General features: G+C 39.8%; 2 protein-coding genes across 11 annotated transcripts; both read right to left on the bottom strand.

The window, feature by feature from the left end:
* Window positions 1-7,649: 7,649 nt before the first annotated feature.
* Window positions 7,650-32,560, bottom strand: LOC104693464 (phospholipid scramblase 1). Of its 7 annotated transcripts, XM_039556943.1 has the most exons (10): window positions 18,965-19,098; window positions 17,078-17,227; window positions 16,373-16,404; window positions 15,505-15,585; window positions 13,821-13,978; window positions 12,753-12,795; window positions 11,463-11,683; window positions 10,504-10,665; window positions 9,298-9,459; window positions 7,650-8,104 (listed from the first exon to the last, which is right to left on the bottom strand). In XM_039556943.1, the coding sequence occupies exons 3-10, from the start codon at window positions 16,377-16,379 to the stop codon at window positions 8,075-8,077; spliced, it is 864 nt and encodes a 287-aa protein (XP_039412877.1). In that variant the 5' UTR covers window positions 16,380-16,404; window positions 17,078-17,227; window positions 18,965-19,098; the 3' UTR covers window positions 7,650-8,074. The 7 variants fall into 7 exon arrangements, with proteins under 7 accessions (XP_039412877.1, XP_019145457.1, XP_019145458.2 ...); XM_019289912.3 differs by lacking the exons at window positions 17,078-17,227; window positions 18,965-19,098 and adding an exon at window positions 32,491-32,554; XM_019289913.3 differs by lacking the exons at window positions 17,078-17,227; window positions 18,965-19,098 and adding an exon at window positions 32,491-32,554 and having other exon boundaries at window positions 15,517-15,585.
* PLSCR5 (phospholipid scramblase family member 5) lies at window positions 28,995-104,523 on the bottom strand. 4 transcript variants are annotated; one of them, XM_019289917.3, is made up of 12 exons: window positions 104,428-104,523; window positions 53,183-53,280; window positions 47,383-51,180; window positions 44,561-44,628; window positions 43,167-44,341; window positions 40,457-40,608; window positions 36,353-36,395; window positions 35,297-35,517; window positions 34,256-34,417; window positions 33,454-33,615; window positions 32,495-32,573; window positions 28,995-32,416 (listed from the first exon to the last, which is right to left on the bottom strand). In XM_019289917.3, exons 5-11 carry the CDS (start codon window positions 43,177-43,179, stop codon window positions 32,535-32,537), a joined length of 792 nt encoding a protein of 263 aa, XP_019145462.1. In that variant the 5' UTR covers window positions 43,180-44,341; window positions 44,561-44,628; window positions 47,383-51,180; window positions 53,183-53,280; window positions 104,428-104,523; the 3' UTR covers window positions 28,995-32,416; window positions 32,495-32,534. The 4 variants fall into 4 exon arrangements, with proteins under 4 accessions (XP_019145462.1, XP_039412881.1, XP_039412883.1 ...); XM_039556947.1 differs by lacking the exon at window positions 28,995-32,416 and adding an exon at window positions 54,469-54,655; XM_039556949.1 differs by lacking the exon at window positions 28,995-32,416 and having other exon boundaries at window positions 43,167-43,385; window positions 44,151-44,341.
* Window positions 104,524-116,624: the final 12,101 nt, after the last annotated feature.

Genomic DNA, 116,624 nt, shown 5'->3' with positions numbered 1-116,624 from the left:
TAAAGCAGTGTGCCTCAGTCCCCTTGTACAGCCATATGCAATGGGATCAAAAAAAAAGTTTTATACCAGTTAAAAAGCAAGACTGGCTGCAGGAATACAGGATTTAGGTGCTAATGTGTAGGTCTTTGGCAAACGTACACACCCTTGCAGTATTAGGATTCATTCTGTTCAAATTCCCCAGGGCAAGTATTGCTCCATGTAGTAATGCGTGGCTGGAGAGAGCCACAGTGAGACCAGGAGACTGAACTTGAGCTGAAATAGTCTGAGCTTGGGAGAGATCATAAAGAACTGAAGGAACAACTTACAGCATGTAAAGACTGCTGAAGGGAGCTCCTCAATGATGTACATGACAGCTCCATTGTACAGCAGGGTATAACTAAACAGAAAGCAGACCAGCACAAAGAAATGTTTGTGCAAGGTCAGATACCTTGGGAGGTTGTGCTGTTCAAATTCTGCCAAAAAAAGTCCCCACATTCAGGGGGAACTGTACACTTACACAAGAGGGTCTAGACTTCAGAGCAGGGATGTGCAGCTAGGACCTCAATTAGAAAATACTGTTGTACTGGTGGTCATACATAATACAGCAAAATGCTGCTGTAAACCACAAAGTCAAGGCAGCCCCAAGTCTTCAGTATCTTCAGGGTCAAAACATATGACTGGGTCATTTAAATTAGCAAGTTACCTTTTGTTTATACTTCTCTTCTTATGAATAGCTTTAATTATAGCCTTCAGCAGAAACCTCAGTTAGCCTGGGAGTTTCCACGCAGCTTTTGCTGCCCACAGCCGGCTCCTGGGGCTCCTGCCAGCTCACTGTATCACCATGGTGCCAGCACTGACTCCCAGCTCCACAGGCGGTGCCATGTTAGCACTGCAGTGTTTGAGCACTTACGTTTGAAATACACCTTTGTCCATGCTCCTTGAGGTTGTGATGTGGAGCTGCATGGGAATTTTCCTGTAGCTGAACATCTCCATGTCACTCCCTCTCTGCAGCACATGAATCAAGGAACTGGAGGCTCCTAACCAGTGGTACCTGCGCTGCACTAGCCCACTCCCCCATTTTTTTTGGCATGCATTTGCCCTCCGGCACGGAGGGTGGTTGTGCATCAGGGGCGGGGACAGCAGGAGCTGCGAGGCCCCAGTGCACACAGCTCTGTGCTTGCCGCTCTGCCTCCCACCAGTGTCTGTTTGCTCCTTGGAAAAGGCCAGCGACACAGGAGAGATATCGACCGCCTCAGATGCTACCAGCTGCCCTGGTTCAATAACTAGGTCAGCTAAAGGTTAAACCAGCTGAGGCATACGCAGCAACTTTAAATTCAACAACAACAAAAAAAAAAAAAAAAACCACAACAACAAACAAACAACAAACAACACCCCCCCCCAAAAAAAAAAAAAACAACCAAACAAAAAACCAAAAAAAAACCAAAACAAAACCACCAAAAACCCCCAACCAAGCCTGGGGGGAAGCCTGGAGCAGATTCCCAGGCTGGCCTGGCACAGTTCTCCTGCCCCTCACCCTGTCCTCCACTGCCCTGCAATGCTGGCAGTCCATGTCACAGCCACTCACACTGAAGCCATCTCACGTCTAGGGGGCTAAATGCACCTTAGACATAAATCAGTGACATTAAAACAGCAATTAAATAAGCCTGTTTGCTTTGATGTACCTTATTGTGATATATTAATAACTTTTTGCATTATGTAGTAAATTCTGTCAGAAATCATAGTCCAGTTCCAAATTATACCATTTACCAAGCCTAATGGAACTTTAAGGACATTACACAGTATTTTGTCTAAGTATTTTAAATCAATCATGGTTTAACATGCACATGCACATTTTTTAATTTTCCTAGTGGTGTGTAATTGCATTTGAAGCTTAGGCTTTTGCCACTTTGGTGGGAAAGACACATCTAGCTTTCCACACTCATGTAGGGAATAATACATACTTTGGAGATAGTGTAATCTGAAATTCCTCCACTGAAAAAATCAGAATGACATCTAAGGAAACTGCCTGTGGATCTTAGAGCCAGGTTTAAGCAGTGAAAAGATAATTTCTGTGCTAATACTGCCACCCATCGAGAAATAGGAGGCACAGCCATTGTATGTCCCTGTTTTCATCTCTTCTTCCTCTCTGGTACGCTGTAACGCTTTCATGTATATTTTCTCCTCACTGTTGTCTTTAAGAATATAATGTTATCAGGTAAAAATTGTAAATAAACTAAATGAAAGTGGTAGGTCAAATATAGCTATAAACCAGAACAAAATCAGTAATGTATAGAATTCTCCCTGTGAATGGTGACAGGGAGCTACTAAACCCCCAGCGCATAAACATAGCATGTATAAATACGTATCATGAAAGCACATGTAGAGCCCTGATCCAACCCAACAGAATTCCCACCAGCTGGGCTCTTCCCTCCACCCCGGGAGAGCTGCACTTTTCCTTTGTTAGAAAGGGAATCTCCATCTGACCTCTTGCTATTTTCTCTGGGGTTCTTATACCTATTTTATCACCTACCTCACTAATGTTAAGATCAAACCACATGATTGCTTTTTGCTTGACATGGCTTCTTCATCTTGTGGTGGTGGTTTTCCCCTCCATGCAACCCATAGCTGTTTCCGTGCCCTGGTTGTGAGAGGTCCCCTTATCTTCAAGTTTCTCTGGTTTCACAACTTCTTCCCTGAATGATGCTTTTACCTTTACCATTTCCTCTCACAAATTATCGACATCCATATCATACAATGGCCATTAGCAGTGAAACACTTGAACCACGAAATTTTATAATAAATTCCCTTGAACAAATATTTGATTTTCTTTATTATCCCTCGCATTTCCCAAGAGTTACCCCTGCACCCACAGTAAATGGAGTTAAATTTAGTTCAGGAAAAACGGCTGTTTTTTCCTTTCCTGACCCACCTTTTGCTGTGCAGTCCTGCTCCCACTGCCAGCTTTTGGTCAAAGTTATTCTTTGTTAGTGAAACTAACATGAGGTGCATGAGGGATGTAAGAGCTGTCCTTGGGTCAACAAAAAGACCCAAGGAAACCTTTTTATGAACTTTGTAAATATGAACTAAATGTATTTAAAAGGCCAGTGGTTATACAATGTACTTTAAAGCAATGCTCCTTCTCTTTTCCAAATAGCAAGGTCAGTCTCTCTTTAATTAGCAAAAAGCCAATCTTGCTTATGACAAAAGGAGTAAACTACTTTTTTTCTTTTTTTTTTTTTTTTTACACTTATAACTTCGTTTTCTGGAAAGTGGAATTAATTATGCTTTTCTATTAAGAAACATCATATAAATTATGGTTTTGTGTGCTATATAGACCCTAGGGTTATATTAAGTGATTGCATCTCCTGTACAGCTAGAGATGAAAAACTTACCAGGATGGCACAGATGGAAAGGTCATTAACAGAACTCAAGAAATCCATCTGAAAATCTCACTCTGTAAAGGTTTTATGTAACAGCTCAATCTCACTGAGATGCTATTGAATAACAGGCATGCTGGAAATCTTCTAATGCTTTACAAAGCCTGGATTTATGGAGAGGGGGTTACATCATTGTATTGCTTATTGTCTGAAGGATGAAGAGTGGAGAGTTCTAGACTCTGGTGATTCATTAAATATGGATGCTGTTATGGATTCTTCAAAATGAAAAAAGACAGCTCAAAGAACGATTTTTTTCTGCATTTAACATAGTTTCAGAAATGAGCAAGTCTCCCAAAGTTCTTGAAAAATTTAAGGACTAACCATTTTTCCATTAAATAGCATTTGAAAAAACATGAGATTACAAAGGCAATAAGACATTGTTTGGTTAACTAAAGAGTTACTCCTTGACAGCTTCAGTTAGGACTTCCCATGCAATATTTTTACCTTCATGAGAGAGTGTGAACTGTTTCACAAGACAAAAGTTTATGAGCTGTGTAACCAGTATCAGAGTTATCCGTTACCCAACTGATGGAAAGTTCCTCCAGTCCAATGCTCTCTCTGTTGTTTATGATCTGAGGTTGTAGAACTTCTTTCCAGTTCTTACCACAGTTCTGGCAAATCTAAGATGCTTAGCTGCCACTTCTTACTCCTTAGCTGCATTCACGTATTCTCTTGGGTTATCTAAATTTTCACCTTATTTACTAATTTTGCTAAATATGTGGTAAAGGAATAAACTGCAGCAATTTGACCACTAAACTTGAACAGCACAAAATCAAAAAATCTAAATGGGCAATAGCACAACTTACACAACTTCACTGCTGGGTTTCAGTGTATTTGAGAAACCTGTGTGTAAGCACAGATATCTTTGCTTTGATTAAGCGTCACACAATTGTTACTGCTTGCAACTGAAATACTCCTTGAGATATAAGAGTTGCAACATTGTTTTCCTACGCATCTTGATGTAAAGTTGATCATTCTTAACCATTTACATTCTCCCATTCTTCCCTTACTGCTCTACAGAGATGTACATTAATTTTTCTATGTAATTTTGTATGCAAAGTTATAGGAAGAATGGTGCTTCCAGGACTTAGGGTGAATGCCTAAGAACAACATTTGAACAAAAAAATTTTAATTACTTGGAGGAATGAAAACGAAGTCTCCTGGTGTCAGAAACTGAAGTATTGCATTTTATGACAAACATTTTCTTAAAAGACTTTTAAAACTGTATTACAAAAGCTGCAGAGAAGACTACCACACCCTGAATGGGGCCCTGAGGCCTGACACTGCTTGCTAATGAAGATAAGATAAAGTAGCAACTCCGGGCTGGGGACATTCACTGAGCACTTAACACCTCCAAGGTGGAGACCACAGCCCCAGGGCTATCAGCTGCCAGGCTCGAACAGACCCTCGCACCAAGGGGTGGAGGGAGGAGAGGCTTTGGGTATCTTGGAAAAGCCTCTGGTCAGAGGTGCAGTGACTGCCCATTCTCCACTGTGCAGGGGAGCCCAGCTGAGGGGCCCTCACTGGGGGGGGAAGCTCATCCACAGCAGAAGGGGTGACATGGCCCATCACAGGGGCCCCCCTCAAAGGGGTCGCCAGACCCTGCACCAGAGCACCAGAGATGATGCAGCAGACCCTCAGTGTTGCAAGGGACAGTGTCAAGCCAGCCCCTGCAAGGGAGACACGTGGGCATTACCACCTGGCCCGAAGTGTGCATTAATCCACGAGATTCTGCACTCTTTGGCGTGTGCTGTGCATGGCGTGTGGCAGCATGTGGCAGCATGGCCACGGCGGCGACGGGGGACCCTCACCACCAGCAGACCAGATGGAGGGGAGCAACGAGACGTCATTGGGACCCTCAGATGGGTGATGTGCTTCCATCTAACCCCTGGCACCTCTCCCTGTTCCCCCACCCCCCACACACACTTCTTTTTTCCATTTCTTTCTCTCTTTCTTTTCTCTTCCCTTCTCTTTGCCTCTCTACTGTTAAATAAAATACATCCATTTTTTGGCATCCACATCTAACCTCGTTTGGTTTTAATCTCGTTTCTGGGGATATTTTGAACCTTCTAAGTTCTTTCCGGTTTATGCTCAGAGACTGAGCTTGCTTTGCTTTTCTGGGTTTAAACCGTATCGTAACACCTGGTTATGTCCTTTTAGCCCAACCTCCTAATACCTCACTTACATTTGGGTACACTCCCCAGTTTATCGTCAGCGGATGAATTTATGATACAAGATCCCTTTCACCAAAGGCAAAGGTATCCCTGTTTTGTCTACTTGCAAAATATTATTCCATCCATTCCTCAAACAGCCACAGACCTCACTCTAATGCAAACTGTAAATTTAAATTCTATGCAGCACCTTCCATGGAGGTAAATAGGTATTTTCAAATACCTCCCAAACAATGTTTATGGAATATTTGAGTAACTGTGAAGTGCAGTTATCTAATGTGCTTGAGCCTGGGACTTCAGAGCTAGAGGCAGAACTGAAGCTGTGTGTCATCTCTTGCAGGAAAAATAATGATGATGGACTTAGCCTCATGAATCCCTAGAGGACAGGTCTGGTTTCTAATACATCTAGCTTCTACTCCTAAATCAAGTAATCAGAAACTTTCAGCAGATTTTAGCAAGATTGGATTTCTGATATCTCATTAATAGCTGGTCAATAAAGCACAAAATATTTTTAAAATAATATTAAATTAATTCCCTAAGAGTAGTGTTGATGAATCAAAAATGCACCATATACAGTCCATATACAAGGAACGTTAGCAGCAGAAGCTAATTTAACAAGGAATAATATACAATTAAAAGACTTTCAGAACAGTCTGGACTGTTGTCCCAAGTTTGCACAATTCTTCAAACACCAAAGAGTATCCAGGTACACAGCAGTAATGGCATTTCTCTTTTCTTCTGCTTTTTGACTGGCCAGGAACAACCAACAAATTGAAAATACTGAACTAAAGGACTCTTAAGCAGGACTAGAATGCAACTGAAAATATTGGCAAGGAATTCTTCCCAAACCTGGATCCCAAGAACCATTCTGTGCATGTGCTTGTGTGCTGGGGTAAGCAATTGCAACTTATCCATTACTTAGACATTTAAATAAAATATCTATATAAAGCTATAAATGCTAAGAAATTGACCTGCCATTTCATGTGTCTGCTTTTGAAATGAAACTGTTCTGTTTACTCAGAACACTTGTTCTGTTTACTCTATGCCCTCAAAACAACAGACAGACTCACAATCTGTGAAAACCATGGACTAAATGAGAAGCACAGAGGACTGGAGAAATGGAAAAGTAACTAACCAGTTTTTCCTTGCCTCAGGTCACACTCATGCACAAAGCAATTACTAAAGGATTATTAAATAGAAGCAGGCACAGACAGTTGTATTTCCTGTCACCTCTACACTTCTGTTGGTGAACATACAAGCCTTAAGTTTCAAAATAGCCCAAATAAGGAAATTAGATCACACTTAGGAGGAATCATATTTGACAATATATTCATCACTAGACATGGCAGGTTGACCTTGGCTGGGTGCCAGGTGCCCACCAAGCTGCTCTATCCCTCCCCTTCCCAGATGGACAGAGGAGATACAATATTATGAGATGGAAAACCACTTGTAGGTTGAGATAATGCAGTTTACTAAAATGAAAGCAAAAGTTTGGGTGTGCACAAAGAGTGAAAAAAAGAAAAATTTTATTCTCTACTTCCCATCACCAGGTGATGTCCAGTCATTTCCCGGGAAGCAGGGCTTCAGCATGGAAGTGATTGCTTGGGAAGCCAAACACCGTAAAAAATGAATGCACCACCTTCCTCCTCCTTTTCTTATCTTTTATATCCGAGCTGATGTCATATGGTATGGAATGTCCCTTTGGTCAATTTGTGTCGGCTGGCCTGGTTGTGTCCCCTCCCAGGACCTTGCCCACCCCCAGCCTACTCAAGGCAGGAGGGAATGCTACAGAGACAGCACTGCTCAGCTGCAGCCAAAACACTGCTGAGTTATCAACACCTTTCCAGCTCCCAGTGCAAAGCACAGCTCTGTGAGGGCTGCTGCGGGGAAATGAACTCCAGCTCAGACAAACCCAATACACCAGAGTAATACAATTTTACAGTGGTTTCAGATGGTTCTGTTCAAATGCATTACTTTGCACTGAATGTATATATTTGATGTATTTGATAGGAAGATAGAAACAACAGAATGTGAACACCAAGGCAAAACTACCAAAGAAGAATACCCAGGAAAACATCAGTATCTCTTTATTATGCTTAGGTTATTACTAATATTGAATATAGAAGTAGTCTTCTTTTTTAGGAATCAAAGTATTATTATAGTAGCTACAAGTAACTACTACCATTAGTTACTTTAAAATTACAGAGTTCTTGGGGAAAAAAAGGTTGCTATATATTTCTCTAAATCACACTATTGATTTATACAGATAAAGAGTCCTTATTTGAATACTACAAATTATTTCACCAGATTAAAAAAATCTAAAAAAGACCATAAAGCTTTTAGCTTATAGAAATGTAACTATAACATGCACATTTCTCTTATTCTTACTGGAGCTCTGCAATTCATTGGAAAGTTGGGAGATCCATGTTCTTCTTCCTTCTATATAGAACCTCTAGATTTCATGACCAAACTCCTGCTCACTGATGCTTAATTATAATGCTCAAAAAACATGAAGTCCTAAGGAGATAAAAAAAAAGCAAACAAAACAAATAATTCTTAAATGTGGTTCTTAGTTCAGAGATCCCCTGGCTGCACTGCAAGATGTACACCTTCCTCTAAGAAACCTCAGAGGGTGAGAAGAAGGTACAGGCACATTTGCCATGCCCTCACCACCTGGATCTCTCAGAATGGGACACCCACAGAGACAGAAAGATGGTGAAAGACCAACATGGAAACTTTTAATTTATTACTAGCCAAAGCTGTGCTTCCTTTACTGAGGATTTCTGCCCTTTGTTCAATCTGACTCATTCCCTCTCATTTTACCTCAGACTGGTGTCCATCACAATAATGATTATTTTTAGTTTACAGGCGGGAGCTCCATTTCTGTGCCTGAAAGCCTGGGTTGCCCACACTTGCTAATGCTGCACTTGATACACTTGGTAGCACAGGAACACACACGCAGCTAAACAAAACCTTGTCCAGGCACAGGGCTGTCAGAGGCTGGTGAGACCTTTCCAAACTCAAGGTGCTTCACATGCCCCTTTCCTGCCCCTCTGCAGCCCAGCAAGCACAGAAGCAGAGCATGTTTTGAAAAGGTACCTTGATGCAGAATTGCACAGACAGGTGGAAACAGTGTTGCACACTGCTGTTAAAGAGGAAAGTGAGCTGCACTGCACTGCTGACAGCCTGAGTGCCGCTGAGAAGTGCTCTGACAAGTTCTTAGCCTCCACAGTAGTCCCTCCATTTGGAAATTACTGCTCTGAGAGCATTGATCCTGCTCACTCAGTGCTTCTCATGCTTCCAAGGACAGCCGGGAGGCAGTGGCTGCAGCATTCAGCTGTCCACCAGTCCAGCGGGCTGCTTAGGCTTTGGATGGGTCTCTTGACTATTGCTGAGCTGTATTTTTCTGGTTTCACATCCATAAACTTGCTTTCATCTGCTAATGAGTCTGTAAGAGGTCTTCCCTTTTCCCTTTTTCAGTCCCACCAAATATGAAATTTCTTAAATACAATTAGCGCTTTATATAGTCTAGAATAAGCTTACTGTCTAAAATAATTCTGTGTTGCCTTCTGTGGTCATTTTTACACACAGAAGTTCACAAGCTGTCACCCACTTGAAGGAACTCAAAACCGACTCCTTTACCAGCACAATTTAAACACATAGATGAAGAACTTAGTTTATATTCATGTATTAGTGGATAAGTGACTTACAATAAGGAAGCAAGCACCAATCATGACAGCTTTCATTTTCACATCAAGGTCCATTGGGAATGAGATTCCAAAGTTATCTGTGTCTGTAAACATTTCCTGCACAAGCCCAGTCCACTGCTTAGAAATCTTCCCAACAGTAGAAGTCTCATCCACAGACTTCACCTATAGGTTAACATAAAATTTTTAAAAAGCATCATCAAACCTGGCATTCATAATATTCCCAAATCCATTAAAAAGCTTCAGACTGTTATTTGAATTAATACAGTTATTGACTGCAAGGGTTTGTACCAAAAGGCAATCAGACTATCAGAAAGTCGGTCTTAAGTATTAGAGCCATGAACTTGATTCTGAACTGACTGGGAAGTTCAATTCCTTGATGGTGCTGGGATACAGCACCCACATGCACACAGTCGGCTGAAAGTGCTGTCTTTTGGGCAAGAGAGTGAATTAGTTTCTCCTGCCATGTATCAGGAGCTGCTCAAGTGAAAATTAAACAAATTACATTCTTCTGGTCAAAAGCAGAGATTAGCCCTGTGGCAACATTATGTTTTCTAAAGTTAGATCCAATCTTCCGGGTCACGTGAAAGACTAGTTTCCAAAATAAACGATACAAATTTGCTGTAGTAACTATTTGCAACATCATTTTAAACATTAAATTGTAGCCTAGGATATCTTCTACATAATGTCCACAAAAACACTGTTGCATTAATCAATATTATTTTAAAAGGAAAGTTGTAACTCTTCAGTCATTCAACTCGGTATTTCAGGTCTAAATTATGTTAATTTACTAGTTCATCTAATGATTGTTAAATGATTAAAGAACTGGCTGTAGGAAGTCATTTTAATAAATACCTGATATAGCTGACTATATTTTTCTTAGAGCCTGGCGTAACAGATTCAAAAAGATTTTGCTGCTAAATATTTTAATTGATTTAAATTAACAGGGAATTATTCTCAGTGATCACTGAGGAGTGGCTTTAACACATCATTTCTGGAAGTTTGTCTGGTTTATCTAGAGTAATTTAGGTATCTAGAGAAGTGATTTGATTACACCAGCATTAAAAGATGATGTAGCAATTACCTAATATACTTAACATTACTTAATATATACTATAGTTCAGCTGACAGGTAGTAAGTCAAGAAACAAGCTAATATCAAACTACTATCTGAAAACAGATACATGCAAACAATTTTTACATTGCCTACCTCAAAATTAACATCCTCACAACACCTGCACACAACACATGGGCCAGTAATTTTCAGTATATCCATTCTTTTCTCATCTTGAATGGTAAACTTTGGCAGGCAGACATGCCAGTTCTGGACAACATAACCAATTGTTTTTCCTGGAGGTGCCTGGACTTCCAGCTTCACGGGAAAAAGAAAATCTTCAAGTGAATGTTCATTCTTCCATATGCTTTTGAAACAAAACCCACACCATACAAATGAAACACAGCTTATTTTTCTGCAACAGTTTGGCCTTTCAGTGCGTTTTTCTGTGAGTGTTTTCAGAAGACTACACTCAGATTGCAGACCTCTTATTCAACTTTTGCCTTCAAGAAAACAGTAAGAGACTCCTCAGGCTGTGGAGCACACAAACTATGCATCTACAATATAAAGCTCAAAATTCAGTGAAAGAAAGGCAGTGAGCATCCCAAAAGCATTCGGTGAAGGCATTATGGAGTGCTGCTACTGCAAATGCCTCAGCAGGAGCTATGAGTAGTCTCAGAAGTTGCATCATTCCAGAATTAGGTTAATATGAAAAAAACCTCATGATCTCCTGTGTTGAATGTCACTATAGCTTTCAGAGCTGTAAAATGAAAACTCTAGCTGTTATTTTATGAAAACCGTTGCCTTACTCTTCCATACCAAGTCCATCTCCAGTGCAGATTTCAGCACCAGCCACAAGCTCTCTCACAGGCTGTTCAATCAGCTTTTTCATTACTGCAGTCAGAATTGGCCAGTGAGTCCAAGTGTTGCAGCACACTTGCTTCTTCCTAGACCAAGGACCTCATCCACAAATCCCACAGATCTCTCTTCCCACACCTTACTGGAAAAACTTGACTCGCTTCACCTCACCTCCTGATTCAAGACAACCCCACCTTAAAACTGCACTGGAGGTCCCTGTCCCACGAGAAGGAAGGCAGTGAGAGGCAGCAACTCACCTCCTGTAAACAGCAGGGGCAGCAGCACATGGAACAGCGGAGAGGTCTCTGCAGCGTTATCACCTCGTGGCCCAGGTTGTCTGTAATCCGGATGGTGAAGGGCCGTGATGGCCCACAGCAATTCCTGGTAAGGCAGTCTGTGTCCTCTGCTGCAAAGTACACCCTTTGCCCCAGTGCATTCTTGAGTTCATATTTGTTGTTTACTTCAAGGCCAGTCACAACTGAAAAACAGGAAAAAACCTTCTAAATTCCTAGGAGTGTTTGATCAGACACTCCCTGCTAACTCTGCAGCTGTCCTTTGGGAAGACAAGCCTTGCTCAAAGTCTGTCAGAGGCAGCTGCTGGCAAGAGGAAATGACAGGAAAGGACTCTCAAGCAGTGAAGACTGATGGAGAAGTTCAGAGAGAAGAATCCATGACGAACAAGGACATGCAGAAAGAGCACAGAGATTCCCATTAGTCCCCAGTGTGCTGCCTGAGCAAGCACCACCATTACCAATAACACAGCAGGGAACATTCTCAGGGAAGAACTGAATGGATGTTAAAGAGAGTTGTGAATTTGGGGGTGAAGACAGAAAAGGGCACAAATACATTCAGAATAAGAAAGCCATGAAAAACCTCAGGCAAGATTTACAGCAGCACACATCAAAAGCAACAACAGCCAGGACAGAAATTTTAATTGGTTTCTATAACAAATGAAAGCGCTCTTTTAAATTTTAGAAAGAACTGAAAAGAAAAATGTAGCAGCAACATTAGGGGTCAGCTGGGATGTATGGTCCATTTTATTTCTTCTATTTGAAAGACACTGATAATATAAACTTGGATATTCTTAAAGCACAGGATGAGGGGAGCAGAAGAAAAGCTATTCAGTGTACTAAAACAGCAGGATTGCCTGTAAACGGGATCAAAGCCACGTGCCAGTCCATGGAATTAGGTGGGATATGACAGGACAGAAAATAAGAACTTTAATAAGGAAGAGAGGAGAGTAGGAATCATAGTTAACAGGTAACATTGGAAATGTGTGACTTCATCCATAATTAGCTACGTATCAACTATAGCACCTATAACCAAGATTATTCAGTTGCATTGCTGTGTATCTTTTGGTATATAGAACCCATAGAAAATCTTCCCTTCTATTTTCTCCTTCCTCTCTTCCATGACTTCTGCAGGAATTGAGACAGGTAACAGAGGAAAGAAGGACAAAGGTGGTGACCACCTTAAAAACACAGCATCAAAGAAAGTCTAAACTTTATTGTTCTTGGGATTATTAGACTTAAATACTTTGTACTTACTCTCAAGAAGTTCAAGTTGCTGATGAATTAAAACCTGGTCAATCTGCTCATGGTTGAAGAATTAAACAGAATAAACAGTTAACAAGTCGCAAGACAAAATGTACTTTTAAGAACTGCTGCTGTTTCATTTTAGGATAAAAATGTATTGATCAATACACTGTCCAGAGGCAGATTATCTACCAGTTAAGCTATGAAAATAGGTCACTCCCCTCCTGTCCTCTGCCAGTTTAGCAGAAGAGTGTTCCAGAGCACTGGAGCTGATGGGGGGAGCTGAAGCCAAACTGGTCTGGTTACAAGTGCACAGGGCTAATGTTCACATGTTCCTTTCAGGACTCAGAGCCTGACAGAGCTCTGACATCATGTCCCAGAGCCTCCATACAGACAAAAGCACGAAATGGAGACATTTTAGAGCAGAAGCTCAGTTACTTCTCAGCTCTGAGGGAAATTCAGGGGGAAATCAGCCTCTCCTCACCAGTACTTCTTTTTTTCTTTTGCCTTTTTTTTTTTTTTCCCAGCAGTTTGAAAAACTGGAAGCAATACATCAGTATTAATCTTTCCAGTGCTGAGATGAACCGTATTTTATGGTACAAAGACATATTCAGTAATGTGGAAACAATTCTTATTTTGCTATTAGCATTCTCTATGCTGTAAAAGTCTTATTTGCACCTCTACTAACAATATTGAGGTGTAAAGAAAGCATCATGTGGAAAATTAAGTGCCTCTAATGTACTACAGTTGACAATATTATAGGTATTTATTCTACACACCTTGACAAATGGCATTACATCTCACAAACAGTACTTTCAGAAATGGGAAGGATGTATGATAGCCCTGTGTCCCTCATCCTTTAGCATCCTATTTGGCAGGAAAGTACTCATGAACAAGTGCTACACCTGTAACAGATATCTCTGCATTCAGATGTTACAAAAGGCTTCACTTAGCAGCCCACAAGCAGCAACCCTTGCAGCTGCAACACAGCCAGATGCTTTATTTAGCTATTTCATGGATGCAGGCTGCTTCCCAGAGCAGAATACCTGATCTCTGGGGAAGGAGGAAGGGTGCAGGTACCTGTGTGAGGTATTCCAAGCCAGGAGGGCAGTTGGGAATAGAAGGAGGAATAGGCATCCAAAATGCCCTGTCCATGGTGGGCTGATTCTGGACAGGTGGAACAACAAATCCACCTGGGACTCCCATGGGCTGTGCCTGGAATCCATAGTTCCCTGCACCTGTGACATTTAGTACGGTAAGAGAGATATAGTTATGAAAGTTAGATATTGGAAAAGAATTGTCCCACAAATCTTCAAAAGAGTAATTTATTCACTATTTGAACTATGGACATCCTTATCCCTTATATATTTCAGTTATGAATACAATAACTTTCAGGAAGGGAGTTACACTGCCATGAGAGGTTCTGATGCCTCAGACAAAACCAAACCAAATAAATAAATAAATGCATCATTCTTGAATACAGAAGAAATTTCATTCACACAAGAGAGTCAATTCAAAAAACAGAAATAAATAAATAAAGTGTATTTCTAACTAGAGAAGACAGAATACTTTAAATTACATGAAAAGCATTGGCATTTACACAAGCTGTCAGTTAAGTAAATGAGAAATTTTAAGATAAAGTTTTCCTGGAATTACACCTTCTACTTTTGTGAAAGGAAATGTCCTTTTAGCAAAAGTCATCTATAGTTTTCAAACCAGATGACTTGTGGACCTACAGACCATACCAGCTCAGCACCAAATTTCACATCACATTACAACAAATGGACCACTGCACATGAAAGATCAGGCTGTAACCATAAGCAGGCCTGTACCTCAGGTCCTGTAAACAGCTGTGGCTTAAAACTCATAGGTGGCCACATCGCCCACCCCAGAGAAGAATCCACCCTTTGGGAATTCAAAATCACTTTTATGTCTGAGCACGGGCTTTGCACTCAATCTACCTACTGCTATTGTGTGCAAGTGCATGCACATACAATTACTCAAAGTAACAATGCTCCTGCAACCTCCATGGCACAAGCAATGAGTGCTCATTGCCCACTTTACTTACAAGTTTGCAAGTTTACTTTACAAACCTCAGAGTGCCTTGTGCCAAGATGCACAGGCCTTAACTTATGAACAGCGCAGTAACTTAGGCCAAACATTTTGCTTTTTACCTCTGACTTATGCTTTGAGCCTGATTTTTAGATATTTATTGTGATTTGGATCTTCAGAAAGCAGTCACTGCCAGAATGAGAGATGCTGTTCAGGAGTGCTGCACTTTGAAGTGGAGCAGGAAATGAGACAGGACAGAGCAAGTGAGGGAAAATGTAAGGTATGACCACCTGCAAAGTAAAGCAACAGAGCATGAAACAGGAAGAGAATACACACAGAACTGCAAGAGGAAAACAATTCTTTCTTCAGTTCTGGATTTCTAAAGAAAAATAAAGTGAAATACTGAAATAACATGATAATTAAAAAATCTGATCATCCGTAAAAACCTGCCACACATTACTTGCAATCAGTAACACCTCCTAGCAAACTCCCCACAGTGACCACCAAGGAACACCTGATATTTTTAACTCCTACCACTATTGGTACTGCTCAACATGGAGCACCCAAAAAGAAAGAAATTACTTTTCAGCAAAACAGACATTAAAAGGAACTCTATAGAATTAATAGCAGAAAAGTAAATCAGAGATGATCCCCCTTGTACCACATATTCCCTGTGCTTATTTCCTAATGGTGTCACAGATCTGTAACCTACCTTCCCACCTACCTTGGTATGTCCCAGGGACCTGCTGTGGGGAGCCATAGGGCATTCCAGGTGCTGTGGCAGGTTGAGGTCCTGGAAGAATGGGACATACACACTGAGTATGGATCATTTCCTCCTACCCTGCGTGGAAGATCCCCAGCACTGCCTCCTTTTCCAGAGTACACACAGAACGAAACTAGAGAGCTGTTTTCTGTACAGCAAAAATATACATCAAGATCGTATTTACGAACAATGTATGTATTAAACATCAGTAAAACTTAATGGAGTTCTGGTCCTTAAAGCACAGAAAAAAGGCAGGTACTGCACAGGATGTCATGAAGAGGTCACAGAATCATTCAGCTTGGAAAGGACGTACTGAGATCATCTAGTCCAAGCCCTGCTCTAACAGGGTCAGTTCACTCTGCCTGGACCAAAGACGTCTTTGTTCATTGCTATGTAGGAAGAGGCTTGAATTCAAAGCATTGCCAGGAACTGACAGTCTGCCCTCCAGAACATGGCAACGAGCCATTCCCCTCTGTGTAAAACCTTTTCTCCCAACTTCTTTGACTAATGCTACACCAGCAGATGGAGAGGGTTATGGATTTAAAAACATTTACCAGCTTCAGTTTGTAAGCAGAAATAACATGAATTTCAAGGTTACTAATTTAATTTTTTTACTGAACTTCAGAAATCAAGATCTGAAAATGTAAGCTCTATGTTTTGTAAAATATTCCAATTTTAAAATGTAAATAATTTCAGCTTAAAACATTCATACATATTTCATATAATTAGAAGGTAAGCTAATAGCTAAGCTAATATTGCTTGAATATGCTGTCTTTGATGTTAGCAAAAGTTGACATTTTGGTTATATTTCACTCACCTTGCATTGTCGTAAATCTTCTTGTAGTTTTTCTGCAAAAGAACATTTTTATCTCATGATTTTTTAAATATATAATTTCACACAAGAGCTATTCAGTTCTCTATTATTGATAAAAGATATTTGCCTCTCTAAACTGTAGGGGAAAGCTAAATTACAAATACAAGGTAAAATAACCTTAAATATCTCAGCTTCCATCTAGGCTACGTCTCCACCACCACATAAGTCTGAATTTTCTATGCCTGCATTCATGCTTTAAGTATCCTGAAATCATCCTCAACTCAGAGGAACGCATTGGGATGTGCAAGACTCCACTGCACAGCCATTTGGAAACATCCTGTAATTCAGATTAACAGTTTACTGCAGTAATTTAAGGGCAGCTGGTTCAGTGTATTGATGTTGACCACAAAACCTGCTCGGGTAAACCCTGGAGCAGCCATGTAGCCATGCTACCACCTACTCAGTTCTTTAAGCTATGCCACTTCTCTAGTGCTACTATTAAATATCACATATCCAGTTTTTGCCTTCACAGGATAACAAAGGGTGGTTGCTGAAAGGAATTAAAAAAAAAAAAAAAAAAAGAAAGAAAACAAACCCCAAACAACACAGCCCACAAAAAAAAAAAAGGAACCCCCCCCCCCAAAAAAAAAAACCAAAAAACCCCAAAAAACAACCACCCACCACAAAACCAAAAAAACCCCAACTTACTGATACCAGCATAAACCTTGAGAGTTATTTCTTTCTCTGGGGTAAGGAGTGAAGCAAGACAACAGCAACAGATCCGAAACAGTCAGGAGATCCAAGAGTGAAAGTGTAAAAAAGAATGGTGTAGGCTCTCCTTTTTAAGAGTATTGAAAGCTTTAAAATAAAAAATAAACCTAGTTGTTCTTTAAAAATAATCCAGTTCAAGTTAAATTACCAATAGATTTTGTCTTTTATGATTCTTCTAACTACTTCAGTTCAGTGAAGATGGTTATTCAAAACTGGGAAGGGAAATGAAACTGAAAGCAATCCCTTCCTGTTTTTCACTCTTTGAGTAAAAGCAGGTCTCACAGGGTGATGTCTATGTTTCTGGGCTGTCATGGAACTAATTCACTCTCCAAATCCTACAGAACATCCTCTTTAAGAGCAGCTGGTTCAGTTGCTCTTAAACATTCCTTTTTTAATATACATTTTCTTCTGCTTTACTAACTCTACTAATAAAATCACCATCCTTTTTCACATACTTTAATTGGATTCTGGTCATAGGGTAGTATGTAGAATGTAGTAGGGTAAAATGTAGTCCCTGTATGCAGGAATTACCACAAACTATAGAAGAATAAAAAATGTTAATTAAACTAGCAAAAGATCAGCTTATACTGTGAGATGTTCCAGCTACGTCAACTTCAGCAAAATACTGAGAATTACAACTAAGCCCTTTAATAAAGGGAGAGTAGAGACAGAACGATATGATTTATTTAAAAGAAAGGCTTTGTAGTAGTCCAGAATCTTCCATTGTCCCTAGAACCACACATACAAGCCTGTACAGTCTAGGATTTAGAAAGGGTTGATACGCTCTATAGTAAAAAAGCAATAAAGATTTTACAAAGTTCAGCCCTCATTTCATCCCTAGATAGTTCCTTTTTTTATGAATGTCCATGTTTCTTTTCAGTCACTTTCTCATTTTCAGAACTACGTAACACAGCTACATGTCCCTCACCCTGATGCATGTCACTAGATATCCTGCAAGTAAGTCAGACATGTCATAATTATGTCAACTATAGAGCTTCTGCTTTTTATCAGAAAAACAGAATACTAGCGTGACAAGTAGTTTCATTTCTTATCCATCTCACTAAAGTGCCAAGAGCATATTAATGTAAGCCCCCCAGCACAAACATGCTTAGTGCCATATAAACAACAAGCCAGGCCCTTTCCAAGACATTGTAATATTAAAAAAACAAGAAACCAAATAGCCAGGAGGCATGCATTATTTCCCCTTTGTGGCTTTTTCTTTTTTGACGTTGCATTATATTAGACTATTCAGCCACTGGATTTTAACCTTGACTGCTGGAGAAACAGTATGCTTAAAGATCAACTAGTTGATCTAATTAAACAGTTTATTATTGTCTAATGTTAACAAAACATTATTCAGAGAAGGAATTTTTTTTTTTTTTTTTTTTTTTTTTTTTTTTTTTTTTTTTTTTTGTTCTGATGCAGTAGGGTACCCTGTCCCCTTATACTGCCTTTTCTCCTGAGACCTGGGAGTGCCAGCACCTGGCAGCCGCACAGCCAGCTCACACGCAGAGTATCAGCCTCGCTCAGACGAGGGGACATCAGCGCTAATGCCGCTCTGCTCTGCTGGGGACAGGACCGCGGCTGCCAGAACCAACCTGCGGCGGCTGCCGCCTCCCTCCTCGAGCGGGGCTCTCCCGGGACAGCCCGGCCATCAGCACCTCCCCTTAATCCACTCTCTGCAAGCGAGTTATTTCTCTAAAGAGATATATTCTAACTTAACCCGCACTCCCCACCCGGAAAACGTGGGGCTTCTCCTCGTCAGGCCCCTGCCACAGCCCCGCCGGTCATTAGGCACCCCTGTGAGGAAAACGCCGGGGATACCTGACAGCACCGCCTGGAAGGAATCCTGGTCGTTAAGGACGCTTAAAGCCCCAGCAGCCGCATGTGCCGTTCCCAAGCCGCGGCTCCGCTGTCCGCCGTGCCCCCGCCGTGCCCGTGCCCCGCCGTGCCCGTGCCCCGCCGTGCCCTTCGGGAACACCCAGCGCTGCGGGGCGCGGAGCGAGAGCAGGGCGGGGCTGCGGGCAGGAAACTGCTGCTGCCAGCCCTGCCGAGAAACACCGGCATTTCCAAAGCTTTGCTCTTCGTGACATTTACCTTTTTCATTTCATCCATGCCCATTCAGTCCTTTTTAAATTAATTAATTAATTAATTAATTTCTACTTTTTAGTTACAGGCCATCAGGTTACACTCAGGTGATAACGCCAAGTTCTATGTCCACCCTGAAAGGAGAATAAATGTATTTGGAACAATTTTACCTTGCTTGTTAAGGCAGGACCTCAGGGGAAATAATATATTTACATGGACTCCGTAGTTACAGGAACAAGAAAATACAATACTGAATTGTTTGGGAAACAAAAGACTTGGAGCCAGTTGGCTCACTCCCTGATTAACAGCTCTCATGAACAGATCTTCTGCACCCTCTTCTGTACATTCACATACATCAGACTCGAGCTGCTGGTGTCCACGTATGCCTCTTCAAAGGAAACTGTATTTCATGTAAATCACACAAATCTGATCACAGTAACTGGGTGCATGCACGAAAACCAAGACTGGGGACTCAATCTGAATCCTTAACAAAGAGAACAAATTAAGCGCAGGTTACCTTGTAGCTTTACATACTTTGTAGTCTTTGTCTTCTACCTCCCAAAATAAGCTCTCCATTTCAATACTGAATTTTCCATAAACAAAATCAAACCAAAAAAACCCCAAACTATTATTCTAGCCCTGCACTGGATTTCACCTAAACACCAGATAGGACAGGGATTTGGGGATTTTATTTTGCTTGTTTCCTCAGGTACAGAAGAATCTAATCTAAAGCTGACTAGCATTTTCCCACACACCTGCACTGAATCCACTAAGAGGATTAGTAACAGACACCAAGAAACAGGTTTTAAACATCTCTTAAGAAACAGGTATAGAATTTTTTGACATGGCTGGGAAATTAGAAATACATGGCAGTTTTTGATACCACCCTTCTTTTTTAAAGCAATATAGCATAGTTATATTTAGCTTGGTTCAGACTCATACACTGAAATTCAAATTGTATTGCCCAGAAAACATGACTTTTTGACATAGGGACGCATGTTAGTTCTTAGATGAGAATATCATTGTCCTATCAAAGAGAACAAAGATAGCAGCATATCTCTTCCTTTCAGGCATCTATCAGTAGAAAAAAAAAACTCAATTCACCTGCAGTGGTAGAAAAAAAAGATGCTGTGATTCACAAAATACTAAGTAATTTATCAGTCTTGCCCATATCAAATAATGTTCCAGTTCTTTTCTTGTCCAGCTAGGATCACTGATGTTGTAACTGACAGTCAGTGCTTTTCTGTTAGATCAGGGGGTTGAAATGGTCAATACCTTTTTATTTTCTCCAGTGAGCAGATTTAACCAGCAGGGGAATGCCTAAAACATTTAGAAAAGAAGTTGGAATTTTTTCAAGAGAAATAAGAAAATGATCATGCTCCTAGAATTTATTCTTTTAAGCCCATTTACCTGAAAAGAAACATTAATTGTAGATTCTTGACCCCATTTTCTAGGTATGTTGCTTATGGTCTGTATATTCAGAACATTACTTTCCACTGCTTTAACTTCTCATGCTCCTGACATTGACTCATCTGATCCTGTGGTGCCCAATACCAGAAGTGGGACCAGTTCCTCCACCAGCTTCTCACACAGAGGTGTCCAGTAACCTGGAGCTGACAAAAGCAGCTCTCATCTTCCTTGCTAACATCACCTAACCAGCTCCTTTTCCCTCAGTGCTCAGGCAGTACATCTGTGTGAGGGGACATGGGAGGAAGTTCACTCAAGGCTGTACATGAGAGCAAACAGCCTTTGTGCACCTCAAACTCTGTTTAACCGCATTTAACCTCAGGAACAGCACTGTTTGCACTACTAAAGGAAATAAAAGTGGTTACTGGGGGGGTTGCTTTCTGTGCCTGTGGACACAATCCCACAAAAGACTCTCTTCTCCAGTGTTTGTGATCTGGAAAGCAAACCTGGAACAGCAAGCAGACATGGGAGATGCAGATAAAGATAAGCTGAGAGTAGTTGTTGTCTTAATAGAAAAGACATAGGATGTGAGGTTTGAGGCACAAACTTGAGGGGGCTACCAGGAAATAAATTAAAAGAAAGAACAAAAGAAAAAGGAGGAACAGAGAAAGAAAGAAGGAACAAAGGAAAAGAAGACTCCTCCTGTGGCAGGGCAGGAAAAACTCCTCAGCTGCACCAGCTGGAGCCCCAGCCATGGGGTACAGGTTTTTATCTGGTGTTTCCCATCCTTCACTTGTGCACATTTTGGGAAAAACTTTAATTGTAACAAATAGTGTTCAAGTCTTGGGAATTCCTTTAGCTGACAGTACTTAGTCCTGTATTGATGTGTGCAAGTGGTTATCCTAGCCTTAAAGACTGTGGGCCTCAGCAATGCTGCTGAGGTGATTTAAATACACAGAAGATTCAGCAGAACATTTAGCATGTATGTATGAGTTTGGGGAAAGGTAACGAGTCTGAAGTAGTTACATAGATTTAAACTCATCTGTTCTCTAGCTGCAGTGCATGCACTAGGCAGAGAGATCCCTCATGCCCTATGCTGCAAATAAAAGTGATTCCACTTTCTAATACTGAAATTACAGCATTTGTTTTACTCCGGACTTTTGATGACAAAGTGATAATTACCTGATACAATTTTAACAATATTTAGAACTTGCTTGGAGAGTTGAGATTTTAAAAGACTGCCCCCAACCTAACTATTCAAATTTAAGGAATCTTATCCAGAATAATTTCCTTTTTTTTGCATTTATACTACGTCATACCCAAACTAGTAGTGGTTTTGAAAGCAGATAGGCAAATAACCTAATGTTCCAATACGCAAAATCTACATTTTAATACAGCATGATGAGTCTAGTATGAGCCCACCACCAGTGTGACAGACATAATGTACATGCAGTAAAAGGCAGCTTAAATCCAAACATTTTAAAAAGTAGATAAATTGCTATTCTTAGTATTAGCATTATTTCTTTGATGTGGAACTAGGGCAAATGGATTCCATCCTGCTAGCATTTGACAGGCACCCTGAGCCTCAGTGTAGCTCTCATTTTGTTGTGGTAGTTAGGCCTTCACTAATTTAATAAAATATGTATTCATGAAGCCAGAAGAAGCAGCTAACACATCATCTCTGTATTAAAGATTTGTAATTTTGTAATTGTAAAATTGTAAATTGTAAACAGTACTGTTCACATATTTGATTTCATTTAACAATATCAAATCAGTCATCAAGCCTGCAGTCTAACAAATGAGGTTTAGGTTCTCCTTTGAGAGGGAAACCAGGTGAACATGGGTTTAGTGTTGTAATGTCCTAGCTAATTCAGCATCCAGATAGCAGCAGTGGACAGTTAAGAGTTCCAAACCACATAAAGTAGCATTCCTTATATTTTTACATATCCTGAGGAGCAACATGTCCCCCTGGGCTGTCACTAACAATCATGATAATCACTTACAGAAGAAAAGCAATTCATGCAGAGAGCTGTCAGCCATCACCATCAGTCTTTCCTCAAGAATACAAGGGGAAAACAACTGAACAACAATGGAACCCATACCCCACATTTGGTTTTGCTACTAAATGTCTTTGTGCCAAAGGACTTTCTTTCTCAGACTGAGGAGGCTAAATAAAGTTTTACGGCTGCCAGTCATACAAGGTTTTGAATGTCAGCACTGTAGATGAACTGCCATAAGCCACTCTGCAGTCAGAAAATGGGATATTGGGAGGAAAAGAACAAGTTGACATAAAGAAACAGCCCATTACAGTTTCCAGAATTTAGGATTAACAGTGGTACCAACAGTTTAAAATGCAGCTTGTGCAAATCCTGTTTTCTGCTAAAGAGATATTGCTACTCCAAATAGATACTTACAGGGAATATTTTCCTAGGCATGACTTGTTCCTAAAACGTATAAATAATACCGGCATAATTAATGAAATACACCAAAAAATCAAGTCAGGACAATTCCACCCCAGCCAGACATCCAGCTCTGTATGTCAAGGCTGGCACTCTGAATTCCCAGGCTGCTCAGTTATCTGTGTTTGGTTTTTTTTTGGGGGGGAAGGAGGGGTTTGAAGGTTTTTGCAAAGCCAAGTTTTTTCATTTAAGCACTGTTGCAGGTGACACTGAATCATACAGCAGCAGTGATGTGCTAGTGGTCCTTGAACTCTCCCTGCCTTTCTCCAGTGCCTCTTCTCACAAGCACATTCCGTGTGTGGGTGGGGTTCACTGGCCAAACTTCTCTAGAGCCAATATTGCTGCACCACTGTAGACCTGGAATCATATGAAGCAGTTGTATCAGGACACCACGGGCCTCGAGATGACGTTCCCCTTTGAAAACGTACATGAAACAAGGAAGCCTGGAAGCAGCAGCCCTTTGCCGTGGTGCACAGGGTACCTCTGACTCCAGGGCAGGAGTCCCCCTCTGCTCCCTTTGCCCACTGTCTGTAGCCCCTCCTCACCAGACACACCTCTTTGAGCACAGCAAAGAATGTAACGCAGCACCCAGGCCCACACCTGCTTCCATTTAGGGTATCGTAATCTTTTGGACACTAGCATTGCATTTGAATTCAGCAGCATGAAAAAATGCCTCTTAAACTTATGTTCTTGATTAGGCACCCTTGGTTTGTCTGGGAGCTGCTGATAAAGGAGAAGCTGGGTTTCATTGTGCTGTGATATACACTGGCACTTCTTTTATCAACATTAGGACAAATAGAGCAATACCGATACACAGAACCAGGCTGAGGAGAGGATGTTATTAAAACCAATGAAGTCCAAGTTAATGCATTTCATAACAGACTCGTCTGATAAAAACGTACTGGGACCTTGAGGCTTCCGTTAATTAAGAAGATAATTAAAAAGTTGTAAATGTAGAAGGACTACTAGATCTGCAAGAGTTTATGAGGTGAATTTATAGCTCAATTAAGAATGAAAACTGAGGAAGCCCAACACCAGGCACTGCTTCTCACAAAGACAGCTGGGGGATTTGGGGAGGTTTGGAAGTTGGAGAGGAGAAAACATTGGAAAAGGAAAGTATTTTCATCAGATATAAACCCTGTTCTCTATTAAGACCTAGTCACCAATGTCAGGTACTGTAAACTCTTACCTAATACTGATCACCTGGGATGTGGAATAATCACATATGAAGAAATTGCTCATCAAAGCAATGGCCTCACGCTCAGGCCAGGGCCATTTCCCAGAAATCCTTAGCACAGCTTTCAGGAGGTTCACATTTAGTCCTATTATTTCCTAAATCAAGTTTTACAGATTTGTTACTCCCAGCCCAGAAGGTTTTTCTCCCTGGTTGCTGTATCATGTGGTATTATAAATTGTATTTCCCATCTGAGTCAATTTTTTAGCGTAATTGAGCTGCTGGTTGTTACTGATAAGGTTGTTACAGATGCCCTCTCCTCTCTTCCCCTCTCCCCTTAACCACGTCTCTGCTGGCACAGCAGCAGCAGGATGCATCCACGCTGCCTGTGCTGATGGGAACTCCCAGCCAGGCTGCAGTTTCCCTTCCAGCTGTGACAGGTTTGCCATGTGCTGCCAGAGGACACCGTCCCATGGACACACTCCAGGAGCCAGCCCTGCTCAGATACTCCTGCACTGCTGCAGGACCAAGTTTTGTGACCATGGCCCCCTGATCCTGAGAGGTCCAACACCCTGCACTTGCAGCTTCTCCAAGTTGGATGGGATAAGGTGGCTGACAACGTCTATGCAGGGATGCTCCGCAAGTTTCTGGAACCAGTATGTTCCTGAAGCAGGTTTTCAAAATTGAAGTAAAAGTCTTTTTCACACTGGTATTTACAATTATTCTATGTGATTCTCTTTCAGTGATCTTTCCCAGAATTTCAGGGCATGTGATTTCTGCCCAATTAGATCTATATTAGCATTATTCAGTTTTCTATGGCTTGAGAACACGTTTTACAACATTTCTAGTTATTCTCTGTGAACTAATAATATAAAATACTTGCTGTTAAAGTTGCCTACAATTACACTGGACTCATCTGACAGAAGGCCTTATGACCAGATCCAAAACCTAAGGTTTGTTTTATCAGGCTTTCAATGAAGCCCTGGGGTTTTAGTGCTTCACTGAGGTGCTGGAACTCTAAACCCTACTACATCAGCCAAGACTGCACTTAAGATGACATTGCTTCATAAATGAGACACTGAACAAAACTATTTACAAAATTTAATATCTGGGGATGGTATGGGAAGAGAGAGGAATCTGACACTTTTAGAATTTTTTTTTTTACTACATCTGCAATGATATATGTGCTTCAGGAAAGACTTCTACATCTTTTTTTTTTGTAATTGTTTGAGATTAAAAAGTTCACCAAGAAAGCTAACACATATTTGTAGTAATAAATATATATGGGGCTAAGTACATCAACGCTGCATGAGGCATTTTGCATCTCTGCAGATTTTCTTACACTTTTTTTTCTCTCAATCATCTCTTATCAGTGATATTCCTGAAGTACAAGAAAAAAGAACATTAAAGCTTGAACAGATCAGCAATGCAGTAAAGAATTATGACTTCACCAAGCAGGTGCTTATTTTGTAGCAAAGATCCATTGCTCTTTTCCACTGAGAATATATTTTTAAAGACCATATTAGACTTCACATCTGATTGAAAACATTCATTTGCTCTTAGAAATATCTTATTCTCCCCGCGTCCTCCTCCACCCCATGCTAATTTTGTTCCTATACTCTTTCCTTAGCTCATGTTACCCTGATTTTGCAGGGATTTGTTTCCATCAGACTCTTCCCAAGCTCCATAACCATTTATCCCTTCCCTTTTGACAGGGGCAAGGGTCTGACCCAGCGTGTGACAGTTCAACTAAAACCTCATGTTCAATGATACCACTCAAACACCGTACTGGCAAGAGAGAACTGCAGAAGACCACAGTAGTTGAAATAAACCATTTTATGGGACTGTTTCAAATGAGCATGTCAGTCAGGTCATGCATGTATCTTTTTTATGCCCCAGCCGTATAACCACACTTCTCTAAGACAACAGCAGGTTGTATGGAAGTCCAAAGCACAAACTTATTGGAGGAGGTAAGTTCATCTGTTGAAAAAACACAAACCATGAACAAAACACCTGGTCCCACTGGTTCCAATCACTGCAGCTAAAAGCAGTTTCACCTTACTGAAGTTTTTGTGGCTCACATGCACGTGCTTTATTTAGGTGCTACACCTGCTGGCACAGATGATCTTGGCGTATCAATTGGTGTTTCTGTGTTCTTACTAAGCAAAGTATTTGCCAAAGGCACGCTGCCTGTTTGCACAAGGGCTTCTCTCTACAGTCCTGCCTAGATTTAGTGTCCCATCCTTATTTTATTGCCCTGAAACTTTCACATCATCTCACTCACTGTGTGCAGTTATTGAGCAAAGCACAAAGTAAATGCAACCAACCATTAGCCTGGTCCAAAATTCACCCAAGATTCCACAAGCAAACCATAAATGACTAAGAAAAGACTTATGAAGCAATACTGGATCTTGACACGTGGACTGTGATATTTCCTTTAGGGCTTTGGGTAACATGTTCTAGTGAAAAGTGTCCCTGTCCATGGCAGGGAGGTGGAACTAAGTGATATTTAAGGTCTCTTCCAATCCAGACCATTCTGTGATCTGAAAAGGTGAAAAGGTGAAAAGGTGGGGGGGGGAGGGGGGGGGAGGAGGCAGAAAGAAAAAATGCCCAGGGTCATTTCTAGATAGAAACAGGTATTTCTCAATAGAGCAATGTCTGCAACAGAAGCTTGCAGGACTTTTTGTGATTTTGTTGTTGTTTTGTATGGGTTTTTCTAATACAAAACATCACCAATGTAAATAGAGCACTTACCTAATGCGACTGGAACAGAGAAAAACAAGTCCTTCAAATGAGTATCTTAAAGTGCAAAAGCACATCAAGTTAATCAGTCCTGACGAAATAACTTTCAGGCAATTTTCCCTTCAATACTCACCCAGATGTCAGAATAAAAACATTTTTACACATATTATGAATGGCCTACAGAAACTTAAACATGGAAAATTTGTCACGTGAGCTTCTGTGTTTTCCAGTCTAACATATCTAAAGTGCAACTTCCCTTGTAGGGGACGGAGAAGAGCACTAATCTGTCAGCATTTACTCTGACTTTAGATAAACAAGCAGCAGAATTATTAAGGTTGCTCAAGTAAGTGGGGATTTTCCTCCCAATTACAATTTTATGTGAGAACTTGTATGTCTTATCAACTTCTTTTACTACAGTTTTTCAAGGATTAAACCTGCAAGGTGCTGGGCTGTTTAGAAATAAGAGCCCACGAAGTGCTCACTTAGCTTTAAGCACTTCTGCAGTCTGCATGCTTATCTGCTTGCCAATATCCAGATTTAAGGATATTCTGGCCAGAGACCACATAATAAGAAATACACAAAACTGAACCTGCAGCCTCAGAAAGCATTGAAGTTAGATCTATATAAGATTGCTTCACTTATTTATTCCTCATGAAGCATGATACTAAATGAAGGATAGATTTACTCCATGTAACACAGCAAATAAACTTATGCCAAAATCAAGACTGACAAAGCAGCTTTGTGAGTAGCTGTGCTGCAGTTTTGTACCCAGTTGCAGGACTCCACACTGGAAACAGAGCCCACCAACATGGACCTCAGTGTGTGTCTCCATGGACTATGAGACCTGATGTTGGGTGTATTGTGTACTCCCCTGTACATTAATACAGTAAACTTTCAGGTAGGTCTGCTGGGTATGAGCACAAGAGGTCAGGCCTCTGAGTCCTACTGCAATGCTGTAGTAACTATGTTTACACTTCCTTTCCAGAAGAAAATTAAAGTGAGAAGAGAGGTGAGAAGTCTCTGTACTGTTTTTGCAAAGAGAGACCGGAGATAAGACCTAATTGCGAACTGAGATCAATTTTCAACATTGATCTTTTGTGCTTTTGCAAGAATACTAAGAAATACATAAGAAAGCAGAAAGCTGTATCTGTCCTGGGTTGTCTCATTCAAAAGTAATTATTATTACCTTCAAGATTATTTTGTTCACTTCACTTCAGAGGACTGAAGTAGTAAAATGCTGACAAATCATGGATAAGATGTTGTCTTGTGGCAAGGACTAAGAGAATTCTTGAATTATGATTTCATGTTAAGTAAGCTATTCCTAAGCGAGATGAAGTTTAGAAAAAGATCTAGGATTTTAGAAAAAAAAAACACATAGCCCACAAAGAAACCCAAATCTCCTTTCAGAATATATGGGGTAATTTTCCCTAACGAGCTGAAGTGGTTTTTGCCTCCTAAGGGAGACATTTTAAGTCAAGAAAAAAGCACATCAAAACACCTAAAGTTGATCTTTGAATTAAACTAGGATTTATGATTCTAACATAGAACATACCATTCTAATTGAAAAGAAATCAATACAACTAAGATGAGCATCAGGAGGAGGAAATTTCATCTTTTTTTTTCTAAACAGTTTCACTCAGACAACTCTATTAGAAAATGTGCATTTTGGATCATTTCCTAATCCTAAAACAAATAACCAAATTGACACAAAAAGAGTTTTTCAATACACACAGCAAAGTCTACAAAGAGAAATACCCTTTTTCATTCACCAAATTATCAGACAACCAAACAATCTCAGAACTTACAGAGACTGTGTCTTCACTCTTACAGGAAGTGTCTGATCTTCCCACGGACAAACCAGCTCCTCCCCACATGCTGGTGTCACCTGGGTTTGTGGCACAACAGGGGATTTCCATCTCTCTGCCCCAGTACAGCACATAGTGATAGACCATCATTACATGACCTTTTTCCCACAGAAACCTACATTTCTACGGACACCAGTACACAGCAATCTCCTTTACACATGGCACTTTATGTTTCTGCAGAAGGTAAGAAGTGTCCTGGAGCTGGGGCTACTCCTTTGTCCATCTGCAGAAGCTGGAGAGATGCTTCAGGTGCAAAAAGTAGGCTGGGTGATGACCAGAGGAGCTCACTTTGTGGTAGATTGTATTCTGCCCATGCTCTGACCGGATCTCATGAAACAACCAGTAATTCAGCTGTGAATACAGGCAATAAACATAACCCAGTATCATATGGCAGAGGTTTAATATCAGACACAGAAAATAAAGTCCTTCAGTTAAGAGTAGAATTTAATTAGAGGTTAAAGGTATGTTGAACTTTAATCAGCGTCCTGGGTATAGCTTATGATGTGTGCAAAGGTAAATATAATGAGCTGTTGCTGCCATCTACTGAACACAAGGAGTGTGAACTACACAGATTTACAGTTTGGCTACTGATCAAAAATATTTGCTTGGCCGCATTAAGTAAAATTTCTGTTTCATTAGAGCAATCATGTTTCTTTCTAGATGATATCCAGGACATGAATTTGCTTCAGAAAATACCTGTAACCCTTTGGGGGATTCTGAATTCTTCTTTGGAGAGCCACTCCTAGCCCATGGGGGAACCGTGAAAGGTGAGCATATATAGCTCCCATAACATGAAACACATTGCTATTAACAAGAAAGAGTTAAATTAGAGCTGCAGGTTGTTAAGATCTTAGAACACACTGGCTCTTCTATAGCAATATCATCCAGAACTCCATGAACTCTGCTGAGAATGGATACTTGCCCTTGTGTGGCAGCCGTGGTTTAGATGAAGAACCTCCCAGCTGGAAAAGTGCTGGCACTGGTCTTGGGGTGACTTTATGATGTGTATCCCCTATTGCTGCTCCCTGCCCAGAAATTAATTTCCAAATTTGCCCAAACCAGCACAGCACTGAATTTCTACCAGGATGCTGAAGGGTGGAACAGAGGTAAGCACGCTGCCGAGGGAGTTCTAAGCAGCAAGAGTCATCCCAACTCCACTGCTTGTTTTACCCAAGGGATAACCCTGTTCTTGTATGTCCCAGAAGCTGCCTCTCAGTGTAAACAGAGGCATTCAAACATACTCGTATACGTACACATTTTACAGCAAAAAACCTTGTATTAACACACAAAACAGCAACAAAGACACTAAGTGTGAGGAATCCAGTATTATCATCTGGCTGCAATTCATTAAAAAAATATATGCACATATTGCTTACCTACAAGGTATATACATAGACACTCACAGCCAAATTCAGCCCTGCAGGTAAATAAAACCTTATTTTGTGTTGACTTCAATGAGGTCGGACGCATTTGCTTCAGAGATGTCTTTGGCTTTTAAAGGGCCACAAGAAGACTGGAAATTGCAGAAGGGAAGTGGGAGATAGGTGAGGATCCTGCTGATCTTACAGGCACTGAATACAGTCAAGCATTCAGACACACACAGCTCAACAACAGTGCACAAGAGCCAAGATAATGGGCTACAATAACAGTGACTGCTGTCTAAGATGGCAAAGGGATTTAAAGAGAAAAAAAAAAAAAGTCTGGTTCTTTTACTGAGTCTACAGTCAGGAGTGCAGGAGCTGAGTTTAACAGAACGACACCAGTGTGAGATCAGCGAGAATAGCAAAAAGTATCCTGTATTCCTCTGCAAATTCCTGAATTTCCACACGAGGGAGCTTCTTGCCCACGAAGCTCACAGGGTGCTTCCTCCTGGGAAAGGTGGCAGCAGTGGCTCTCTGTGAGCTCCCAACTCGTGCAGCCTGATTGCACTGCTGCGAGTCACAGTGAGAGCCAGTAGTGAAATGGTTAACAGATAATGATGATTGTCAGAGCTTGTTAACCACAATTATTTTCAAGACATATGTAAATCTGTATAAATACCTAAGTGTGGTATATAATCTAAAACATACTGTTTAAATCTACAAGCATTCCTGAGTTAATTTCACTATAGGAACGTTAGTTGCAACTTCCTGACTTCACTGTGTTTGAATTCATATCCACGAACATTAATTTAAAATTAGTCTAAATATTTGTTGAGAATTAATCACCTGATAAATTTAGCTCTTTTTCATTTTTATGAATTATTCATTATCTCCTCTCTTTCCGTTGATGTGTTGGTTGTTTGCAAGAACTGAATTACTGGTTGACAGTAAAAAAAAAAAAAAAAAAAATATCTCCAGCATTTTTAGTGATTTGAAAAATGTTCCCCTTAGAAACTTGACTGGTGACTATGAGACAATTTGGTTTGCCACCAATATTTTATGGTACTGGTTTGCTTCTTGAAGGACCTGCTGAAGTTTTTGAGAGGCATAAGCAAGTTCATAGAGCAAACACTTTGCAAAAACAGCAAAAAAAACTGGTTTTGTCCTGCATATATACAGTTCCTACGAAGGAAGTTTGTATTAGCGAAAGCCTGTTTGTGGGAATGTTTGGGAACAGTATGATGACGTGTGACTGCAGGAATGAACAGCTGTGTAAAACTGCTGAACTACAAAAAGCTCCTTCTGCGCAGTCATCATAGAAAATACTTGAGCTTGCCAAAGGAAAAGAGTAATTCTGTTCTAGGATGGCCATTAGCAAGTCTGAATGAAAAATTATCAGCCACCAGATATTACAAAGAGGAACAAACCTTTCAAGGAAAGCCTTGAGTAGATGGCAGCAAAGATCCTTAACACTGCATAGTACAAAGGGAAGTGATTTGTGAGCCCCTAGCATACAGAGGACAATTTCTCAAACTTTATCTATGGCCTGCCTTTAGTGGGAATAGTGGAATACCAGATTTTCTGAATAAAGCTTACCTTCCCAAGTCTAGGGCTGGAAGCTGAATTTCTGGCTGCCACTCATTAAAACAATCTTTGTCACAAAATTAATTTACTAGCAAATGTAACTTCCCTTCTTCCACTCAGTGAAACAGGTAACATCTTGATCTTCCCATTGGGTATGTCTTTATATTTGCTACTTTCAGTATCAGTTTGCTACTGTTAATTAAATAACAAATCAGAAAATTACTTCTAAAATTATAAAAAAGCAAAAGCCCCAGAACACACCCTCATGTGGTTAGTAGCTGGTACCACCACTTGCAAAACATCAAAGGCTTCTCTAAACATAGACTTTCATCAGTGATGCTGCAAGCTTTCATCTAATCTTTCATGATTTCCCATGCAGGAACATCAAAAGAGAAAGAAGAGAATAGCACTGTTCCAAAGCAATGGTGCTCTGTGTGAAAATTATGTGTTAAGCTACAGCACATATAAAATGTAAGTGGGAAATTATTATTTACATGAGACATATTTTAATAAACATAATCATTAGCTCCCTGTCTTTTCCTATAAGGAACAAGGATTTTTGCAGTTCAAAATCATGTCCAAAGCTCAAGTGATTTCTGGAAGAAAATGAAAAAGAATTAGAAATGTGTAAGTCTTCAAAGCAAGAAGATCAACTTATGTTCATTTTTACCTACTGAAACACATTCTGCATATTTCATTGTTTCTGTCATCTTGTTATAATCCATCCAAAGAGTTTTCAAAGAACATTAAGTCCTACAAATAAACAAACTGTGAATTAGATATGGAAGGCACAAAAATGCAACAATTACTATCAAAAGTCTTACTTGTAGGCTTTTGTTACATTAAGTAATTATATTAGTCAATCACTTTTTATCACTGCCTCTGAGAAACAGGAGTTTTGGAGGGGACAATCCAAAAATCTTAACTGTCATTTCTATTCTACTAAAAGCAAAATTTCTGAATTGTTGATGGAATTTTGAAGCAAACACTTTCCAGTGAATAATTTAAACAGTATTGTAATTTTGGTTTATATTCTCTGATTATTTTCACAGATTATTTTGAAACCACTTCATGTTAACACAGTTACATTGGCAAAAGAACTACACAGCAAATATCAATTTCTAATTCTAGAAAACACGCAACTTAACCCCTAGCACTGACTACTCTCCTTCTCATATAATTCTTACGATTACCTCCATGAGAGAATTTTTGTAGGAATTTTTATATGACCTGAAGGTCTTACATGCAATACTCAACAGAACTATTGAATTGGTTTGAAATTACCATTAGAAACAACATAACTTTTTTTTTGGTTCATACACTTGTTCAAACGTGATAAGGGGTTTGGGGGAGTTTGGAAGGTTTGACAAATATGTTGAGGTTTGATCCTGACATACAAAATACTGAACTGCATGTGTAATATTACCTAAACTGTTTAATAAACAAAAATTTAAACACCTTTTTTAAAATCAAAAACATAAAAATTAGAAGTTTTTCAGTTAATTTATCTTTTAGATATTGGGTTTGGCTTTCCACTGCACTTGCATTTTGTAGCTCTCAGCTGACAGCAAGAGCCCCTTTGGCCCTGGTCTGCAGGTCTCTATGGGTCTGCCTCTCCACCTTGCACACTTACAATGAGGAAACAAGCACCAATCATTACTGCCTTGATCCTCACATCAAGATCTACAGGAACCTGGATCCCAAAGTTGGCAGTGTTGGTAAAGATGTTGTTGACAAATCCAGACCAATACTTGGAAATTTTGCCAATCGTTGTCATCTCATTGAGAGCTTTTACCTGCACAAAGAAAAAACAGGAACAGACATAGATGTAAACAAATCAAGTACACACTGATGACATCTCCACAGAATTAATGACTCTGTCCTGACATGCAGAGTATGCTATAGTTGTCAGGTTCTCCTTTTATTCTTATTGCTGCAATGTTCTATTAGTGTCAAAACCCTTTACGAGTGGCACACAAGAAAGGGTCTCAAGTTTGGAAACATCAGCATCTTTAGAGCTGACAAAAAGTGGGAGAAAGCAATTGTGAAAGTTTATGCCAGTTTTGTCTTTCTTTCACAGTGCTGTGGGTTTTTCCTGTCTCATGTTTTTTATACTCTCCTAGCCACACTGCTGTGGACCACTGTCCCCTCAGGGGACAGATATCCTCTCCATTATGCAGAGAGAGGATAGCCACCTGCATTGTTTTTCAGAGTATACTGAAATTTCAGACAGTATGCACTGGAGTCTTCTGATTTGGATAATGAGTTGATAAACCCAAAAATTCCTTTATGATTCTTGACTAAGGCAAAGCACTTTGTTCACATCAGAAACTCTGTTCAGGGTTTCTTCAAGTATCTCCCACTCTCCCTCTCATCTGAGAAATTTATTCCAAGTAGTAAAACCTTTAAATTGTTAACACTTGTACAAAACATACCTCAAAGTCAACATCATCAAAACAGCCACAGGTTGCACATGGGCCAATTACTTTTAATACATCTTCTTTACTTTGATTCTGTATAGTAAACTTCGGCAGAAAAGGGTCCCAGTTCTGTACAACGTACCCAGCTATTGTACCTGGTGGGGACTGAACTTCTAACTAGCAAACAAAAGAAAACAACAACAAAAAATGTGTTTAGCTGATTTTATATTGACTTATTTTTCCATGATAGAGTATTGTTTATATAATGACAAAATATTTCTTTACCAAATACAGTAACATACCATGTTACCAAACATGGAACTGGATATTGCAAAACTGTCTAATGGTGTTTTTAAATATAGTGGACAATATGAAGCTCAAAAGCCGCACCAGAAGCCAAAATCTTACATACGATATAAGACTATAAAATCTCTAAACTGGGAAAAAAACTGTTACTGTATTCAGAGAGTATCCTATAAGCTTTTTTAAGCAGCTGTACTACCAAAGGACCTTCTCTTTAAAAATCCTGATGCAGTGCTAGGAAGGTAAGTGGATGAGATAACCTGTAAACGTTTTTGTAACACAAGAAAGATATCTGAGTGAAGGAGAGTCAAAAAACACGGAGGGTAAGACCTGATGCTATATGGGATCTGCATTTTTCACTCCAAGCAGCTTACATCCATGTTCTGCAATTTCCCAGAGATATATGGCCCTGAAGAGGCAGATCCACAGAGTGAAGCCTCAGCTTCCTTAGAGAGCGGCTTCCCAGCCACACCCACTCACCCCAGTGGCCTCCAGAGAGTTTCCATCCTTCACCCTCCTGGAGCCCAGTGCGTGATCTCTCTCTGTGTCAGGGCAGGCAGTGTTTTGGGTGTTAGACTGGAGAGACATCATCAGACACCAAAGCTTTGTGTGGGATGTCAGCAAAGCCAGGTCCCATGGAAGGGAGGAGGTACACTGGGAACAGAACTCATTTATGAACTGAACTCCTTCCTGCCACCCTCGAGGAGCTGCACAGCGAGATGCTGGGACAAAAGGCATTTGGGATTCCCTCACCTCCTGCAGGAAGCAGGGGAACCAGCAGCTGTTGCACCTCAAGGGTCTGATGACTCGGATCACCTCCCGTCCCGTGTTATCCGCAATCCTTATGGTGAAAGACCTTATAGGCGAGCACAGCTGGCGGTCAAAGCAGCCGTTCTCTTCTACTGCAAAGTAAACTCTTTGTCCCAAATGGTTTTTTATCTCATATTTGCTGGAGGTCTCTGTGCCGAGTATGGCTAATAAAGCAAAACAAGTAGAACATTAACTTATATAATGTTTTTTACTACCTTAGTATAATGTTAGTGGATATATACATATATGAGCATTTATTCTAAATGTCTATGAGAAAGATTGTTTAAAAAATTGTTTTGAAGTAGCAACACAAAGAAAATATACAAGTATAAGGAAATAATAGTGCAAGGTCTTTATCTTGAAGGAATTAATTCACACTTTGATTTGCTGTACACTAAAGTACATATCACAAAAGAGAATTCAGATCCTGAGTTTTTGTTTGGGGCTTTTCTTACTTCATCATCTGTGAAAAGTAACATCCTGAGACTGACCCACTTCAATGAGAAAGCTTTCACCCAGCAGATCATTTGAGAATCAGGCCAAAACCATTTTGAATGGGAGAAATACATTTGACAATGTTTAACTGGCAGAACTTAATAACTGTTCAGTACTTTGCAATTCTGAGAAACTAAGTAATTAGAAAACCTTTTGCTTCATTTTCTGTTTTCTGACCTTCCTTTCTCTATTTGCTTTGTTTCTCATAGTATGTTAGTTATTGTTAAAGGCAAAAAATTTTTCCATGGATTGTAAAGATGAGAGGGAGTTGTCTGAGGGAGAGAATTTAAGACTGTTGTAGAGATTACTCACCCCGCAGTGGTTTGCTGTAGAACTGGCAAACAATAAAGTGAGTCTTCCCCACACTATCACTACAGAACAGCCTGACACAAGGGCAGCAGGAGGGTTCACAGTGACTTCAGTGAGCTGGGGGCAAGACTTGGATGCCTTTTGGAGACACCCATGTACCAGCACTGTTAAAGGGTGACAAGGATTGCATCATACCTTCCAGAAGCTCCACTTGCTGATGAATAATTATCTGGTCCAGCTGTTTAAAAAAAAAAAATAAACAAGATGGTGGGTCTTGGATAGGTCTGGGGCTGCCAGTGGTCATCTGTCTATTTTTATTGCTCACCTTCCTGTTACAAAGATTTCTTTACTTCCAGAGGTGCACAGGCTGGGTGCCTGAAGGCTTGCTCAAGTCACACTTCAGACTTCTCTCTGAAATTATGGCTGAGGAATGTGACATTACTGTGCTGTGGCCATGTAATTCACCCACATGTTTAATGAAAAATAATCTTCACTGGGGGAATAAGAAGACAACAGCAACAGAAAGTTGTGTGCAAGCAGCAGAATTCACTTCTTGCTCCTGTTGCTCCTCTTTGGCAGAGGGGAAGCCCCTTACCCCAGATACAAGGTTGGTGCTGGGCACCATGGCAGTGCAGGAGTGAGTGAGCCTTGGCTCAAGCTCAAAATGTACAGTGGCCACATCCCAAAGGGCCCTGCTGGAGCAGCCCAGCAAGGCAGTAAGGGGATGCCAACGACAGCACACACCAGCTTTAACACTCTGATCTCAGGAACAAGACCCCTTCACCCTAAATCTGGCAAATGGTCATGCCAGGGTACCAGAATGAGCAAAGCAAGAGCAAAACCTTCAGGTGGCTGAAACTATCTTCTCCCATGAGCTGGTTAAAAATGCAGAAGAAAAACTGCTTGCCATGATACCCAGCTTTGCTGTGCTTATCATCCCTCTGACATTATTCTTTCTTGGAGAACAGTTGTTAGCATTATAAAACCAGCAAGACTTAATTTCAGACTACCTTTCAGTTTTATGTGACTTTTTATGCTTGTTTTATGTGACAGTTTTAGGCTTTACCAATCTCTTTTCCTGATGGGCAAATGCCTGGCACAGGGTGTGGCCATTACTCACAGCTGCAGACACAAAGCACACAGCGACCTTCTGAGACCAGCATGTCACAGCTCTCCAGTGCCTGGATATTTTAAAATTGATAAATCTCGCCTGGTATGTATTCAAACTGTTGCAGCCATTTGTCACTTCTAGTCAGCTCCTGCAGCTAGTTCAGGCTGCAAAGAAAAGCTGGTAAAAAGAGGAACTTCTTCATCCCTTTCATTAATCTCTGAAATGTGTATGCCAGTAATTGAAATAATAATAAATATTTAGATGTAAAAATATTCTCCCAAAACTCTTTGCTGTTTGTTGTTGGGGTCTCGTGAGAGAGCTCTTGGAGCTCATGGGGAGGGCTCTGCTGATGGAAAGAGAATAAACAAGTTAAAGATGGTAGGGCTATTTTAATATTTTAGTATTGATTTTAATATGGATTTCTTTGCCTCATGTAGACTTTCACAGAGAAAAGAAAATTAATGGGCCCGAATTGTTAAAAGCTTTGAGTGATTTTGGTCTGTGTCTTGGTTTGCTGTGCACAATATGTAAACAATGTAGAGACAACACAGCAGTACCACTTGTTATCCTTGTTTTGCCTTCCACTGGTTTCTGCAAGGCAGTTATTCTGATGCATTTTTACTGGGGCATTTGTGGATTGAGGGAATTCTGCACTTGGATTTGAAAGCACCCAAAGCCCTTTGGTTTAACAAGGGTCTGGTCCTCTTGAGCTCAGATATGTTAAAATTCCTTATACACAGCTAATTCTCAGTATTCAGTTCTGTTGGCATCAAATTTATATCTGATCAGTCTAACCAATTCTAAATGCAGAAGTTTTTTACAAAAGTGGTTAAACCTGAATGGTGGCACAACATGCAGCTGAGCTACTCAGACAATTCTTCTCCAAGGTTTCACCTGTCTATTCTTGCTGTGGGAAAAGGTTCCTTCAATTTTTGTTATGGATGTTGAACAATTCTTTGAGTTATGGCTGTAATCTAGAAGATAATAATGAGGTTTAGGTAACTTTTTTCATAGAAAATTATTTAAAGAGTGATAGACAGAAAACATGGCTTGTGCTTGCTGAGGCAGAAGCAGTTTTCTGCCCTTCTCTGGTGCACCTCAAGCAGCTGATTGGAATCATTCCTTCACCTGAACTGACTCTGGGTGTGGGTCTGCAGAGTGAAATATTTCTACCTAGCCTTTACCTACAGCAAACATATTTTCCTTTCCTCTTATCCAATCCCTGGGTTTCTATTTAGAGTAAAATTGTAGGGATGTCTCTGAGACTGACTAAATTTGGATCCTTATTTCAAACATACCATGGTCTTATTGAGAAATATAATCAGCTTTCTCAAATCTATCCAGTTATCTTGCCCACTCCTGCTGGAGAATGTAATTTCTATTTGTTATTCTGTATTTATTCACAACCATTCTCTATATAATCTTTCTTCCAGTAATGTCATTCTATAAATTAAATATATCTCTTTCCCACAGTTTACTCTCCTAGGCACTCAGCCATGGTTTCCTCTCCAATTGTATTGTTTTTAGTCTACAGACGAAACAGTTGGAGTCCTGTTTTAAAGGAGGTTCTCTATTCCCCATACCCTTCCAGTAGCACCTCTCTGTGCCTGTTCCAGTTTGGACCCACCTTCCTCCATTACACACAGCACTAGAATGACGCACAATCTTCCAGAAGTCTTCCCAGTGGCATAAATAATTCCAAGCTCTGCTAGAAACATCTTCACTTGAGCATCTAATTACATGAAAATCTCTTAGTCCATGAGGATAAATCCCAAGGGATTACCCCAGCAGCTGTGAATCCCACATACATTCTGCAGGCAGCCCTCTCCCTGCTGGTGGGATCTCCTTTATGTTCCCACCTATCCTGTAGGGGCCTGTTTCATTAGTCACACAGCCAGTGTGGCTTCAGCATCACACACCAAAACGTTCTGCAATGCACAGAAACTCGAGCTGTGGGTACACGCCAACAATCAGCACTGCACACATGCTTCCCACTTTTCATAGCAGAGAAAATTGAGAATAATTAGCAAGGCTGCAGCACAGGCCAAGAACACGCATGAATGAGGTCTTCAGTTCCACTTACAGCTCTGAGAGTGACCTGCTCTTTTGTCTTAATGTCAGATGCAAAGCTTCCATAAAATGGAGTGATAGTATTTGCTTGCCCACATAATCTGCGTAAATCTGAGGTGTAATTCACGTTCATACAGGAGCCTGAATACGTAACCTGCCAAGTACTTACTATCACAATCACTTTTAGACTAAAAAATGTAGCTTCCACAGTCTGTAAGCGAACGCTCATGTAATTGACAACACCTTTAATTTTGTGTTTGAGCATCTTGAAATGAAAATCATCACTCCACATGAAAGACTGTTTCTGAACAGTCTCCCCATTTCATTAGGTATCTAGGTAACTTAGCTCCAAATATAAAATACGCTCCATTTCTGCTTCTGTACAAAACTACCAGAAATAATGTATGCCTAAAATACCCATCTTGAGTGAAGTAAACATTGCCCAGCATCACCAAAATGCAAACACAGCAGAGATGTATCAGAACCATGATCTGACTACGCTGGGGGCCTGATTCTGTCCCCACCCATACCAGGCAGAATGTGCGACACCTTACTCAGCATGCAAGAGTGGCACAATCCAGCCACATGTGAAATGCAAACCTCAGTCAGTGTCAAAGCAACAGCAGGGAGTGACCCCCTGCTAAAAATGTTCAGGGAAAGATGAAACTTCTGGAGCAGAGTTGCAGACAATCAGTGCTCTGAGCTCCAGGAGCTGAGAGGTTTCACAGAGCAAAAGGAACAGCCACATCTTTAGCAGTAGGCTGGAGATGACTTAAGAGTTCATTTTTCTTCCCCACCTATGACCTACTTCTCTGCTTCCATTTCCAAGCACCTTCCTCTCTCAGGCATTAGCACTTTCTTCCCCACACAGAGTTAACTCAAGTTTGTAGCCACTTGGACTTAGGTTAATCTAATTTCTATAAAGTGAATGGTAGCAATGAAGAAAAAGCTTGTTTCTCTTATGTTCCTTATTTCATAGTAATATCAAACAACAAAAAAGCCTCCCCACCTCAAACTACCCCTCCCCCAAGGAGAAAAACCCAAACCTCATCCTCCAGGGTATCAAAGCAATGTAAAAGGAAAACATAACAATTCTAACATTCAGAAAGGTTCAGGACCTGGTTCAGGTACTCCAGACCAGGTGGCAAGTTATGAGCGTGTGACGTTTGCTTCCAGAGACTTGTTGGTTCAACAGGCATATTCTGTTGAGGAATGTCAGAAGAACCAGGCAGGTAATCCTTCAAGATTGGCTTGGCTTGTCCCTGAGATTCTACAGAAGAAAAAAACAGAAAAAACGCCAGAAATATCAGGACAAAAGAGCAGCAAGCTTCTTGGATCAAAGCTGGAATAACATCATTCTTCATGTGACTGTATCAGTACTTCGGTTCAGGTCAGGAGTGAGGACCCAAAAGGAATCTCCTGATGGTCCCACACGTGGAGCATGCTGATCATAAAGCTGCCTTAGAATACGCAAAGAGGAATCACCGCAGATGAAGCTAAATGAGGAGATGTGGTCTTGGAGGGCACCTGATCTGCTCTGACAGCTGGTGAGCACAGAGCCTGTGTGACAAGGCTGGAGCTGGCCTGGACTCACACACAGGGTGGCCAGAAGCCCCTCAGCACAGGTTGCCCAGCCCTGCTCCCTGTGACCTGCCCTGTGTGCCCTGAGCTGCTGAGGGCTGGCTCACAGCAAGATGCTTTCCAGCATCCTGAGGGCACCCATAATTTCTCTAATTAGAGATAACTTTTCCAGGGAGCTCAGATTCCCCAAGATGGATGTTACAACCCTGATATCAAAGTCTACACAGCCTCTTATAGTGGCTTATTATTATCTTAGTGAATAGATCAGATATCATTGTGCTGTGTTTTCTGGTTTGCTGTCACAAACAAGTCCTTTAGCACACAGTGATGGTAATCAGCACCCTGGCCGGTGCTGTGAAGGTAACAAGAGCATTTACTACCACAGGCACCTGTACATCCACACCCCTCCACAGGCACAGGCACTGTCTCCCAGAGCACAGTGACCACCTTAACCATCGGTTTTCCAAAAAACTCCTACTGGTTTTTCCAGGCACATTGTTCCTCAGCCTTCAGCAACACTGGTTCTGCAGGAACAAGGAGGAGTAAACTGAAGCTCTCCCCATATAAATGGCAAATCCTTGTACTGAGCTGAGCCCCTGTGATTCAGCAGGAAAGCAGTCCCCAAACTGATTGTTTTTATCTCATGTGTGACAATACTTAGGCACAACGGGGTTTGAGGTCCAGAAGGAATTTTGGCTCTAAGTCTGACTCTCTCTTTTGCTGTTGTGGGTTTAAATGAGATCTTTTAGTATTATTTGAACTCACTGTGAAAGATTCATCACTCAATCACATTTTCATCTTAATTTGTCTTTGCAGCCACTGCTTTCTTTCAAAGTCTGAGACCACAGGAAGAAGCAACCCCTTTGAATTTGTTGCTGGCTTTTAAAAATGTATAACTGGGTAATAAATATTTTATCTGCTCTTCTGCATCATTTTACCTCACAGGGTTCTGTTCCTGCCGTAACTCTTGTTGTTACATGAAATGCCACGAAGTAGCCAAGTGTTAGCGTTATTCTTGAATAATAAAGAGAAAAAAAGACAACAAATTGCAGTTCTACCTGTCAAATTTTAAGCTATACAAAAATCAAACAGTAAATACATTAAATATTAATGACAATTTGAGCTAGTCTGACACTTTGTCTATTTTTGTGGATGATTCCCATTTCATTACTAGTATGGAAAATCTTAAAAGTTACCATATGATACAGTGAGTATTCTGTACAAACATAATTTGTAGAGTTACATGTTCCTAAAAGAGGTGTACTGTCTCATTTCTTCACACTAAAACCCATATTCCATACCATTACTATTTAACTGTTTCTCCTAACTGATATACATCAAAAATAGGCAAAACTAGATTTCTTTTATATGGCTAAAGCTAAGCAAAATTTTTTTTAAAACCCCTATATTGTCAGAGTACAAAAATGCTCTAAAATCTGTTTGCTCCTGTGTACCTTTTAGTGCTCTAAATGCAGAATTCCTTGAGTATTTTGAGGGCAAAAAAGAGGGATAAACATTTGGCAAACCTAGACAGACGTTGCTGAAACTGCCTGGGCCAACACCTGCCTCTGCACATGCCAACAGAATGACCTCTGTGGAGTTGCACTCATGTTAAAGAGAAAAAGCTAGTTGTATCCTTCTGCTCAGTTTAAGTATTTGAAAACCTGGACAAAATTAACTGGCTGATTAGATTACATGTTGCATGCTTGCCCATAGCTCTGAGTACTCAACTGGCTACTGCTAAAGTCAGTACATGACAAAGATGCACCCAGACAGGACTAATCTGATTGAATTCAGTTATTCTTCAAGTATTATTTTTCATATGCGGTTATCAGGTCTCTGGCCAGTTTTGAATGTGAAAAGCATTTGCTGATGTAGTATTTTCAAAGTGGAATAGGGAAGAAGTGTGCAAAAATAGTGGTACCCTTGGCTCAGTATCCACCCTTCCCAGGCACTCTGTAGAGACAGGTTTAAACACAAAGATACAAGCATTAAATTTTCTGACTGAATGCAGAGGCTAACATTTTATAACATATTTTCTTCAAATATTCATCCTAGTATAGATTTTAGTCTCCTTAGGAGCCTCTTGGATGCTGAAAAATTAAAGGGAGACAAAACTACTGTGCTTTGACTGATGTGGTTTTAGCCTGAAACACTCATTCCAGCCAACTGCTGATTGCTGGAAATGCACAAGACTGTAGTTTTCTGTAAACATGATCTAAAAACACAGACTAGAGATGCACTTACCTTGAGAGGCCATGAAGCTTCCTGAGTTACTTCTTCAAAGGAAGCCAGGTTAAAAGAAAAGGCTTTTCTTGTTGCAGCAAATAAAAAAAGCGCACAGCATGCACAGAACTTCAGAAGGTGTCTGTCTACTCGCGATCAGCTCCCAGAGCACGGGAGGTGCGGCGCGGTCCTCACGGCGCGGAGCGCTGCACTGGCTGAGCCGGGCCACAGGGGGAGAGGCTGCCGCAGACCCGGGCAACGCCGATCCAGGGCCAGAGTGTGCACCAATGGAAAGAGGGAAAAGAGTTTTGCCAGCGCGGAGAGACAAAGCTGAAATGTACCCACTGGCTAAATGAACTCATTAAACCTAAAATCCTGCTTTATAAGGTATGTATTTATTCTGGGAGTACAAAGGTTCTGTCTTTTCAGTTCAGTGTTTTGAGTTGCCACTTCTTCAGGGTATCCAGTAAAGACAGAGGAGCTAATGGAGATGTGGATGGCCCGTCCCTAGAAGTGTTTAAAGCCAGGGTGGATGGAGCACCTGGTCTAGGAAAAGGTGTCCCTGTCCAAGTCAGGGGGGTTGGAAATAGATCATCTTTAAGGCCCCTTCCAACCCAGGCCGCTCTATGACTCTATGATTTCCCTACTGCTGACCCCAAACAACATTTTCTGTGCACAAAGCAGAAAAAGCTGCCTTGGATTTCTCACTGTATTCCATCCATGTAACATCAGGCAAGGGATGTCCTCCAAGGGATGTCATGCCTATACCTAACCCCAGAAAATCATCCTGTACATTCCCCCACCACTATGCCCCCCCAACACTCACATCCACGCAGGGTTCTGCTGAACCACGAGAGGTGTTTGAACTGGATTTGGAGAATTAAAACAGTCTGGCAGTGCTTTGCTCTAGACAAGCACTGTCCCCAAAACTGTGACACATATAATTATCCCCATTGCACTGGGAGGAAAAGACAAGGAGAAGGAGGGAGAGTAACCTTGACTTACCAGCTCATATTCCCGCCTTGAGTGCCCAAGTTGCTGCGGAGATCATCAGGCAGATGTGATCTGCAGGCAGCTGTGATGCATGGCTGCAAGAATGGCAAAGCCTATGCACAGAGCCCAGCAGAGCAGAAGGAGGTGCTGGGCACCATTTTCTGTCCTCTCTGCTACTGCAAGTTCCACTGGTTTGAATCTGTCTGCAGAAGCATGGTGGAGAAGATTAAATTCCAGAATTTACAGCTCAGGAAGATGCTGATGAGGATTCTCAGAAGGAAGAATACAGAAAACCCATCCCAAAAAAACACCCAAATTATATGGAAACTGATTTTCAGAGACTATAGTAGCAAATGCAAGAGCTTCAGCTCTACTTATGGATTTGGCTATGTGAAATTTCCCAGGACTTTATCATTGCCTACCTGAGAACTCCCTGGGTGCAGTGGCAAGCACAGGCCAACCTAGGAGCCAGACCCTGCTGTGCTCACACCTGGAAACAACCAGAGAAGTGAGAGAGGCAAAAATTTTGGTAACTGAACAATGGGTACTGAACAAACCCCTCTGGATTAGGAGGAAGTTTGACATAACTGGAAATAACAATTAAGAATGACCACAAGTTTTTGCTTCCTTTCTCCCTGTCAAGGATGGGCTTCTTTGGAGCACAGGTTATAACCCCAAGAGCAGGCACAAAGCCTAAAAAAAGAAGAAAAAATACAGGGAAAGCTCTGGATAAATATAATAAACCTATCTTTAAAAATTACAGATGAAAGTTCAGATGAGATGGCACTCATTTACCTCTGAAAATGAATAAAGGCTTATTTTACCTCCCAGAAAATTAAAGGGGAAAAAAAGTCCCAATAATTCTGTCAATGAATAAAACAATCATAATACATTAAGAAAAGTGCCTCAAACAGACAAAACACACTAAAAAATTAAATGCTGAAAGAAGACATTTCAAACATTTAAAAACCATTTTTTGAGAAGTCCAAGTGGTTCATTTGCTGACTCAGAGGAGGACTCAGGCAGAGCCTGTGCTGCACTTGTGCCTCTAGCAGGGGCCAGTCCCTCCTGCAGCCGTGGCTGTGCTGGGAGCTGCTGCTGCTGCCCTGGCACAGGCTCCAGCCAAGAGCTGTCCTGGCAGCATGGGAAGGTTCCCCTCTCTGCAGGAGCCAGGTTTCATTTTCCTGCCACTCATGAAATAAACACTTCCCTGAAATAGTTCTGCCCCAAAGAAGTAATTTTTCTGACATTATTTGCACAATTGCAGTAAATAAGTAACAGAAAGATATACAACTTGGCTTTAAGTACATTTTATGTTCTTTTCTTTTTTTCCACAAATTTCCACATCTTTTACAATGTCTCCTTTTACCCCATTCCTATTGTTTTATTCCAAAGCAATAATTTGAGTAGATTATATCAGTAGATTTCTGAAGGATTTGCAAACAATAGTCTTGCACTGGCACAAGTCCTTACAAGTAAAATCACGTATTTAATAATTTCTTTAATCTGAATTTTTGGTGTGCTGCTTTTTTTTTTTTTTTAAATAAATACTCATATATTGGTCTAAATTGGCTCCTGCCATGATTAAAAGCATTCTCACTAGGACATCAGGTACAGAAGACTTAACCATATTTATTCAGGCACAAAGACGGCCATTCTTTGGTGCCCTTTAAATAAGCACAGGAAGAATACTCAAGAAAGGAGGACAAACATTTAAAGAAGTGTGTGCTGCTACTTCTAACCCTATTTTAGGGCCTCCAGGAAGCAGAGCAGCAGCACCCAAAGGAGAATTTCACCAAGACACTGAATTCACTGCCTCTGCCCCTTGAAGAAGGCTCAGGGGAGGGATATCACTGCCTACACTGACTCTACCAGTCAGAGTCTGAGCACTAAAATAGAGCACACTGCCTTCCTCAGCATGAATATGCTGGGCATCTGAAACATATTCACAGCTATTAAAAAGAAAAGCAAAACAAAAAAAAGGGGGAAAAAAGGGAAAAAGAAATTGAGTCTACATACATATATTCCTGCTACCTCTAAAATATTCTTGCTCCATCCTATGCTGTAAAGCTGATAAAAATTGATGGGCAAATCCTTAGAAGGCACAAGTTAGCATGGATCCATCAAAATCAATGAGCCTATTCAGATCAGGGCAAGCAGCACTTGGCTGGAGGAGCTTATACATCTAACACCTTCCTTTTATCCTCAAAGAAAAATTGCATCTTTTCTATAACTACCGTTTCCACAAAAACCCAGAGATCCATCCCTGCTGAGCTGATGTACAAACACCACTGCAGTTAATGGTTATTACATAAATTACTGCAGCCTGTAGGAAACTTATCCATGGACTAAGACACCCTTGTCCCCAGCACAGAAACAGAACACAGATTTTCCTCCAGAAAGCATGTAGTAATAGTCAACCAGGTGGATCAAGAGAGTAAAAATGTCATATGGCTCAGAATAGATGCTGTTTCTCTGGAGCCTAATCACTCTTCCATTTTCTACAGGCAGCACAGCAGGAATATGGCAATGGTTTCACAAAAAACAGCTTCAGAGAAAAACAGGAGACAGTAACAAATTTCAAAGTATTAGGAAAAGCTGTTTGATTTCTCGTCCTGCTCCCTGCTGCTCAGAAAACTGCTCCACAAACCCGGTGTGAGGTATTTGTCCTTGTACTCAGCAGGGAGAAGATGACACTCCCCTTTCCCCACCGTATCACTACGGACTCCTCTAGGTAAGAAGAAATTGCCCCTCCCCTTGTCCCCACAATCTCCACAAGTTCAGGCAAGAGAGCTCAGCTCCTCCCCACCGGCCCTTCATGAGCTACAGGCAGCCAGGGGCACCCTGTGCCATCCAGCAGCAGCCTAAGAGCAGTACACAAGCATCAGGAAATGCACCTGAACATCACTAGGCAAAGCCTGAGCTTCCCTGCTGCTGAGAGGGGTCATCACCAATCGGTTTCCATTCTAAATTTCCTTTCCTCAAAATATCAATTGTGACCAGCATTAAAACGCATTGTTATTGCAATTTTTTTTTTTTAATAGGAAATATTATAGCCTTCTTTCTTCCCTTATCTTCCCTTTAGCACAGGGAGAAATGCTGAGCATGATCATAACTATCAGAGTGTGACCCCGTGCAATTACAAGCCCCAAGTTACATTATTTTACCCAGTACTGCTTTCTGCACTGGAGAGAAAAAAAAATAACCAATTTCTTAAATCAGCTGCATCTAGTAGGGTTCTCACCTTGAAACTTTTGTTTGTGAGGCGTCTTGCTTCAGCTGGTGCCTCCAGGAACTCCTCCCCTCCAAGGACATCTGCAATCACGCTGGAATTCCGCAGGCAGGTCCCGGTGCCGGCAGCGCACGGAGCGCACACGCTGCGGATCTGCCTCCTGAGGTAGCACTGTCAGGTAGCTGTTACACAAGGCGTCTGTCGTGCACCAATTAACAGCAAAACGCAATCTTTAACAGAACAACTCTCCAGCAACCTGATCTTTATTTTGCGTTTAACTCAACTGGGAGAAATGGGACCAAAATAGCAATCTTAAAGTGATTGTGTAAGGGAAGAAACCTTTCAAGCATTTGTGTTTAGAGGTGGCACATGGTACTGAATATGTATCAAAAGTTTTAGTGCTACCCCCAGCAAGTATTGATGTGGATCAGAAACTAAATATAGATGTCAGCAAAATACAACCATCCACTGGAAATTCATAAAGCAGGTTCCATACCAAATCGTGACACAGGGAAAAAAAGAAAGTCTTGGCATGGGGTTTGTCTGTTTGGGAGGTTTTGGGGGAACAGATGTGTTTGGTTTTTGGTTTTGTCAGGGGTTTTTTTTGGAGGTGGGTTTCTGTTGCATTGAGATTTTGGTTTTTTTAATACTCTCTAAAATCTTGTTCTTATGAAAACACAACCTTCAAGGGGCTGTGGCACTGTCACTAAGCTCATGCATGTTCTGGTTTCCTACCAGTTCTGAAACAGTTGCACAAAGCAATCAGTCCAAAATCTGAATTCAACACCAGAACCAAATATTTAGACTTTAATCACATTAAGCGGTTTTAGAATGCAAGTAGACGAAGTGTGGCCATCAAGAGACTGATTTATGTAAGCAGGCCATGAGATTTAAGCAAAAAATAAGGCCAGGAAGGAGCAGCATAGAAGACCTGAGTATGTCTTGCGCCAAAACCTGTACCAAAACTCGTCACTGGTCATGGCGAAATTTTCAAACTGGTCTCTCACTTCCGAGTGATTTTGTTGTAAATAATGAACACTCTCAGGGAATCTTTTTACATTTATCCTGAAGGTGAATCTATCCTGAAGATCTATTCTGGTCCAGATAAATATCCTTTAACATTAATTGAGTTTGAGTGTGAGAAAGAATAACTTTATAGCTCTGTAGCAAGAGCACACTAGAGGCACAGAGTTTACTTGATTTAAGTGTGTATTGGAAACAAAGATATTTTAGGATACTTTTCTGCTTAGTTTAGTAAACTGTCATTAATCTATTTTGAGAGGTTGAAATTAATTTCACCTGTTGTTATTTTTACTTGAAACCATCTGCTGAGTTCAACTGAAATTCACAAAACACCTCAAATTCTGTTTGCTGATTAAACACAGACTGAACAGTAACAGAACTGCATCCTGCCTGTCCTTACATGTAACCAATGCCTCTGAACACTCCACAGGCTGAAAGCAAACAGCAGACATTCTTCCTGGGAAGTCAGAAGCTTTTACAGGACTAACCAAACTGCAAATGCTCAGCAGTCCCTAAAAATTAGATTTAGTGCTTGTCTCTAACTAAATTTCACACATTTAAGCCTATAATAAAATAATAAAGTAGACAGTATACACTGGTATATTAGTAAGATTATTTTTGTCTTCTAGTACATTGAATGACAGAAGTCTTGGATACAAATTGCAATTAACACTCTTGGTGATTACAGAGAATTTCTTTGATGGCCTTGAAAATTCATCAAGCAAAATTAGAAGAATTGTGCTTTGCTGTAGAAGAAAAACTAGTACTTCTCTGACATTTACCCCTCCTTCTCCCTTTCTCTCCTCTGAAACTAAATTGGAAGCAAGAGTACTGAAAAGTCAGAGTATCAGAAAACACTGAGGATATTCCAGGTGCTTTTCCTTCTGGAAAAATGACTAACTTTGAAATCAAGGTTGGCATCAACTCTCAGGCCAGCAGTATGAGTTCCTGCCAAGGCAGGTCCAGGTGAGATCTGGTCAACCCAAACTCTACCCTTGTTAACCAAGAGCACAGCACAGCAGCAGCAACCCTGCACAAAGAGGAGACACCCAGGGCTCACCGTGCTTGGTGCCTCTGGGCTTTGCTTCGGCTCTTGGGCGGCTCTTCAGCTGAACACCTTTTGGTGTGCTCCTGGAGCTTATCTTCCAATTTGGTCCCACTAGCAGGAATCAGTCTGCACACTGCAGGACTGAGCCAAAACTACTCTCAAGCACTGCAGGTAGGGATGACCAGGAGATTCCCCTAAAACACTCTGTATGAACTAAATCACCAACACGGACATACCCAGTGCACCACAGGATCTGCTGTCAGATACCACCTTCCGTCTGTGGAAGACATTCCATTTAAGGTGCAATATATCTTTAGCAATCATTACAATACCTGCCCAGCAGCTGAGTTTTGCTAGTTCTAGCTCTGGAGAATATAAGCCAACACTACCAGGTTATTCTAGCAGGCTGCTGAAGTGACTGTTAACAAGTTACACAGAGCAGCTCAGACCTGGTGATCCAAAGGTGAACAGTTTTGTGCTCATTCAGATCACATGAGGTGATCAGTCCTGACACTCACATGAAGGCTGCATTCTAGCATTTTTGGAAAACCAAGCTATTCCAAGATTATTGGTTGATCTTCTCCACTTTTTTCAGAAAGTCACCATTCAATATTCTGATTCTAAATTCAAACTAAATAAAACATTTTTTTACTTGTTGAGAAAAGGAAAAGAAGAGAAATGGGTAAGACATCCATAAGATTTAATGGCGTAATGGTAACTCTATTAGGACAGCAAAATTAATTTCAGTTTCCCTGAGGTATCTTATTTTAATTAACAAATCCATGATCCTGCTCTATTAATTAGCATACTGAAAGAATAATAAGTTTTAGATGAGCTTAGTCCTGATAAAGCTTTTCATCCCCTAAAAAAATAATAAAAGGAATTAAGAATCTCAATCCAATTTGTTTTCTACATTTAGTATCAATGGTTTGAAATTCTACCCAATAGTACAGCACAACTACTAGTGTTTTCTTTTAATTTGAACATGTTTTGGTTTTTCATTTACTGCATTTAGGACATTCTACCTACTGAAGGGGTGGTAGTGGCCCACTAAAAAAAGTAGTTCTTGCAGAATTCCAGGTAATTTTATTTTTCGTATTATTTTCTACTGATAACCAATAGGGGTAACTCATGGAATTTATTACAATCCTTACCCTCTGTGGTTTTCCAGAAAAACCATATAATAAGAGTTATCCATTAGCATCCCAACTGGGTCAAATAAAATCCTAGGAACTCATCCAGGACACTAAGCTGCACAGCAGGCATTTTGTGCCTCAGTTTGCCTGGACCATTCAGTGGTCACTGAGTGGCCACTTTCCTACTGGTCCTACTGGTCCCATCACTCATTTTTATAGACATGTTCATGCATTAGTCTGCTTAAAGCAGATGTGGAAACCTAATTCTTTTTTCCAAGTTTATTTTATATTCCTCTCTTCCTGTATCACAGGTCAGTTACTGGCAAAGAACAAAAAGAAAAAAAAAAAAACCCCACAAGTTTTTCCATTTGTTCTTGATTCCAAAAGCAACAAATTTGTACTTTTGATTCCAGCAAAACACTTTGCATGTTTCCTGTTATACGAAGTAAAAGAGGAGAGGAAACCGTAAGCAAATCACCAATGGCTTAGGTAAGCAAAAAAGGCTAAGGAGAAAACTTCTGCATAGATGAAAATGTAGAGATGCTCGGAACTTCAGAACTGCTTGTCCTGCAAAGACAGGCTGCTTCTTTGACCTAGCACCATCTGTAAAACAAATGAGAGCAAAAGTGAACACTAGGAGGTTGTGTGTGCACAATTTTTCTAATTAGTATGTCTTGACAGCGTTTTGCTTACGTATTTCAAACTCCCAGGCCGAGTATTTTCAATGCTTTACTGAAGCATAGAAGCCAAAACAGTTATTACGTAACAGAAAAACAATTACCAAGAATAGAGTTTTTAGAAAGAGTTGAACAACTTAAAAATATGCATTGACGTGGAAAAGCCATGTGAACTTCCCTAACACGTCTGCCAGCTGATGGCTGCACAGTTCCTCTCTCCTCCAGCCAGCACAGAGAGGGGAATGGCAGGAGCTGCTCTATTTCCATAGTAAGACAGTCTGGTGGGAAGTTGGTCCAGCTGTCTCCCTGTCCCAGCTCCCTTAGGATTGATCAGTACTGTTGGATATCCCATGAGACCCCAAAGTGAAACCCTGGTGCTACCCTGCCTCTGATGTATGCAGGAAAATGATGGATATCGTCTCTAAAGACTTTAAGATCATGGAGAGTTCATTGTCACAGACAACAATTTCTTGCAATGCTGTCTAAATACTTCAGCTTTGTCTGCTTTTATTTTCATCTCCTTTTCATCTCCATGTGGTCCATCAAGGAAGCCTAATTAGCATGTCCCTCTCATACCTTTGTTTTTTCTTCGTGCACCTAATAGCAATTATTCTCTGTGTTAATTTCCTACTGTTTATGTCCCAGGCATGTTAAAGAAGGATGAATGTCAGCAAAATTATTAACAAGCCTTATCATCGCTTCATCATGTGTCTTTTCTAAAGGCTTTGTAATGTCTTTGGTAGTTTACTCAGAAGAAATACAGAAGTTCAGAGAAACTTTCCCCCCCACAAAAGAAAACAGGGCAGTCCCTTCAGAGATTCATTGCTCTAATAATCTATCCTCTCAGAAGAACCTTCATCATGGAAGACTGAGACCACAGAAGCAGGCAACATCCTTATTTCATATTTTATGTTTTTTAATTAGGGTTTCAACATCTCAGGATTGATATTTTTGCTGTAGTGGGGATTGGCACAGATAGAATTTTTTAAGTGATTTTTCATTAATGGGAGTACTAAATTAATGCTTAATAATAGAATAAATAACATCTTAATTAACCTATGCTTGCCAGCTCTCATTGTGTATCAGGTAAAGATACAGAACTCCAAGTTCCAGACTTTTTCAAAAGAATGGGAAGTTAAAAGAAGAATCTCCCTCCTGCTAAACACACACACACCATTTTTATGTGGTAATTATACTATTTTACTCTAATACTTACAGCTTGAATACAGTAGAAAGACAGAGAGAGACCTAGCATGCCAAAACCAGAAAATGTAATTAATTACAGCAGCAAGAAATGAGAATAATGAAATATTAGAGGAAATTCTACTCTTGTTTATTCCAGCATAATAGTTTGCTCTGGTTATGTTCTGGCGACTGGTATGTGAATGTGGCCTCTCTCTCTCTATACATATATATACACACAGAACTATACATTACATTTTATAGACTCCAACATTTGGTTAATGGTTACTAAATCTGGCATTTACAGAGACATCAGGAAAGATGGTATTTATTTGCAATTTTATTTCCCTCAGAGTGAAACATGGAATCCATACAGCTGTACAATGAAGATGATTAGAACTGCCAGAAATTAAGGCCTCCTGGGAAAAAAAAAATATCAATAGCATACTTTAACTACATGAACCATAATTGCATTATTAGCTCTGCTGTGCTCTGCCCCAGGAAAGCTAATGACATGATTCTGAAGAAGCTTTATAGATTATGGAAAAGTATATAACCTCTTGCTCTCCCATTGACAACTCAACTCATTTGAGATCCCCATCATTAAGAGAAGGAAAACTGCCTCATTTTTCACAAACCTTGTGATTATGTCTTTTCATGGATTTTAAATTTTAACTGTATATATGCCGATGGACCAGTAGCTGAAATACCAACCATTTGTCCAACCTTAGCTGTGGCAATTTTACCTGTGACATGTATTTTCAGTCCCAGCCCCAACACATAAATGACTGTTGCAGAAGTGAGGAAGAGACATTCCCTGCTCCAGGTATGCACTTGGCAGCACCTGAAAGGTAGCAAGAGGCTTATTATAATAATAATCATTATATTATTATATATTACTATCATCATATTATCCTAAAATGTCAGTGAAATGAAATGTCTGGGGTTTTCCAGAGTTCTAATTGTACTTACTCTTTAATCAGTCTGCCTACACTTTACTAGCAGGAGTCCATCTTAAAAGCAGAAGACCAAAGTAATTTTCATTATGTTCTGACAACATGCAACAGTTATTGCCGGTGACTCTCACTTTGCCTCTGTATTTTCCCCTCCCACCCAGCACCCAGATTGCAAAGACATAAATATATGATAACCATGACTTTTTCAGTAATTACTGAAATAGAAATGCGTAATTGAGGTTATTAAGGCTTGAAACACAAAACGATCCAAGACATGATCTTCAAACATTGGGCCTGGGAGATATCTCCTCCACCATGTGACACAAAGCCAACTTGTTTGAATATCTAGCTTGTACACATTTTCTTCAGGGCTCCTTGGAGACGTGCAACAACCCTCACGGATTTTCTTCTCACTTTACATGTGCACTGCTAGGCACCTGTGGGTCTCCCCTGAGCCCACCACCATACAAGGATCAGCCGTTTCTTTTCTCACTGGGAAGGCTTAAAAGTGAATTTGTGAGCTCTGTGGGAACTGAAAGAGAACCAGTCCTAGGGTGTTTCCCAATCCACAGCTCAGAGGTGGGCATAATTAATTTAATCCAGTTTCGGTCTTGGATCACTTCACTGCCCTGCATGGAGCTCCCTGGGCATCCCCGGCAGGTGCAGGGCAGGGCTGCCTGGCCGGGCACTGCTCTCCCCCCACAGTGCGTGAACGGGCAGGTTTGCTTCTCTCCCAGGTCTGAGATGCTGCTTCTGCCCTCACTGGCACCATGAGACCATAAAGGGAAGGAGGGAACAAGAGGGAAGGCTTGCCTTTAAATGGGACATGGGGTAGCAGGACAAAAAACGAGCACTAATTTATCAGCAAAATGTCCTATCATTATTTAAACGTTACCTCCTGCACAACTTACTGCTGGGGTGACTCCCCACTCTGCAAACATGTTCTGCCCACCCTGTTGGAAAGGGCCGGCTTCCTGAAGGACCCCCAACATGCTAAAGGAAACCGTCCAACAAGGGAATTCGTGAGCGGACATTCCGTCCAGACACACACAGCACCCGGCGGATGAGAGCCTTACGTGCAGCCGTTCTGGAGAAGCCATGCCGTGTCCTGTGACCGTGCGTGTCCCCGGCTCCGCGGTCCCCCTGGCACCGGTCCCCATGTGCGGTAGGATGTTGCCATCAAGCGGCCGTTCCCTCAATTACAGAGAGCTTCACTCCGGGCCGGTCCTGCCTTCCCCCGGGATGCTTTCCCACCCTGGCTGGCTGCCGAATGAGTGCAGTAAGTTCAGCTGCTTCTTACATCACTCAAAACCACTTTTGATCCAATTGCTTTGAATCTCCAAAAAGAAGGAGGAGATTTAAAGCGTCTGAATTAACAGTATCTGACCTATTTATTAATAAAATCCAATCAGGTATTTTTTCCTCTCTAGCTGAGGAGCACGACATGTAATTCTGATTCTAAGAGAAGGTATGTAGGGAAGCATTGCCCTTAAAACTGTTGTACATACTGCCTTACAAACCATAGGGGGCATTATGTTACCATGGTTTGTTCTTCTCATTATCAATTTAAAATTATGCTCTGCTACTGTCATATTCATCCAGCTCTCAAAATCCCTGTCTTTTTACACCAATGCAAGAAATAAATGTAGAAAAATATGTTCTACATAGTCTGATGTTTCTAAAGTCCTTTCCAGGACATTCAAAGCATGGGATATGCATGTTATTATCTGCAACTTAATTTAGATCCATTTACATGCTCTGAAATATGCAGATTAATCTGCAAAGGGCCAAAAATCTGTTGCTGAGTGATGTACAAAGAAAGCAAGGGACTAACCTTCGGGAAGAGATGTGAAAGGCCATTTAAGAGTCCTGGGCTCTGCACAGCAGGAGATATTCCCTCATTGTTAACTTGAAAAGAAATACAACTGCAGGTTGCACAAACTAACAGGTATCTAAAGCAGTGGCTTCCACAAACCCTTCCTTCCCGTCTAGGCCCCAGTACAGCTCCCACAGCCACTGCCAGGTGACTGTGGAGGGAGGGTTAAGTGCTCATGGCTACAGGTGCTCCCAAAGCACAGTTTTATAACCTTTGCATGCTTTCTGAAGTAAAGAAGGTTTGAGGATCCCATAAACAGCAGAAGTAAAGGTAATTTCAAAATTGGCTCACAATTTTTGTTTACAGGAATGATCTTTCAGGCACAAAGAAGGAAGCCTTTAAAGCATAAAAGTCACCTTGATTTAGTCCAAATTTAGGTAAAAAAAGCAGGCATTAATTAGCAGCCTTGTTGTTGAATCTAAACTTATTTTAAACTTTGACAGGAAAAGGTTAACTGAAGAACAGATCCTCAATCTTGTTTCCTTTATTAAGAAATATAGAAAAAAAAAAAAATGGCAGATTTTGTAGATTTTTTTAACAAACAATATTTAGACCACTTCAGAATAAACACCAGCTTCTCAGGGTGAGATTTGATACCCTCTGTCATCAAGAGACCTCCCCAGTTTCTTGTTTGAATAAAGGCTTGCCAAGACAAAACCAGGAGAAATGGAGAAAATCTAAAGTATTAGATTGTAAAATGGCACAGAGGCTTGGTTTTTGCAAAGGGAAAAAAAAAAATCAGCCATTTTTATTAAGAATCTTTAGGAAATTTCAAGTTTTTAGCATTCATAAATTCACTGCTTATTATAGACTGTGATCCTGAGAAGAAGGAGAGTACAATGAGAAAGGCAGAAACATTTTCTGGTAAAATGTATTTTTCTGAACCACATCTAGGAACAAACTAACAATTTGCTACTACGGTGGTTCTCCCACCTGATAACTGTGCTCTCGGTTTAATTTTGAAAGAGTTGGCATTGCATCATACCACCCAGCTGCTCTCCTTTTCAGTACAGAGATCCCTCAGATGCAGAAAGGATGCATTGATACTTGGTCTCACATCACACCTCAGCTACACTAAATGCTAGCAAAAAAGCTTCTGTTGAAGAGAACAAAGCCAGCTGCACCTTTCTAACAGCAGTGCCTGAAATCTCTAACAGAAGGAAGGTGTAGATGCTTACTGACAGCAATTACCATGGGTTTGGATAGCTCACAACACAAAACATTATTACAGCACTGAAGAAGCAGCAGAAGACAACCTCTAGTATGAGAAGAGTGCGAGCTCCAGGAGCATCGGGAAGTGATGGTTGTACTGCACGAAGGCACAACTGATTGAACACGGGGAGAGTTCAGTGCTCCCGACACCTACAGAAGCATTATCCAGAGAAAGAAAGGGACATGATGGAGCCATCTGATCGTGTAATGTTAGAGGAACACCTGTGTAATTACAGAGCGCCCGTGAGAGCTGCTTACGGTGTCCGTAGCACGCGCTGCAGGTGGTGATTTATCCATAGGTTTCCCATTCCTCTGAACGGAAAGCAGCAGGGGGCGGCCTTTTGGCATCCCACGTAACAGCGGAGAGTTCAAGCAACTGCCGTGCCCTAGGCCCTCAATTCTGGGGACTCACCTACTGCTAAATGTCAGGTTTAGAGCTGTATTCTTTATTTTCAGAGATGTCATGGGACAAATAGGAGATGAGCAAGGAACTCAAAGCTCCTAGGACTGTTTCTGGAACAGTCCTGGAACAGATCTGGTTTCTAGAATTTTCCCTTAAGATGTATTCCCTATTGAGTGTTTTTTATAGGAGGTGGTAAAGGAGAGCTGTGCCATTTAAAATTCAGGACTCTAAAATACCAGCTAGTGCAAAGACAACTGTTGGTAGTTTGAAATAATAATATATGTCTACAAAAGCCTTCTTTGTTATTTTATTTATGCCTCAATTATATCTCTTCTGAAAACACAGTTTGGAAAGAAGGGCATAGCTCAGTGCACATCCTTTCACCTCCTTCGTGCATATGAGTACACAAAATTCACCTCAGGGTCAGAAATCAAATGGTTATTATGGCTTCAGAAGGAACATCACACATGCCGTGCTCTGTGGTATCTCACAATACAGTCTCTTCATCTCCTCAGTTACCATCCACTCTTTATTAATAAGCAGTGAGCTCAAAACAGAACAAAGCTTTAATCCTATACTTTTTTTGAGCAGGATGGTGTGCTATCCTCACTCGCTTACAGCCTTCTCTTAGTGGTATCCACATACCATATACTTACAATGATATTTACTTAATTTTCATTTCCATTTAAGAGTATATTTTTCCACGTTTTCCCTAGTGTATCTTAATCACTTGTTGAGCAATGCTATCGCAGTCTGACTGCCTTGGTCTTACCATGCTTGGTGAGCTTCCACAGCTTCCAGCAGTAACAAAAGCCAGTTGCAGCCATTCTTATTATTCTTGCTGCCCCTAGGAAAAGCTGGCAGGCTCACTTTGTCACTTTTGCAGCTGGGTGGCATTTATGAGGTGTGTTTCATGTTCTCACAGCACTAACTTGCATCACAGAAAAGCACAAAACTATAATTTTAATTGGAGTAATCATAGGTATCATTCTTGCCACTGTATATTACATTAAGTTAATGAACTCTGGGAGATACACTTGAACACATCATCGCCATCAGCCCAATTCATTACAAACCTTATGCTTCATTTACATGGGTTCCTAGGTTATTTTACGGGGGATGGGGAATATGCATCCTGTTAGCAGCTCAACTTTTTTTTCTTCCACACACAAATTATTACTTCTGAGAGACAGTCTGAAGTGACAGGGGAACCAAAGAAGCAGAAAAAGAACATATACGTACTCTAAAGCAGTACTGTACTTGGGATTGGATGCTAAATATAAAGGCGGCATAAAATAAGGTTTTGAAAAGCTGTTCATTTGGGGGGGGGGGGAAGATCTGTTTGTTCTGGGGTTTTTTAATCCTTTTACTTGTATATTTGTCACAGGAGAGCGAGGCAGCTTTTCCCACCATTCACCAGGATTCTGGAATTGTGCTTTCCAGCAGACCCCATGCAGGAGAGAGGGCTCCTACTTTGCAGCTTTTGGTTCTTGTTTCCCTGCCCCCCTTCTCCTTAAGGCTCAACTTGATTTAGAAAGAAAATAATCACAGCTGGTTTAGAGTTAAAATTAGCTTGAAGGAAAATGGAACATCTCAAAAGAAAAAAAGAAAAACCACAGAAATGTCATGCTCCCTACAGCTTTGTCTGAACAATCCCTTCCACGAGTTGACTAAGGAACTCTTCCATCTCGTTTTACTGCTGTGCAATATATATGAAGCTATTTCTGAATGACAACACACCTGTGCATTTTTATTTACTGTAGCTGGAACTGCTATTGCTTTAGAGCTCAGTGTAAGTCCATTCCAGGGACAGGAGCAATGCTCTTTCTCTACCTGCTGCTTGGAGCTGTCAACCAGTCCACCTAGAAACTCTTGTCTCTTGCATAACTAATTTCTTTACTTCATGCATTTTTTTTTATGAATCCAGAAAACAGCGAAGATCTTGTAGCTTTCATATTTTTTACATATGCTTGTTAAAAGTAAGCATTTAGAAAATACAACTGTGTAGTAACTCACAGCTCCAAGGGCAAATTTTTTGAAAGAGCAGTTCCAGGGAAGCATGCATGCACAAAGTACAAAAATCTCAAATTTCAAGGTGTCTTTCATCAGAAAGCCTGACTCAAGCCCATGGTGCGACAGAACTAGCAGGAAGCCCATGCAGTACTCCTTCATAAGTCTGTCTGTGAAGATGATGAGTAGAACATACATATTTGGATGACAACATGCATCTACTAACTAGCTCACATTTTAACTAAAGCTGGCAACTGGAAATCAGCCAAAGAATATTTTGTTCCCAAAACCAAGAATTTTCCTTCAATTTTTGTCAGCTTGGGTGTTGTCTTCTGATTTGCACATACCCACGTTCTATCACTTTCTCCTCATTAGCCATTGATACATTTAAAAACGGACAATTATAATTAAAATCACCAAAATTCCCATTATGGTATGGGTATCATCTCTCTGTTCTAAGGATGACCAAACTGCAAAACCCAGAAGCATTAAATGACCTCAAGCTCTTATCACAACTCCCAAGCTATACAAAAGCTGAAAAATTTGTCATGGGAGAAAAATATATTCTCTGGTAGAAAGAAGTGCAGCCTGTAACACTGCAGTGTTGAGAGCACATATCTGTGCCCATGCAGGAGGTATTCCAGGGATCCAAGGGCTGATGCAGGAGATGAGATATGTGAATGAACACCAGAGACACTGTGGCAATACCCAAATCTCAGCTGCTGTCAAGTGCTCTGTCATCCTGAAGGTGACTCAGGGAATCTCATAGGGCAGAGATTTCAGCATATTTTGACTTCTGCTAATCTTACCAGTGAGGCAGCACCAACGTTTAATTGTCAAAAACTTCTTATCCATTTGCCCACTCTTGCCCCCTTTGCAAGCCTTCTACAGTGAGAAGACAAGAATATTACTTGGTTGTAAGAGAGTGGGTAGATAAGAGTAAAAAAAATATTAAAATGGATGATGTGAATAATTAAAACCACTTTTCTATCTACTGGAGGAACAGAAAGCACAAAGATGAAAGTGAGGTCGCTTGTTTTATGAGTCGCCTGGCCAATCAATACCATCCGTCAGCAGCAACTGTATAAACACATCCCCTCAGCAAAGCCTTTGTAGAGCCACCTGCACCCTGATCCGGACTGAACCTCAGTGACATTTTAAACATTCTCACGAGAAGTTTTCTTCATTCAGTGAATACAGCATAGTGCATGGCTGAGCAAATTACTGGAACATATGCAGTGGTAGTTTAGGATTTTCAAGCAGGGGTTTAAGTTGTTGGGAGGTTTTTTTTAACCAGTACTGCTTTTTAACATCTGAAACCCCATATTCATTTCTATCCCTGTTCCAAACAGATTTGACAATACTTTTGCATACTTTTCAGCTTGACTCACAACTGCCAAATTCCCCAACCACTGTAAATCAGTTTAGCAGCACTGAACTCAATGGAGAGAGGTGAATTCAATCTGGCTGAGGATTTAGCTATTGCATTTTAAAGCTAAAAAAAGGCAGCTTGAGCAGTTATTTATTATTGGGATATCAGGTTTATTTGGTTTTTGCAATGTTTGACAGAATCATAGGAGTGAATTGTCACTGCAGTAAGCAGGGGGTTATACATACAATTCTCATTAACAGTAGTATTTTTCTGGGGATTTTGCAATGCCAGTGTCACCTAATCAGTCCTAGCTTTCATGCTTCTGCATGCACAAAGCAGAAGGAATAGGACTTAAGGAAGGTGAAGTGAAATTACTATGCAAAAAAAAATCCTAAACCTGATTTCATCACTGAAATTCACAATCCCCAAGCAACGTGAACCATGATACTTAACAACATTTCACACTGAATTCAAGACAGTCATTACCTTAAAAAGTCTGCTCTCTGTCTCCAGGCTTGCTCTGTGGAGTGTTTCCTTAATATAGGCTTTAATATAAAAGGTCTATTTTGAAATTCTATTAAAAAGTCCATCTTTATATTAAACTTCTGCCAAAAGACAATTTATTTATTAAAGATGCTATTTACTCTTCTGTTTAGGCCTGAAATCAGCAGGTGTTTTTCCATTTCCTCAATGAACAAAAAACAATAACCCACAACTGCTTTAATGCATGTGAATAAAAGGGAAAAAACACCTCGCTTCAGTCTCCTCCTCATATTTTTTTCCAGGCTGCTATTTAATTTTATTTGATTTTGTTGCTCTATTCTCAAATTGTGTAGTGGTTGTCTAGAATCAGGGTAATTCAGTGTACAAAGGAAGAACAGAAATGAGAGATGTGGCAGGAGCGATATAAGAAGTATTTCCTGTTAGCATTTTTACTTTCCTCTCTGCTCAGCCGTACACATGGATAGCGGTGCTGCAGATTTACTATCATTTAACTTTCTCTTCTTACACAATATTGGCAAATTCCTCACCAAAACTTTACCATCAACTGATTCTCAGGTACTAAATGTCATTGTCATTGATAGATCTTTAAAGTAGGTCACTTTACAATACCAACAGTGACACTGGGAGCAGAAACCCAAGGAGAGAACACTGGCAGATCTACCAAGCTTTCATGTGAAACATCCAACTTCTTTATCTCAGTCATGAGACAGTATTCATTAGTCAGTTCTCTCTTTGCCATCAAGACCAGGAGAAGGAAAAAACCAAGCACAACCAAACTGTGAAAACAGTAATTAAGAATCAATTCTGGCAAAGGAAAAGGGCAAATATCTTCACCTGCCCTGAAAATGAAATAAGCACCAAAGTATGACATCAAAGTTCTGTAAATAAGATCTGTTAGTATGATAGAAACTGCTGTAGCTGCACAAAGCAGACAAAATATTTGATAACATATCTTCTGCTTCCTAAAAAGGTATCATTTTACTGAAATTTAAATATTTCAAACAAAAGCTTGCACAAAGCACTATGCAGTACATCCCATATATTTCCATGGGAAATATTAAAGGAGTAAAGGGGCTTGAAGCATAAAGAGCATGTCAGAAAATTTGTTTTTCCAGTAAAAACCAAAGGAATTCATTGTCAACACAGTGATATTATGAAGCTCCACACTGACTTGTTAGGCAACCCTATGTGCCTTGCCTACACAAAACTTGCAGTGCAGTAACCACCTAATAATTCATTGGTAGATGTGTCAAAAAACAAACAAACAAACCCAAAACAAAACACCCCTATAGGCAGAATATGTAAAATCTCCTCATAAATCAGTAATTATCTTTTTCAGTGCACTTCCCAGCACAGAAAAGCATTACTGGAAGCAGTAGCTAAGCAAATACCTCACATTCCAGCCTCTTTCTGACCTTACCATGAGTATAATACAGTGTAACAATATTTTTTTTTTTTTTTTTTTTTTAGATTTTTTGCTTACAAAAATGTGAAAATAGCTTATTGAAGTTTAGAAAAGCTTGTATTTTAGCTTGGGAGTCTTTGTGCAGTGGTCATCTCTTGATCTGGGGCTCAGCGTTCACCTGTGCTGAGTGCACAGCGGCACGCATGGAGAGCCTGGATTGTTCTGGTGTTGGGTTAGACGGCAGAAACTGCACTGGCTCCAGGGGAGTATTCTCCTGCAAAATCTATTCTTAAGTTTCCACTGCACAGCTGAGGAGTGCTCAAAATCTTATGTTCTTCTAATGAAATAAAATAAGCATCAGGAAAAAGCATTAAAATATATTTTTAAACCGGAATGAATTCAAAGGTGCTGCTGTCAAGATCATGCACTACACAATACAGAAATGTGTCTTAACTGATCACATCCCACTGCAGCATAAAATAATTTTGAAAAGGCACCTTTTTCTGTCACCTTGTCTGACAAGCTTTATGTATTTTATTTGTATGCAAGTGAATGGCAGTTTATTGTGTCCCAGGGGATGAAGTATTAATGATCATTTGCTCCCTGCTGTGTGGCCTGTCATAATTTTGAAGAAAGACTGACAGAAGTAACAACCAGTCAGTCTGGTAATACTCACCTGACAGTGGCCACTCAGTCCATTTTAACCACGGTCCTTTGCCAAATTCTTAGGTAATTTTCATTTTAAAAATGCAATTTTTGATAGCATCTGCCAATTGCTAGATAGGAGCAGACTAAACAAACTGTATATTTCTTTTGTGCAGCTGTCAGACTTCTATCTCAGCAGGTGTTTTCTGGAAAAAAAGACTCCCAATCTGAAAGCCCATTTTGGTCAGCAAGAATCAATCCCTAAAACATTTGGCAATTTGTTATATCAATATCTTAACATGGTGAATTCCTTGCAGCATATAAGAATTAAATCCAGTTCTGACAAGTAAATAGAAGGCAGAATTTTTTAAAATGACAGTACAAAGTCAAGTGTCAAAAAATCCCACAGATTTGTACAATGTGTTGTCATTCATTTCTCTCTTCTCTGCAATGCTGCCTGCTTTATTTTACCTTGAGGCTTGTGGAAAAACCCAGATAAAGACAGTTGTTACCAATTCTGACACGGAAATAACCCTACACTTTATTAGTCATTTTATAACCTACAGCCTCACAGTAGATGCACTCTGAGCTATTAAAAAAAGTTTCAAGGAAATGATTCCTGAGTGTTTGCTGAGCATAAGGTACAGATGATTATGGAGAAGATTATCAGATGTTGGTATTGAAAGTCAGTTGCCACGTCCCCCACAAAAAGAGCTGTGCTTCTTTACAAGCAACTGCATTTTATTCTTATTCACACTGAAACAATATGGAGTCCCAATATCCCTGCAATTTGTCTGAATGCTAAATACTGGCATGACTGATCCTGGTGAAAAACTGATACTGGGGGGGGAGGGGGGAGAAATTAAAAAAAAAAAAAAATATATATATATATATATATATATCTCAGTGACAGGTGCACATCAGCTTGAGGCAAACCCTGCCTCCTGGGCGACAGATAGGTTGTGACAAGGTGTGACACGGCTGATGGACCCTACCTGGAGGAAGCAGCATCACCCACTCCCTTCCCAGGGCATGCTTCTGAGACCTAACAACAGCCAATATCACTCAGGTGTTGGGGCAATAACATTTTGATGGAAATTAAATAGATACATTGCATTAAAGGCATTTGTATAAATGGCATAAGAAAGGGAAAGAGACTTGTTTGCTGCCTGCTGTTCTTTATATGCAAATCTTAATATATTACATGGCAACATACTTGCCTTCCATAGCCACATAAATGTTTTACTGTTTTATGAGATGTTTGCAATAAATGTGATTGATGATAATTTTTTTTTCATAATTGCCTATTAGAAATACACTATTTTGGTGACAAATCCTTAAGGGATATCTCAGTTTCAAAACTGAAGAGAATGAGAAGTACCTGTGCTAGGAATGGGGTGGTGCTGCTAACAAATGTCAAAAGGCACATTCAATCTGCTGGTTAATTTTACTCATACATTTCTTTAAGCTTGTTAGCATCCTTTCCAGGTTTACTGAGTTTTGCATTTCAATCAGATACAAAGATGTATAAAAATACTGCTACCGTACCTTAGGGCAGGCAAATAGCTTTAAGCTACACACACAAATAGTCACAAGGGTGAATAGCTATAATTATATTGGAGTGCATCCAAGAAACCAGCTATTCTGTTTATACTTCTTGCCTCTTTGAATTTACGTGCACTTCAAGCAAGCATACTGTAAACTGATTTTAATACTAAAAATGTCGACCTTAGTATTACAGCTTATTGACTATTTTTCATAAGATTGCTGTTGTGCTGGAAAAGATGTAAATGTCTGCATAAAAATTTATAGCAGGAAAACTCCTGGACCATTTGTAAAATAATCTTGGATATCACTAATAGTCACTTTAAATGCAGGAATGTTAAAGATCTTTGCCCTACAGATTTAAAGCCAAATCCTGTCCTGAGCAATTCTGAAATTGGTCGAGGCATACAAACAGAAAGCAACCAACTCTATTATGCTGACATACACAGGCATTTTGAAATCCTAGATATTCGTAGGTTTCTTCCAGCACAAGCCACATCAGAGCATGGAGACAGCTGCACGAATGCTCTAAAGGTCATACATGGATTTGCACTCATTAGTGGCCCTTGTAATTTATTTGTCAGAGGTTTGGCTCCATTGTTTACATAAGACCTCTCCACATATATTAAGGAAGTAGCAGGAAAGCAGGACTATAGCTGTTGGCATGAAGAATATGAATTACCTTCCCGGAGCACATGCAACTATATCCCTCTCATCCATATCCTGTCCATATAAAATCAAAATAGCAGCATAGACGAGCTTATGTTTGTGTGGTGCTGCTGAACCTGCTCCCAGCCACAGCTTTGCTTTGGCTTTTATGGGGACTTAGAGCTTTGGTTTTCCCAGCATTAAGACGTGAACAATGAGAACTCTTTTTTTACCACTTTGAGTTCTAGCAAAATTGCCAGGGAAATATTATTGCTGAGGAAAATGCATCATCCACTCATTATCAGTGCCCACAAAATACCAGTAACATATCAAGGAAACCAAGTGGCGAATATAATACTCAATAAGTATGCAAATAATCACTTAGGACAGAAAAATCTTCTGCAACATTAACTGACAAGAAATTAATTTGGTATCATTTATCAAGCTTTTCAAATACATACATGGTACAATGGACTTTTTTGAGTTAAATTATAGGAAACAAAAATAGCAATTGTAAGCTAGTAAATGAATGGAACCAAACCCACGACTTTCACATCTTTGAATTATTAGTCCCAGCTTTCCATAACAATACATTTTTTTCTCCTAGGTTAATTGAATTAAGAGGAAATTTGTCCAATTTTTTTGCCAAATAAATTAGATTTAATATATTAACTTGGGAAGACATCAGAGGAAATTTACTGGGTTCATTAGGCTTAGGAAATTAAGTTACAGAAAATTGTGCTTCCTTGTAATGGATTTAAGCAGTAATATTTAGCAGTCTGCCAAAGATACACATTTCTCATACAAAATAGATCTCTTATAATCTGAAAGAGCCACTACTTCACAGCACCTGCAGTCGTGATTTGTAAAGGAAAGACTACTCCTACTTCTAAAACTCAGAGAACTCAACGGAATGTTAATTACATCCACAAAAACGAATCACTTGCCCATTATTTAGGGTGATGGCAAAGGGAGGTTACTCTGAATAACCAAAAAACTTGGTTAACCTCCTGAAGACATCCCAGCCAGACACTCCAGACTGGGCAGTGGCTGCACTAACCCCTGCTCAGCTGTGCTGGCCCTCAGCACCACTCAGGGGGGCAGTGAACTGCCAGTCCAGTGCCCAGCCCAGGCTCTGTGTGGCTTCTCTGAATTCACAGGAAGATTAATCCACAGCCCAGACAAAACTCCCATGGTAACAGTATGCACTGAGGTACAGAGGTGCAAATTCACAGCCTGGGAAGCTTGGGATGTGTTCTGGTGGGCTGCAGGTGTGCCCAGGAAATGTAGGATAACACACACAACACTTTACAGAAGCGCTCCTACAACACTATCTTGATGCATTTTCCAGTAACAACTTAAACAAGGTGTTCACTCTGTAACTCCACACAGAGAGAAGCAGCCCAGGCAGAACGATTTTGTACAAATTCCTTTGTGAATATATTATCTCCTATTGAAAAATAACCATGTCAAAGAAATGAGAACAGGTAGGAAATAATCCTCTTGTCTTGTAAGGAGGTAAGGACCAAACCCTTTTCCAAATGGGCTCCCGTGGTCGTATCCATGGCTGTGACAGCCCAGAGCTATTCCTAATCTGGATCAGGACAAGGAGTTCAGTGTCCTACATGGTTACAGCCATTTATGACAGCTCAGAGGGTACAATAGGAGAGACATTAAAAACTCTCAATCTAATCCCCAACCTGAACGAGAACAGAAGAATTTAAGATGGTGAGTTCTCCTCCTCTGCAGGATGACACAACCACCTGTTGTGACCTTTTAGGAGAGCACTGTCAAGTCTCATTAAATTCCATCCTAGAGGTACGAAGATGTTCCAAAAAGGTACCTAGAGGTACCTTTTAATATATATCTTATATAATAATAATCATAATATATATTATAATTCATACCTTTCCAACTATACCATGTTCCTATGAATGCTCAGTGTTTGAAAAGTTACCCATGGCATGAAATTTTTAAAAGGATAAAAATTCTGAAACAGAACTGCCTTCCACATGAAACAGAAACTAAAAAAGTTTGTCATGGTCACCCTTAATTCTAACAGGAAGGATACTGCTCAATATGAGGTCCTTCCTACCAAAGCAATTTATTCTGTCCACATAAAGGTTGACCTGAGTCAGAGAATAAAGTGGCAGCTTTCTCATGACATCACATGCGTAGTTAAAACTCATATAAAACATAGTCTAGTTTGTAGCTAAATTTGACCAAAATACCACAAATTAAAAACTTCTATTGGCAAAAAACCACCAAGGGTTACAACAGTTGTTTCCTAATCTGAACACTTTGATAAATTGGGATCATAAAGTTACTAAAAATCTATCCAGAAAGAGCACTGCAGACTACAGAACATCCTCAGTTGTTACTGCCTAAATTCACCCACCCTACTTCAGTACCCGGTCTTGGTTCCAAAGTAGAGACAGACACACCTTTTTTGGAGGAAAAATAAAATCACCTTTCCGTAACTGAGGGACCTTATAGCAGACCTTCTCTATGGCCCTTGAATAACTGATACCAAGGCTGCTCTGGAGCACTATTGCAGAGAAAGACTTTCAGCAAAGGGGAATGGAGCAAGACAGACAACAGACCTGTACCACTGCACTTGGGTCGGTGTTTGTGGGCAGACTCAAGATTTGCATCCCTTTCTTCCAGGGATATATCAAGTGAAGTAACTGGAGTTGTTACTGCTTCCCTTCTCTTTGCCTTGCTTTCTTCATACAAACTGTCTTTTGCATCTTACTGCTCTCCCAGTTACCCAACAGATAATTTGATTTGCAGAAGAACACACAGAGGACTCCTTAAGTGGCTAATTCCAAGCTACTGGCAGTAACAAAGTAACACTTCAATGGGCAACCTCAGCTCCCAAAAGGGTTTGTGTGATCCTGCAAGGATCAAGCAAATAGCACTTCACCTGAGGTGCGTAAGATGGAATTTGAAGAAGTTTATCAAGCCATGGGTTCAAAATTCTTTATTTGGTAATAAAAAATAACAATAATTTGATGTTTGAAACATTCTGGTATGTCACACTGGTGTAACTGCTAAACAACAGAGCAGCAGCAATTTGGTATGTGAAGACTCCTTTTCCATCTCCTTCAGCAATATTTCTAAATATTATGTATTTTCAGTCCTATTTTCATCACTGCCTTAAGCATAGGCTGCTAGATGAAACCGCTGAAATACGTGATGATATCTAGGAGTGTGCACTTAAGGAGATGAACAAAAATGGGTGGGAATTTCTGGTTTTCTTTCAAATTCTGGAATTAAGAACTAATGTTTGAGAAGAATAAAGTGAGAGGCAACAAAGGCTGTATCAAAGCAGTAGATTAGCCCTTGTATTTGTAGGCTCAACTCAGTCATATTCCACAGATGTACTTCCTATGTTTTAAATTATTATAGATTTACTGTATGGCTAGAAAGCACACGGCTGGAAATATTTTTATATTTAAAACTACTTCACTCTGCAAATAAAAACATATTTTAGATCAGTAAGGATTAAAAAGCAAGTGTAACAAGGGAATGGGATTTTCTAGGAAGACAGCCAACTGAGACAGTAGAAGTGAAGACCAAATTCTGGTGTGAAGCTCTGCAATCCTTTTATTCTGTTATACTGATCTAAAAAGGTTCAAAAGAGTCAAGATACTACAAGCTGCTTAGCAACCAGGACTATCCTACAGGAAATCCTAGGATATTTGACCATCCTAGGGTAAGGATGCTACTTGTAATTTCCTCCACTTCTTGTCTTGTGCCTAATGATTCACTTCCCTGCTTAAAAAGGACACAGGGCTAAAACAAGTATCTGGACCACAAATAAGCACCATGAGGGTTTGTATGATTCCTTAGCGTCTTGTTTTCAGATGAGAAATAACTGGCAAAGAACAGCACAAAAAGGAAGAGAAGGGAAACCAACACAGGGTGGCATTTTATAGTGGGGCTGTATTTTGGAACCAGGCAGGCAGAAACTGTTAAATTGGAAGACTGCTCAGGAAAATTATGATGGGCATTGAATTGGCTCTTTGAAGGATTTTTCTCTTCCCATCTACCACAGAGGGGACAGGTCCCTTCCTGCTTCTCTGAACCCAGCTGAGAGACAGTTTTGTACCTTGCTTAAGACACCAAGTAAAGAAGTCTGTTATTTTTTCAGCTAAAAACTCAAAAGAAGGTGCATGCTTATAAGTGCCAGTTGCACCAGTGAACTTTGTGAAAGGCTCGCTTAAAACTACTTAAAATATCAACTTCAGCCCATATAAAATATCAGCTCTTCAGCACTTCTCCTAAGCTTGTACAGCTGGGACTTTGACCTTAGTGGAGCAGATGGTGTAGATGGCTTAGCATGTATTTCCAGGATCCATGAAAATGAAATGAACTTCTGTATTATTACTCCTTGTGGCATCAGTGGCTGGTTAGGGAGAAAAACAAGACCTAAAGATTCAACTTTTCCAGACATTTTAGGGGTGTCCTAAAATATATACTGGAAACGATAAAACCATTCTTCACATTTGATGCATACTCTTAAAAGTGACCATCTGGAAATTATCAAAATTCACAGGACTAGAAATATATACACAGTGTGGTTTCATTATTCCCCACACTCCCACATCAACTACCACATCCCATATTTAGAAAGACAGAACTGCTAATTTATTTGTTTTTAAAATTCTTGAGCAGATTAAACTCTTAGAGAAGATGACCAGAAGAAGAATACCATGAACCAAACCAGACAATAGGGCTTTTCTACTCTTGGCTATCTCCTCCCCCTTCAAGTACCATGTCCCAATTACACAAAAAAATGCCACCATCCTTATGCACTGGGTACAGGCTCTCTCCCAAATGCCACTGTCCCCATGCACTGAGGTCCAGGCACTCTCACAAGACACCATCGTCCCTGGTGAGCTCAGTCTTGACACTTTGCCCATGTTACTCAAGCAATCTGTGGCCTAATAAAGGCCCTGCTTTTTCTCCTTCTAATTATCACATCTTCATTGACATGCATTGGGAGGAATGATTGAACCTCCCCACTCCAGCATTCTCCTAAACATTTTTTCTTTCTTGTGATGTTCACAAAATGCCTGGTACTATTGCAAAACATCAGCTATGCCAGTGAAAAGTATAATTTCAGTTTGGGGCTGCCTTTTACTGGAATAAAAAAAAAGACCAACAGTTTTCACACAATTACTTTAGGCCTGTGGGGATTGATTCATTAAAAAATAACTTTGTGGCTTCCATGGTTTGATGCCAGTAGAATCATTAAAATAATGTCTCTTATATTTCTTAATATGAGAATTCTCATTAACATGATACATCCACTATTACCATATTCATCTCAAATTCAGTGCCAACAATTTCCAGAGTGACTTTCCATATAAAAAGGGTGATTGGAGAACTAATAATTGAAACAGACATTAACAAAGACAGTTTGATTATTAATAAGCAGCCCAGGCACCTTCCTATGGTAGTTTAAGCATGAATTGATTTTCTACCTGTAACATCTATTTTTCTGTGAAACTTTGAAAATAAATCAAGAAAAGCCAAAATAGTCACTGTAAGTCAAAGTGTATGAAAAAAAGTTCTTTTATACTTTTATTTTACTCTTAAAAGGAAGACTGAGTATTTCAGGTAGTGTACACAGAGTAGCTTTGCTTAAGACGCTGTCTCAATGTTCTGTAAATTTTTAACAGTGCCCTTTATAAATGTTTCAGGGCTATAGAAATGAGACAGGCCTATAAGAAGTTTAATGGGTCCCTGTTTAGCCATTTGTAATGGGGATTTAACTGCTTTGTTTGTGAGCTTCAGCCAAGAAAACAGATTACCTTCATCAAGTACTAATACTCCAGAGTCACTCTAAACTCTGCTCAGCTACAGAAAGGTATCATGGGATGTCAATAAGTATTATAAACACTAATCCAGCAAACCTGTCAGCTGCTTTATAAAAAATTATATCTAAATTCAAGCTCCAAGTTCAATACTGCTCTTCCATGTCCAAAGCCTTTAAAAAAATTGTGATGGATCATCAGGGGCACATTTCAGAACATTCCAGTCATAATTGAAACCCTTGCAGAGAAAGTGATGTTCTCTGAGCACTAGCAAGATAAAGGCATGTATTAAAGATTAACTAAAACAACAATTTTAAGGCCTCAGAAATGACATCATATCCACCATTTCTATCAGAACAACTTCCTCCCCGTATTTGTTGAGTCCAGCTCACAGGAACGAAGCTGTTGCCAGCAGAGTGTAGAACCACTGCTCAGCCCAGCCAGAGTATCCAAGCCCAGCCAGGATTTATTGAAATCAGCCCCTGGGAGTCCCCTTGACTTTGCTACAGTCACATCTTAAACACACATAGGAGTCAGGAACAAAAGTCTGCCTCAGCCTCCTCTCCAGATTTACTTGCACGAGGACAAAGAGACTGTGCTTGTCTCCTCCACACCCTGGCAGAACCAGAGCTGGCTGCAAGGAGAGGTGGTGCAGGATGCACTCAGAGCCTGGGCTCCAGAGGGGAGAGCAGGACAGAAACCCAGGAGCAGCAGAAGTGAAGTCAGTGCTGTTCACAGGACTCTTCCAGCAGCAAATCATGTCACCCCTGCTTTTGTCTTGTGGACTATGAATTTCCATTTCTCCTTCAAAAGTTGTCTTTCCTTAAACCAAGCAGAGGAATGATTCATAGCCATCAATCTTATCTTTCACTAGCACAGCTAATCCATTTGGGATGAGAGAGGAGCTCTGGGCTGGGTAGCAAGCTGCTGCACAACCTCTGCCTGCCAGGACTGCTCCTGGCAGAAGGCAGCATGGGCACCCTTGGCTGATGTGCTGCTGGGGCACAGGCTCAGCCTGTCAAGGAGCTGAGCAACATGATCCAGCAAAACACTTGAGGGTCTGCTCAGCTAACCTTGTTTTCTTGTTGACTTCAGACAGACAGCAAACATGTCTCAGCAGTCTTTTAGATGAAGGACAACACCACAGTGCTTTGGAAGATGGAGCCCAGCCAAAGAAATTCTGCAGTGCTGCTGCCTGACACATAAGCAGAAATTTCCTTTCTTTGGAGTTTTCAATCTGGTACCTTTTATGACCATTAAAAAAAAAAAATAGAGAAAGAAAAATGAGGGAAGTAATATCTTACGGGCTTTATCCATCAGTTCCATCTCTTTGCCAAAAGCAATTATTTACTAAATATTTGTAATGGCAATGTCATTTTCATGAAACAAACTGTTCTCAAAAAGTTTGGGAAGGTGTAGCAGGCTGCTGTAATATAAATGTCGTACTTACTACATATTGTGTGCTTGATAGTAAATATTCCTGTGAGAAGGAATGTTTAGTGAAGGAAAATCATAAGAGTTATATATGATTGGCATATGGAAAATATAAACAGAACACTATTTGCATAAGAGTATATTAGGAGAATTTCTTTTATGTTTATTCAACAAATGTTTCCTAAAAGGTTTTCCTCCAAACCAAGCAATTTAATTTTCTTTTTAATGTTATTCTCAGTGGTTATAAACTTAATTAGCTTCTTAAGCTTCACATTTATTTGCATTTGAGATAAATGTAATCTCTTCTTGGTATAACTTTTTGAAATCAAAATATGGACTAAAAAGGTGCAAGTTTGATTAGTGGAACAGATACTGTAGCAAGTAATCATAGCAATGAGATGTTAATTGGTGTCTGGGTGGTTCTATTCATAGCAACAATAGGCCATAATAACACCCGGTGTCCTCTACTGTTCAACAGTATTTTGCCTTCTCGTTTATCATACTGACAATTATATTGTTCTCGAATTTCCTGCCGGTCTTAACAACAGAAAGGTATATAAAATGAGTCAGGCATCTGTGAATTTTTTGAGGCAGATGAAATCAGAAGGAATGTTCTGTAGTTCAACTCCTGTTTCTTTCTGGAAGTTAGCAGCCTGGAACAAGTCTAACTTCTTTTTTTCCACAAATATATTTTAAAATAATTCTTTTAAATTAAAAGCGAATTTGGGTGGGTTTTTATCCTCTCTTGAAAAATTCTGCTCCATGTGTATCCCCTAACAGACCTAGGGCTTGTAGTTGTACTTCACCAAAGAGCAAAGGGATCAGGATGTGTCCCCACAAACTCACCTTCAAAATACACAGTAAAGGACAACACTTAGGGCCTGACACAAAATCTTCATCCACCAGCCTAATTGCTACTACTTTTGCTTCTCTCTGGCTGTAAGCCCCCCGCCATCATATTTTATTTGAGCAAAAGGTTTTCACTGTTGAGTTTCTCTGGTTAGAAACTCAACTAGTATGACTCCTAAATTTAATTAATTTTCAATTAGATGTAAAATCATCATCCTTGCCTTAAAGCTTAAGCACATAGGCAGAACAGGTATCCATGCTTGATTTCTGCCCAGTTTTGTGGGTCCGACAGCAACATCATTCATTCCCAGTGGAGCATAGGAGGAAACATTTGTCCATGGGTTCATATGAGCAGACAGGTCAAATGCTAAACAGGGCTCTGAGAGAGACAGAAAGGGCAGGATGAAGAAATCCAAGAGCCCAGGAAAAAGCACCCATGCTGCAGTTGCTCCTTCATCGATAATGTATACTTTAAATTTTCACTCATTATTTTAAAGTGAATGTTACTTCTTTCTTTCTCTTCCTCCACTTCCATCTGCAGAGTTTCCAATTATGTGGTAAAATTTATGCTCAATTGCCTTTAATTCCTAGTTCCTCTTGCTTGATCTTTGTACTATTTATCCCAAAAATACAGATTTCCTCATTTAGGTAATTTCATTTCATTGATAGTTCTGTTTTTCTCTTCCTAGCAGAAATCTGGGATTCACATTAAGTTACCTTCCTTGCCATTTTCTGCTAATAGCATTTCCCTCAGTAAGCCACCCATACTTCTTGGTCAGGAGCCTTTTCCATTTCCTCTCAGAATTCTGCTATTTGATTCATCTGAACATCTGCTAATTTTGAGTGTTACTTCATAGATAGCAAGAGTCATAGGAAAATCCACCAAGTTCCTGAAATCCAGAAAAATACACATTTGGGAGAGAAAAAGGACAGCCTTACAGCTTATTTGAAGTTTATGAGACAAAGGTCAGCTTCACATTTAAGGAAAGAATAGCCCACTTGATGCTCTAATGTGCACAGTGCTTGCTTAAGACATGTAGACCATGAAATTATATTATGGGTTGTGTTAGGAACTCAGTGATTAAACCATAAGGTCCTTCTTCTTTTTAATGGGACATGCCATTTTGCTGGATTTAAATACTTACTTGTCAAAGATCCCTAAAACCTACATTATGTTCCAATTATAATGAAGTTCTGCTTTCATTCCATACACACTAAGATACATCCAATGCATTAACTGGCCAGTTCTCAGACAATGCAACTTATTTGACTGCCAGACAGAGAAAACGAAATTGCAATGGAAAAGAAGTAGGAGAGGACAGACTTTATCCCAAAAATTTTTGAGTAGATGAAGTCCGCTTATCAAGAACTCCCTAAGTTGCCCTTCCAGTTTACTACATGGCATACTTCACAAACTCTTCCCACAAACACTTTGAAGTACTGTCCTAAAAAAAATAAACAACCCTATGTAGATAAATGAGAGTTCCTGCACAGAAATCCAGTGGCAAGACACTGATGCCTTTATCAAAAAGCAGCTTTCAATGCTGCTGGAAGTATCAAGCCCAGAGACAGTCCCTCTCCTTTACACTTTTATTTCTCTTCAATTAAAAAAAAATGGTGGGGGATAAGCAGGGTTTAGATACTTTTCTCCAACTTTTACATGAAGTAGCTATACCCTCCTCATAGCTCAGCTCTAACATATTCCAAATGCAGTGTCACCCAGGGCATATAAACCCCTTAATCTCCTAAAATAAAGGAACAATTGACCTAAGGTAGTTATCATCACTTCTGTGAACTGCCTGGAAGCAAACAACTCCAGCATATAAATAGGTTCCTGATCCTCTGAAACTGATTAACTAAAACAATTACAATCAATTAACACTCTTCAAAGTGTTGCTGCAATCCAAAGAATAAAATCAGCCAGGTGACCTTTAGCATTAAGAGATGCCAGAACATTTACATATTAAGTTCATATTTAAAAAAAGAAAACAACCCTCTATTACTCCAAGCTCTGATCCTAAGCTGATGTGAATAAATAAACCTGAATACATTGAAACAACAGGGAGTTCAGAAGCTTCAACCAGCCGAGAGTGGAGCACTCCAAATGCTTCAAGAGAAAAGTGCCTCAAAGGAATAACTAAGTATTTAATATAATAAAAGTTAAAAATGAGACACTGAACTACAATTGCACTACGCAAAAATGTGGAAAAAGTAGTACGTAAATATTGTAAGACCATGAAAAGATACACAACAGATTCAGCTTCTATACACACAACATTAACACCAGAAACATCTCCCCATCAGAAAACCTTAAGAGCAGGCAGATTTTCTTCATTTTAAGGAACGTCAATTAAATCTTAACTTCTTCCATATAAGCAATTTCTGAATATTTTCCCACTCACATTCAGACTGAAGTGATCAGATTGATTACAGTTGCTCCCAAGAACTGTCTTACTGCTCTTCCCTGATGACCTCTATTGATAAATGTGCTGACTAAATTTAATTAATCTAAGTTTTTTCAGTTTACTTAAATCCTATTAATAGTTTAGCATAGACTTTTCTCAATACCAAAAAGTTAATTTTTAAAGCTTGTTTCAAAAATACCTCCTTTCAGAATAGTATAGCCAGTTTCTTTAGAAATTTAAGATACACTGTGTTCTCTTAAATTCTATCCAACAAATACTATTTTCACTTGCTTCTACATTTTGTATACATTTCACAAGAGATTATAAAGGAGCCAGTGAAATATTTCACAGTTGCCAAGGCTCTCATGTCCGTCCCATCGCTGCAGAGTACAAATTCCCTCATAATTTATATTTATGTGACTGATTATACAAGACATCAGGATCTAAAAGTTATTCAGTTATTAACAATTTAGAAATCTGGCCTAACTCACTGGTGAGAGGCCAAAGCAAAGACACCTACCAGAACAGAAAGTGTTTTACATACAAATTTCTGTGACATTTTCAGCATTAAGGAGAAAGAACAAAACATGGAGCTGTTTTCGTTCATGTACTGAAAGGTATTGTTTGACAATGTCTAAATCTTGCAGAGCCACACCAGGGAATTTTACCTCAGATGCTGCATTGCTTGTCATTTACAGCAGTGAATATTGTAAATTAATTAGAAAGAGGGTTAAAGAAAAAAATTGAAAATAATCACGTCCCACTAGTTGAATCACAATGACCAATTTTACTGTCTCTTGCATGTCTGCTAACCTCCAAGATACAAGTGTCAGAATTCATTAGTTGTTTATGAAAAATGAATGTTTCTCCAGGACTATAACAATATAGAACACATTTCATTGCTTCCTTGGAGAAAAGGGCATTCATAGTCCTGGAATGTGAACAGTAGGAAAGACTTGCCTAGCTCAATCTCATTTTATTTAAAAGGGTGTTGGAATTGAAAGGTATAGTGTAACTATAGCTGTAGGAGTGATTCTGATTGCACTGTCTCCAAAAATTAAGCATTTCATTCTGGCTAAGATATATAATCTCTTCCAAGACTTATGAGAGGGTCTCTGATTGTGAAGAGGCAGGGCTGAATCAACACTGTTTCACTGGAGGCTTCTGTATCTGTAGATTAGACAATGCTTGCTCACAGTATAGTGGCAAAAGTACCATTATTGCTCAGAGGATTAGTATGTCAGTGCTGGCTGAAAAGATGCTCATTTCCGTTCCCTTCCTACATTTAAAACTGAGAGCCTCAAAAATAGTATCTGCTGCTTTCCAGTTGTTTTCTGTCTCTCTTTGGGCATATGACAAGGTGTGTGTCATATTTCGTACCTACATAAGCATATTACCTACCTACAGGCCAGTAATGCCTTACGCCAGCAGCATTTATCTGTGTAATCAGCAGGAACCAGTGCATCCCCATAAATGCTTCTCCTGTTCTAGAAAGATGATTGCTGGTGCCTTCTCTCACCCAAGAGCTGACAGTTCCAGCCTGGTAAGGACACAATGCACAATGCTAGTCTTGGCCTTCTTGATGCAGCCAAGAAGTGGGATCCCTTTCCCAAGAGCACAAAGGGAAGAATCTGTCCCTGCTCACAGGATGGAGGAGGAGGTGGAGGGCACTGGGTTCTGCACGCAGAGTGGCTCGAGGCAGACAGCATGGGTCCCAGCCACAGAAAGGCACTCAAAGTTCAGGAGTCAACTGAGGGTCAACGCAGAGAGTCTAAAATATATTACACTCTGCAAGAATCAGTTTCTATGCTGGGGCCAAAGAGGAGAACAAAGCTACAGTAACCAAGATCAATTTACTCTGAGTGGGGCATTCACAAGGGAGAAGGGATTGCAGTAATGTGCACTAATAAGCCACAAGTATCTTATTAAACTAAGCCTCCCCCAATTGTCCCTTTGTAGTCAAGCCATCCAGCTCTTGCACTTAATACCAACTGAGTTGCCTTAATATGACCTTTTACTAGTTTAAAATCTCTTTCAAAGTATCACAAATACACTACGAGAGAAACACACTGGCTGCCAAGCAGGGCTGAACAAGGAGAATGGTGGATCTGCCACCTCCCCAAAGTATGTGATGTATTTAATAAATCCACTGTTTACAGACCCAAGCTGCAAAATGCCAGCTCTTGCCTCCTCCTTAAGGGATAGGAGCATAATCTGCTAAAAACCAACTGATCTAGTATTTTGATGTGATCAATGTAGTTATACTGCAAAGGCAAAAGGAATACGTGTGCATGAAGTTCATGGAGCGAAAAGCTTATGAACCAACCTTCAAGTCCTACAAAAGCTTCTGGCCATATAAAGAAAACTGAGTACCTGCAGTGTAGTATTTGTCTATATCTCAGCAGAGATATAGTAAAGGCTCCATGTGGAATATTTCACACTTGCAAAATAAGCTCTTAAAAACATTTTCTGTAAGATTTAAAATGTACAAATATTACTTATTCCACAGGAAAAAAAATTGGGTTTATGCCATTGCCTGCATATTTGGTCTTGTTCCAAACACTTAGACAATTTTATAGATTTTAGTGACATACAATTTAGTAACCCTTACTCTATAAGGAGATAAAAAGTAAATTAATAATGATCTAGAAAACTGTTACTGAAGATTCATCTGAGAGCTTTTAAAATTAGTGATCAAATTCTGTATAGAAAGTATATCCCTATTACAGAAGGACGTCTGTTAAAGAAAATATAAGCCCTTGTGTTTCCAGTATTTGCTTAAATTTGTGATCAAACATGTAAATATTCCTGATCTCTCCTCAGAGTTAAAATTACTTGTGTTGAAGTTCAAACCTCACTCAATTAGAAGAAATATTTCAATTAGCGTACAAAGAAATGTCAGCAAGATTAATGGCAAGCAAGTACTAAAGATTTGTCATCAGCTTATCACTGCTCATAGTGCCTGTGTCACTCATGTCACTGACTGTCCAGTTTGCATCTTAAACTGTCCCTGCCTTTTTCAGTAAGTTAAAAAAGACACTTGCATGGTAAAAATTTTTCTGTCATTATCTTCTTTCGTAATTACTGAAGCTAACCTTACTCTACATACATGTGCACACGTTTTGCACTCATGTTAACCTGAAAAGGATAAGGTGCAAGACTCTGTATTTGCCTTGTTGTTTGCATAGCATCACTTAAAATAAGGCCGAAAAATTATTTCCAGAGGGAAAATTCTACTACATATGATACAGCTGTTGTAAGCTAACTTTTATATGTAAGCTGCAACTATGACAGTGAGGTTCCTTGAATTGTAATAAAACTTCCTGTCATTACTGACACTTCATGTGATGCAATTCAACGCAGTGGGCGCTTCTTTTGTCCTAAACATGTTCATGCCTAAGTTGCACTAAACACCGAGGAAAGAGACAGTGAACCTTACAGGCTCACTGTAGTAATAAATAGATAAATTCTGCCACTTCAGCACTGAGCTGGAAATTACCCACAGGACTGCTGCGCCAACCTCAGGTCCTGGCGGCTGCATTATATTTCCATATGCCTTCAGCACTTGCCCTCACTACCGCCTCATTTCAAAATGAACGATGCCATCTAGAAAGACAGTAGACCCAAACTGGCTTCTCATACTGGTAATTCTTAGGACCAGTTCCTGCGGAAAGGAAACCTTCAGTGGAGTAAAAGCCCTTTGTCATCTTTGGGATGAGGAATGTGCAGAGAAGTTGCAGAGCAGTACTCCCTTCCTCTCTCTGGGCAGTTCATGTTCTAGGCCACTCCTCTACCTCCTCCAAAGTCACCACAACAGTTCATAACAAATGACAGACTAAAATATTTATTTATAGTTTTAACTAATTTATAGTCTGCAGTTACAAATGTCATATTGTATTTTATGCAGTAAGGCACTTTGAACTAATAATCAACATTTGACAGAGCCAGAGCTGCTGAAGTGACATGAGGAAATGCAGAGTTTCCTCAGCAAATCTAATTCAAACTTCCACAACTTTTAGACAAAGATTTCTCAAACTGCTGGTATATTCCAGTAACCTAAAACTCAAGAGTGCCTCAAGAAAAATTATTCATTACAAAAGATATTTACATGGTATAAAAACACATTACTTTTGCCGATAAGAGCACAATGAGCTGCTTCACCTCCAAGCATTCCACTAACGAAGACATCTTACAGTGTTTGAAGCTCTTACAACAAAACACTCTGCCAACACAGAATGCCCCAATTTTCACCTCCTGGAGAGAAAATCAGGTCATCAAATCAACTTCTGAAGAGGATCTCAGCTGAGGGAAAGCCAATCCTCGTACCATATAGAGAGGAAAAGGTGAGGATCTGGAGTCGAGACACTTTAGGGAAGCTCCAGCCTGGAGGATGCAGCAGCACTGCCCCACTCCGACCCTCTGCCCTGGCAGCAGGGAAAGAGCCAGCAGAAAAGGTCCCACTTGGTCTCCGCTGAAGTTGTTCCACTAGAAAAGCTGCTGCACAGGAGTTTTGTATCCTTAAAGGATGAGGATAGAGCAGAGTGTGGAGTACCTTGTCCGAGGTCTGTGTTTGCCCACATAATTCAGCTGTTTAGCACACTACTGAATCCACCCAAAGCAGTCACGCTTATGAAAAGTAGATGAAATCTGTAGCACGTTACATCTCCTGCCTCATGCAACTGAGATCAGTCCTACCAAGTGAACTACAAAAACAAAACCTGAATGGTTGCTCTGCATCTATAAAAAACTTTTTTATTGCATAATAGATAAACTAAATGCCTCTTGAATAAAGAAAAATATGAAAAAACAATCTTTTGCTAGTTAAACCCAATATATAAAATTATATTGGAATAAAGGCTATCACTTATTTAATAAACCAAGAGTAGCTGTAATAAGCACAAATATTTCTGATAATCTGAATGAATAAAATGCAATAAAAATTTTAAAGAATTTGTTTTTCTACAGAAAGCTCTACACTATTTGCCATCAACTACACAGTTAATTTAGATAAGTCAAAGAAGTTTTCATTATATGAATAAATTGACAATTTTTTCAGCACCTGTATAATAATGCCATGTAAATTACAGGCACTAAATAGAAAACACTACAAGCAACAGTGATGGTATCATATACCATAATTCCAACAGCTCCTAAATTGGGAAACAAAAGATAATCTATATTTTCTGGATTCCAATCTACTAAAATCATAATGTTATAAAGGTTTTGCAACTATTGCCTAAGATACAATTTTAAATTCTAAACTGCTCACATTTTTACTTCAGAATTCACCTCATTCATTGAAATGTTACCTCAGCATCTATTAAAGTTTTGCCTTGAGCAAGGAATTATTGGGCTTTTTGTTTTATTTTGTTTTTCATTTTTATATTTAAAAGCTGTCTGCTTCTAAAATGAAGCTATTTAATCCCTTGTCATCACATGGTCATAAAAATTGCAGGCAGACATAAGTTAGCAGTGGCTGCTTCACAGGCCCCACAGCAATGCATGCTAACAGATTTTCAAAGCAGTTCAAAGAGTCCAGTTTCCATCTGTGTTTGGTGAAGGGTGCAAAAACCTTGGGGCCATCTGAAAACTCTGCTTCATCTCTAACACTTGGAATAACAAAGGTGTTATTTTTCAAAGCCACAGTCTCCCCTCCTGGGGTGGCTCTGCAGATACAGTTCAGGGAAGGTGGGAAACTTCAGAGTCGATATTCTCCTTCTAGACTTTGCCTCCTTCAGGGAGTTCTTTTGAGGATGGCACAATGGTGGCCTATATAACATGGGTTACTGCCAGCAGAGGCCAACAGTTAATGAACCCTATAGACAAATTCTTTCTTCTGATTTCAGTACAAAAATCTACAGGAAAACAGCCTCAATGTTCCTCCTACACACCCTTCTCTTCAAGCCCAGGAGTGTTATTTGATCAAAAGAAAGTAGAGGGTGCTCTACACCCATTGTACAACCCAAAATTGTGCAGTGCAACTCAGTTATCCATTACATGCAGCTACGCCAGCTCACAAAACAAAACCATGTGAAAGCAACAAGAAAGAGGATGATCAGTTTGCTTTCCTCTTGATAAATAGCCAGTTGCTAATCTGCACTTCATTGTCATACACAGGGCAAGTGTTTCTCTGATGTTTATTTCCACTATGCAGCTGTACAAAGTCTAAAAAAAAAAAAAAACAAAACCACCAAAAAGGAAAAGGAAAAAAAAAACAACCCAACAACTTGCTAGTTATTTGCTAGGCATTAACCATTTGCTATTGCATTTCTTGTGACCTGGTATCACACAAACACATACCAGAACAGAGACAGGGAGAACAAGCTGACCAGAGAACACCAGTATAACCATGGCAAAAGGCTCTATCAGGCAAAAGAGCCTGATAATCTCTTGAATTCTCTCTAAAGGAAGGTTCTGGACAATAAAGGCTTTTGAACCAAAAACTTCTGTCTAGATGCTCACTTACATTCAAATCAAAGTCTCAGTATATTCACATTAATGGGCATTGATCCAGCTCACTTCCAGCCTAGCCAGTGTGTTTGTGGCCAGGATAATTTCACGACACTGACAGGAGCGTACACCTATTTAATTGATATTTTATATGGAGGAGCTGGGTGAATGGTTTTGACTTCTGTAGTCTTCTGGTATGCATGCCTTAAAACATACATCCTCAAGAGAAATTGCTTGATTTTCAAATATGTATTTCCCCCTAGGTTAACTTATTTGGTGATATCTACTACAGCAAGACTTTCTGACAGTTTCAAAGTTAACCTTCTTGACTAGCTCAGCTTCTGAAACTGGGTACATCTTCAATGTGCCCTCCCATACTTCCCCCAAGACTCTTTCTTCCCTCTCCTAAAGACAACATCATCATTTTCTAGCCCTTTTGCATTAGTGTTATGCAAATCATTTCAGTGGAAACAAACCAAGACAAAATCAGCATGAAGGAGCTCTGTTCTCAGGTCCCTGCCTCTTCTGCAGTGCTGGGATTGGTGAGTGGGAGAGCAGAGGATGGCTCATTTTGGGGAGGAGGTGTAATGCACCATCTGTTCCCACTGCTGGTAGGAATCAAAAGTGGAAGAGAGCACAACCACTGTACACTCACACCACCTTTCCAAGAGCTCACTGCTTATTTTCCACATTTTAATGAAATTCCATGCCTACCACTGCCCACAGGGTTCCACATTTATTCACAGGCATTTCTTTCTTTGTTGCAAGGCTCCAGGCCTCCTCTCTTTGTTCAAAGCTTCTCTCTCAGGGCAATCTCTACCCTAGCTCCCATCATGTTGCTTCCTCTCTGACGTCATTGTAGGCAAGAGTCAGGAAAAAGGTTAGTCTTAAATCTTATAGTAAAGATATATTCCTTTGAGATCAAGTATTATTTCTTCACAATTTTATCATTACCTCTACCCCTTGATTAGTGTTTAAATCAGAGTCACAAGGATCAAGTTCCAAACCAAAAAATAGTTCCTTGCCGTTTGTGCTTTGTTGTCTTTATATTAATTATTCTATTGTTCTGATTAATTTAAAATTGAAATGCAGAGAGCAGTGGGTTACATTAATTCTGATCTCTGAATAAAGATGGTTGGTTTTGGCAGAAGACTTTCCAAGGCTCTGGTAGGTTTAGAAGGCACATGGAGGATTGCAAGGCTTATCTTATCAGAAGGTAGGGCTATTCTTCCTGCTTTTCTGGAACTCCTTGGTGTTATGGAGCATACTGTTTGATGTATAGGAATTGCTGGGGAATGGGGAGCAATGACATTTTTGGTGGAGAGGAGAGCACTTTGAAGTCATGCATTGTTCTGTCTCTTCCAGCTCTTGCACACTTCCCATCACCATGGTAACTGCCTGCTTTAGTGAAAGAAGAAACCTGCTTGGAATTTGTTTTTGAGAGTCATGCATGTACTGTTACAACGATGGTTTCTGACTAAATTATTAATCTCATGTCATCATCAAGTTTAGGTAAACTACACAAACTTGCAGCAGCTGACGAGTGAACCCCTGAAAAATATTTTTGCACTAGGTACAGGTTGAAAGCAAGCCATTGTTTCAAACATCACAATAAAATAGTATGTATTAATCTAGAGAAACTTTCCATGGATTTTGTATCTTGTGCTGTTATCTACCAACTAAATAGACCCGAAAATTGCTATTTAAAGTTTAAATCTACAGCTTGTCAAAAAATATTATTATGGCTTTGCAATCATCGCTTCCTTTGCTTCCAATATATTCTCCAAATATGTTATGTATTATAATATATTATATACCTGAACACAGACTCCAGATTTGCTTTGTAGTTGTAAATAGTTAGATCATATATAAGTGCTAAGTGAAGACAAAACATACAGCATTTCCTTGTAAGTCTGTAAAGTATAAGGTGACCAAGAGCTGTTATTTTCAAAGGGAAAGATGATAAAAGTCAAATTATCAGGGCTACATTGGCATGGGAGCTCTTTAAACTCATCATCAAAATACTAATCTTGGCCCAGTGGCTCTGCATGGTCTTAGAACTGATGCTTTAAACTCATTTTTCACCAGATGCTACACCTAAAATTCAACTCAATCAAAAAATATTTCTGCCCCTATCACAGTGCTTCAGGTAACACAGAAAACTCTGTCCAGCATTTACCAAATCCGGACAAGCACATACATAAAAATCCAACTAACACCACAAATTTTAGAAAATTCTAGTGCAGTGAGATGCCCCTGCTGTATTTTTATGATACAGCTACTCTATCACACTGAGTTGGCAGAGGGGAGAAAAAAAAAAAAAAAGGTAACCGTTTATGCTCTCTTTCACATTGTGTTAATAGGTATCATCATAAAAGTATGGAAACAACTTTTTTTCATGTAAGGTGTGCCATCTACTAGGCAAAGAATTTTCTGTATGGTGCAACAGCTGTACATATGACAGTAAATTGTCTCCACACGTTAAGCCTCTAGACATTTCTGTTAAACAGAACCAAACCACCATACTCCACATTCCTCTTGATGCCTCTTACACCACGAAAGGTGAAAGTTCTGAAGTGAATAGGCTTTAGCATAATTCACCCCTGTGCATATGCAACGTAACATACACCCAAGCAAAAAGGAGCATCCATATCTTGCATTGAGCCATTATCACATTGGCAACACCAAGACAACAGACACCACAGAGCAAACTGGAAATGCACATATTAAGTGAGAAGTCAGGCCTTCACCTTTTACACAAAATCACTGCGGCTTTTTCACGTTACACATGATTTAGCTTAATTCAGATGTCTGCTCAGCAACTGGCTTGGGGCTGAAGCCCACACAGGCAAATGCTTTCATAAAATCCAGCAAGTGTTTTCCAGGTCCTCTGGCTATCATAGCTGCAGCTCACAGAGGCAGGGCCGAGCTGTTCATAGTTGTGCAGCTGACACTACCTGGATGGTGACAGCCATCAGCAAACTCAGCCTGTGATGCCAAATCCCTAAACTGTTGATCCATATTGAGCTTAACACCAAAGATACTCAGCTAGTAACACCAAGGAATTTATCTATTAGTACCTCAGTCATGTATATAAAATTACTTCATTGCAGGCATGATTTTAACTTAATTAGCAGTGTTAAATTAAGGCAAGAAGGCCAAGATAGCTCTACTGAAAACTCTTCTCTCCTCTAAACCCAACTCCCAATTACTAGGGAGCAAACTAAAGATTTTTAATTAGTAAGAAAGACAGCTACACATTAATAACTACTTAAATAGTCTCTTGAAGGAGATAGGTTTCCCCACAATGCAGAAAAACAATAAAATTAGTATTTAGCCAGTATTCACATTTCCTCCTTAGTGCATTTCCTCACAATTTGCAATGTACAAAGCAGGAAAATGAAGCATAGTAAAATTTGGCCTTAATAACTAAGCATAGGGAAAACATTCAGAACACTTTAAAGTTGGACTACTGGTTGTAACACAAACCCAGGCCCATTCATTCATTACAGAATATTAATACAAAAGTATAAGTAGATAATTTATAATCAAGTGAATTACAAAAAAAAAAAAGATTTTCTCAGATTTTTACTTGAATAATCTCCTTGCGTAGCCATGTGTGACATAATTTGATCAGAATGGATTAAAGTGCATAGTGGGTTTATTTATTACTGTTTCTTTTCTCCATGGATTACAACTTCATCACTCAATAAAGGGCAATCCCTTCAAAACAGACTGCTTATATATCTTAAGCATATTTCCATTAGATACATAAATTAGGATCTAGGTATAGCTTAGTGTTTGTGACAAGGCACACAGACTCAGACCTAGAGATTCAGATGGACCTATTATACTTAAATTTTGATCTCCAGACATCCTCAAATCTGTGGTTTGGTGCATTTTCTCGATTTTCACATCCACTGTGCAGGGCACACAGGAACACAGAGGAGGCAAGGACTGCCTCCCCTACTCACAGGCGAGTGGTGGTTTCCTGTGTCCTACCTGGAGCAGTCACTCAGCTGCAGCAGCGAACCCGAGCCCAGCTGTGCCTGCTGGAGAGGCTGAGCCGTGCTGCAGCTCATCCCACCCCACACAGCCAAGGTCAGCTCGTGTCCAGGCAGAGTGCAGGGCACGGGCAGGGCAGTGCCTGCAGGTGACTGCAGAGAACAAGAAGCCTTCACCAGTCGTCAGCCAGAACCACCTGCACATTTAGACATTTTCACCAAGGGAGCTACCCTGCCCATCACACATGATTTTGGCTGCAAGGACGATTATTGCAGCCTTTCAGCAAAGATTAATCAGTTTTCCTGGAAGCCATCGCTATCAGAGATTAACAAACAAACCTGTTTACACCAGACACTTTAATTGGCTATCGCTAGCCTAGATATGAATGAAAACAATCCTCACAAAAAGATGCACCTACATTAAATGCATCCCTTTGCCTTGATTTGGGAAATTAATTTATCTGTATTTCCTGTTTCAGCAGTATAGTCTAAAAGGAAGTCTTTGTACTTGGCTGCTAGATATTCCCATCCCGCTCAAATGAACTCAAAAATCTGGTTTCCATCCATGCCATGAGAAGATCAGCTAAAGCAGATTTAACTGATTATCAAAACACCCCATCTGGTAGGAGGGCTCCATGCATGTCCTTCATGCACCAACATCTGATGCTCCCAAGCGGGAGCCTTATGGCTCAAACTCTGCAGTGCTGCCAGAGGGCTGCAGAGGGACTCGCCCCCTGACCGAAGGCAGGGGCTGCACTAAGCTTGTCTCAACCTGAACTTTTCTGTGCCTGCTTTAGGACCTGTAAGCAGACTGCTGAAGTTATGCCTCTGTCTGTCCCAGCAAGAGAGAGACAACACTGATTTGATCAGTTTGCCTTTATCAAGGGGAGTGAAAGGGAATGCCACAGACCCTCGTTTAAAGCATCAGCACAGACCTCTTACAGTCACAGGATTCTCGACTGGATGGACCTGTGGTGTTTCCCAGTACATTTAATTCCACTAAAATAATAATCCCCTGTAATAGGCTCATGGCTTGAGCTAGAGCCATTAATCTGACTCCCCTCTCCCTACCCTAATTCTGACCAGCAGTCAGGGAATCTCCATCCTTCCCCATCCCTGAGCTACAGACTGTGTCAACAGGAATTAAGCAGGCACCTGTGATACCACCTGCTGCAATCTATTTAATTTTTTGTCACAAAACCATTTTGGTCTTTTTATAGTTCATTCAGTGAAAGAGGAGGAAGAGGGGAGGATTGGCATTTACTATAAATGTAACAGATTTTCAATTCCTGGGACACAGTATGGGAAATTAGTAACAGAATTAGTAATAGATCTAGTTACAGTGGATGGAGTTTGTGCAAGTTCTTCTAAAGGCACATCATAAAATTGTGAAAATGTAAGGGTATTAGAATATGCAAAGACAGATAGGAGTCAAAAAACAGGAGAAAGTATTTTTAATAGAATTTTATCTCTGCATTATCCAGCCTAAATTGTAGGCAAAGGGAATGGTATGTTTCTATTAAGGAGGAAAATTGGCTGAAAAAAATGCTTTGCTTACAAAAAAAAAGGAGAAGTTTTCCATTTTCAAATGTAATATAAGTTTACATTTATTCTGGACCAACACAAGGTCATTAGCCAAAAGGTAGCTTACAGACATTATAGTGCTTCATATTCTTTCTAGGGTTTGACTCTCCCATCAGACCATGTTCAGCAGACATTTTAAGACACTAAAATGCTTTATGTAAGTGTAAGAAAGATTCCTGTGAAAGAATGGCATGCAAAATTAAGAATGAGTGAGGGTTTGAAGAGTGAAAATTCCCTTTGATTTTACTAATCTATTCCAATTCTGAGTAATTTTGTAAAAAAAAAAAAAAACCAAAGTATTACCAGTATTACAATTACCTGTCAGAACACAGAAGTTACTAAACCTTTTCATCATAGCTAAGGAGATAGAATATTATACTTCCTTGTGTCTACCTCTTGCACTAAGCCCATCTCCACAAAGCCTGCACCCTGTCAGCAGCCACCTACTTATCTCTTAGAGCTCTTGTTACAGCAAAAGCGAGACTGTCTCCTGAGAAAAACTAAAAGAAAGTGAGATAAAGCTCTGCTTTAGGGTTGCCTCCATAGTTGATGCCTTTACATTAATTCCATGAACTCAGATTTTGCCATTTACATAACTATGATCAGATGGTCCCTACTTGGCTCCGTTCCAAGGCAGCAGAGCTTTGGGTGTCCCCTCTCTGGGACTTCAGAATCAGTTTGCATCCGTTTATAGTTTGAGCAAGTTTTCGGTCATCTCACCCCTCATGTCTTCAGTGCAGGCTCACACTGCTTTCCATGTTTCTTGTTAAAGAATGTGCAGAAGGGCACTGGAAGGCACACATCAAGTGTGCCCAGGTGATTCTGGGAGTGGTACTGCTCTGCTGAGTTACAGACCAACACTGATTCAGCTCAGCACCTTTCCAATGAATAGAGATGTTCTGGTGAAGAGAAAGGTATTACTCAAGAATACGCCCCGGTTAAACACTGCTGCTCTAAGCATGCATCCCTTTGGGGATTACAAGGCCTGTTCACATGGTCAGCCTGAGATGGATAAGCTGTAAATTCCAAACAGAAATGCTGATTTTTGCTTTTTTGTGCCTGAGAAGGCTGATTTTTGAGGGCAGCTATGCTGTTCCACCCTGGTTTGTTCCATCTTTGTCTTCAGCAAGTTCTGTTGCCAGGGGGAACACTAAGGCAGTGAAACATCATTTTTGCTGTGTACAATGTGCTTTTTAATGGTTTTATTCCATTTTGCTTATGAAACTCAGAAGCCAACTATTGATTCTACCAAGACCTTGTGAGTGAAGATTAAAGCATTCCAACATGCTTGTCTACAGGTGTGCCATGGTGAATTATGATCTTCGCATAATTCATAGAATGAAAAAGTTGCACCAAGCAACCAACTGTTAATCAGTGTATAGGTACAGGAGATCAATCTTTGATTCGTGTATTCACAAATCCTGTTTACTTGGCCACATTAGAGAACAGACGGGTGTTCTGGAATGGATTCTTAGAAATGATGGATGTAATTGTCAAAACTGCCAAGGTCAATGTATAATGTTCAAAAAAGAACCAACTCATTTCAAGCACCTTCCATTTATCATTCATGCAATTTGACCCCCAGTTCTCTTTGTAATAACATACTATGAGGGAACAACTGCTGTGTTCATTCCTATATACTCCTGTGGACTTTCAAATATCATGCAGGTCACAGCCTTTCCAAAAGACTGAGGACATTTGTATATAACTTTTTTCCACCCTGAAATATGTGGAAGCTATTACATTAAACCTGACTTTAATCAGAGTAAGTTTGTTTCCCATAGAATTTTTATGCTGCAGTACTATACATATTTGAAAGAAACTTGTTCCAGAATTTCATGGTTTTTCCATTTAAGAAATGCAGATTGATTTACACTAACTTTTGAAAAACATACCTAAATAACTTGCTTTTCAGAACTGAGATATCCCCTCCATTGATGATGTATCTTAGTTGCTTAACATCATGCTGTGGAATAAAAGCCAAATCTAAATAACGAGGACTAGAGAAAAATTGTCCCTGTGGACAGTTAACTCCATAACTCAGCCATTTCTTTTAAATACCAGCCTTGATTACAGCCAGGATACTGAGTCAAGGGGAATGGTATGATACTTTGCATTTGTATGTAGGTCTAAGTGTCTGGAAGTAATTCAAAGTAGTTCAATTTTCATATTTAAAGAAAAATAGAAATGCAAATTTTAGCTTTTTTAGGGTTTAAATGTGGTATTTTAGAATGCCAGAATCTCTGTTTTCTGGTATCACTTTTCATAAAGACAAGGGGAAGACCTATGCTTCTGTTGATTTTTGATTACCAACGCATACACTTTTTTTACTTTTGGAGTTTGCAGCTTTTACCACTCTATTCTCACAAACAGTGGTACAGGTTAGTGGAGTAAACCTGAAAACAGGTACCCAGCAGGCCATTTTCTCTCAGGTTAAATAGGCTAGGACTGTGTTTCACCATTGCAGAGGTTCACAATTATTTTTTTAATTGAATAGATTCATAACATACATGAATAGCACAACCTTTTTTTTTCCCATGGAGCATGATGATAACCAGATTGAGTTTGCTTTTCAAAAATCTAACACATAACACTGGGTCATATGCCACTGAACAATTTAGAAACCATTATAAATCTGAGGATCTGGCTCAAGAGTTATGCAAGCCACTAGACATAATTGAATAGCAAATCAAGAGTTGGCACCAAACAGCTCTATGACGAAGGTGAAGAGGCCTGGGACCACCAGACACACAAACAGCTTAAATCACATGCTTTAATCTTATTGGTTTTTACAGATTCAATAAGAAAGCTTGTGGATGTGAGAAAATGCCATTCTGCACTAAGACAGCATTCCTGAAACAGAAGCTTAACAAAAAAAGATACTTACTAAATTTTCCCTTTTCTTCTTACACCATTATCTTTTCATGGAAAAGTAACAGGCAGCCATGCACTTCTGTTGGGATAGCATATTTCTCCCAAATAAACAAGTTCACTTCTCCTCAAGTGCATGACATTTTAATCGAGTGGGGAGGTAATTTGCATAATTTCTTCATTTCTAATATAACACTGAAATAAGGCAGTTACTTGTAGGTGAAAAAACTGCGACATCACCCTGAAGGGCATCAGAAAGGTACACAGAGAAGCAATCACGTCTGAAAAAGCCAAATAATTTTTGTCTAACTTTTGCACCTTACAGCTAAGCTGTAATCTTAGTAACAAAGCTTTCTACTTAAGGAGCACTTTCTCCAAAAATACTCTATAAAATATGGGTGGAAAAAGTCTGTGACCCCTAGACCAGAAAATGTCCAGAAAAATTAAGTGATGACTTCAGCTTACATGATCAAAAAATTCTTTGCTGCAAGAGAGAAAAAAAAAAAAAAGAGTAAAAGATTCAGTGCAGAAGAGCTCCACATTCCCTCACAGAAATGTGTCTGCTGAAGGCTGTAAATCTACCGACTGGTTGAAAGGCAGGCTGCCATGGGATGTCAAAGTGGTCTCCCTGTCAGACATCAGGCATTTATCAGACTTAACTGAACATGAACTATTTCATCCCTTGGCTGAAGAGCCAGCGCAGAGCCAGCCGTGGCCCAGGAGGGCAGCGCAGGAGCCAGTGTTTATCTGGAAGCCATAGTGACCCACTGGCACAAGGGGACGTCCGGCAGGCGGCTCCAGCACACGTTCTGGAGCTGGCTGACACCCAGCCATGGGGACACGCATGCTGCTAGCGTTCAGTGGTCTGCACTCAACTGAGCTCACACGTCCACCCTTTTTTTTTTTTTTTTAATGAATTTACACACAATAGGGCAAACCCTTTCTGATCACTTCAAAATAAAAAATCACCACGTGGAGAATATACTTCGTTTGTGGTCACTACAAAGGGAGATGAATTAACCTGATTCATTTTAAAATCCTTCTCACACCATTGCTTTTTTCAGCCAACTTGACACTCAGGTATAAATCCACTGTGGAGACAAAAGAATGCTTTGCAAGCAGCATCAGCTTTGAAGTATAAACCATGCTGCAGGTGGAGTTTGGGTAATGCTGCTTTTGTACATAAATCTCGGTCAACAAGTCAGACGCAGATCCTTTAAAAGCATCTATAAAAAAATACAAATCAGTGCTCCTGAAGAAGCTACTCATTACACGCTTTCAGAGCATCACAACATCAGGCTACTTCAAGTCTTCGCCTCCACATGTGGAATTTATCAAGAAGAGCCAGTGGCAGCAACTGATCAGTAACCACAAGTATAAGGGACACCCAGAGGCAAGATTGCACCCCTGCAGATACGCTACACAACACTGGATAACAGGCACACTAATGATGAGGGCTCATGCTTAGGTACTAGATATGACCCACTTACTTGCCTTCAAATTAGATCACGTAAGCTTGGAGTGCAAACCCACAGAGGTATTTCATTAGAAGGGCTGCACTGGTTTCAAGTCCCAGCCTTACACTACAAGGACAGGAACTATGCATTACTCTGGCCATCAGTACCCTTCATGCACAGGCAGTGGTGTCAAAAGTTATCACTTGCAGATGAGAACTGTGAAAGATGTGAACACAAGTGTCAAGTTGTCTCTCTGGAGCACAGTGCTCATCCACTGAACGTGCATACATTGCTTTACCTCAGAGACCCAATATTTGCGAACAGAAGCTGCTTTCACATCTCACCTTCTCGATGTCTGCTGAGGCTTCCATTGAGCAATTGCTATGCAGTATTTATAGAAGCAGGGAGTTTTACTGCTTGGTGAACCCTGCCTCAACCAAAACAGCACTCAATCCTAAGAAAAGAGGCAGGTGAATTTACAATTTTGACACTAAGCTGGGACATGAGGGCCCTGCCCTAAGACACCTGTTGTACTGTGCAGCTGTGAGATGCTGGGTAAGACTCTGCTCAAAGACTCTGTGTGTGAAATTTCTGTATTTTACAGGACTACGGAGCTTTAACAACTCTTAAGAGCTTGGACACTTCCTTTAAGATGAGAGGTTTTACTTCCTAACATAACATATCCCTCAAAATTATTATTATAGGGCATCCCTGTATGCTTTGACTGTACAGATTTTTACAAGACAATGATTACAGCCCAGAGTGCGAGTTTAATTCATACATTGCCACAGAAAGGTATTGGAGAAGAATCACTGAAAGAAATAATGAGATGACTGCCATTAATGACCTGAGCTCAACGTGCAGAGTGCACACTCTCTGTCTCACTACCAACACACAGCTGACTGCAGCTGTACACCTGCGTTATTGATGCAATGCAGAAAGGCAAGATCATTTTGTTTATCAGAAGGCAAGCTTCTGTCAGATGTCAAATTTGTCCTTTTCACAGTTTAAGTCACCCAACCCTTGAAACATAAAGATGCTCTAATAATCTGCATGTACAATTCCTTTTGAGTCTCCTACCACTCCCAGCACTTCTGATTTGCAGTAAGAACAGTTTTCAAAAGGTAGAAATTACTATTCCATAACAATCTGGTTATATCACAATAGTGCACGCTTTTACATTTTTCTAATATAATACAGTTGATAATACGCCTCTTGTACATGCCAGGAGTGAATCCATCTTCACTGTTCTTTCACATCTCAGTTAATAAAGAGAGTAATTATATTTCTACTTCCATTTTTTGCTAAGACTGTCAAATAATGAAGTATGTATTACTTTAGGCTTCTGCAAAACAAACCAAAGGGACACTAATGTCAGAATGGAAAATGGAAGAAGAAAGTCAGCTTTGAAGTCTACCTGTACATCTCTGCACTGCCAGCTCTGAGCTCATTTTGAAATCAAAGAACGATCACAAAAACTTGAAGCAATCAGACATATATTGCTACATGGAGACTTCACATCAAGTTCTTTCTTTTTAGCATGGAAAAGTAAAAACCCTGATGTTCTGAGATGAAGACTACAAGCAAATTAGCTACATCTAGCATATAAATAATGTTTTCAGCATAACAGTGAAGAAAAACACTTTGAAAACTTATTAAAGTGTAGGTTTATTCTCCTGAACATTTAGTAGGAAAAATCTGTCATTTTTGGGCAGCGATGGTAATCAATTTTGAAATCTTCACAAATGTGCTCCTAAAGTTATTAATTTCACCAGGATGATTATGAATGCTTTACTCAGCTGTTCCACAAACATTAGAACAATACAAACCAAACCAAGTCCTAAATTACAGTACTACTTGTCCTTCGTGCAGGGATTTTGGTTTTGCTTAGCATGCTCTGAAACTTACTTTGTTAAATGTGACTGAAGCTGAAGAGTTAAAAGCTCTATAGATGATTGACCAAATGACTGGAACAACAAACACCACGGTTATATTTAGTAAGCCACGATATCTTGGGAAAGGGGAGACCTTCAGCTGCTTGTAAGCTTCCTGTGAGAAGGCCTAGACATTAACACCTGGGAGAGCTGACTCCAGTGGAAAGGAAAATAACCTGAATGGGTCACATCTGACAACGTGACGGTGTGAACAGAGACAGTGAAATAGAAGACCATACAAGTGTCAGACATGTTTGGTTCAATACCTGTTTCCTGGAACACTGTGGATGTTAAAATTTGGCAATCTGTTAGTTAAGACAAAACCTCACTAAATGTTATGTAACCCAATAAAATACTTGGCTAACCACATCCCATTCAGGGCAAGACAAACAAAGCTGCTGTCAATATTCCTTTTAATTAACCCAATAGTATTAGCTGCTTATGACTTTATTCCCCTCGGTCCCAGTGGGCAACCTGAAAGGCAATTCTCACTATTACTTAGCTCCCGTGGCGTAATCCACAAGCGGCTGTCAGCTTGCCATGGCTGGTGACCTCTGACCCAATCACTTGCTTCCTTTTAACATTACTACCTTTGCACATTTAATGAACTTTGTACATGGCTAAAAAGATGTCAGCACAGCAAAACGATGGTTCCTGCTGTGAAGGCTCCATTGTTTCTATAAGTCTAATTGACCTTTCACATCAGAGAAAACGAGAAAAAAATCAATATAGTTACTTAGTCACCAGTCCAATGCTATCTTTTATAATTAATATGCTAACCACATTGCTTTTGGAACACTGACACCCAAACACCCCTCGATATACAGAAATGAATTCTCATTAATAACCATTATATTAATCACTGTTGCCCAGAACTGGAACCTGACTGCGAAATCCCCCAGTGGAAATTGCTATAATCGTTCAAACTACAGGAACAAATTTTTTTTCGGCATAATTACTGCTGTCTTCTACTGAAAAATATCCATTAGATGGCAGCTTTTAGTTACGTAAATCAAGCTGATTAATTTTTAATTTTTCCCATTTATATGACTTTGCACAAGTAAAGACAATTTAAACGATTAGCTGAACAATTATTAAAGCAACTTGCAGAGGTTCAAATATTCATTTAGTTACTAGAAAAGCCATACATCATTAACTTCCAATTAAAAATTTGGGAAATGGTAAATGCTGATACAATAAAAAATATGCTAATCTCCTTGTCAATAAAGCAGTATACTGCTGTAAAAATATTGCTTTCATTTCAGCTGAAAGCAGGATGTTCATCCTGTACCAGGTTTCTCCAGCTATTTCATGAGCAAGGAAGAAGAGATCCTCTTAACATGTCTGAAAGTCATTGGGAAGAGGGAAGAGGCATCCAATGGCAGCACAGCACTTCTGTGCCATTCACTCCAATGCCTCTCATCCCACATTCCAGACCAGGCTGGCACAGATTGCTGAGCACAGAATATGCCAGAACAATTACCTTTCCAATAAAAGCATCCTGCAAAAAGCCAGCCACTTTTTTATCCTATAGCCCAGTGGCTAGATTGACTTATTCCAAAATACAAGGGGATTAATCTCAAATCTTTCTCTACCTCCCTTCAGTGGCAATGGCTGAGTTGGATACCAGCTGAGTTGCCTAAAAACTTTCATCTGAATAACACGATGAATAGTCAGGATCTGCTTCACTGAAATCAGAGCTAGCAAACAGTGGAAGGAAAAGAATTGTGATGCTAATGCTAAGCTATGAGCCTCATCTCCAACATCAAGTCCATAGCTGTACTGTATATGGACTTAGAGATATTGCACTGAAATTCAGTACAGTATTCTGTCAGTGTGGCAATCAAAATCTTCAAGTACATACACAGCATTGGCACTACTGCAGTTGCATATGTAATTTTGTACCTTTCTGGACCCAGCTGTTTCAAATATTACAATGAGGCGTGATTAAAATGTCTTTTTCTGAGGCAATAACAGGTCAGTTGTATGTGGTACAGCACCGGATGATCTGTTTGGGGATCTGGAGGCAGCATCACTGCACAAGAGATGCACTTACCAGGATATCCTGCATGTCTGACACAGCTGGTTCATGTACATCATCACTGAACTGCACTGTGCCACTCAGGGCTCCTCTGAGAGATGACGATACAGAAAGAAGAGGTGGTTGGAGATCTTTTTATTTAAATTGAAGACTATTTGGTTTCTTTTGGAGACAAGTTCTTAAAATTAAATAGTCAAACTCACTGATCTTCATTTCCCAAAACACAAATACAATCATCACAAAAATTAAGGTTTGGGGGTTCTTTTAGTGTCCTAAGGTTGAGTTTTCTTTTGTTTGTTTGGTGTTTTTACATAAATTATTCCATTGACACTGTCACAGGGAAGACCATGATCAATACAACTTACAGGAGTTCTATACAGAAGACCCACATGCTGTGCATAAATTGGTTTTATCTACATGGTTGTGAACCTTCTGATTTTTTGCCTGTTACCTCCAATTGTTAAAAAACAACTTAACCTCTGCGCTAACCAAGTAAATTACCTTACCACTGAGGTATGAGCAATTCTGCACCATACGTCTTCCCCTGTCCTGTGTTCCTTCCCTCCCACCTCCAACAGAAACCACAAGATAAAAGCTTCAGTTTAGACTGAAACTTAAACCTATACTGCTGTGATATATATGCTTGTCAGGTAAATATAAAAACACAAGGAGGGTGAAATGGAAATAGTCAAAATAAGTGGTGTTTATGGATAAAATCACAGTGGATTCAGGTCTTAGAGATGATTAAGTGTCCATGGAAAATCTCTCTAGATCAGTACTAGACCTCACAATTTCCTTAAAAAAAAATCCACATGCATCATGGAGCCACCTCATTTAAGGGAACTTCTAAAAAATTGCCACAATGCTTCCCATGCTCAGCAAAAGAGTTCTGATCCAATCTAATGTTTTTCTTACACTCTACCCAAATTTATTAAGAATTCTGCTTTAAAAAGCAGTTTTCCCCTAGTCTAAGTGTAATCAGAAATTGTAATTGATATTGAGCTCATGTGAGAGCTTGCAGTGTAATACTTCAAATCTTCTCTAATTTTGTTATTACTGATATTAGTTCATTTGGACTGGTCATAAGACCTCCCTGTGTCAACATTTCCTTCCACTGAAGAGAAAACAGAAATAATGAAATTTAGAATTGGCGGCTTCCAGCCTATTATATCTTCCTATATATATAGCAGGCTGCACCGATATTCAACTACATCTTCCTTCCATACACTCTTAAAACAACACAAAGGAGCAATTTATAAATTGTAACACACACTCATATTTGCATTTTTACACAGGTATCTTGACACCTGTTTGCAAACTGAGCCTGAAGCTGGGGGTGAAAAAAAATCAGACTTATGTGAATTTTAAAAAGTCTTTCAGAGAAGTCTGTCAGGAAAATTGGAAGAGATAGAATGAAACACAGGTCTTTAGTGTCCCAGTTTTCAGTTTTAAACCTACCTATCCCTTCCCGTAGGCTGTTGGTGCCTCTACAGCAATGATCATTTTAAGGCTATTTTTAACGGTTAACTGTCTCTCCTTGATATCAAAACTTATTCTAAACACTCTGCTTAGCAGTTTTAATATTCAGGATATTTGGCTTTTGGGGAAAAGAATATGATTTAAAGAAGGTACCATTTTTTCCTTTTAATAATAATTGGAGGGGTTACAAGTCCATTGAATAGGGTTCTTTGGAAGATTATTGTTATCAACATCCAAAGGGTAACATCTCCACAAAGAGAACAGACAGTAAGAGCCACTACCGTGTCAATTAAATCTTGGCATTCATTTATTATGCCTATGTCCTTTTCCTGCCTCTTACTTCCTTGGTGGTCTTCTGGTATTTTTCTTAATACCAGCAGCCAAAAAGAAAAAAGAAAAGATACTAAAGGCAATTTCTTTAGTACAGTCACGGACAGACTTTTTTGTAGTTTAATATTTGAAACTGCAGCCCTTGTAACTTAGAGGGGCCACCACCCCAGTATTTACACAGATGTTAGAGAAGGCAGCCTGTAACCATCCACCTCCGCCCCTGCGGTCACCTCTGCCTCTGAGCAGTCTTTGGGCGGTACATTAATAACATTTGTATTAGATACACATTTCTCAGTTAGAATATTTTTATTTCTCATTGTCTGTGTGGAATGTAACTTAATATATATCCTTGATGCAGAGAGATGTTTACATAGTATTTTATGATTAGTTCAGTTGGAGACCACTGGGTTTCACAGGTTAGTAACAAAGGCAGAAAGCAGGCAAAATATAATTACGGAGTTCCAAAAGAACTACACACAAAAAGTCAGGAATACATTTTAAAGGGATAATAAACAGCCAGCTACAAAGAAGAGATAAAATTGATTCAATCTCTTTCTTATTGAAATTAAAGTAAAATATCTTCAGGAAAGCCTGAGTAAAGATAAAGTGGCTGAAATTGCAGAGGCATTTTATTTTTTAAAAGTAGTAATTGCTTAGTAATGCAATTGAACAATAAATTTTGTCTCTCCCTGCCCATCTTGCTTTGGCCTTTTGAAGTGCTCCAAAGAAGCAATAGTACAGTTAATAAAAAGTATGAGAGGGACTTACCTAACATTTCCTTTGATTCTACCTTTTAATTTGCTCCTCTCCTTCTATGGAATACAGAAGGAAATTGGTAGAGGGCTTATTCCACAGAACCTTCCTGCCTCTTTAATCTGCAGCTTTGCTTTCCGAGCGCCTGCAGGTGCCTGTGCCCTGCTGGCAGGGCGAGTGCAGGTTTCCCACTGGGAATTTTACTCAGCCAGGTGTCCTGCTGCCCCACTGAGCCACAAACACTGAGCAGAACCTGCCAGGGGAATGTTTGCATTGTGGCTTTGCCTTTTGAATCAAAAGGTGTTAAGGATGTCATTGAAGAGCTTAGAATAGTGACTAAGCAATTTCTATACTTCAGTCTCTCAAGGCCTAACTTAGTCATATGGCCTCCTGCAGGTATGCCTAATAACTCCAGCCCCAGTGCCTGTATCTTTTCACACCTTTTTACCAAGAAGGAAGCATTGTCTTTGATTGTCCATCATCCCTAATCCTTTCTCAGCATGAAACTTGTTAGCATAATTGGAGAGAAGAAACCAAAAAGGTACATTATGTGCATCTATGTGTTTCTGTTTCAGTGGGGGAGGCTGTTTGGATGAAAGACCACTGTATTTATTGCACTAATTCAGCACCTACAGGTTCCCTTGACAGACGAAAGTCTCTACCTTTTCAAGTTTTGATTTAATGCAAGTGGTGAAAATCACACATAGTTTTGTGAGCGACAGTCACCATCCTCATGAAAGACTGGCACAAGTGCCTGTCTCTAATATTAGGGTCCCTATCCAAAAGTGACTATGGGAAGTGACTGGCATCCCTGAACTCAGCCTCAGCTTCCTGGTCAGTTAAACTATAAAACTGATTGCAAAGAAATTAGTGAAGATTGTTTTTAGCCTTTTTTTCCAAGAACAACAAAGATTTTTAATATCTTGCCCAGGACACTGGAGGCTAAGAGAATAAATAGGAAGGTAATGAGCCATAAAAACTTCCAAGGCAGTTTCCCTCTTCTACCATCTTAGTCTTTAATGACAAGCAGTTAAAGGACTATAAGCAACAATAAGAGAAAGCCAACCATCCATCACAGGCACTCTGTATTGGGATTTACCTCATATTTCAGTCTTCATCTCTCATGAATAACAAGACACAAATGCCAAAATAAGTACAATTTATCATTGATTACACACTTTGTCAAGCTAGGAGAAGAATCTTTGGTATTTCTATTTGCATGACCCAGGATTTCCACACAGCAAGATTAGGATGACCAGCAACAGTGAGGTATTTGGCTCCTCTCTAATACATCCAGTATGACATGACTCACACCAGTTCAGTCATCATCTGACTTCCCAAGTTTCCTTCTACTTATCACGATAAGCTCAAATTGCCTTATACCTGCAATACTTTTACTACTCAGACTGCATGCAACTTGCAGTACAAGTACAGTCTACTGGGGAATCATGTTTATCATTGCTGCTAAGTCAGTAAAACACTTTGCCATCAAGCACATCACCTTGGACTTTTCTGTAACACACAGCTGCCCAGTCTTGTCACAGACAGGAATATGACTTCGGTTAACTGGGTTTTTAATCATTTCTGACCTCATAAACTCAGTATTTTTCCTCCACTCCAAAGCCATAACACTTACAACATGCTAACAAGAGACCACTTTCTTAATGAAGATGAAAGAGAGGAAACAACCTATCCAGATTTTTAGTTATTCCTTTTATCCGAAGACATTGGTAGCCCCAGATTTTAAGAGCAAGGGGAGTGAAAGGCAAAGCAGGCAGAACTCGAGACAAAAAAAAAAGGAAAAAAATAAAGAAAGTAAACCACAATAGAGTCCACACATCACAAAACAAAGCAAAATAAACATTTTATCAACTCTAAATTTAAAAGGGAGAAGACAGTGAAATGAAAAACAGGATTCCTTCCATAGATTAAATAATCTCTTTGTTATTTTTGATACCAGAAACGCAGGATTTAACGGATTTTGAAGCATAGACACAGAATGCTCAGTTTTCAGCCACATTATCAGTCAGCTAGTTTTCCATAGCCGTAGATACATACAAATACAGAAAATTAAACCTTGGTCTTATCCTGGCAAATGAGCCTAGCACAACTACCCAGGTAAACTGGCCATCTAAAGTGGTAGCAGCACTCCTCTCCTAGATCCTTCATAAATCATTGCCGAAGTCTGCTTGGGGATTAAACATTTGCTGAAATAACTGATGTGATTACAAACCACCTCGAGCAGTGTCCTCACGTGAACGCGCTTTTCCCACAAAGGATTACCTTAGACTCCAGGAGAATAGCACACTACATACTTTTGCAGAGCCAGAAGATGCATTTCCTTAATGGTTTTCCAGGACACTACCAATATTAAATAAATATCAGTCATTACATGTAAATACATATAACAGTTTTAACATAACAGTTTCTTCCCTCTGCAGGAAAGAAAAGGAAAATCCATCAAAGAATGGTGCATGGGGAAATCAAATATCAAATGCTTCCTGCTTCCAAGAAGAGATGTAATATTCTGTGAATGACTGACCTGGCTCTGACCTTGATCATGGTAAGAGATTTGTTTTGGTAGTCTGCTGTAGCCAGCAACCTGCAGAGCAGTTTGGGAATCCTACCAGAGGGAGTTCTCAATGCTGTAGTTAAGAAGCACATTTGTTTATGTGGAGATACTACTGCAGATACGGTACTGGAATAATATATTTCAGATTGCTTGACAAATACATTAAAATAATGCCAGATAATTAAATACATAAGCATGAAAGGATTTTCTTGAAGATCACAAAAGGTGAGATGTAGCACTCACCATGGTGATTTCTGTAACAAAGGCAGCATTAGAACAGTATTAGTGGATTTAATTATGGCCAGACAACAAACTCAAATAAATTTTCTCACTCGATTTATGCACTACTGACCCCAGGTATCACAAAAGATTGGAGAAAAGTTCAGATCTCTGTATAAAGCAGCAAGTACATCTATTACCTCTATATAAAGCACATGAAAATACAGAGGAACTGAACAAAGAACCAACATTTTCAGGTTTAACACTGACACATGCCAATTTTGATTTTTTCCACATTTAACTTGGTTTTGCTTTCCATAAAAAAAAAAAAAAGAAAAAAAGGTAAAGAATGTTCAAACTTCCAGGACTTTTTAGTTAAATATATAGTAAGTTAATACATAGTAAGTTAAATATGAAACTTACTAATTAAACACTGAAAACTGTTGGGCCTAAGCAGCTTTTAGACCATTTAAATGTGATTACTTCATGCCTGAAGTTTTGTGTCATTTGTTTCCTTCTCAAAATCAGGGTTTTCTTAGGTGGCCTAACAAAAATAAAAGCTGAAAAAAAGATAAAAGTGCAGTTCTGCAATAATTGTCCACCCAAGATTTATTTCTTATTACTCTATATTGCTGCAGCCTTCCAGTACTTAAAGGGGACTTACAAAAATGAGGGAGAACTACTTTTTCCACAAGTAGATAGTGATAGGACAAGGGGGGATGGTTTTAAATTAAATAAAGTAGATTTAGATTAGATATCAAGAAGACATTCTTTACTGTGAGGGTGGTGAGGCACTGGCACAGGTTGCCCACAGAAGCTGTGGATGCCCCACCCTTGGAAGTGTTCAAGGCCAGGGTGGACAGGGATTTGAGCAACCTGGTCTAGTGGAAGGTTCCCTGACATGGTAACGTGTTGATTTTTAAGGTCCCATTCAACCCAGACCATTCTAGAATTCTGTAATTCTATAATTATATTATATATATGTTTTACACAGACTTACACATCATTTAGGTTGGAAAAGACCTCTAAGATTGAGTCCAACAACTGAGCCAGCATTGCCAAATCCACCACTAAACCCTGTCCCTAAGCACCACATGCACACAAATGTATATTTATTTATTACAGGGAGCAAAACTCAAGATAGCTGGGTAACACACGGTGACTTCAACAGACTAGAGAACCAAGAACAAAAAAACCCCAAAAAGTATGCTTCTTGGAAAACTACAGAAGAGACAGGTAACCAACAGCAAATACCTGTGCGAACCTGTGACTCTGAATAGGTAAGCAGCCAGCAGCTCCAAAGACTTTCATGTAAATTTCAGTAATTAAACAGAACATCCAAACTACAAGGTCAGCTGGATTCCATGGTGCCATGGGATGTTCAGGGCTCTAGCAGAACCCCTCTGCCCTGCAAGCAAAAGCACAGTGCCAGTCCAGCACAGTGTCCTGCTGTACAGAGCACAATAGCAAAGAGTCATCACTAAAAATACTCTGCCAAGTCTATAATGGTATCTTTTCTCACTTCTGAAATCACCAAATTGTCCAGGGAGCCAATGAAGACAGGGACAGCCAGGTGGGATGAGCAGTGGGCACGAACTGCTGGCTCAGGCAAAGGATGTTGCCTGTGGAACATGAGGAGCCTCCAGCAGCGCTTTTGCATGGGAAACACAGAGGACACACCCTAAATGCTTCCAGCAGTCAAAGGCAGCACATCCCTAATTGGTAAACTCCACTTTCACACGTGGCAGAGAAAAGCTAAGATGCCGAAAAAGAAACGAAAAAAAAATTTCCCTGCATGGAAAGGAGAGGACCCAGGAGAAAAAGAACATTTTGCATTTTTTGTACAGGTATGAAAAGGCTCTGCTAACCAGAAAAGCTTTGGTGGTATCACAAAATAAAGGTGTGAACCTTACCTCAGCATGAGAGTAATTATGGATAAGCCATAATGTGTTCTCAACTCCAGTGTGATGGTGTTTATATCTCAGGTGTAGTGTGAGTTTAACTTTTGTGGTTTGGTGATTAAATTTAAGGTATATATGAATAATACATAGGGAATAAAATGGGGCATTATTATAGACAAAAGAAGTGAAATAACCAGTTGGAGATGTTGTTACAGAACTCTGAAAGTGCAAGCTTCCAGATGTTTATGTTCCCCAGCTTAAAAGATTAATGAGAACACTAAAGATTTATATGCAGCCCCTGGAGCAGAATACAAGTGGGGTTTTCTAGGCATGAATCTCACCACTTCCTGAACAAGGCAATGTTCCAGGTTCAGTGTGGTTGAAGCTAATTTGCCTGGAATTACCTGGACTCAAAGCCATTTAAATTCAGTCTTGACAGAACCTCAAGGGGAACTTGCTGTGCTGGCACATATGACACTTGAACCTTTGGAGCAATTTCATGGCATGAGTTTTCTGTGTTTTGAATTCTTGGACTAACAATGATTAAGTAGACTGCACTGCCTTTTGAGCTCTAAAGCTGCTTCCAGAGCAGAGAGAAAACACACAGAAGACAGTATCTAAACACACGACCTACTACTGCTTGCATTTCACAAACTTTGTTGTCTTGGTGTTATTTTGTCATCCGTCACAACTTGGTTTTGAATGAAAGCATGAAGAAAATCAACCCAGCTCCATCATCCAACACCAGAAAACTAGCCTCCCATCATGGTAACTCCGCTTGATTTGAAACACTGTGCAGCATTTATCCAAAGCTCTGTCAAAATGCAGGAACTGACGTATTCACCACTCCTATCCTTGCCAAACTGTAAGCCTACATTTCCACATCTCCACTACATCTACAGTGTCCACATAAAACATTTTATAGCAATTAGTTTTTTCTTGACTGGCTGAGTGTTTGTCTTTAAAAACATAAGACTGCTTTCTTTTGGAAAACTGGTTTTCAGGGAATCAGCCAGCAAGCTTTTGAAGGTCCACACTTGCCTGTTCTTATTCATGATGACTGCGAATGAATACCCTCCACTCTGCCAAACAGCCCTTCTCACCAAACCCGCTCAAAACTCCTCAGAATTCCTGAGGTGAGAGAAGTTGGGAGCCACAGGGATAACTACTTCCAACAGGCTAACCTGATAATGGGAACTCTCCTCTTCACAAACATCTCTTCCTTATTTCCAACCCTCTTTAAAACAGCACCATTTTCCTTTACCCAGCATGAGTTTGTGATCATAACATCCATGTAAACCACTTACCTCTTCCAGCCAACATCTCCAGTTTCCAAGCCAAAGGAATGCAAAGAAAACCTCCAAACCAGCCGTTTTCTGGCCAATACCTAGAATTACCTCCTTCAACTAGTCAGGCAAGCCCAGCCTACACAGTTTGGTAGCCCCACCCAGGGTGGGGTTGGCACCTCAGCTGCAAAGGGTCAGTGCTGCTGTTAACCCTTCGTGGATGGCACAGTTACAGCCCAAAACCTTCTCCACCCAGGCTCAGAAGTAAATAGGTTTCATTCTGAACATTAAATGTGGTGTGGGTCATCCCAGAATTTTTCAGGCACTGCCATAGCTAACTGTCATTAGTCTATTAACTTAAAGTTTATTGGAAAGAACCCTATTGTAAATTCAATGCCCTGCATTTATTTTTGTCAACAAAAGGATACCTTGCTGAGAAGTAGCCGCAAGTTTTCATAGCCCAATGACTTGTTACTTCATCAGAACATTATGGTCAAAACTTTGTGTGAATGATTTTTGTATGTGGACTGATGTGCAGAGATGCTGAGCAGAAGTGGTCTCTCAGAAAATTCTTACAACATTGCACGAATTAGCAGAACTTGCATAAGTGTAGGGAAATTCATGGATCAGAATCAGAGTTTAGCATGGCAAGACATTTTTGAAAGCTCTCTTTGCCCCAGATGCATGTTTTAAACATTCCTGTTCTCCAAGGAGTAAAAGTTTTGGATGGTGCTTTTGGTAAGAAGCAGTAGATCAGTATTTGTATGGAACATGGTGCTTGCAAAATCTACTCCAGACCCTCTGCTTTTACTCATCTTGGAGGCACTGCTGCCACAGTGTTGGTTAGAGCAGTTCAGCAGCAGCCCCCAGTGGGTTGCATGTCATGTGTGTGCGTGCCAGCAACTCTCCACAGTCCACTCCTCACTAAGAATGTGGTCTTATTGATGCAAATTTTCATTTGATGCAAATGCTCAGAGAAGCAGAGGAGTGTTACAGAATTCAAACCCAGCACAGTACACATGTATCTCACAGCACCTCTGTGAGAAATCAGGCTTGGCTCACTGAGACTCACCAATTAGCTCCAAAACAGGATGAGTTTTGCTGTGTCAAAGCTGTCTCCTGCAGAGCTACTTGGTATACTTGCATTATGCTCTAAACACCTGGTTTCATGGACTTTATTATATTAAGGTCCAAAATAGCCCGTTGGAAATCTGACTGCTACCAAAAAAGTATTTCCACCTGTTCAGTTCAATGGGCACAACCTGAGTGGACGTAGAAAACCCCAGCTGGATCTGACTGGCTTTGAGATAACTTATCTCTCCTTTACCTCCTTCCATGGAAACACAGCCAGACAAGCCAGGAGGTGAGCACACACACAGCCATCATAGATCTGGATGGTTTATTGGCTCAGGCCCTGTGTGACAGGAGACCAGCTGTACTTGCCTGCTCCTGAGAGCAGTGTCAGTGTTGCTGCACCTGAGCAGTTGGTCCAGAGCTGGCCCTACACCCATGGCACAAATAACTCAAATTTGGCTGACTGAAAGCTGACCACATCAGCGTCCAAAAGCCCCTTTCTCCTTATGTGAACAGAAAAAAGCAGCAGCTAAAAGATAAAGGAATAATTTCCTGAAGGTCTCCTTTCCACTTATTAACAGGCATCTATTGGTTGGCAATGCAAATAGAATAATAGTATTTCTTACTTTTAAGTTAATAATGTTTAACTTAATAACTTCTTCTGAGAGTGTTTGCTGCCGAGCATCAGGATATCAGATGAAGCCCATCATATAAAATGAGTCTGACATGACTGCTTTTAAAAAAGCAGGCTTACTAAAGATATGCTATGGAATCAGTGGATGAATGTGTAGATGCCCATGTGTGCACAAAGACAAGCTAGGATTATCATCAAAGTGGTTCATCTGGTTTTACAAAGTACACATGAATTCACTAGTTATTTTTTCTTGGAATATAGTCCTACCTTACAACCCCCCACCTGCAGTTTAGAGACTTCTTTTACAAACTTTTTTACAAATCCTGAATTAATTATTGATCTGACTGAAGACAATGGCCGTGGCAGCAGTGAGGAGTCCCAGGGCACAGCCCATGCTGGCACAGCTCTGGGTGCCAGCTGCCATGGGGTCCCGGATCAGGTGCCAGCCGTGTCCACATGCGGCTGCGCTCCAGCGAGCGCCCTGCCAGAGCCTGCCCAGAGCAGCAGCAAATCCTGCTGGGGCAGCAAAGGTGAACCCTGCTTGGACAAGCCCCACAGCCTTGTGAGCTCCCATCTTCACCAGCTCATTCAGTCTGTCACTGCACCCACTTCCACAGCAGACTTTTTCTGTGGGTCAAAACCTGCCCTGACAGATGTCAGTCATTTGTTTCGTATCAATTAAACTCAGGGACTAATCCAGGAAATAGAACTCCCTGAGAAAATGTTTGATGAGATTTTAGCTATATTAAACCATTAGTCCAATGCTTAAGAAGGGATAGGGCAATTTTAGAAACCACTCAAACCCTTGGCACAGGCTGAGTCTTTCTGAGTTCCTTCATATTTCTCATGCAATGTATATAGTAACTCCCTGATTTTAAAACGCTATTTATGTGGTCAATATAATATCAACTTTAAAGACATTCCACTGTAAGCTTGCTATCTGCCTTCATATGGTGCATTTGTGTTCTCATTCACCAACTATTAGCAACAGTTTTATCCGATAGGTCGGATTACATTTGGAAAATCACCCTGGTGATTAAGTTGCTCTTACTTATGTATTCAGAACCAAAACATCCTTATTATCATCATGGTAATTTTTTTTCTCTGTGCTGCTAATTTGTGACAGGATGGTGCTGATATTTGTTAACATTTATTAAAAATAATAATTATGTGAAAAAATCTGGTTTGTCTGGAAAAATGAGAAAAATATAAGGCTTTTCTTTTTGCTGAGTTTTAATTTTTTTTTATAGTAGATTTTAATATTTGAATTTCTCACTTCTGTGTAGTCTGGGTCTACTTGGTAAAGCATACTTGAGATTGTTATGGGACTTTAGATTATAAGCAGGACATCTATATTAAAATATATTCTTTAAAAGGTTTTTTCTTTTAGTTATCTTTCACTTTCATCTGATGAAGGATAAGAGATAAAACAGGCTTTTGTTGTTTACTGTACATCTGGAGTATAAAAAAAGCATTATATGAGGAAAGGATATTCCATGAAACACTATGTCAGACACATTTGCAGTCAAAATTCCAGAAATAGCAAGATGTTAGATAATTAAAATGTCTTCCAGGTCTAAACCATAGGGAGCTGGAGTTTTAATCACGTACAGTATATTCATGAGAAGTTTCCTCTTTTATCTACATGATCAGATTTTGATGCTTTCTTTCAGGAAGAAATAAGATCCTGCTCTGGAGCACAAACATTGTTATATTCCCTTAGTATTGGCAGTGCTCATGGAATCAAACACTTTTGTAGAAATCCGGTTTTCTGTTTACCTTTGATTCAAGAAGGATGTGCAAAAAAGTTCAAGCTCAGTTTGTCCTCAAAGTACACCCTTCCCTTTGGGTTCAACCCACCTGGGAAGCAGCTGAGCAGGGAAACCCTTTTGCAAATGGCTGCTGCCCCTGCCAGGACAGCACTGGAGAGCAGCAGCCAAGGACCAGAGCCTTGTTTTACTGGGAGCCCCAGAGCCATCCTTAAAAGGCTTAATAAAGTGCCTGTTATGATGACAATGAAAATGTGAAGGGGACATGTCTGCTTTGAGGCCTTCATTGGGCTATGGAAAAACTGGAATGAGCTTAGAGGGGGAAAAATAAGATTAGCCATTTTTTCATAGCTAGAAGATGGTTTCACAGCTAAAGCACTTCACTAATCTTATTTTCTAATTCCACCACATCTTTTATTAACTTATTTTTCATCTTGTAGCCCCCCACACAACCATAATGTTTAAATAATGATACAGTGGTATCCGTACCATCTTAGTCTATGCCTAGTCAGATCAGTTATTGAGCAGTATTTTAACAGCTACAGTAATTTTAAGGAACAATTTAGATCTAGGCTACGTTAAGAGAAAGGAAAACACATCAGTGCCAAATTAGGTTCTGATGAGGCTCTTGATCACTTTCCTTTCTCCTGACAAAAACAGAAGGTGCTAGTAATGCTGAGAAGGTCTGTGTCCCTGATGAACAGATGTTAATAACAAAGAGCATCTTTCCCATGTTAAATAGCCAAAAGAAGAGATATTGCAGCCATTGATAATGATACCCATATATCATGCATGCTAAATCATGACTAAATAATTAAAATCTGTGCATGATACTTGTTTCAGGCAAGTAAAGCAGATCACAGTTTTAGTGGTCAGAGGAAATGAAACACAGCTTTGCAGAAATGATTGTCACTGAGCACACAGAGCATTAAAATACACAAAGAAAATTAAACTAGGAAAAAGGCAATTGACTATGAGCAGCTTATTCAGGACTGAGGGCTGGCCATTCAGTGGTGGTTTGCCTTCTGGTTATTTTGATGAATTGTTTGAGTATGCATTAACATGTGGAGAGAGTGAAAGGAGGGAGGTGATGAGCAGAAAGTTCTCCCAGGGTAAGGTTAGTGGCTGGGTGCTCCCTCTTGTTGGTGGCAGGGCCTCCTCTTGTCGCTGCACAGGCTCTCCACTCTTCTAGGCAACGAGAAATCATGGATGGATAGACTGATGATATTTCCTGCAGTGGGGGAAATAGCTGAGTAGAGGAAACTCTAGCCTGTTAACAAATGCTACATGCTGTATTCTCTATGGTCTCCACTTTACCAGCTCTGCTAGCATTGGCAGGAGCACTGGAATGATGGTATTGCCGCAAATTCACCCAAGAACGTGTCACCCAGCTCCCACACTCCCTTTTTGTGCTGTGCCTGTGGCCTGCAGGGCCCTCCCCAGCAGATATCTCCCCCTGCACACATCTGTGAGCAGAGGCGGGGGAAGGCTCCATTTCCTGAGGCCTGCCCATGTGCTGTGGCCAGCTGAACTCGAGACCCATGCAGAGCAGCTTATCTCACATCTCATAAAATGAGGGCTACAAAGCCAGTGCAGCTTTGTTAGCTGTCACACAGACCTTTCGTTCAAAGCACAGAAAAGAAAAAAAAAAACCAAAACAACCTATTATTCAAAACATGAAAGAAGAATTGGTTGAAATTAAATTTTTCCTCCTACCTATTTATAGAAACGGATTAAGTGACTTTTGAGGAATAAGAGAAAGTATCTGCTTCATGAAAGGTATATTTACTTGGAGTATTAAAATTGAAGTTAAAGTGTGGCTTTTTGCACAAATTCATTTAGAACAGATTTCACTTGATAAATTTGCATAAACATATACACAAAACTTTGTGTGTCATGATGTCATGGCAATCAATCCCTGTTTTCTACCAGTTATAAATTTTATGAACATCTACATAACATGAAACGTTATTTTCAAATTTAAAAGTGTAGAGAAGTGTTTCCCTTGTTTTTCAATCTACTGCTAATATAGCAATACTGAGAAGAGTAAGCTGTCTTTTCCAGGTGCAGTTGTGGTGTCCTGATATTAATTACAGAATAAACACAATGATACAAACAACTTACTTCCCATTATCCTAATTTTCGTATTGTATTTTTCTATTATACCCATTATTTTAGTATTAAAAAACTACCGTAGCAAACAACATACGCATACCTACTTTAATTTTGATATGTTTAAGCATGGTACTCTTTTTCTTGCACATGCACCCCAAAGACTTTGTGCTGATTAATGTCAATGTACTTCAGCTAGAGAAGGAAAGTTTTAATTTTCCAATTGTTTTAATAAGTGTAGAATTTGTCTGAGGCCCAGACACGGAACTTGTTGGAGTCTTTTGGGACTGTGCTCTTTATTCTGTTTCTTGCTCCATCTCCTGTAATCTTACATGGTTTGGGGTGCTGCAGGTTAATGATGTAATTTAATCAAAGATTATTCTTTCTACACAGCGATGGTAATAGGCAAAGATTATGGCAATGGAGTTGCTAAAAAAACTTGAAATAATGGCAAGAGATCAACATCATATCTTTGAAAGTGCTCCTATGTGTTCTGACTCTGAAAGTGGAGATCCACTGTTTGCATCTTTGTGAGAAGCCAAAAATGTTTTAAAAAAATTTGAATTGAAATACACCTGTGGCACACCAGGCAGCCCTCTGTGTGAGGAGGTACAAATGGGACACGGTTTAGGTCTCTTTTATGTCACTGGAAGTGTATCCTTTGACTTGGAGAGCAATCCTAACCAAGTGACAGTACATGAGGAGTCTTCCAGCTAAAATGAAACAACAGAAATAACAGTCTGTTCTTTCTCTCTGATATATTTTTTTAATCTTTTGTTCTAGACTTGTATTTTCCTTCATCCTGCTAGGTCTTCTTTTTTCTTTTAACAGCCACTAATTATTGTAAGTTTTAGTTAGGAGTACAAGATGGAGGGTCAGCTTTGTATTCTGGCCAAGAGCTGAAGTTATTTCCTTTAGGTGTATCTATATAGTTTCCTCTGTAAAATAAACACTTGAAAAATTAAGTGTGTTAACTTTAGATTTCTCCTTAGGAGCCTAAAGAATGACTGACAGTTGAAGGTGAATCTGGAAAGCACAGAGGATAACAGTAAACCAAAATCCATGTATTTCATATTATAGTTTTAAGTGGTTATCTTTCTGTCCTAGAGGTTTCTGTATGTGAGCTAAAAGGGGAAAAAATGCACAAAAAACCCCTATAACACATTTGAGCATCATAAAGCAGTTCTTTAGGGTACAATAACATCTGTGAAATCTCCAAACACAGTAAGTAAAGTGTAGAAGAACATTTTAGCAAAAGGACATTTTAACAACTAGGAAAATGCTCTTAATTGTAGTGAAAGGAATCTTTTAAACTAACATGACAAGGTACAGGCAAAAATTAATATTATACGCTAATGTTCTTTTTAGTGAGTAGCTTAGGTTGATTTATTCATTTAGGTAATTATGTACCACAATATTAGTAATTCAGAGTAAAATTGAATTAGGAAACACAGAATAAATTGAAACTGTAGTCGTATTTCTTTCTCACTGTGTAAGGAACAGAGATGTATTGATGTAAGTTCTAAGTGTACTACATAAGTTAAATTCCCTAGACTGCAATTTGATCAAAAAGCATTAGACATTTACTTAGGCTATAATAGGTCCTTACCATTGGATGGCAGTAAAATTCTACATCAATCACCAGAAGCAAAGTGAACCTAGGAAAACAATGGGATTTTCCCTTTTTTATTTAAGAGTAGAAAGATTGAGGGGGGATGGTGATGCCTTAAATGCTGTGATAAGCACTAATATTAAAATATGTTTCCTTTTGCTATGTTATGAGCATTTTAAAAATAGTAAACTCAAACATCTATTATGTGGAAAATCATTTATTTATTCTTGAAAAGAAAAGAAAATCTGAGCATATTGCAAAGACAATGCAAATGTATTCTGTTTATTGTTACTTAGCTATCAGAGGTTTATATATATATGTATTGTTTACTTTTTTACCCAACAAGATTTGTTATATTTCACACAATATGGAAATTATTTTATAAATAATCAGCCTTCTGTGGTAGCATTGTGGAAGATTAATTCTTTTCTTTTGCACCCATTATTACTGCAAATACTATGACCAAGAGAGTTCCCTTTTTAATAAGGAAAAAAACCATCCTTTCTGTATGCACATGGTCACAGTACCTGTAATGAAAACACCCTTTTTGTACAGCAGTTTCATATCACAGGCCATGTTTTACCACCTTTGTTCAGACCCATACCAGGATCAACAACCATTCAGGTTTCTGGAAATCTGGTCTATGAAGCAATTAAGTTTCTACAAGGTGATCAGCACTGGAGATTCTGCAGTCATTAAAACAAAAGGACTCAGTTTAGCTCTGTGCCTTGTCCTTGACTAGTAATGTCAAGATTTAGACCAACAATAAGTACATCTTTTTTTTTCTTAATTTATATTATAACCAAGAAAGAATAAGGTGCAACTAACCCTGTTCTTAAAATACTCTTGATATAAACTGCACATTAAGTAAAGAGAAAAAAAATATTATCAGACAAATTATCCTGCAACATTCATTTTCCACTTCCTATTTTGGGAAGCTTCACATGCAAATTAATTTCACTTTAAAATGTGCAAGTCCTGATCAATGAAAATCAATAGCAATATTATGAATACAGTTACTATCCCAGTAATTACACTACTTTTTATTGGACCCCTTTAATACCAAAAATAGATTTTATGTGTTTAGCAAGTATAGAGAATTATATTTTTGCAGGACTGAACTAAATAGAGCAAGAAATGTGTTCAGCATATGGTCTCACATGAAAGATACAAATGCTCGTGTCCTCATTTAAATGTTTTTTTAAAAATTGTTATAAACTTAGTAGCTTGAATTACAGTCTAAATGCAATAAAATAAGTCAACTGTTTATCACAATGTAGTCAGGGTGGTCTAAAAAAAACCTAAAGGCTATTAATCAGGATTTCATGGGATCAAACCACAGACTCCCTAGCAATTTATTCACTCACTTTATATCTAGAGTCTGTTAAAACCTTATAACTTTTCAAAGATCATATTAGGCACTAAAATTTGGAAATCATTTAACAAAAACTGATATGGAAAAAAAAAGAGAGAAAATAGCTTATCACAAACTTATTCTTAGGAAAGAATGTGTAAAATATACCCAATGGAACCATACTAATCTGGGGTTTATGACAGTGACTGTGAAGTGAAGCAATGCCATAAACCTGGTGATACAGTCTTAGTTTCACTCATGAGGACTTATAATTACAATGCTCCTGAACTGAAATAAGAAATCCCCCACAGAAATATTTCTCCCCCATGTTAAGGCCATGATTCTACAACTATACTATCAACTTTGGGGGTTTGAGCAGTACCAGCTAAGTCAACTGAATTACTCAAGTATTTAAGATAATCATGTACTGGCAGGATCAAAAGTGTGAGATTTTGTTGTTGAAATCCCCCGAGACTTAGTGCTTGGGACTAAATCTTCTGAGGTCCAGACACTATAAATTCAGTTATATTTAGTGAGCCTGAAGAGCCAGCAATTGGTTGTTCATATTCTTCTCACATTTGTACTTAGTCCAAGAAGCGTCATTAAGACTCATAAGCAGAATTTCTTGAGGTGTTCAGAATTCTTAATCTATCAGAATTTGAGATTTTTGGCATCTCCCAGTGGGATTTGGTGCAATATAGGATCAGATGGCAGCTGAAATAAAATTTACAGTGCTGTGATACGTAAAATAAATCTATCAAAAGATTGTATTCTTCTAGAGGCATGTATTAAGCCTGCAATTCCTTATTAGCAAGAAACTAAACAAACTACTGCACTATAACCACTCTTGGGGAGACAAATGAAGTCCATGTAATATCGACAAGCCTTTCTACTGCCACGCAGACACTGCTACCCACAATCTGACCTTACTTCGGTCATACACCAAACTAATTCTACTTTTCTTTTTAGCTCCTAACTTGCTGTCATGTAAAAAAACCTATGGTGTTAGTGTGAACATTCCAGGAAGCTATAACCTAATCTTTGAAAGTGTGCTTTAGGTTTTGCAATAGGAAATTACTCAATTTGTGCCTTTATAAACTTCAAACAAAAATGGGATCACCAGATATGCACAAGTGTATTTTAAAAAAATATATCAGCACAAATTAAGAAAAAACAACTTCTAAGGTCATTTTTTGTACACAGTGAGCAACTGTGCATAGTCGTGCTGAACTTGAGAGCTATGCTAACTTTTTGGTGGAAAACTATACCATATATACTTCAATTTCAAAAATATAAGCATCTTTATTAAAAATAAAGACTTGAGTAACTCAAGAAACACTGATTAGACTCATGCTCAGACAGCAACAGACTTAAGCTGGCTCTTGTTAATGACCAGGTGTGACAGCTTGTTGGTTAGTTATCATTCTGTTTTACAAGTATAAGAACTTGGGGTAATGTCCAGATATTCAAGCCACTCTGTGTGTTCTGTGGACAGGGGTGAGGGGGAAGAAAAAAGGTGTTGGGAGAGCAGTAGAAAAGCAATAGTAAGACATCCTATAAAGCAAATGAAAGTTTCAGAGCCAGATGAGCTGTGGATATCGGTCTAATATAAGGTCAGTAGAATGGGACTGGGGAAAATGGGCAGAGAATAAAGCAGTAAGGCAGGAAGTTGGAGAGTCAATAAGGTGGACGAAGCAGTGTTGAAATGTCAATGAGTCATCGCGGTGGGGAGGCAGCTGGAATGCAGGTGCTGAGCAGAAAACACCAGCAAAAAAGTTTTCTGAATGCCAGAATTTAGTGCCATCATCAGAGGGCAGGGCTGGCGTTAGGTAGGTGCTGAGTGCTTCTGTTAGCACTCCAGCTTCTCCCTGGTGCTGCCAGACTTTCCTTCCAGAGAAAGGAGAATAATAATCAGAATGTTCACAAATTCTCAAAAATTCCTTTCCTACCATAGAAACAGCCTATTTATTACTCAAAATCCTTCTTGTTCTAAATAATTTCTGATTAAATTATGGCCTAACATAACTGTACCAACAGCAAACTTCAACTAAGGACATTAGATCTAAAGGAAGGACTTCAGTTATCCTTCTTAAGATTTAGGTCTTTAAAAAGGTAACAAGTTTACTGTGCAATGCGTAATTCCCTACAAAAATCTCAGCCCAAGACCCATAGCTGGATCCAATAGATACTTATTCACTTTTCATGGAGACCCAGTTCTAGAGAACTGAAACCTACACTTTATGATTTACTAAATTGCTATATTGATTGGTAACATACCACTTTTATTCCCTGAAGAGTAACCTGTAATGTCAGCAGCTCAAACTTCCGGCACATCAAAATAGAAAGATCTTGTAGGTGACAAATGCCTGAAGAGGGAATTGAGTAAGCAATGTCCAGTTGAAAAAGCCTGTTTCTTGCTCCTAATTTTTCCTTATGTGGGAGTCTGTCATTAATATATTGTTAATGCCCAGAGCTGGTCTTAGTCTTACAGATCTCTGCTGTCTATGTAAGATGCAAATTGGGAATGCACAGAAATGTACAGAAGGAGAAGGACTGAAGTGCTGACCTAACTCTGTGACACTGCAATCAGCTGCTCTTCCAACATAACAAGATATTGGTCAGACTGAAGCAGTTTGCAAAATTTTACACGAATTGAAATAATTTCCTAGTCTCTTTTATACTTGCTCGTACCCTAAACTTTCACCCAAAGGAATCAAGAGGCTGAAACCTTAAGCTTATATTATTAAGTTGGGTTGTACAGATGATCTGACTTGATAAATGTTAATTATTAGTATCTCATTTCATCAGTTGCAACATTTGTTCCCACAGAAGACTTCCAAAATGCAGACAATTTTTGTTGACTTTTAGAGAGGAAGTATGAAGGATCTGTACTTCCAAACGGGTCGCTCCGTGCTCATACAGGATGTACATTCCTTCAGTCAAGTAACAGGCACAAAATTATGCCAAGAAGTCATTAGCTGTAAAACAAGTAGCAGGAACCAGGTGCTAAAAATAGATTTTGATGACAATCAAGTAATTTAGAAACTATGATACTTTTACTTGAAATACAACTAATTACAAATAGTAAAAAAACTTGTCAAGGATCCAGTAGCTCAAGAATCAACAACTCTGCCCAGAAAGAGCAAAATGCAAATTGTCTATAAGAGCACTCACTGGAAGCATTTCTCCCAGCTATTTACTAGAATCAGCTACAGGTTGTCTCCAAAAGATGTCTCCAGTGGAGCAGGTCTCGTGGGGAGGACACACAGCTCAGCTCTTTGCCCTGCCAGGTTGCCCTTTGGCTCAGTGTGCCCCAAACCACCAGGTGTGTGACTGCAGATACCTGCAGCCACCACACAGCCCTCTTAGTGGGAATTAAACACATCTATTAGACCTCTGGTTGCCAATGGATGTTTTAGTTTCCTGAGCACAGACTTTCATACCTAGACAAGCCCCAAGTTAATTTCAAGTCATGATTAGTTTTTGACAACAGTTAAGATCTCTGAATTGGTATTTATTTTGAGGCTCTTGATATGTAAATCACTTATGCTAAATTCTGCAGCTTTGGCTCAGTTTAGATTATCAGCGTTTACCTGCAAACATTTGAATAAACACAAGTGAGACCATCCTTTTACAACCCTTTTAAGATCAAAGAGTCAGTAT

The sequence above is a fragment of the Corvus cornix genome, chromosome 9, assembly GCF_000738735.6.
Source record: "Corvus cornix cornix isolate S_Up_H32 chromosome 9, ASM73873v5, whole genome shotgun sequence".
Classification (NCBI taxonomy): Eukaryota; Metazoa; Chordata; class Aves; order Passeriformes; family Corvidae; genus Corvus; species Corvus cornix.
The sequence above is the reverse complement of the archived record's forward strand: the minus strand, read 5'-3'. Positions and strand labels throughout refer to the sequence as shown.

Excerpts from the sequence above, each read along its gene's own strand:
- LOC104693464 (XM_019289912.3), bottom strand. Across the intron at positions 13,979-15,504 it reads ATACCAAGGTAGGTGGGAAG|GTGCAGGGAACTATGGATTC; the intron begins GTAGGTTACAGA and ends TAAATGTCACAG. Across the intron at positions 10,666-11,462 it reads GCCCCTGCTGTTTACAGGAG|CTGGAAGTCCAGGCACCTCC; the intron begins GTGAGTTGCTGC and ends TTTCCCGTGAAG.
- PLSCR5 (XM_019289917.3), bottom strand. Across the intron at positions 36,396-40,456 it reads GTCTGGAGTACCTGAACCAG|CTGGACCAGATAATTATTCA; the intron begins GTCCTGAACCTT and ends TTTTTTAAACAG. Across the intron at positions 33,616-34,255 it reads TTGATGATGTTGACTTTGAG|GTAAAAGCTCTCAATGAGAT; the intron begins GTATGTTTTGTA and ends TTCTTTGTGCAG.